We start from the raw sequence: 144,179 nt of genomic DNA on the forward strand, positions 1-144,179 counted from the left end.
AGTACAAGGTGGAGGGAATGCAGCAGGAGGTAGAGGGCAGAAATGCAAGGCAAGACCAAGTGAGAGGGTCCAGGGCCACAGATGGATGCAGAAGGGATACTGGGAATGCATTTTATGTTGATTTGAGGGGGGCTTGCTAAGGGATGCGCCAGCAGGTTGATGAGGCTGACACCATGACACCTACTCTATTAATTATCCTCTCTCTCCAGTACACTGGACATCTCCCTTTATATTTCTTTCTCAGATGATAAATATGCTAAGCCTCTTTCACTTAAAAACAAAACAAAATGAACAAAAAACCTCTTTCTCAACCCTGTCTCCCCTTCAAACTACCCCACCCAATCTCCCTTCTGCTAATTCTGGACAAATTTCTTGAAAAAATAATATAAGCCCACTTGATTATAATAGAACATAGTCGACATAATAATAATAATAATAATAATAATAATAATAATAAGCTCATTACTCTACTAATTCTGCCTTCTCTTCCACCACTTTGCTGAAAACTGTCTTTGCCAAAGTCATCAATGCCCTTCTCATTGCTATTATTAGATATAGATGACTCATTTCTATGACTCTTTCTGGACTCCTTGGAGGTCTGATGCTGTCGACCGCAGCCTCCTCATTTGCTTCTCATTTGGTTCTGCTTCCCTATCTCTGTCTCATCTTTTTCATCTTCTTTGTGAGACTCTACTTTTCCACTCACTTTTATCTATAGCTGCCTATGGACATCAGGTAACTTTGTGTGGTTGGCAACTAGCTGTATCTTCCCATTCCTGAGCAGTTAGTCAACCTGCTCAGGCACCACTTCCTAAAACCAAACTTGCTCTGTATTACTGTCCAGGATTGCTCCTACGTACTTTCAATTTTCTATTGCTACTTATACGAGCTCACTGCTTCCTTTTTCTTACAAGAAAGCATTCTTACCAGTCTTCGTATTATTGTGTGGTTATAATTCATTAAGTAAGCACTTGCTGCATGCCAGGAACCCAACTGGGTACTTCACTTTCACTTAATTATTTATTAATTCAGTTATTTATCTAGTCTGCAAATACCAACTGTTAATATGGGTGCAGGCACTGTGGATATATACTTTTTAGTTATCACAACTAACTTGGAAGATAGCATTTTGTTATTTTATAGATGATGAAACTGAGGCTGGAAATTGTCCATCTTGACTAGAACTCTAAGAATAAGAGGCAGAACGGGGATTTGAATTCATAGCACTTTTCATTTCACTAAAATGCCTTAAAAATTCTACCTTTAAACATTTTTTTTATTAGTTTCAGGTATACAGTACACTGGTTAGACATTTATAGGGTTTATGAAATGATCCCCTCAATTACTCCATCACCTATCTGGCTCTACACATAGCCACTACGACACCATTGACTATATTCCGTACACTGTGCTCTATATCCCTGTGACTATTTTTTAACTACTAATTTGTGCTTCTTCAACCCTTCACCTTTTCCTCTCAGTTCCTCAAGCTTCCTCCTCTCTGTCAGTCACCAGATTGTCTTCTGAATCTGGGAGTCTGTTTTTGTGTAGTTTGTTCCTTTTGTTCCTTAGAGTCCACATATTAGTGAGATCATATGGTATTTAGCTTTTCTCTGTCTGACCTAATTTCACTTAGCATAATAACCTCTAGATCTATCCATGTTGTTGCAAATGGTAGGATTTCATGTTTTTGTGGCTGAGTAGAATTCCATTGTATATATGAACCATGACTCCTTTATCCAATCATCTTTTGATAGCCATTTAGGTTGTTTCCATGTCTTGGCTATTGTGAATAACACTGCCATGAACATAGGTATGCATAGATCTTTATAAATTAGCGTTTTGGTTTTCCTTGGATAAATTTCCAGAAGTGCAATTTCTAAGACAAAAGGTAGTTCCATTAAAAAATCTTTATTTTATTGAGCATCTTATGCCAAGAGCTTTTCCTTCCTTTATCATATTATACTAGAGAATCGTTAGCCTATGACCTGATGTTCTTTTTGAAACATAAGGGGGAATGATTTATAGCAATGAAAATGCAGAATTCTATAACTATGTTATCAGCATTATCACACTTATTTCCACATGATCCAGCCAAGGCTAACTATAAATTATGCAACTTGAGATTTACTATTTATTTATGTTCTCATAGAGCTTGCAATATATATATTAGTAGGGGACAAGGAGGTGGGGAGATAATTAAATAAACAAGAGAATATATTACTTTATCTGAGAAAAGTCCCAGGAAAGGAAAGAATGCAGTTCTATATGAGCTAATAACAAAGAAACTTGACCCAGATTGGGAGGTCAGAGTAGCTTCCCTAAAGAAGTAATATGTGAGTCCAGATCTGTGTGATGAATAAAAACTTAACCCCATAAATGGACGAGGAAGAGCTCCTTGGGATAAGGGAACAGCACATGCAAAGGCTATGGGAAGAGGAAAAGGTATGATGCTTTCAAAACCTAAAAGGCTGGGGCATAGAGTAAGGGTAACAGAAGAGGCCAAGAGAGGTAGCCTGGGTCAGACTATGCAGACTATGCATCATTCTTTGTTTCTTAAGAATCATAGTCCAGCGGGATGGGGTCTTATCATTAGACCTGTGTTCTGAGAAGCTCACTCTGACTCTAGTGTAGAGAGCGTGCTGGAGGAAGGCTGCATGGAGAATAGTTAGAAAGCTACTGCTGCAGTGTGAGCAAGAGATGATGCTTGTTTGGCCTAGTGGGGTGGTCACAGAAGAAAAGAGAAGTGAATCGGTTCAGCACATATTTGAGAAGGTAGGATCGGTAGTACTTGCTGACGGATTAAATAAGTAGTGATGAAGAATAAAGTGTCAAGTTTAAATCCTAGGCATCTGAGGTGCCTAATTGAATGAATGATGATGCCATTTGCTGAGACATGGTTGAAGATATGAACCTAGGAGTCATCAGTGGAGTAGTAATAAAGCCTCAGGCATGCACGAGAAATGCAGGGAAGAACTAGAATGAGCCATCTAGAATGGCTTCATTTAAATGACTCACTTTCTAGTCATTTAAAAGAAAAACATTTTCTAAAGAAATGTATGTGCTTCTTAAAATAAAATTTCTCTTAACCAAATTTTAAAATATTAACATCATTAAGAAGGCTAAAAGAAAAAACCTGCACCCATTTGGCCCCAAATATAACTGTGATGTTTTACTTATTTTTTAAAAAATTCCAGAGCATGCAAGATATAGGCATTTGTATAAGTCTAGGGGTGGCTATATAGGTGTTTGTTATGTCTTTATTTTACATGAGTGAAATATTTCATAATGAAACAACAGCAGCAACAATGAAATATTCCAGGAAATAAAGCCTGGGCCAATAAAACATTAGGTCAGAAAATTAAATTAAATACCAGAAAATTAAATGCCAGAAGCAGTTGAAAAAATAAAGGATCAGAGATGTCACCAAGAAGCCTCTCAGCCCCAGTAGGAAAGGTTTTAGGCCCAACCTAATAAGATGTACCCAGGAATATTCTACTGATAATTTAGAGGAATTTCCAATATTGTAAAGACCATAACAAATAAAATCTTGGCTCCATTTATGTTTCAGGATAATGAGAAGCAAGAAGTTGGCCCGTATTATTTACTTTGGCTGCACATAAAAGCCGTTAACCTGGTTTAATGAATAGATGTTACTCTTGTGAATCTACATAAACAAGAATATTTAAAATTTGGAACGGAACTATGTCCGGAACAAGAGTAGTGATCTACAAGTGATCCCTAATCAGAAACAGCTTTAGTAGTGCAATAGAATAATGAAATCACTGTCTCCCTCCCTAGTCACACCTATTACTACAACTAGTATCCCTTCTTATCCACTACCCCTCCTCAAGAGAGGGTAAGGGGTGATTTTATGTATATATGTGGGAGATTATATATATACTATATATGATATATATTTATACATGTAAATCTCCATAAATTTTTACATGTAAATAACTTAAATATAGTACTATATGATATTATGTTATATTACATATGATATCATGTATTGTATCATACCATATGATATTGTATTACCCTCCATTAAATTTAGGCTTGTATGAGAGTAAAACTGTATGTTAGAATAGGCAATAAATATTTATGAATGAGTCCTCATTTTTAGGACATTAAAGTTTATATAATGCCTTTATACACTAAATAGACATGCAGAAAGAGATGATGGGTGAGTTTATCCTTTGGCCTAATTTCAGATTTTAAAATTTTATTTGTTCCAATTCATATAACTTAAATTGCTAATAAAATATTATAGTTTTACAAAGCACCTCCAGGATAGGATTATTTTAACTAAAGTCTATTTGTGTACATCTCTTAGTCATATACTGTCCTTTATTCTTTTGTTTCCTTTTTTTTATTATTAAGATGGGGAAAGATGCAAATTAATTTTATTGGCTATACAAAGCAGCACTTTATGTAAGTGAAAATAGAAATGAATGCTTTTTTGCAACTACTCAGGTTTCTATTTTCTTATAATCATCTTTTTGTAGGTCCGAAATGTTATGAGAAAACGGTAGCCTAGAATGGCTGCCCCAGACTGCAGGTACACGACCGTCTTCCAGCAGTTAGGACTCTGTGGCTTTCCTCTCCCACCAGGGCCTCGCAGTAACATAGCACTGTCAGATAATGCCCTTCCTCGCCTTAAACCAGCTTTTTCCCATAGCAACCCCTTGATTTCCCACCTGTAGGCTTAATCTCAATCCAGTTTAGAGGAATCTTATATTCAGGGACACCCCTTTCAGTCACTGGTGTACCCAGAGTTAAAAGCGCATTCCTATATTCTTTCTTCTATTGAGATTCTTCTTTGGGAACCTGCTACCACCGACTAGAATTTCCTTCTCTGCTATTCCCCTGGCTTGGCTTTCTAGCTTCTCTGCACTACCAGACCTTTTATATACTGTATTGGGTCTGCTGGACCTGCCACCCTCCCAACACAGCTTTCAAAATCTGTCCCTGAGACCAGGGGGAGCCTGGTCTGGATGTTCTCTGTCTTAGTAGAAGCAAGAACCGCTTGAGGAACCTCTTAAATATGTGGATTCTTGCTCATTGCAGAGATTCTGATTCAATAGGCCTGGGGTGGGATTAGGGAATTTTTCATAAGTACCCTGGAGAATTCTCATTCCGATGGCCTTCCAGGGACGCTGCTTTGCAGAACACTGGTCTGGTCCCAGTCCTCATGCTGGTTGGCCCCATCCTGCTGAAATTCATTGACCAGGATTCTGAAGCAGGCAGCATCCATGTCACAGGTATGAACACTGAAAAACAAACAACCCAATCTTGTCTGGGATCTAAGTTATTCTCTGGCATTAGGAAAGGGCAAGAGCTAACTTTCCAAATAGACATGCCTCAACCTGATACAATTTCAGGCATTATAAGATATAGCACAGTAGTTTCCAAACTTGCTCACAGATTAAAATGACCTGGGGTCTGTGGTTGAAATATAGATTCAAGGGCTACAGTCTGACATTACTAAATCAACTTCTCCAAAATGGAGTCTTGGAGTGTCTATTTTACTCCATGCTCCAGATGAATCTGGTGCAAACATGTGCGTGGACCTGTCAGTAATTAGGGACTATAAGGGGTATAGCATGTTCCTTCTTTGGCCCTGAAATTCCACAATTAGAGATTCATTTCTTTGGCTTGAAGATTATTTTGTTCTGTTAATATTAAACATCCCTAGGAAAAAGGATCCCTTCAAATGCTGGAGAATAATACCAATTAACATTAAACACTACCACGTTGCTTTGGGGAAGGTATGGAGATATGTTCCAATTATGCCCCAGCTGTCTTCATACATGCTTCTCAACACTGTCCTCCACCCACTCTCATTTAAAATAATTTTACTTATGCGTATACTTCCCTCCACTAGATTGCAAATGCTTAAGAAGAGAGAATGTCTAATTTGTCTCTATCTGAGATATTATCCAGCATGTAAATGTTCAATAAATTGTTCCTTACTGCACAGAAGAGAGTACCTTAAATCTTCATACCTTAATGCCACTGAGTTTATCAGGCCTCTTCTCTGAGCACATTTTGATACAAAAAAAAGGGTGAGAATGTGAGGACACTGGGACATTTGCCCCGGCACACGCACCAACCCTCGTGGGGCAAGAGAAAGATGAAGACACAGTAGGCAGACATCGAACGATCATCTTTTGTGCTGAGGTCAGTTAAGGAAGGGCGATGCCTCTCTCATATCAGGATATCTCTTAGACTGCCATAATATAGCTCTTTTGGGGGCTTTCCCAGCAAGCAAAAAGACGAGGGTAACTCTCTGTGGGTTTGGTTTCAGTGGCACCTAAAGGTTTTCTTGACCTAAATATTTAGGCTGATGACACCTAAATAAGAACAAGTTGTTGATAAAATGAGAAAGGGACAATAACTTTTGATGAGGTGTCCAGAGATTGGGATACTAGACTAGGAAGCAAAATAGGGAGTTTGCCTTCCTATATGGACAGAGTGCTCTTTATAGTCCTACAAAATACAGGACAGTGGGCAAGTAGGCAGGGACCAGAGGCCACTCAAAGGGAAAGCAGGACAGTGTGTCAAAGTCAAATTTTATCCATTTTACTCTTCTAAGGACATCTTAAGAGGGGTATGCTTAGGTAAAGAGAGGGGCCCTCTGTAATGGAATGATTTTAAAATGAGAGCAAACAAAATACTATGTTTATGAGCAGAAGACTCAATTTGATGAGGATATTTGGAATTTATGTTGGGAAACTAAATGTCATGACCATCTCAACAACGTGTGTATGAACTCACCTTGGAATCGAGATGGCCAAGTTTACTTGGCGAGATTTTCCTTTTATGTTATAAGTTAAACTGCTAGCTTGAAAACTGGTTACATTTAAAAATTTAACCTAAGTCCGATGTGTGACTTTGACCTTTACACATTAAATATTGCAACACATCTTTCCTAACGTACTACATGCTGCAATATGTCAACATAAGGAAGAAATGAGAGGACTGACTGTGAATCTCAGCTTCAAATTGGCTTTCCCAGTTTTTTGTTTGTTTGTTTCTTATTTAAAGGTTAAAGAAACCTGTCTCTGTTTCATGGACCAGATGCCCCTCAAAACGATTGCATGCAATGTCCCCACATGTGAGGTTCACTCCTTACCGACTCACTCAGATGCTCTCTCCAGTTTACAGTCTGGCTTATTACAAGAACCAGAACCTTTTCCCCCCTGAACTCTTGTGACAAGTTGAACTAGCAGATTTCTCCCTCCCTGATCTCGTTCATCAGCAGAAAATCAGCATCATAAAAGATTCCATCAAACCAGATCATTCCTTCCAGAGAGCGAAGGAAGCAACACTGACAAACAGGGTACTATGATGTTCAATGTGAGGTGGCTGGTGAAAGGCAGGGCAGAAAAAGGGTCAAAAGCACTGTATTGGAGGTGGGGTGGGGTGCTCTGTTATTCCTAAAGGATCAGGCAAAAGGTAGGGTAACTCTGGTTACCTCTAGAAGAGTAAATCCTACCTCTGCATGCCTGCTGACTCTCAGGGGACCTAGTAACACGTACCAGCCAGCCATGGCTTTCACTGGTGGGGAGACGGAACTAGCATCAGGTCCCCGTGTTTACCCCATTTGGGACAAGAGTTTGTCTGCTTCTGGAGAGAAGGAGTAGAGAACACTGAGCAGAGACCAGGGCTTACTACCTAAGGCTCGATCCACCTGAGATGACTCTACTCCTCCTACCAAATCACAGGCGCCAACTCATGTTCTGCCTCAATGGCAGGCCTGGCTTTCCATGGCATATAAATATGCTAAAGTTGCTAGCTTCTTAAGAAACAACCTTTCCTTAAAAAGAGTCGTTTCCAAGGCAAGTCTTTCCCTAGGCCCAGTGCCTCCTTCCTGCAATGCTGTCTTCATCATTTTATATTTTTTAGTGTCACACTTTGATTAAAATAATTCCTCCTACCAAATTATAAGCTCCACAAGGGCAGGGATGTGCCTGGTTTTGCTCATGGTTCTGTCCCTAGCACTTAGCCCTTAGAAGGTAACCAAAAAAATGTCTGTTAAATCAGAGCATGAGCAAATGTGGACAGAACTAGGTTTTCTATTGGGGAAGGTGGGGGTCACCAGATTTGAACAGGGGGCTGGCTACTTGTGGACAGGCAGAGTTCAGAGAGGAGAGATAGCTTAAATGAAGGCAGCATCCACAAAGTGTCAGAGCCTTCCTTTGTACAGTTAAATTAGTCAGAATTTCAAGCTTCCACCTTGGAATACCCTTCTGAGATGTGCCTCACTTTTCAGAACTTGGTAAATCTACATAGTTCTGCATTTGTGGGCTATGGAAGTGCAATCAAGCAGAATGGCATGAATGAGAAGGGCCTGGACCTCCCATTTTGCTGAGAGCCTCAGCAGAGAAGGAACTGGAAGAGTACTAGCCCCCTAAGTAGAATAGAAGAGGGATTCCTCCTTGATCAGTGGCAGCTGCATGGAGTAGCCCAAAAGGTCCCAAGAAGATTAGGCTTCTTCAATGTCCTACATGGGTTAGGAAGATGCCCCTCCAGACTGAAGTACAATAAGGCCCTAAGTAAAACCAGGTTATAATTTTAAAGTCAATAAGTTCCAAATTCTTCTTCACAGTAATATTTTAATCTGAAATGTTTTTGTTGGATTAAATTCTGCCCTGCTCTTTAAGAAAAATTTTACTCATCTTTTCAACTTCTTAAAAAAACAGACAAACATCAACTGATTTTCCCATCCACTTATTCATTTATTTATTCAGTAAATACCTTTTGAAAAAGCATCTACAGAAATTACAGTCTCAAGAGGAACCATGAAAACACCCTATTATACAATGGAAACAAATGAAATAGTACTGCAACACTGGAACACCCAGATGCTGGCAGATGATGGAGAATTATGCACAGGATTCTGACCTCTTTCACACCATCCACCTCCTACATTTGAAGATTAAAAGTTAAATATTTTCACGAAAACTTGCAAGTCTTGTTTTATTTTAGATTCAGTCTTGTGAAAATTAGGAAATACATTAATAATAGTTTCCTGTTCTCCATCTCTTCAGAAGATAAATAATAGGAAAGTAGGGTTTTGTTGTGGCAACAAGGAAATAAAAGAAGTAAATACCCAGAAACTGTGCAATTGTAGAATGTCAAGATTGCGCGGGACACAGGATCAAATGATCTTCCTTCCCTCTTGTACTAAGGATAAGGAAACAGACTCAGGGAAATAGAATGAAGTTTTGGGGTAATTATAAGAATTTTTCACTAATAAATGATGTGTCGATAATCAGCATTTTCAATTTGAAAAAGGAGATACGGCTTAAGTGCCTTAAGTACTTCATTTAACTCTTTAAATAACTCTATAAATAAGTACAAGTGTTATCCCCAAATTACAGATGAGGAAGCTGGAGCATAGATGGGTCAATACATTGCCTAATTATTATACAGTTAATAACTAGTTATGAGCTATTAAGTGTCAGAGCTAGAAATTGAACCCAGGTAGTCTGGTTCCAGAAATCAGAAACCAAGTGTTTGACTGCACATGTTCTATCTTTGTACTTTGGAAAGAAAAAAAAATGTGCGTGTGTGTGTATATATATATATATATGCAGTGGTAATTCTCATTAAACATGACTAGTTTTGATGATAAAACCTTTTATTTTATTTTTCCAGATAAAGAAAATATAAAGTTAATATAGACATGAATAAGTTTCTAACTCTTTGAGGAAAGTCACCAAGGGTAAAATTTGTTTTGAGAGTAATTTGATATCATTTTCTCAAAGCTGCCCTGCTATTGCATTACCTGACAATATTAAATCAATGTCAGTCTCCGTTCACACACCAGTTGTGCAAAACATGTCAGAGTAGCTGGTAGCCTGGCAGATTCAATCATAGATAACCTACTTGGGCATCAGAATGATAACTGGCAACTTAATCATGGTACCTCTTAACCTCAGAGAAAAAAAAAAATCAAGAGACAATACAAAACATCATTAGAGATAAATCACAGGTAACTTTATTTAACACCTCAGATACAGAGAGTGTTTGTTATAATATGCAATATTAGGGGTTTACTTAATTCTTTCATTTACTCACTCATTCAACAAATGTCTATAGAGTACTTCTGTGCCAAATGGAATGACGAACACTGGGAACACAGAGACTGGCTGCTGAGGGACTTGTAGTCTAGTAGGTGCCAAAATAGTGTATTATGATGTGCTTCTGGAGCCTGGATGAGGGCAAATTTGGTGAATGGGGAGCTTTGGAATCACATATGCTTAAGTTATAATTCTGATTCTGCCTTTTGCATGTTATCTAACTCATTCACTCTTTCTTCTCTCATCTGAAAAGTGAGGATAAAAAACATCCACCTTGTGGGGTAGTTGTAAGTACTAAATTCTATGTCCAATATATGCTAGTTCTCGTTTTCCTCCCTTCTTCAAACTTTCCTAGCGCTCCATGACTCCAGCTTATCAAGAAGAAAAAATAGCTGGAGGAGTTGGAAAAGGTTTCATTCACTTCAGTGGTGACATGTGAGCTGGGGCTTGAAAGATGAGTAAAAGGTGAAGTTCAGAGCCTGTAGCAAGGGCTTTCAGGAAGTGAAGACAATGTAATAATGGCATTGGGGTGGAGAGGGTGGTCAGCAGTTTAAAACATAGGCTGTACAAGGGAGGTAGTTTAGTGGTGCTCTGAGCATCAAGATGGAAAAGAAAGGTACACAGCTACCTGCATGTAGTGCCAGTTCCAGACCAGAGAAACAAAAGTTGACCTCCCCAGGGCTGGGTGTTAAGTACTATCACACTCTGCACATTCTCCTCTCTGAGCTATATCCAGGTGTAGTGTGGGCTCTGCTGTCCCTTGTCATTTCCTAGATGGGACCTAGGAGTCTGGGCCCTGACATCTCAATCTTGGACACTAAAGTTAGATCTTCTAAGATCCTAAATCTAGCCTGATATTTTTGTTTTGATATCCAGTATCTAGTTGTTACATCATGTGTGAAACTGAGAAGGTGAGTGATCTATCCAAGTATCTTTTTCTTAGTGCCAGTAAGAAATAGTAGCCCATTTAGAGAACATTCAAAGAACATTCAAAGAAACTCAACCATAAACATGTCATGGTATTACTCAGTTTCTCACAAAAAACAAATTCTAACTCATAGAAAAGAAAATCATTATACTGATATTAGAAGTTTATAGAGGCTTATGGACTTATAACAAAGAGATAATTACTTCCATAGTTGTTATTTTAAAAACCATTCTTTTATAGCTAAGTATGCCATTTAGGGTTGGCTATATTGTAGGCAGAAAAAAGTAATCAGTATTAGTAGACAAAATGCTCAGAAAAAAGAGAGTTGAGCTGTGGAAGGGGAGACATTGAATTTGAAGTCAGGAAACCTGTTTTGTGCTTCAGTTTGTCATTTATTGGCTCTGTGTCTGAAATCACCTAACTTCTCTGAACCTCATTCTCCTCTCCCATTGGATGGGGAAAATGGTAATACCTACATGATTGGCTTATTTTAGTATCAAGTAGCGTAATATATGGTAAGGTGCTTTGTAACCTAAAGCCATTCTACTAATTCTAATAATTATTAATTGAAAAAATAACCCATGTTAAAAGTCTACCATCTAAGAAAAAATATTATACAAAAGCCCACTAAAATCACTGCTATCAAACTTTGTAATGATAATCCATAAACAAAGGAACTTCATATGTATGGTGTTTGAAAAATAATTGTGTTCTATTTCTTTCTAAGATGTTTATTTATTCGAAAATTAGTAATAGCTGTTCTCTGGATCGTTAGACCTTAGAGACGTTCCTCCAAAAAGGGCTCATGATCATAGAGACAAACTGCACACTCCACCTCAACTTAGACTAATTAAAACCTCCCACAACAACTTAACACAATGTTTTCTAAACTTATTGAAGCATAGAACTGTGTTTTCAAGTATTAGTTTTAGTTCAGAGAATATATTTTGGGAATATTTTAACACCGACTTTTCTTAAAACAAAAGCATCCACAACCAAACCAATAACCATTACTAGGACCAGTATGTTAATGTAATCATATAGTGGAGAGCTTCAATCAATTTAGCTTTGTCAAGGTGGAGGCAAATTCTAACTTCTTTGTAAGCTTTTTACTCTGTTGCATACATTTTATTTTCCTTCATCACTATGTCACTTTGTAGCACTGTCTGAAGATAAGTCAGGAAAAGAACGTATTAAGAAATGTTCTCTATTTTTTAGATGGAGAAACTGAGTCACTAAGAACTTAAGTGATTTAGGCAAAGTCACCCAGCTGGTAGGTGGTGGCTCTGAGATTTGAACTCAAGCTGTTTACTCCACAGCCAGAGAATGATCTGATGATAAATCAGAATGTGTTTTACATGTGGTCCTGCCTTGATTACCATGTTGCTAGTTGGGGCTGCTTCACATTCTTTCAAACACTGGTTTCGAATAAATCCTTGAAGATTGTTGGGTAGATTTTGCATAGCCATTGGTTCAAGTTTTTGACTGTAGCGTAGAAGACAATTTGTTAGTTGTCTCATGTCACCCAGACATTACTTTGAGCTCTTCTAAAGCTCCAGTGATGTGTAATAGCTACAAAAGACGACAGCCTTGAACTTTGTTCAGCACTTCATTGTTTTATAGATGAATGCAACTCACCCCACAACTGTTATTAATTAATATTAACTCACAGTTCTCTGGTAAATTAGGCAAAGAACCACTGTTTTTTATCTTTTCTGTCTAGTGAACACAGAGATGCCAAGAACTGATCAAATAAGCTGTGCACTAAGAAGTTGAGCAGCTGCACAGTAAATATGCCTTAGAATTGCACTGATCCCACCTTCATTTGTATTTTCTCTGGAATGACTTTTAGAAAGATTGCTTTCTAAAAGAGAGAAATACCTATCTGTCTCAATCTCTCACTAAGTCTCTCCCAATCCTACAATTTTGACATTTTAGTAGCTTTACGAAAGATGCTTATATTTATTAAATAAGAATAAAATGATACTGTAAAGATAATCTAGTTTCAATGAGTTTAAAGGAACTTCAAAATTATTCTGATGTATTCTAATTTCATGAAATGGAAACTTGTTATGGCAGACTGAAGAGGTATACAACATTTGGTCAGGCGGGAGATAGTCAGCTTTCATAAGACAAATATTTCTTATATACTCCTTTTAATTAATTAATTTGTTTTTAGGTTCCAAAATGGTAATTCCAGTGAAGGTGTTTATTGCATCATCCTTCTATTGGATTTTCATTGCCGAATGGTTTTAGTACAATGTGATGTGCATGTGTGTTTGTGGGTTAATGTATTTTTAATGTTCTTGACTATTACACATTATCTGGATGAATTTTTGTTTTTGTAATCCTGTTTCTTAAAGTGCTAAGATGCTGCCAGTGTTTTACTTAACGGGAACTGTAAAATTAGATAGTTCTGGGTATTCGTGATATGAGGAAACAGTGTGAGTTACCCATATGAATGAGGTTAACTTGGATATTCAAGAATTCAGAAAGTAATTTGCATCGTCCGTCAAGTTTGCTTAACTAAGGGATTAGATCTTTATAGTGAAATATTTTTTCCCCTAAAGAATGACATATGAGTATTAAATAAACAGGGGATTGTGAACATATTTTCTATATGGGTTTTTTTTTTTAAATAAAAACTTTGGTTAACATCAGAAAATGGTTTTAATATAGTTTTCCTTAAAATGGTAGTAGTACCTTTAATGAACAGACTTGAATTTGTAGCAATATTTATTATACTCTAATTCCTTCTTTGTATGCATCAAAGATTATGCTTAAATTGGAATCCCAGAAAAAAATTACTCCTACAAAAGCCCCCTAGCCATGGTCAAGTGCTAGCAAGTTATCCTCTGCATCCCTCTTGCATAAAGTGACTTTAACTGTGAATAACAGGCTTTTCATTTGTACCCCTTTTACAAATGTTTATTTATTAATTTTTTTCCTTCATGCGAAGTTCAGGTTTGACATCCCCAAACCCTGAAGGAAGTTTAGAGTCACCTACTGAAAAGATTCTGTTACTGACTTCATAATGAAGATCAATATGTATTCCTGCATATAGGACAGATCTAATAAATGTAACCTTACTAATGAAGAACTTAATCGTCCAAAAAACAAACAAATAAACAAAAACCCAATCACACAAAGATCTCTGTTATTGGGGACCCAGGAAAAAAGGAGCAGGGGCTCGCAGCTCCCAGGCTTGGCTCTAGGGGACAGCGGCCAACTCGGCCCCACCTGGGAGGATGCTTCTGTTTACATCTCAGGTTGCCGCCTGACGATTGGTGGCTGGGCTGGAAGGGAGGGTCCTCAGGAAACGCGACACTGGGGATGCTGCCCCCTATCACATGATGGAAATTTCCACTCTTAGGCAAAAAGAAAAGAAAGCAGGGTCTCTCAATTCACCCTTTTCCGATTCTTCCTCTGATCCCAATCGGGAGAGGGTAGAAAAAGAGGCGGGTGAGTGAAACTTTTTATATTATGTTAAACTTAGAGACTCGTCAATGTGAAAACTTGTGGCTGGATCCCTGCGTCCCAGCCAGGATGGGTGTGTGCGTGTATGTGTGTGTGCGTGTGCGTGTGTGTGTGTGTGTGTGTGTGTGTGTGTATGCTCACGCGCGCTCGTGTGCATGAGGCCACAGCACACGTGTGCAGCCCCGTCCCTCAATCCTCTGGGACTTAGGTTAGGCGTTGCGGCTCTTTATGACTTGTTGATAGTCTCAAATTCTTCTAATTATTTTTCAAAGGATTACACTTTGAATGAGTTACTTGCAGGCTAATGACCAGACTGACTAGAAATTAAATAAACCAGGGCACACAGAAGGGAAGGAGACTGGCTGGGAGGGCTCAAGTGACTCCCTTTGCAAAGAGAGGTGGCCGTGTCAAGGAGGAGGAAAGGGGGCAGCTGGGCTTGGGGGACCCCCGCCCCGGCCCCGGATGCCCTCGGTGCGGGGTGTGGGGTTTGGGGGCACTGGCCCGCTTTCGCTCATGGTGGCTCCGCCGCCTGCCTAGCTGAGGGGCGCGCCCCGCTGGGGGTGTTGGCTCCGCGTTAGATACGTATAGGGCTGGCAAGCTGTCATCCTAATCGCGGGACCGGTGCCGGTGTCCTCAGGGAGGGGACGCTGGGTGCAGGACTTAAAATAGACCGGTCGTCCCTGACAGCTGGGCTGCCCCGGAGGCCAGGGTTCCCCGGGTGGGGGCCTCCGGCCCATGGAGCCCCCGGGGAGTGTCCTTCAGGGGAGGAAGGCCAGAGCAGTGCTGGGTTGGGGGTCCTTGGCTCCCGAAGGGACCTGCTGGGAGACTGAGCCCGCAGTTCCGAGGGAGGCGTGCGGCGCTGTCAGATCGCGAAGCCTGGGGTTCGCAGAAAAGAAGGCGGGGTGGTGTAGAAATGCCAAGCGCGAAAGGCGATGGAGTCGAGGGAACTCTCCGAGAGAGACGTCGGGGAAGAAAAGGGGAGAAGTCCAGGGAGGAGAGAGAAAGCGAGAATGATAAGAGGCCAGACCTCGACAGGGTGGCAGTGGGAAGGAAAATGGAGAAATGAGAATGAGAAGGGAACGCGGACGCAGAGAACCCCTGGAGGGTGACTTGGGAGCACCTCCCAGTCCAGGAGAGGAGAGAGGTGAGCGCGGGGACTAGTCAGCGGAGCGCGGGGGACAGCGAGCGGCAAGGGGCTCTTCGCCTGGCGGAGGCACAGGTGGGCGCTGAGCCCTGGGTCGGCGCCGGGTGGGGATGGAGGCGCGGACGTGGGGACCCGCGTGTTCCCTTGTTCCTCTTAGTGATCCAGCAGGGAGAGGTGGAAAGTGTGTCCCTTCCATGCGCGCCGGGACCAGCCCAGGACATGAGCAGTGGGCTGCCGATGGTTAGAGGAAAGGTAATTAATGAACTAAGCTGAGGAAATCAGGCCAGGGACACCTGGTCGCTGGCATGCCAGAGCGTGTGCGGTGGCGGGTGTGTGTGTATGGGGGGGACAGTAGTTGGGGGCCTCGAGATTGCTGGGGAGGACCGGGAGATCCCCAGGTCCTCAGTCCTCTGCCGAGCCTTTAGAAACCCGAGGCTTGTTCTACCAGAGGACAGTTGGCATTTGCTATTTCTCAGCAAAAGTTGCATCTTGACCTGTCTCAGAGGGATCCTAGATCCCAAGAAAAGAGATGAAGGAATGGCTGTGGCCCTGTAGCTATATGCGGACCGGGACCAGGCACTTCTCACTGCTGTCTCCTCGCAGGGTGCCCCATCCCCCAAGGCTCCTGGACCTGCTGTGTTTGTTACCCACTTGGGAGAGATGCAGCTTCTCACTCTAAAGGAAGGAGGGAGCAGCCAGGCCTTCATCGTGGATGGCCTGTTTCTCAATTTCCTGGTTTCTCATATTCATCTTTATTTGCTTCTGGGCAGCACAGGCAATCATAGTGACGAAATTCTCTTATGTTGTAAAGAGAACATCCTACACCTAAATCACAATTTCCAGGGCCTAGTAGCTAAGGCTATAGTTTGGGTTTGTTTCAGCTGTGGTTACAGCCTTTTCTAGACCCTAATTTTTTGCAGGGGAGAGTAGAGAAAATTAGCCCATGTTTCCCTCCCTTTCCCCGCAATGTGAAAGAGCCTCTAAAGGGTCAATGAGATTGGTGGACTCTCTCACATGGAACATAAGAAGTGTGTGTGTGTGTGTGTGTGTGTGAGAGAGAGAGAGAGAGAGAGAGAGAGAGAGAGAGAGAGAGAGAGAGAGAGAGAGAGAGAGAGAAGAGAGAGACAGAGAGGATTTGAGGCGCGAGCCTCTCAAATTCTAACAAATTAAGCTAGAGAAAGTCTATGTTTTGGGTAAAAGTTTATAAGGACAGAGGCACTGAAGAAAATAATCTATCTTCCCAAATTACTGAATATCATACGTGTTCAGAGACAGGAAGCTTTTATTGGGCTGATTTTATCACAAACATCAAAAAGCAGGAAGACTGGTATAAGAGGATAAATAAGTTTTCAGGCTGTAGGGATAGGAAGTGAGCTCTTCTGCCAGAGTATACAGCGCTCCAGGGAGGCTAGCCTCTACTAGATTAATGATCATAATGGCTGATTTTATATGTATATATTTTATATATTAAAATTTATATGATATTATATATTATATATTTATTAAAATATATATTATATATTTATATATGTATTTACAAATATATGATATTTATAAATATTTATATATTAAATATATATAATACATATATACACACACATATATATAAAATAGTCCTTATATATTACTAAGTGCTTCCTTTCTGAAAACATTTACACTCCTAAAGACCTTATGAAATAGATTTTGCTATTATACCATTTCATAGATCAGGAAATGGAGATGCACAGTGTGAAGAACACAGAACATCTTTGGAAGTTCTACTTGGGCATTAATTACTCTTAAATGTAAATGAACAATTCTCTCTCACTTTGCACTTTATCATGGGCAGAACTGGACAGGTGACTTCTAGAGACTCAAAGCTGACCTCTTGATCTATTACAGATTAATCCTATTCTAAGAAAGCCAATGACATAATCATGCAGCTAAAGGGTGAATCCTCGAAGCTTCAGGACTGGATTTTTTTTTTAACAAGTGACATATGAGAAACGCATAGTATATCTATGGTTACCTGGCAGTTATCAAATGCTGAGAGCAAGCATAATACATACAGCAGTGTGTGGACTTCTGTGTTTAATATTTTCTTTTTTTATGTCATTGCCTTTGATCATTTTCCTCAGTGTTTTTCAGGCATCTGTTCCTTTTTTTCCCTCTCATCTTTCATGCTGACTACTAATATTTTCTAATTATTCTAAAACTTAAACCCTTCTTTACTTTTACTTTTTACATATCCAAAGCAATGATTTCTATAAAAATCAAAGGTTTAGTGAGGCTTAATGACTAGTTACATATTTTTAATATCTATCAAAAGAATTATACAAATTTTTAAAATATGCTTCTATGTATCACATTCACTCATCTTGCATGACACTATGGCCTTGATGACATCTTGTCAGAAGGGTGAGGAGGGGTGAACAAAGGGGAGAGACACAAGAGAGGAAAGGAGGACTTTCCAGGTCAGACTTTGAGCCAAGTCCTTTACATATGTGGATCAGATCTAATCATCACAAGATACTCCACAGGTGTTGGTTATCTCTATTCTACAGAGGAGAAAATTGAAGCCCAGTGAAACTAAGGAAAGAGCTAAGGGTCACACAGCTAGCAAGTGACAAGGCTGGCATCAGAACTATTTCCCTCTTATGCCAAAGTTCCTGCTTCCAATAAAGAGAGCTATAAGAGAAAGACTACTAGGAGAACAAAAGTTTAAGGGAAGCAAAGGCTTAGAAAATAGAAATGTGTTACACAACAAAGTAGGATATGAGATGGGAGAATGGAAAAACCAAATCACTTTCACGTGACTGCTAATCTTCCTCCTCCGGTCTTCCTTCCACTATTGTTGTAATGACTGAATTCCATTCATTCATTCCACAAACAACCACTGAGTGTCATTATCTCCAGAAACTATTAGAAAGTTTCTTTTATTTCTGTCTCTCTAGCACCTACCACAGACCTGGGCAAATACTAGGTTCTTGAGAAATGTTTGTTAAATAAATGAATTAGTTTAGTAGGGGAAAGGCTAAATAAACAGTTGTACTAAAAGCATGTTAAGGGCCGGGGGAAAGTCAGATCTGAACACTCTGCCACTAAATCTCGCTTAAAAAAGGGGTCAGAGAGCATTTCAAGATTAGGTGATGCCTGAGCTAGGTTTTGAAGCAGAGATGAAAGTTAGCCAGGCAAAGAAGTGAAGGAAATGGGAAAGGATTCTCAAGCAAGAGACCAGTCTGAACAGAGAAAGGAGAGGTTGGAAGCCGCTTCTGGAATACAGGAAGTGGGGAATGCAGGGGCGGGCGGAGGGCGAGCCTGTGAGGGAGGTGTGGTCTAGGAGGTCCTAGCACTTTCTCTCTGCAGGAGTCTTATAGCTTTCACCCTCCCTTGAAGTTTAGAAGAGAACAGTGCTAATAGGGAAGAAAATGACTCAATACAGTAATTCCTAACTTTAATGTGGTTGATAGGTTTTGCAACTTAAAGCAAAATGACATATAACAAAAAAATTTTACTATAGGCTAATTGATATAAACAAGAGTTAAGTTCCTCCAAAACAACATTGAATGAAACGACATTATTCGAGGACCTGCTGTACAGGAATTAGCAATACATTTTATTATTTTATCGTTTCATTATGACCCTATGATAGAGAACTATAGTTATTAGACCCTTTATAATGTTAGTGTTTTAAAACCCATGTTCAAATGGAAAGACTAGACTTTGTTGTCCCCTGTAGGGGAAAACCAAATTATTTTTCTGGTTCTCAAGGGTAAATTCTATTTTAGCATAGATACAATCAACACAGTCAAGAAAAAGACTTCCAGATAAATGCTCTTCTGTGTTTTTCTTAGGAGGTAGCTGGGATTGTGTGTATGTGGAGAGGATTTCTCTCCTTATTTTAGGTTTTAGTGGTTTTACTTTTTATTTTCGTGTGTTATAGAGGAGTAGAAAGTAAAAATTTATTTTTTAAAAAAATACAGTGAGATGGGGAATGGAATAATAGTAAGGAATGTCACCCTCCTATTTCAAAAGTAGATGTTTGTGCTAGTTAAGATTCTGGCTTTTGATAACAGACTTTGAAAACGTATTTCCCAATATCTCTTCTTTCATTAGGAATATTTTATACCAATTTTTTCATTCCTGGTCAGAGGTCTACATGCCTTGTCACCATTTTCATACTTGTAAAATACTCTTAGTCATATTGTTATTTGGAAGGGAATTCAAAGGGTAAATGAAATCTACAGATAACTCCGAACCTAATTTCAGTTAATTGATTTAACCTTCCACTTTTTAGCATTATATCCTTGGGTAAGTTTACTGATATTTTTGAGCTTTAATCTCTTCATCTATAAAATCTGGATCATAATAGCATCTACCTCATGAGATTAGTATGAAGATTGAATAAGTTAGACTAATGTAAAATGCTTAGACTAATGCCTGATACATAGTAAATACTCAGTATGTGATAGCTGTTATTATTCATGTTATTACTTCTGCCGCCCACAACATTATTTGAAATGTTAACATATGTCTATACTAAATGTTCTTTTATAATGTGTTTTCCTCTAACTGTCATAACTAAAATGAAGGAACCAGAAGAGAAGAAAGGAAAAATGGCTAAATAATACTTAGGTAGGATAGTTGAGCCCAGAGTAATGTCATTCCCTGTACTGTAAGTTTGAAATGTTCTCTTATTTCTTGTTGGCTATTTGCCCCTATTGCTCCTGATAAATCTACTGTGTATTCATCATTACGATGAACACCATCTCCAGTTCCCTTGTTTTTTCTCATTTTTATCTCTTTTGGTCATTGCTCTCACCCTGGTGCCTCACACAGTGCCTGGCATAAACAGATACTCATGCATGTTTGTTGAATGAATAAAGGAAGAAAAACTTGTTTCTTTTTTTTCCTCATAATATATATTCTTCAACTAAACATTTTTTCATTGGAATATTAAAGGCCTTTAATTAAAGTGAATTGTGCATTGTTTATAGTCAATATGGATATTTTAAATTTTAATTATTTAAATCAGTGCTTTATTTAAATATGGGCTTGGGCGTCAGGGCATGTGGATATGAATCCTAGTTTCATCATAGAGTGGGGCTTCCTGCATTCAGATCTTGGCTTTATCGTTTGGACTTCTTGGACTCAAATTTTGGCTCTCCCACATTCTGAGTGAACTTGAGCAAGTCTCTTAACCTGACTGCTTAATTCTCTTCATCTGTAAAATGAGGGAAATAGTTCCTATTTCATATGGATTTTATGAAGATTATATGAGTTAATGTGTATAGAACATTTAGATTCATACTTGGCACTTTGTAAGCATTCGAAGTATTTGTTAAATTAAAGTTATTAAAAACCCTAGTTTTCCATTTAGATACAATAATAGTACCTACCTTATAGAATTGGTTTGATGATACTGCATGGCACATAATAAACACTAAAAATGTTATTATTACTATTGCTATTACTGTAAATCTTTATTTCTATTTTCTGCTATTAGGAGTTGGGGCCCTGACTTAGCCTTTTAATTTTGGGGTCCATTGAAAGTCTTATTGATTCTATCTTACTTTTCACACACATTTAATTTTGTCTACCCTCCCTGTTTGTTCTGTCATTTTGCCTTGCGTCATTGGCGCCTTTTACATGGCATACTCCTCAGGACAAGGACTTTGATCTTTGTTTTGGCATAATTTTGTAACATTGGGTACACTCGCAGTACTATAAAAATGTTAAAGAAGAAAAAGAAAAAAGATGTTAACTCACCAAGAGACCACTTGGGCCCATAGCTGTCGGGCTGCTGTACTGTTTGCAGTGTTTGCACTCCCGCCCACAGCATCTCGGCAATGGCTGGTGGCTAGTGGCTCCTGGCTCTAGGGTGACAAGCACTTTCAGGCCAGCTGCTGGGGCATGCGGGGCTGGAGAGCATGCGCTGGCTCTTGGAGCAAAGGGAGGACCTCGGGAGGCCAAAGCCTTGGGGACACAGCAGGCTCACAGGTTTGTCTGCTTTTGCTATGAATTCGTTGAGAGGCCCAGGTGAGTGAATGAGATGAACGTGGAAGAAGTTGTAAAAAAACTAGAAAAAGAGGGCAGAGGGAGGGACTCATTAAGGAGAGAGACCGTGGTAGTCCTTTCAGTTTTAAGAAACGTTGCCTGCATGGCGGCTATACATGCTCTAGTCTTATTTTCTGCAATTTTTCCATATGGGAGGAATGTGGTATATGGATACAGAACTATATGGCCAAACTGACCTTGATTGTTAAAGTGATCTAACTAAAAGGGTTTGTGTTTCAAGCCTTACTTTGTGAATACCTGAAAAGCAATCAAATGGTTCAGAGCACTACATAAATGGAACGATTTTATTATAGTCCTGAGAACACATTTCATCACGATTTTATCCCTTCTTGTCCTCTGAAGCAATTCTTTAGTAACAGCACACTTAAAAATGTATATCTGACACTCTTTGGGGCATGTGTTGCTATGCCATATTTATATTTGTTATACGGAGGAATCCATACTGTTGGTTGACATATATATTTAACCTTTTTATTTCGCAGTAATCAAGATTCACAGGAAGTTGCAAAGGTAACAGAGAGGGGCCCCATGTACTTTTCATCCAGTTTCTTAAAATAGTTACTCAGACATAATTTTCTGACAGTATCGACACCAGGAAATTAACATTGGCAAAATATGTGTGTATAGTTTCTGTCATTTTGCCACATGCAGATTTGTGCAGCCACCGCCACAACTGAGATACAGAAGAACTTCCACTGCACAAAAACCCCCTCGCGCTACCCTTTGTAGTCACAACCACCTCCTTCTCTCTACCCCTGGCAACCAGACGTTTTCCATCTCTATATTTTTATCATTTTGAGACTGTTACAGAAATCATACTGTATGTGATCTCTCTGAGACTGATTTTTTTTTTTTTCATTGAGCATAATGCTCTTGAGCTCTATTCAAGTTGTTGTATCAATAATTGGGTCCTTTTATTGCCAAGTAGTATTCCAGTTGCTTGACTATATTTAGTAGTATAATTTTTTCTCTCAATTGATATACTTATTTAGAATTTCAGTGGGAATAAAGAAGTGCTGAGGCCATTTGGTGAGGTAAAAGTGTGAGAACAAAATTTGAATGAGGTTTTCTTTTCACAGTGACATTTGTGTGTGATGGGGCAAAAGGATCTATATTCTAGATCTTCATTTAAAACAGAGGCCACTGGAGGATTGGAAGGGAGAACAGAGATAGGGCAGAGAAAAGTATATATTTAGACAATAAGGTATAAAATCTAGCACCTTTTAATTTCTGCACCCATATAATAATCTATTCTTTGATTTTACTCTTAGGTAAGACAACTCAGATTTCTTGAAACTAGTGAAAACAATGTCTCTGCAATAGGGAACTCCTTACCAGTCTATGCTTGGTCACATAGCTGGTAAGTCAGGTATACAGGCATGGGTGGAAATGACAGCAAATGGCTATTCAGTTTGACACAAATCACAGAGAGTCAAAACAGCATCTTCAGCCAAGGGCAGCTATCGAGGGTCTCTGGGTCAGTGTTATACTATTCTGTTCTTTCGCCCCACCTGCCAGCGTGAGAAACTTCTCCCAGAGGTGGCTTAAATTAGGTTTTAAAATGAGAATATTATCCTTCACCTCAATGCTTATAAGCATGGGGAACCTGGACACCGATGACCGTAACTAGCTAAGGAAAGTACATCACTTCTGAAAAGTAACTAGAAGAGTTAGGTACATCCCTTCCCTTCATCAGCGCCCATTGGGGAGCTCTCCCCTATTCCCAGCCTTCTCCTATCCCACAGCAGAAGAGAGAACAAAATATCCGCTACTATCTGCAAATGTAAATACTTCTTTCAGTTTTTAGAATTTCACATTTAGGGCTTTTAGAGACAGATTGGTAATTCACAAATAACACAGGCTATCAGTAGGGAGCCCTGACTAAACCCAATTTTAACTGAAGGCATTGCTCTAAGTTTCCATTTTAATGATTTTTGTTAACAAAAAAATATTTCTTATCCCAAACCCAGCCAGAGAATGGAAGATAGGTAGGGGATGCTATATGTCTGAAGGCTAAATATATAAAAGACTGACATAGTTAAAATAACTTATAACTCCTTTTATAGGCAAATTTGCTTTTTCTGAATTTTTTGAAATAGAATAGAATCCCTTGTGCTGTCTTTATGATTTATTTTATTTTGCGTATACAATAGATACCTCACATCACTTAGCAGGCTGTTCCTTTGGGTCCTATCTCCTGTGTGTGGACTATAAGGTGTCCCAGCATGGGGTAGGGCGCCTAACTCAGCCAGGTAACCTTGAGGGACTGAACACTTCACTACAAATCAGGAGAATGAACAAAAGACCCACTGAATTTTGTTTACTTCTCTGATATTATGCTGCTTACTTATTTGACTAATGATGACAGTCATTAGGGAGTGTGATAGGAAATGTAAACGTGTAGACTGGTTTTCAACACTGTAGGCATTGTTTTTTAAGGGGCGATGGAAAGTTTTGTTTGTTTTCTGAACTTTTTTTTAAAAGAAGACATAGAGATTTGCAGGAAAAAAAATTAAATAGAAATGCTTCATGTACTATATCAACATATCCAAATGTCAAGTATTAGCCGTACAATTACTTTCAGACAATTTTGTAGTACGACAGCAGTATCCACACCTGTAAAAATGAAACCAAATACAATGCTTTACATTAGTTTTTATACAAGAATTCCATAAAGTTTAAACTCCTTAACCTGACAGTCAAGGTCAACCTCAGCCAGACTCAAACATTCCATTTGAGCTAAAGTAGACTCTAGTTATTTTGATATACTGGGGCCAAACCTCTGACCCCATTTCCTCTGTCTGGAGACCCCTCCTCTCTCTGAAGTCTTACCATTCTTCATGAACCCTGCTCTATTTGCCTCAGCTCTCTAGCTGAGCTCTCCAGTTCACTTCTATATTTCCTGAAGATGGTGATCTAGTTAGGAACAGTGTCCAATGCAAAGTAGGTACCCAATGGTGATGGAATATCATTAGGACCTGGGCTCTGCAGTCAGGCATGGGGGTGTAAGTCCTGGCACAGCCACTCAGTCACCAGCTTGGTCTCAAAAATGGGGTTAATAATAATACCTACCCCAGTAGTGAGGGTATTACTGATTTGATAGATGCGAAGTGCTTGACACAGGGCTCTGCTATCATAAATATAATTATTACCAATGAGAACTTTAAAAAAATGAGATTTCAGACTCTACAAAATTAATAGAACTGTGGTCTGAGCAGAGAATGCAGACCACAAAATTTGGTTCTCTGTGTCTCTCAACCCTTATTGCTGTGATAAGAAGAAAGGGGCAGGGTATCTCTATGCTTGTCAACCAGGATGAGAGAATCTCTAGTTGCCCACCCACTGAGATTGGACACAAACAGATTGAACAGATTGAAACAGAATGATTCTTCCCTTCTAAGATCTAATAGAAATATGCGTGGCTTGGCACACATTTTATTTTTGATAAGAGGTAATCAAATAATGAATAAATTTCTATAAAGAAGAGAACAAATGCTAGGTATTAGCTTCAAAGAGTAATTAAAATAGCTTCATGTTGAGTCATCTATCCTTGAAGCTATTTACAAATACAACCTGTAGCCTTAGAAAAGTGAAAATTTTGACAAATTAACAAGTTGCTTGATCTACAAATATAAAAGTATTAGGTTTTCTGATTCTACAAATTGGTTGATGTTTCACTGAAGCATGGCTTCAGTCAAATCAAGGGCATAACAGTTAGCACTTTTTTTTTTTTTTTGGTTACAATGATATCTAAACAAACCTCTTTTGTGTTTTAAATTACAGATCTAAAAATGATTGTTTAGACCACAACATGCAATTATAAACAGAACAATACTTTAAATAAATAGCAAGGTAGATTGGGTTTGGAATAATGGGTGCTGTCACATGCAGATTATGACTTTATCCTATCCCAAGGCTACACCTTTGTTAAGTAATAAGTACTTTTTGTTAAGCGATTGGAGATTTATTTGTGCAAGAATTTTAAAATAACAAACCCCTGAAGATGTTCTCAAAAATTAAGTGAGGTATATATATTCACATGGATATATATAAATTTCACAGTCAAAGAAGAGGGAAATTCTGCTCAAAAGTCTTACTTGTCCAGCTAAGAATATAGCAAAATGTTTTGTTGCATAATTAGGGAATTCAGTGTTCTGAATAAGAAGAAATAATACCTGCCATTGATTGTCAATTTTCAAAGAATTAGAATACAAGAGCCATTTTAAAGTTAAAATTCTAATGAATATAATTTAATCTTTCAATGTTTCAGAGTGCTTTAGGCTCTTCATTGTTAACTTCAGCTATGATGGTAAAACTCAAAAGTGCTAGTTAATAGAAATTTTTGATTGGCTGAAGAAATTTATAGGATCATCCTTCTGCTTTCACTTTTGGGAAGAATATTTAGAAAAATATATAAAGTAGTTCTAAATTAGGAAGCTTAAACTTTTTTATTATGGAAAATTTCTAACATATTCTAAACGAGAGAATAGTATAATTAAAGTCCATCTTCATTCAGCTTCAACAATTACCAGTACTTGTCTGTTGTATTTCACCTATACCCACACCTTTCCTCCCTGCTACCCCTACCACAGTCATTACTAGATTATTTCTAAGCAAATTAAAATTATCATATGATATGATCCATTTGAGATGCAGTATGTATTGCAAAAAGATAAAGAAATCTTTAAGAGTAAGTATTATCATACCTTAAGTAAACTAATATTTCCTTAATATTATCAAATTTCCAAGCAGCATTCAAATGTCTCTGATTATTCTCTCTTTTTTGTTTTACCCTTCGTTTGAATCAGAATCCAATCAGTGTTTACACACTCATTGGCTGATATGTTTTATAAATATGTCTTAATCCTTAGGTTTAGCCGCACTTCATTTCTTTTTTTGTCCTTTTGTAATTTATTTGATGATAAAACCAAGTCATGTTTCATAAATTTCTCATTCTGAATTTTGTTAATTTATAGAACATTTAAAATTTCATCCTTAAATTCCAGTATTCTGCTTCTTCAATCTCATAAAATTGCTTTTCTTGTAAAGAAAAATTACACCTTGTCATTCTTTTTCCTGCTTCCTTGAGAATCCTCTAGCCTACATTTTAATCAATTTTGCTCAATCCTCCCTCTTATGTCAATCTCCCATGATTTACCTAATGCCTCTTCCTATTACAAATTGGCTGACCTCGAGTGCCCTTTCAATTAAAAAGTACTTTTCTGGTACTGGAATACACAGATATATTTACTAGGAAATTATGTATTTAGGATTTGCTTTAAAATAATGGGGAGAGGGAGTGGTAGTTTAGATGTAGTAGGATTGGCTATAGTTAACAATTGTTGAAGCTAAATAATGCATATGTGAGGTTTCACTATATTTTTTCATCTACATTTGTATAAATTTGAAATTTTCTGTAATAAGAAATAAAAATGAAATGCACCATTCTGCCTAAGCTAAGTAATGAAACATTTTAGTTTTTAGTTCTATATTATAACACTTTTGCCAAGGTTGATCAAAAATCATGTCTAAAGAACAATGTACTTGTTTTTCTCATTCTCCAAGTCTGGTATACCTAAAAATAAGTCAGTTTTAAAGTAAAAAAAAACTCAGCATGTAAGTAATATTTATATTAGGTATTATTTTAATTATTTTATATTATATTTTTATTATTTTATATTCAGCATTTGCTTTTTGGGTAATGAATTGGAATAACTGAAATGAGTCAGAATGATAAGTTATGCAGAGGTGCTTCATAGGATTTTGTGATTGGTCTAAGCTGCCTTTCCTAAGGTTCTCGTACGTGAGAACTCAATGACATACTCCTACAGTCTACCAATAGCTAATGGACTCCTAGAAATGACCCAAACCATTCAATTATTCCATAAGAAAAGATGCTAGGATGGATTATGAAAGTCACACTTACAAGCTTTTCCTGCTACTGTGCAAGATGAATATGCAGGTCTTATTTTCCAAGGTGAAAGTTAAAAGCAAACCTTTTCAAAATACCTACCAGCTTTTAACTTTAGTCTGATTTCTCTTTATTCTGCTCAACTACTGAAAAGACAGGAGAATTTAACATCTTATGTTTACGCTATCCATATATACTAGAAAACATTTTTTAAAGGAGCGTTAGCCTTTATTAATAATACTTTTCTATTACTTCATAGTATTATATTTAAGTAATTTATTTAATAGTAATTAATTTTTAACTGCAATTAGCTATGCAATGTCAAAATTTAAGACTCTAGAAACATTTTAGTGAACAAAAGATGAGAAGTTGAAATTTAATTGTATTTATTATTATCAATTTAAGCTATGAAACAATATCATTGGTGATATTTTTGCTTTTATAAGTGTAAAAGTATTTTATAGATTCACACAGGAATTCGATCCTATCATCTGGTGAGAATTTTTCTATATGCAGTTCTCCAATCCCTCTGAGCTGTTAATTACTACCTAGTTGCTTTTTTAAAAATTTTGATCAGAATTTAAATAAAAAGTCAATTGTTGCCCCTTTGTAATTCTCTCAATAAAGCTAATATTATATATGTATATATTTGTTTCTAGATTTGTAAATATTTTGCTTTACAAAAAAAATTAGAAAAACAATCAAAAGCCTGTGTTAGTACATTTCTTTACTCCTTTATTCTCCACCCAATTAACTAAGAAAAATAAATGAAGGCAACACACTTTTGAATAGGGAAAGCAAGGAAACGGTCATGTGTGATAGGCTTCAAATTCCATGGGATTCAAACCCCCAAATATACCAAATATTGAAGCCAGAAAAATACTCAGTCACCTGCCCACCTGACAATAAAGCACAGGTCATTTTCTCAGAATAAAAAGAGAAAAAAATATTTCACACTTGTTTTTTAGAAATAGGTATAGAGTAGTTTTGTTTGGGTTCTTCAAGGTTTACTTTTAACTAATAAACTATAAGTATACTTAAAAAATATCAAGCAAAATAAAATAAAAATAAGTCATTATATTTATATATCATGTTTTTTATAAAATGATAGTCATTAACCCAAATTCTTTTATTGCTATGGTTGTGTATTCTTTGTCAGAGTCACTGTAATGCATTCAAATACAATAAACTATTAAGATTCCTTTTGTAAATAATTTCCTTTTGGAAATATGCTAAGTATTTAGAAATATTCTTATTGTTTCATATGAAAACATTACTCCTAAATACATTTTGATTTTGCAGAATTATAATCTGTACCTGTACAATTAACATATTTTTCTATGTTTCTTTAAAAAAAATTCTCCCTATCTTAGAAACATGTATATGTTTTGTGTAGCAGTGGTTGCTATGGCAAGTCTGTATATTTTATTGGATACCAGACCGAGGTAGTGTTGGAGGCATCAAGACCATGTCAGCATTCCTGTTATAAATATTATCTATATTTTCAGGGTTTCCTATGTATGAAATGTTAACTTCATAACAAGTTAACACCAGGCAATGAATACTAATGTCATGTGGCTGAATATTTTAAGAGTCCCACTAAAGAAAGCTATTTCTCCTGGGATCTATGAATATTGTAAATAACAAAAGTCTGAGGACCATTCTTGGAATGTACATCAGTAGGCCTAGGAATTAAATTTGCCATCTTGCTTTCAGCCAAGAATATGGAAATAAATTTGGAATTGGGGTTTAGTTAACATATGATGACATTCTTCTGAATCAAAAATAATATACAATTTAAGAGTAGGCTCTCATAAAAATAGTAAGTACCTAGGCTATTTTATGTGGTTACTGATTGAAAAATATACATAAAACCAACAACAGCAATTATTTAATTCTTACTAAATCCCAGGCCCTGTTCTAAGCTCTTTACATGTTATTATCTCACTTGCAGAAAAGTAATAAAGCATACAGATACCTTCTTTAGATACTGTTCTGTGTGGAAGAAAGGAAGGAAGGAAGGAAGGAAATAAGGAAGGAAGGAAGGAAGGAAGGAAGGAAGGAAGGAAGGAAGGAAGGAAGGAAGGAAGGAAAAAGCAATAGAATAAAAATAAAAAGAGGCCTTAATTTACCAGTCTACTCTGTCTACCCAATATATAAATTGAAGGCCATCTCCATATGATACATAGAGCTATATAGAGTGAGATACATATCCTGTAACCACTTAGAACTCTTGAAAAAATTATTTCCTTCTCAAATTACTTAATACAGGAATACTATCTTTTGTATGTTTTGCATCAGTTATTCTCAAATAATTTCATTTGTCATAACACAGAATAAGTATAATTAGATATGCAAAACTTTGAAAGAAAATTGTTTCTTAAACATTTTAGGTGAAAACTCATGCGCCACAAAGCTGTTTGTAACCTCACTTATTTCTGCACACTAAAAATGAACCTATATATACTTAACTTTTTCTCATGGATATATCTAAATATTTATGATAATGCACATAGAAACTGGGTACTTTAATTTGCTGAAATCCTAGGGAGGAAAGAATAAACAGAACCTCAAATTTTTCAGTAAGATTGTGATTTAGCTTTTTGAGGTAATCATAAAGAGATTTTTCTGTTGAGATGACATCTAAAATTGTGTTTCATTTTTTTTGCCACATATTTCTAAATTCTTATATTAGTGTAATAAAAATAAGTTATACTAGACATTAAAGAAATACTTAAATGTTGTTTCTTGTGACCAAAACATGACCAGAAAGCAGTGACTAAGATCCTACAGCATCTTTCAACAACTCGCTGCAGCGCATTTTCTCTATTTTGCATTATAGTTCTTGCTCCTGTTGATTCTTTTCATAATTGAGCATATGAGTGATAAAAAATCTTGTTTAATTAATGATTGTCCCTGGAAAACTAGTCTAGATAACTATACATTGGACAATGAATAGTTCAGCAGGCTAGTTATTATTATCCTACCACCAAATAGTGCTACTTATTAAAAAAAGAAAACAACTAAATTTGCCTTATAAAAATTAAACTAGGTTGTCGAGACCATCTAGATAAGTATTAAAGACATCTATATTTATGTAATAAATATACTTCAACATTATTCTATTTAGGAGTAAAACAGGGATTTATTCATGTCAGTATATTTACACTTGTGTGAGAATAACAATATGTTAGCAGCTGGAAGACTAACTGTTTGAAAGGGGAAGAGATGGAAAGAATGTAAAATACCAGAGTGGACATCACCAAGTTCCATTAGCATTATATTTATTCCCATTTGTACCTATACTACTCAATAGATTTAAAAAAAACTGGTATATTTCTCAAATAGCATAAGAATATTTTGTAAGAATACTAAAGATTTTGAAATTAATGTTAATTTTATCTCTATGGAGTTTCTATTTTAAAACACCTGTACATGTGTTTCCTGAATAAATCTTAAAGAAAGAATTGAATTGGGCCTAATAAAAGATTTAACACTGCAGACTTTTAGAAGTCAGCTCAAATTATAAGCAATCTTATCCAGGTTAACCTTAAATTAATGAGAAGTAGCATATATGTATGTTTGTAAGACTTCCTTGTATTTGAGAGATGTAAAGAAAGAAGATGCCTATCAATTATGAGGGTCCAATTTGATCAAAAGCTGGATCAAAGAGAGCCAGTCATCCATTCATATTGCCAATTTATCCATGCGCTGATTCATGATGATTAAAAGGGTCTGAGATTTGAATCAGTTAGGATTAGTACAAAATTATGTGGCTGACCAATTCAAGAATGAGTACTAAAATGCCCAGCAGTCTCAAATCCTAGAGTGTAAGCAAAATATAGGTCACTTACTTTGACATTTGGAAAATGTGTCTTGGTACATCTTTGGGTCTTCATGTTTTGTTAATCTCATATTTTGTTAAAGAAAAATAACTCATAGGAAGACACATCAAACCCCTCCAAAATCTACCAGTGCATTTGCATGTTTAAACACTGCCTCTGAGGACAGGTTCAGGGGTAAATATATACCATGGTGCCGTTCAGCTTCACAGGTTGGTTAATGTTAAACAAACACATATTGCAAACTACGTATTATTACATGGTTGTTTTCTGAGATTCCATGGGTCAGGGTCAAAAGCTGTCATTTTCTAGCTTTTCTAGAGCACTAATCAATAATTTAACAAATGAAATAATGATTTAATGAACAGTGACAATACACGTCTAAAGCAAAAGGTGTTGAAACTAATTTAATTCTATGACCAAGTTTGCTAATGCCCAAATTGCCATATGAATGAATGGTAATAAAAAATACCTTTTATGCATATAGCACTTAAATATCCATTATTTCGTTTAACCCTCACAACTTTGTGTAATGTTTTTATAAGACCCAGTTTTAAAGAGAAAACTAAGTTCCAGAATATTTACATGACTCTACTTAATCAAAAAAGACTTATAAGTAGGTACCATATTAGGTTTTGAAGTTAGAGTCAATTTTTTAAATATATGTAATATGTAAAAAATATAAATTTTTAAAATTTATATAAGTATTTGTTACATTTTTTAAATGTAACAAATACCTATATAATGTTTACTATGTGCCAGAAACTCTTCTAAATGCTCTACAAATACTAACTTAGTTGATCCTCATAACAGCAGGTGAGATAGGCATTGTTATTATCTTCTTTGTACAAATAAGGAAACTGAGGCACAGAGATGGCAAACAATTCACCCAAAGTTAGACAGCTACTAAGTAATGGGAATCGGATTTAAGTTCAGGCAGTTGAGCTCCAGAATTTATACTAGTTAATTCCATGCTATATTGAATAATAAACAATGTCTTCGAAGTCTAGAAGGGCAGACCTGTAGACCAATATGTTAGTTCAGCATGTAAGTACAACAACGCTTGGGGCCAAGAGGAGGGAATGATTAACTCTGTCTTATCTAAAGTCTCTCAGCTAGTAGGCAGCAGAATGAGGATCACATCTGTATCTTTGAATTTGAACTCCAGTGTGATCTTCATTTCATAGGCAGCCCCATATTTGATAAAAGAATTTGGAATCACAGTGAGAAAACAGCAATGCACTTATGGAAACACACATAGCATATGAACCAAAGGATAAAAGCTGAGCTTCTTTGAATGGGGAGAGAAAAAGCACTATTATTCCTAATAGGCATAAATGTAAACATAGATACAGGTATGCGGATCTCTCTTGATATATGTAACATAGAATATGTAATTCAACATATATGTAGATACTGACAGAACTCTTGCATATATCAGATCAACCACAAAGTTTCCAAGTTAAGTCTTGTCACCATTCAGAAAAAACCAAGCCAGATGTTCTCAAGTAGAAGGAGAGTCTAAAGACATGGAGACACTCATGACCATCATCTGGATACATAATAGCTGTTCAGTGATTGCTAGCTAATTGAATGATTGCTTGATTGCCTGACAGAAAACAGGAAAGGGAAAGAACAAATAAAGACAAAAGACAATTCATTCCATTGTTTGCCTTTTAACTTCGGTAAAAATTTTGATGAGAATTAGTTTAATTGAAATATTTAGAATCGGAATTTTATGACAACATATCAGAATTGTGTGTCCAACGTGTCTCTGTTGGACAACCACTTTGGTATTTCTTTGATCACTACATAAGTGTACCTATCACCTATTTACATTTCTAAGTTTTGTAGTCCCAATAGTGGCAAAAGGAGTTTTATTTGAAGAAAGAAGTAACTATTTCCCCAATCTGACCTACAGTCATATTTATATTTTTGGCACATAGTAAATCCTCAATAAATGAATAAGTGAATTTCACTTGCTCCTCCTAATGGTCTTGTTTTAACTCAGAAATTATATACTTCTTTTAAGTGAGTAATGGAGTCAGAACTTGAGCCCAAATCTCTGGAATAGAAGTCCAATGTTAAGTGTTAGTATAACAAAGGAAGAAGAACCTGTTCAGTCATTTAGATTCTTTGGGTGTCAGAAGATGTAGATTAGAAAGGATGAATAGAGACTGTTTCAAGAAAAAAAAAAAGTGAATCTCTTAGGCACCCTCTGAAAAAGCTAATGTTAAAAGTCTTAAGCAAGGTTCAAAAAAAAAATGTCATCAGCCTTTTAAACTCTAGACAAAGGCACAAGCAAAATTATGTACATAAATATGATTGTTTTATGTACATGTAAAAATCACCCATCATTATAAAGCAAATACCAGTTTTCCAGTTGTTACTTATCACTCTACACTAGACATTATAAAAAAAGAATGAGACTCTAGGTGCATGAAAATTAAGACAATATTATTCAGTAAATTACTCAAAACTTATTATCAATCTTTACTTAGATGCATTTTAAAATAATTAAGAAAAGTTTAACTATGTTGAACCTTAGATTCCAATTTAAAAATAATTTTCAAATATCTAGGAAAGACTAGAGAAAGCCAAGATTTCTGTAGTTAAAAATTTAATTCTTGTAAGTCTTGTAATTAGCTGTTTTTTTCATGTATTTTATATTATTTGAAACAAAATATTTCATGAACCTGAACCTTTCTGTTCATGGCAAAATTATAATACAACAATCTTGTTGGTCCAAACACAAAGCAGAGCCCCCAGCCAACATTAACAATCTTTGCAAGGACTCAGTACAGGCAAGAATTGCCTTGTGTTACCCTGTGGTTTTTACTGTTTGCAGTATCCTTTATTATCCCAATTTCTAACAAAGCACATTTTCTTTACATAACTGAAATTTTGAGCTCTATGTGGCACCATCGGGTTGGTCCTTTTTATGAACTCATTTGAACTGAACAGAACAAAGAAAAGACATGGCATCCAAACGCCCCATGATGCCACTAATGTTCTCTCCTGTTGTTTTTCTCAGCATTCCAGGAACAACAGGTAGTCAGGAGCGGTTTCTCTCTTCTTTGCCCTGGCTCATGCTGTCCCGCTAACATTCCATCTGCTCCCGCCTCATTGTCTTGGTTGGCTCCTGTTTATTCTTTCAGTTTGAGCCTAGCTGTTACCTTCCCTAGTAAGTCTTCTCTGTCCCTTTCAAGTTGAGTTGGGTGCCACACTTTTACCCCTCAGTTCTCACAGGCACTTTGCCCACCATATTATAGTAATGGATTCCCTTGAGAAGCCAGGGCTTCTTGAGAGCAAACTGTCTTATTATTTTTATTGTCTTTCTTGCCTTAGCTCCTACATAAAGGCTGGTACATAGGTATTCAATAATATTTACTTAACAAATCAATGAATATGACTCCTTATTAGGGTATAATAAAAATTGGCTATCTCACAGCATTATGAAAAATTTTGAGGCTCCAAATGTATTTTTTAAAAATTTTCATTTTCTCAATAATATTTCGAGATCTATTAGAGTGCTAATGGGGAAAAAATAATTCATTCTTTCAGAACAAACTGGACACATATAATTTTATCTTGACTCTAAATAACTCATAAATGCCCATTCAGAATTGAAGATGTTTTAAGAAAGTTGATCATTGCTGGTCAAGCATCCAAAATATTCTCACTAAAAATAAAGATTTAACTAGTGGCTAATGTCTGGGATTGATTACCAATTGTTACAAAACCTAAGAGATGAACTCCTTGTTTTTGTTGCTTTTTTTTAAAAATAACATTTATCGGTTTTCTCAGAGTGAAAGTAATTCAAACTTTTTAAAAGTTAGTTGGTGAGTATAGATGAGAAAAATATAAAAATTACCTACATTTCCACAATCCGGAAATAACCACTATTCATATTTTGTTGTGTTCTTTCAGGCTTTTTTCCTTTGCAAAAGTTTTTAGATATTAAATGCATAATTAAAAAAAACACAGGGATCATATTACTATTAGGTTTTGTATCTTGCTTTTAAAAACTTATAATTTTGCTGTGCCCTTATTATTATTTGAATATTCTTTGAACACATGACTGGTAATTACTGCTTAGTATTCCAGGAAAACCTGTTTCTATACAGGGACTAAAGCCCCTTGCACATAGCACGAGCATTCACACATAGCATATGATCATTCACACTCTTTACCATCTCATAATTGGCTCTGAACATAAGAAGGAACTACTGCATTTTAATATATGGCAGGATCCATCACTTAGAATAATTATTAGAATGTTTCTTGTTTCAATCCTTAAATAAGTTCTAAATTATTTTATAGGTACAGATTGAATCAGTACCTTTAATAAAAACTTTCATTCATTCAACATTTATACAGTATCTACTATAAACCAGGCATGGCCTAATATTAATCACAGGAAACAGACAAAAGAAATCATTTACCACTAATCTAAACTGGCTGTCTGGACACACTTGAATCCATATCCAAACCTCCTAAATATGCCATCTGCCCAAATGTCCCCCCTTTGTTGCTGTCCTTCTGCATGAGGTCAAGACATTTACTCTTTCTGAGTCAACTTTCCTATATTTAAAGAAAGACTAGTACCTCCAGCTTCATACCCAGCCCTCAAAGAATTATAATTCCTAATTCACACAACCCGTTAAGAACAAAGAGCTCAGTTAATTTTGCCATGCCGGGCACCACTAACCCTTGTAGCAAAGGATAGGTACATCAGGCAATAAGCACTATGTCAGGATTTCTGGCTGCACTATGGCCCAGCCCTGGAGCTGCTTACAGCCCAGCAGGGGAGGTATATGCCCCAGGCAGAAAGAAACCTGCCTCCTCATTTACTGAGGAGACCTGACTCAGAAAATCCTTCTTTGCTGGCACCAAAAAGTTCATTAGGAAATGTTAATGTCGCTACCTATTATATATCTCAAAATCCTTTGAAGAACACTTTATGGTGAACATGCATTTACTTTTTCAACATTCTGAATAGCATAATGAAAAAGCCAGCCTGAGTATATCATTTGGTATTAGGGACACTAATTCTTTTACAGCATAAGTTTGTGTTATCACCTTTTAGGAGAGCTTTCCCCATTACAAATCCTGCTGAGTGCTCTTTTTGCTCTCATCCTCATCACATCCAAATCTAGAAACTTGGCTTATTGATTCATAGCTCAGGATACCGTTAGGGGTCCAAATTCAAGCAAGATGACAGATTTACAAAGCCCAATCATTGATGAAATAAAAAATCAAAATGCATAAACATATTATAGTAGGAAATTTGCTTTTTAAAGGAAAGGGATGAGTGGGAATCTGAAAGAGAGCAAAAGAAATTAATATGCTGAGCCCAAAAAGAATGTAGTTTTTAAAATCTTCAATCGCTATTATCGAATTAGAAAGGCAGTTGACTCAACTAGCACTGTATTAATATTGCATTCTACACCAAAAAAAAAAAAAAACTTAACAAGGTGATTTTGTTGTTTAGAAAGTGTAATAATAATTATTATAATTACACATCTCTTAGCAATGCTATCTACTCTAGCAGGCATTATGAAATTAGAATTTCAATACATCATTTAAGTTGCACTCAGCTGTAGGCCTCACAGGCCTGTTTTTTTTCTTCACCATGATCTATCTGCTTAGGCAGAAGCCAGGAATGACCTTGCAATACTATTTTCTCTGCGTCATTTCAATGTGGGATCAGGAAATGAAATTGACCAGAAGGATTTGAATTGCTTAAAAGGGGAAAGTCAGAGAACAAAATATCATCAACATGAGCAGCCTCCTGTTCCCCCTCCAACGGCTCCCCCCGCCACGCCCCATCAGCTGAGACTAAAAGAATTTTCTATTTAGGTCTGTGGTAAAGTCAGTAAGTTTGTCAACCTGCACCAAACTTGTTTGCTAATTTTGCAACACAGTGCTTGACTATTCAAACATTTCCAAAATGCTCCATTGTGTAACTGTAAAGGTGGTTGAGGCTCAGCTCAAGAGAGGGGGAGGCCATCAATTAAAACCCATGTCCTCAGCATGTGTGGGTCATTGCGTTTCCCTTGGTCAGGAAAGTTTTTGGAACAGAAAAGCAGGGCTTCTCCCGGGAGCCTGAGCAGGGAAGCCTTTTGAGACCTCATATTCGGGAGGGCCCCAAATTTAGATTTTTAAAAGACATCATCAAATGAGGTTATTCATACAGTCATTTGTATTGTATGTATGTTAAGGTGTTATTTTGTTAAATGGGAAGATTAAAAATGTACTACAATTTAGTAATCCTGTTTTGGATTTTTAAAAATAAATTTGGAACCTCAAAAAATAGAAGCGGCCTAAGGTTCTATGGATATCTGAGAGGCTGTGTTGAAGGGGAATTAGAAAATTGTTAATTTTTCCTTTTATGTTTATAATTAATTTAGTAGGCGGCTCTTTTGGATAATATTCAATATTATCTCCTTTTATTCCTTATTTTTTATTCTGTAATTTGAGATTAACAATTACATAATCATGAAGAGATACTTATAGCATAGCTAAGCTTTCATCACTCTGCAGTTGAGATAGTAACTCCACTCACCTTCAGATAACATGGAATTTTGCTATGTCAATGATTTAGGAAGATTTCTGTAAATTTTTTGCATGGATTTTTTTCTTTTTTAATGTAATCATATTAAGAGAGATGCAAATGAAGAATTTGTAGTGTCAAAGCATGACCTTAAAAAAAATCACAAATTCTATTCATCGCTCTAAGCCTGAAGCACAAAAACCAGAGGGTAAATCCTACGTTAAAAAGAAGTAATCAAAATCTTGTTTTCAACTGCAGTTGTGCTAGTGTCTTTCATTTTTAGGAATGACTTAGTAGATCAGACAGACATCTATCTACTATACTATAAAAAGTTGTTGGATTAATGTGTTTTTTTATATTTGGAAGCACTAATATTGGCCATAGGATGAAGACAGATATATAATCTTGGGGCTTGATCTACTTTATTAGATTTTGAGTTTACTATAAAGTCTGAAAATGATAAAAGGTAACTAACTCTTCTTAGAGAATAAGGCGTGATAAAAACAGTATGATATAGAAAAATTAAAAAGAAACAGAAGCAAGAAAAAAGGTAGGTGACCCAAAAGGAAATTGAAGCAGGAGCCATGTGAATTCAGATACAAAGGTAATACCAAATTATTAATTTGGTTCCTTAGTCATCACCATTTCTACTCATCTTCTTCCAATTTGGCTAAAACCAGATTTTACTTCCAAGTATTATTTTTTCCTATGACTATAATTAGAAATTTGGGTACAGTCATGATGAGAACAAGAAGTTATCTTCCCCGGTGTCATTGCAAAGTGCCATGATGGTCTGGCTAAGAGATTTTATTTTTAATTGTTGACCAATTTTGACTTGATCCAGCTGGTACTTTCTCTTCAAGGACATTGTTGAAACAAGATGATCACTAATTTTTAAATGTGGACAAGAAAAATTCTACTTGAATGGATAAATATGATCTGAATCACTTAATTTATTTTGAGCCGATAATTTTGTACTTTCAATAAATAACATATTGGAATATACATTCTAGGACCTTCTCTGTAGTATTTGAAAATGATGGCCACAGATTGATGGAAGGGGTGCTGAAGTCCATGAGTTACCATCATATATTGTCTTTCTCCATGTAAAGAAGAATGAATATTTTATTGCAAGTTTCTGTTCCTCACAGAATGATCATGTAAAATGTATAGCATGTATTGTTAGCTAGTGAAAGTGATAAATAGAAACAGTAGCACAAGAGAGTCAAACTACTGCTAGCCCCAACTCAAATCCTTTCCATCTGCCTTTTCTTCTGCCATCATTCTCGGACAGGTAAATGGTATCAAAGCCAAACTATCAGTCAGCCTCCTCACTGCCCTCCTTGTCCCGGCCTCCATCTTTACCCCATCATCCCACTTGCACTGCTTTTCTTCTGATTTTCTTTAGAAACTTTCAAGAGATCCTCATCACTAAAAGTCTAGATTTCCTAGATTTAAGGCCCATACCATTTTATTCTTCTTTTTTGCTCCACTAAGTCTCTACTGCAGCCAAACTGGTTCTCTCTGTTGCCAGAATATGTTTTTAGCATTTCTGCATTTTTCATCCAGGATGCCTCTCCCTTTTCTATCTACCTATTGGAATTTCACCTGGACTTTAATGCCCTCTTCAAGGTCCATGGGCTCCCTGAAGCCTCCATGGATGGCCTCAACCCCTGGGGACTCTTCTGGAGTCTTGAAGCATATCGTGCAATTCTAACATTAATTGTGTTACAGTCTGAGAAGCCAGGTATCCCTTTCCTGAACATCTCTTACCTGCTGCAACTCCCCTATTCCTCTCTCCAGACCAAGTCTCACATATCTGTTCTTGGTGCCCTTTTAGAATTCCCTATGTGAAAGATCAGTTGAAATGTTTGTTATCTCATTGCTCCGAATTGTTACATTATTTCCTACCCACATATTTTTCATTTTACTCATTTCATAAAGTTTGTACATATTCTGGTCCATTACATCTTTCTATGATGATATTTGAATTAAATTGGAGCCTAACTGAATATGTTGTAAAAATCAAAAGAGTATAGACCTGTTATCAAAAGTGTATAAAATTACATCATGGTATAATTTTTAAGCAATATTCAGAACATGAAACTATAATGTTGTCTGTATTTTCCTTATGAAAGGAAAGTTACCATAAGTTTTGTCAAGACCAGACCATCCATTTCTTCATTAATTTTGGCATGTCAACTATCTGGGGTGGGGGAGGGGGACGCGGGGGGGCGGGAGTAAAACAACAAACAATTTCCTAAACTATTTTAATTTAGCTAACTTTTGTTAAATTAGTTTTTGTATGTGTATATTTGATTTTTGAGTCAATGTTAGGAAGGTTTTGTGATAAGAATTTTGCTATTAAAATAGATTCAAAAGAAATATAACAGGACCCTTCATTGAAGTCTCCTATGTGTGCTTTTTATTTTATTTCAACATGGCAATTTACTACAATTATTTAGTACATTCGAAGAAGAATAAAATTGTAGGGAAACAAAAACTATAAATTTATTGTTATTTTTATTTTCATTTTTATTTTTTACACCTATAGTAACTGGTCTTACTAGGTGGTCTCCCATTCAAGTACCAACCAGGCATGACCTTGCTTAGTTAGCTTCAGAGATCAGATAGGATCGGGCTTATTCAGGGTGACACGCTGTAGACTCCAAAACCATAAAATTTTAAAGAAGTAAAATTTTAGGTATTTATCCATTTATCTCCATCTTATTCCATATGAAGATGTCATAGTATAATATTCACATTTTGGAATACACTTATTCTTTTTCAGTTGACCCACTATTAAATGAGATTTTACTAGGATACGAGTATTTAATTTTCTGACAATTATTTAAGTTTTTTGCTTGCCTAATCTTATACTCCTTTGGAAACTTTGCAAACAGAAAGAAATCTTAAATTGGAAAGATCACAATTAAATAATGTAAGTTACTTGAAAAGAAATATTCTTTAATTTTCCCTGAAACTAAAATTAGTATATTTGTTATCACTTTTTCCCTAGACCATAATAATTTTTATCTGATAAGGGACTAAACTAAAGGGCAACTCTTAAAAAATAAAGAACAAGTTAACTAAAAGGCAAATAAAAGTAAGTATATTATATTAAAGTTAATAGGCCAAATGAGCACATTTGGAAAAAAAAAGAAAAATGGGACACCTCATCGATTGGACATTTTGTTTGTTTGATGTCTTGCATCAACTTAAGAATTTCTTACTCAAAGAAGAATCTTTAACTGTTTCTTCTAGAAATAAGGAATTAATGCAACTGTAGCAATCTAGCATTTCTTCTGATTAGCTAGCAGATTGTTCATTCATGTTATAAAAATTTATTTTCAATACATAAATTTTCAGTTTTAAAAATTAAAAATATATCAATTTCTTAATGTATAAAAATTGAAAAGGCAAAGAACCCTTAATTCTGGACTGATTTTTAATCTGTTTTTCTCACCTCACTTTCAGAATAAGTCTACTTGATACTTTTCATAACAGAATAAATGATTTGCCAACACGTTTTAACTCTCTCTGATATGTGGAAAGCCAGGTAGATTTTTTTGGAAGGAGAAAAATATCTGTTTAAAATTTTTTTCTAAAACTCCAAACAGAATTCTGCTTACTCAGCACACCTCTAGAATGGTAACAGTGGCTGACAGGGCTTACGATTTCCAGCCTCATGGCACCTTGAGTAACTTAGTGTCATTTGGAAGTGTCTGTCATTCTATAACATTTTTTCTAAATAAGTCAACAATTCAAAAGAAAATAACTCTTATGTTGTATAATTAACATTTTTATGCATTGTGATTATAATATTTCATTTAACAGCCTGACTCCATAACTATATTATTGTGTTGTTTTACTTTGACTTCAGTTCATAAATCTTTGAAAAATGACCATTTCTAGATTTGTTAGTCAACCAACCTATAGTTTCTTGATATAGAATGACACTGATCAAGGTAGAACTTTCAGTAAATGAGTATTTTGTTATATAAAAGCCAGAATTCTAAAAGCAAATAGAAATCGGTGTAACCGATGTTTAATCCAAATGTAAAACAGTAAACTGATTTAGCTTCTCTTTTTTTAAAGAGCTGACGCAAGTTGGACGGAGGGAGGTGTTGGGACGAGGTGGGGGTGGTGATTGGCTTGTCTCCCTCACGCCCACTGGTCTTTAAATCATTGTCTAGATGCCCAAAGTTTCATAGAAGTCAATTCTGTTTCAGAGTTCTGCTATTCTGAACAGTTCCAGAAAGACTGAACAGGACTGGAGGAATAATTAAGGTAAAGCTCTTTTTACATGGGTATATGCAGTGTTAAAATAAGGCTTCCTTTCTTCTTTTTATGGTGTTGACTATTTATTACAAATTAAAATGCTTGAAAATACTACTTGGGTAATTTTTCTCATTAAAAAAAGATCAATTTAATATAATGTCAGACATTGAAATTACTTACCCAGATCCTGATTGCAGTGTTCTTTTGTAGATAATTTTAGGTTTGAGCATAAAATTAGGGCAGTGGATAATAGGAAAGGAAAACATTGCAAGACTGGCAGGCAACAAGAGTTTAGTTATTTACATCTCCTGGTTAGTCACTGAATAAAGTGAAGAGTCAACATAATTTGTCTTAGGAAAAAATATAAAATTTTAGAAGTACATTCTCAATGTTATGACACTAAAGATTTTCTTTATCTTGAAGACAAAAACACCCACAAAACTTTAGACTAATCAAAGAAGAAACATTACACGCAACAGATGTGAAAGGCTGTGTTACTGTCAAATAAAAAAAAAAGTTATGTTTCACCTTGTCTTCTTATGTGACCGTTTTAATGGAGTATTTGTAGAGCAAATTTACTAGAAGAAACTGAGAAATTGAATAAAATGTAAGCATAGCTTTAGATCTTGAAGGACTAAAATCAAATATCTAAAACTAGAGCTATGTCCGAATTTAATAATCAGACAGGGAGAATTCTCAGTGGATTTAGGTATCTTTGGAGTATCTTATAGAACATATGGTGGCCCAGGTGATAACAAAAGTAAAAGTGCTTCATAACTCAGTGAAAAAATATTTGCCCTGATGATATATGTTGTATTCACGGGCAGTTGGCTGAAAAAAAGCTTTATTTTATAAACTGAAGAAATTGAGGTGGTTTTTTTTTCTAGAAAAGATTTCCATTTATTTTTACAAAGCTAAGCTTTACCAGTTATTCAGATGTATATTAAGAAAATATTTTGGGATTTTTTTTTGAAAGTCTTTATATTTATACTCTTAAGAAGTATATCACTAATATTTAAATACTGAGACATATAGTTTTGAGAGCTAAACTCTTGAGTTTTATTCAACTGTGTTATGCAGTATGCTTTATGGGTTATTGAAGCTATTATTTTAAATATATGAATTACTTTAAAGAAAGCGAAATGATTTATTTTCTTGGAAAAATAGTACCGCTAGGGGTGGTTTACTATTGGTTATATAGGATGCAGACATTTTGGAATTTACTATATCCACATTTCGTTATAGATTATTAAATATCATGCATTAACATGTATAGTATAAAAGTTCACTATGTTAATATCATCTATGCTACATATCCCTGTACATTTGCGGAAACTAACTATTGTTTGGAAAAATAAGAAATAAATATTGTGCAAGAATTTAAGATGTTTCTTAATGTTTAAGATAACTAGAGAATCTATGTCATCTTCTAAAAGTAGAGGCGGAAAGTTTGTAAGCAAAACAACATATTCAGATTTTATGAATGGCCCTTTATACCTCTAGTGGTTGCTTTAATTCTTACATTAGCAAGCATGTAATATTCTTAGCAAAAGGAAAAAACCTCAGCATAGGGCTATTTATTTTAATTTTTCTAGTTCTCTCAAGATATTATTTCTAAGCTGTGTCTAAGCAGAGGAAAGAAATAAAATGCTAACACGTTAGCATCAGCAGTAGGGAGTCATCAAGTAAATACCATTCTGCTGTTATTGGCAGGTTTTTTTTTTTAGTATGTACCTCAGACTGAATGTAGTGATTGCTTTTTAATAAGTTAATTTCGGTGAAAAATCATGCCAGAGACTAACAAGCCATCTGACTATCAATGTGTGACTAAAATGGTAGTGTTGGAGAAATTGTTTAAGAGAATTTAATATAAAAGTAATATTAGATTGTTTTTACTGTCAAAGCTATGTTCATATATCTCAGATACATTTTGGATGTGGATTTAAATCAGATCCTTGGATCCAAGGTAATTCAGCTTTTAGAAGTTTTATGACCAGCTGTATCCTGCTTGCTCAACAAAAGGGTAAATGACATATGAGTCTATCTGTTACCTAAATCTAGTTTTCAGAGTAAATTGGTCACAACTGGGTTGGCATGAAAGACAAGACAGGTAGGGATGGTGGGAAATGCTTTGAAAATGTTAGCTCCCTTTTTACTTTTACTTATCAGGTAAAATAAATGTTTGCAGTAACTAGGGAAGGTCATAACTTTTGCCTTTTGACTCAAGGACAGTTTTGCTTCCCAGATTTGATGTCTTTCTTTGAAGTTAGAAACATAAGTAAAAATTTGAGAAATTTGCTCTTTTGAGAATTTTTTATCCTGAGTTTCTTAGGTACCTATTCAAACAAGACATTATAGGGTTTAACAACAAGAATTTGGATGTAAAGAATGAGCTAGTTAGGATATTTAGATATCTCTTAATAAATGTAATAAAACAGTCTTCTAATGGTGTAAATATTTTTATTTCAAGTTTTAATTTTGCATCTTCATGAATGGGTGAACTGAAACAACAGTGCAGATGACTACACACTGGACTATCTAGTCTGTTTCTGAAAAATAATTCTGTATCACACAGAAACTTAACTTCATTGGAGAGAAAGGCCAGACTACACACAGTTTTGTCAAATTAAATGTGATTTTTCTGTTAGAATAATTTTGAGCATTCGTTGTACAACAAAGCTGTTTTTCTGGTCACCAGAGGAAAACATTTCCGTTTCTCTTTGAAATTATAAAGGAATAACAAGATTTCATACTTGTTTCTGTAAAGGAGATCATATAAAGTTGCACTGGTCTTAATAGAATATAACACTCAGCACTGTGCTAGATGTTGGGAATATGTAGAGTCGACAAACCTGGCATCGTTTCCACCTTCATGAAACTTTCTGCCTAGTGGAAGACATAGGTATTTATCAAATAATGACACAACTAAAAATGTAAATGCAAAGTGTGATAAATACTGTGAGGGAGAGAGCATATTATGGAGGATCTAATTTAGATGTGGGGCCTTTCTGACCATGTGAAATTTAAAGATTTTTTTTTTTTTTGGTTCTTTTAGTTAACTTTGAGAGACACTTGGGTTAAGAATGTGGGAAAGAGCATTCCAGGCAGAGGGAATAGCATGTTAAAAGATTCTGAAGTGGTAATGGGGACATGAAAGAAGCCTCATATATCCAGTTGGTGAGGATAGGTACGATTAAATATAGGACTAAAGAGCTATGTCTGAATTAAAGTATGTAGAGCCTTACAGCATATTAGAAAATTTCACTTTATTTTAAAAAGCGATGAGAAAATCATTTTGGGGCTTTAGCAAGTAGTCATTTGGAATAACATAATGGTCACGGAGAAAGAAGTAGATGAATTTTAAATAAATTTTGAAAAAAGGATTGATAGGACGTGGTGAGAGATTAGATTTGGGAAGGGGGATTCAGGATAGAGTAAAAAGAAGACAACAAGAAGTTTTAAGCAAATGAATGGTATGATATAAATTTTGTTTTTAAAAGATCACTCTGGTGGAGGCGGATAGGCAAGAGAGGATTCAAGGACTTCAGTTAGGATCGTTACAATAGACAATGTAAGAAATGATGGTAGCTTGGACAAGACTGATGGCGGAATAAATGGAAGTAGACTAATTTGAGAAATAGTTTAGTTACTTGTAAAATCAACCAGACTTTGTAAAGGACTGAATTCCAGTGGTAAAAAAGAAAAATTGATAACAGAAGACTGGTATTTCTGGTTTGAGTAGTGGAATAACATTCTTTGAACAACATTCTTTGGATGGGAAAGATTGGAAGAAGAGGGAACAGTCACAAGTTAGATTTTGGACACTATTATTATTATTATTATTTAATTATTTAATTGAAGAAATTATTTTAATTTTTTCCCCATCTACCTTCCCCTCCCCCTGCTCTCTGACACATTGATTTTAAACTGCCTTTGAAATACACAAGTGTATGTACACTATGGGACACATGGAACTAGAAACCAGAGTAGAGGCCTGGGCCAAAGATGTAACTTGGGGAGTCCTTGGTGTATAGTCTTGGGAGTAGATTGGAAGAAGGGGGACTTAGGACCTAGCCTTGATACTTTTTAAAATAAAAACCTCACAAAATTCTGAAAAATAATAGTGGGGTCATTAACAAAAGGCATTTTGAAGAATTCCTAGAAGCCAGAAAGCAGATAGAGCTGGAAAAATCTGTGAAATAGAAAAATCTGGGACCAGAGGGAGTTCATTAGCAGTTCAAGTCAATATATACAGAGAGGAGGCATGGGTCGTGGGAAACCAATGATCATGTATTCACCAAAGAACTTTAGTTTGGACATCCTGGTCCATTTGGGCTGCCGATTTTACCCATAGGATAAGGCTGTGATGGAGTCTGTAAAGAAAGCCTGAGAATGGACTCTAGTATAGGTATGAGAGCCTCCACAGCAGTCAAAGAGGGGTGACAAGCAGTAATGGAAGCTCTACCTAGAGGAAAATACATAACAACATGTTACTCCCAGAGAACCTTTCTCTCCTAGAGTGACAGCTATGTCTGGGAGCGAGGTCCTCCAGGATACTCCACACACAGACAACTGCAGAAAGGTTACTTACAAAGGACCTACAAGGGAGCAACCCATCAGTGACACAGGGCTGCAAGATTCAGGAAAACCCTGAGCACTAGCTAAGTTAAGCAATATACTCTTGATTCATAAATAGGAACAGACAACCAAGGATCACAGTGTGAAAAAGAAGAGCTAAGATGAACAAACACGGTAACTAACTCCAGAAGAAATACCCAACCTAAGGAACAAAAAGAGCTCTTGGAAACTTCCAATAAATATCCTTAGAAAGGTTTGAGAAAATATTGCATCGGAAAACCAAACAAACAAATAGTAAAATTAAAAAAAGAGGAAGAGGATAGGAACAAACTATTAGAATTAAAAACATGATTGTTAGTAGACAGATTGAAAAATAAAATGGATATAGTTTAAAAGTAGATGATGTTTTTCTACTCTACTCTCAATATTTCCTTCTGATACCAAGTGTGTGGATTCCCCCCCACTACCACCATCACACCCACCCATCAATTCTCCAATACCAGCAGGGTATCCTACAATTCAATTTGATTCTAATCTGATCTACCAAGAGTTAGCATCAGATCCCACAGGTTAAGGGCTCAGTCCCACAAGACTGCCCCATTTCAGATGGGGCAGACCTCCTGTACTTCTGACCAACCAGCTATCAATTGGATTAAATAATTTGTTAGAATGGCTCACGGAACTCAGAAAAACAATTTACTTACTAGATAAAGGTTTATTCTAAAAGGAAACAACTCAGGAAAGGCAAATGGCAGAGGTGAATAGGGCAAGATAAGAAGGAAGGGATGTAGCGCTTCCATGTCTTTTCTTGGTGTGCCATCTGCCCAACGACTCCATGTGCTCACCAATTCAGTTAGGATTTTTTGTGGTGGCTTCATTGCTTAGGTATGATTGAGTAAATCATTGACCATTAGTGATTAACTTAACCTCCAGCTCCTTCGTTCTTCCAGGAGGTTGAGGTTTGGGGGCTGATCACATGGTTGATTTTCCTGGCAATCAGCTCTCACCCTTAGGGGCTTTCCAAAAATTTCCTCACTAACTTAAACTCAAGTGTGTTTGAAAGGGGCTCCTTTCACCTTTATCATTACTATTTCAGGAAATGGGAACAAAAACTAAAAACTAAATACTAATTTATTGTATTACATTAGTAGCTCTATCTGGGAACCAGAGATAAAGACCAAATATATATTTCTTACTTTATCACAATATCACACAGCAAAAGTTCAAATTTGTTAATTTGGATATAACATCAAGGAAAATCTCTGAACACTGAACAGAAATAGAACAATTTAGCAATATAAAGATTTAAATATATAAAGCAATTAAAAGATCTAATACTGACTAAAGCAGTTTTAGGAGTAAATACAGGGGAAGAAACAGTTTTTAAATAGAATATTTCTCTGATTAGAGGAAGGATATAAGTCTCAATTAAATGGGTTCCCCAAGTGCAGTTTTAATTTTTAAAACTACCCATACCTATTTACGTTCTGGAGAAATTTCAGATAATGATAAGAAGAAAAATTCTAAAGTCCTTCAGAAGGAAAAAAAAACCAAAGAAATGAGAGTCAGTGGAAGCCAGAAGTCAAAAGACAAGTGTCTTCCACATTATGAAGGAAAATTATTTTGAATCTAGAATTCAAACAATCAACCAAGTTTGAGGGCAAATTAAAGACATTTTCCAACATCAAACAACTCAGAACTTTCGTTTGCAAACATGGACACATTGTGTGAAAAAAAAAGTTATTCAAGGTGGTATTTCAGCACAATGCAAAACGAGTTGAAGAAAGAAGATGAAACATTAGCAGCTGGACGAGAACCAGAAGGTGAAGGAGCAAAACATTCAAAAGATAAAAAAAGTATGGAAAATCCACTTTTGAAGTTTGAGTAATATAGGATCATATTTTATTTATTATATAGTTAAATCTACCACATGGCTTTTCGGGACATATTATTTACACAGTCATAATGTTGTAAGTCCTGATTACTCATTTTCAGTGATTAGTAAACAACCTGTAGAAAATAATGAGATTTGTTTTACAGAATAGTATGAAAATAATGTAAATCTCAACATTGTAAAAGTATTTCATTAACTAAAACAATTAGTGTGTGAGGAAGAAGGGAAAAAAAGGTATGCTTATTTTTTTATCTTCCATAGGTACCAATTGAGTTGATAAACCCAAGTCGCAGAAGTTTTAGTGAGTAATTTAAATTTAGAATGATTAACTTTAAATGAAGAACTTAAAACAAACTGTCATTAGTGGTTGCTGCTAGGAAGTGAAATTGGTCTCTGTAATGGGTGAGAGAAAGCTTTGTAGTTATTTAACACAAGTTTCTGTTTTTCCTTTTAATCATGTCTTATGCATGTCTTAATTCTATTCTCTCTTGTGGCTTTCAAGATTTTTCTCTTTATCTTTTATGTTATATATTTACACTACCTTGTATTAATGACTATATTCATTTTTCCCCTCTTGCTTGAGGTACTGTCTGCTTTTTTTAAATCCTGAGAACTATTATCTTTTTTCAGTTCTGAGCAATTCTGTGCCATGGTGGCTTTCTATTTTGCTTTTCTCTAGTCTCACAATTCTCATATTAGAATAACTATTCTCCCCCAATGTATTTTAACTTTATATATTTTTTAAATTCTTTTTGATATAATTTGATTGATTTCCACAGATCTATCTTCCAGTTTCATTACTCTCCCTTCAACTGAGTTTTCTTTATTCCAATTACTGGGTTTTTTGTTTTATTTTGTTTTGTTTTGTTTGTTTGTATGTTTTTTTAAATTCCTTTTTGGCTCTTTTTCAAACCAGCCTGAACTTTTATAATGTTCTTATTCTATAGTTGCTATTCATCATTTAGAATTTTTTTATTACTTTTTATTTATTAATTTTAAAGTCTCTTTTAAATTGATTTGCTATTTGTAGTTACTCATGTATGAATCATTTCTCATGCCTATTGACATTCATCCTGATGAGTTCCTACATGTTTTTTGTAACCTTTCGAATTTGGAGTGTGAACTCATCTCAAGTGTGAGTTGTCTTCCATAAATGTGATACTGTACCCCTGGATTGTATAAGCATTCCCAGGTGGGATTTTTCCTCCCATATTTTTCAGGAGATTTACAAATTTTATGAGCTCTGGAACAATTTTTATATTAGTTTCCCTGCCCAGCACTTTTTGTACCAAATGAGTAGTGCATGTTTCAGAACCACACCTTCCAAGAGTGATTGTATTTCTCCCAATATAATGGTTCATCAAGAATTGAATGATTTAATAGTAAAAATTTCAGAAGAAGTTTTATGAACAACATATGATGGATTTATTGCATTTTTTTTCACACAATGCCAGTCCACCCCTTTTCACTTTACAGTTGAGAAAAATGAGGTCCAAAGAATTTAAATAGCTTATGTTGAGATTCAATGAATTAAAGGTGAGCAGAACCTAAAACCTGGATCCCTTTGTAGTTAAAATGGATTTTAATTTTGTGTAGATGGTGATTGATGCTGATTCAAAGGTAAATCTGTACTTTCTTTTGTTACTATTCTTAACTTTGGCTTCCTGATGCAAGTGCCTGGAAAGTGGCTCCCTGCTCCTGGTCATACCCTGTGTTGCATGTTATCAGGCATTTTGGTGGTGTTAATTCTTTCATGTATAATTACCAAATGAAAATGGTAATCTTCCTATATTACTGCTAGTAGAGATCTGTATTGGCAGATCTTTCTTTGTCAACAATTTATTTTTGTCTTCCTTTCTCTTAAGTCATGCAAACTGCTTACAAATACCTAAAGCTTCTTGAAGATTGCTGCTTTGTCTTAAGAATTATTTTTCCCCCCCAGGGTGACTAGCAAAGCACCTGCCTTTATTCTTACACATGGGCACTCTATAAACATTTGCTGATTTGGTAATTTATTAATAGTTTTTTTCTCTTCCATTTTCCCTCTTTGCGTTGGGTAAAGGAACGTTCGTGTGCATATTTACGTAAAGTTTTCAGGAGTATACTTCCTCTCCGTGTTTTTACAGGGAGCATACACAATGTAAGTAATGCGTATTCATTTATCTCATTTAAAGAAAATTACAATGATTTGTTTTGTTTTCTATTTGCGGAACAGAGTGTACTGGACACCAACACAAAGTGGAAGAGCCTTCGGCTGAAGGTACAGTATATTGTTTACACTGAAGGAGCTTGTGTGTGGACAAGAAAGTGCTGACAGCTGAAATGGACCCTGTGGAACTGAGAAATGTCAACATCGAACCTGATGATGAGAGCAGCAGTGGAGAAAGTGCTCAAGATAGCTACACCAGCATGGAAAATTTAGAAAAGGCAGCAATGAGCAGGTACAAGTTTAAAATGAACAGGTTCTATGGAAAAATAAGAAAAGAAAACAAGATTCTTGTCAGGAAGAATTGGATTTATTTCCTATGTAAGAGACAACAATGATATTGATGTTAACACATCAACTACCTGACCCTGAAGTACATGTTATTATAGCATTTATATGTCAATCCTTTAGCGACTAGTTTAGAATTGAATTTACAATGTTCCTGTGCCCACTAATAATAAATAAGAATTTAAATTATATTAGCCTATCACTTTTCTTATCTTTTGGACCATTCTCTTTCAGATTCCTCTTCTTTGACTGTCCTCTCAATGTTGCTACATCTCCAGAGTTCTGTAGGGATAGTTTTCTCACTAAAAGTGTCTGATTAGCAAATTCATTCATAACTGTGATGTTTCATCCACTAAACATATCTTCAGCTTGTTAGACTTCTCCACTGAACTCCCAATCATTTATATCCACTGTCTATAATACATCTCTTCTGGACGACTCATTTTTGAATTGCCTCATTTATAAAGTCAAACTTGTAATGCTCATTTGGAACTCCTACAATTCCCTTCAAACCCTGCTCCTCTTCTAATAATCCCCATCTGGTCAAAGGTCACCACTTATCATTCAGTAACTCAACCAAAAGAACCTAGTTGTCAACTTTGGCCCACCCCCTCCCCCAAATAGCAAATTCAATGTTTGACTATATCTAATTGGTTCTACCTCATTAATCTTTCAAATGCACCCTCTTCTCTGTATCCATTGTATTGTGATCTTACTTTAGGCCCTCATCCTCTCTCACCTGTCCATTAGAACAGCCCTAATTTGTCCCCCTGTCATACATTTCGTTCAACAACTCTACTACCTCCTTGAGAAGTGATCTTTTACGATTACAAACTGACTCATGTGTCATCCCTGGATAAAGCCTTTCAGTGGCTCCCCATTAACTATCAGATAAAGATGAAACTATACATTGCTTGGCATGCAAGGACCTTCATGATCTGTCCCTGACCCAGCTCTCTTGTCTTGGCTCTTGCCAGCTCCCTGTTGTGCCCTATTCTCTAGCCTTGTTGAGCCACTCACAGCTCCCTGTGCCTTTATTCATTCTGCTCTGTCTGCCTAGAATGCCTTCCTGGTGTCACATAACCACCTTCCCTTTTTTCTCTATCGACTTCAATCATCTTTATCTCAATGTCAGGTCTTCTAAGAATGGATAGGATATATAGTTATTTTGTACTTTCCAGACAGAAGTGGCCACCCTCTCCTTTGTGCACTCTCTTTCTCTATCCAGATATGCACGATGCCACTACTACAAGTTAATGGCTTCTGTGGCCCCAGCACATACCACACTGCCTAGTATGTAGTGGGTACAAGATAGTTATTTGATAAGTAAATTAATTTCTTTAAAAAGGTTATATATCACAAATTACACATGACTTAAGACACTCAGAAGGTTATACCTGAAACTAATGTAATATTATATGTCAACTGTAATTGAAAAATAAAAAATTATTTTTAAAAAGATACTTAGAAGGGGCTTTTTGACCAAATCAAAGCCTGGAGTAGAAACTATTATCCTCAAACAAGGATGTCTCATTTCACTTACAATATCCACAAAAGGCCATCAGGAGGAAGCACTGTTCTTTCTCTAAGGAGTCAGTGCAATAAATTTTAGGGTTGTTGGAATAGAGAGGCCCTGGAGATGTAAATTATGGCACTTTCTAGCAGGAAAAAGGATGTGATAAAACACGAGGCTTTGGAATCTGCATAGTAGTTGACTAACTTTGGAAAAGATATTTATCTTCTTTGAGCTTCAGAGAAAAATGCAGAATGGCAAACTAGCACCTACTTTCCTGAGGGTAAAATGAGTACCTAGAATATAGATGATATTCAGCAAGCTTTCATTATTTCTCCTCTACTTCATCACTCAGTATATTGATCCGAATCTGAGGGCTCTTTTGTTTCTGAGAAGGATGCGCATAGATATGAGCTCTGCAGAGGTGGCCAAGCTGAAGGAGACACCATCCTAAGAACAGTCCTTGCAGAGCCATTCTATTTGGTCCTCCAAAAGCCATCATGGAAAGAGCAAGAATGCTTTTGTTACACTTCATACAAGTGTTTGGGACAGCTCGCAGGGACTTACTTTGTAACTCCTTCCTCAAACACAATTCATCATTTTGCAATTTTATAATTATTTTTAAAAGATGGGTTTTGTTTCTGTTTTGGTTTGGATTAATCCCTTAAATGTAAATTTTTGACAAATTCAACATAACGCATCTATTTGAAATCATTATACTTGTGTTTTTAATACGTGTTGGGATCGGTATCAAAACATTTAAGACACTGGGGACATTCCTCATATTTTTTACCCAGTCTTGGCATGTTTTATGACTACAGCTCATCCCATGCCCGAATAAAAACATGCAAATGTCTCATAAAAGAAAATCTAATTACTTTCACATTTAAAATTTTAAAAGCTACTCATGGACTAAAGGATTCTGGTTTATTGCTAAAGGTTAAAAAAATTAGAATGTTGGATATTCTAGAGTTTAAATCCAGATGACACTTTTGTTTTTATAATCCTTATGCCCATTTCATCTTATTGTCTCAGATTCCAATTATGAATATTATATACCAGTCTTTACATAGCACGTATATTAACTATGGACTATTTAAATAAGGCACAAAAAGGGGGTTGGGTGCAGAGATGGAAGAAGGCAGCATCCGAAGGCATGAGAAAAGAAAAGAATGCCAGGAAAAGTTTCTAACTTGTATGCGCACTGTAAGGCTCTAGAAAACCCACTCTTTGGGTTCAAGAACAGCAAATAAAGCTTTGTGATTTTGTCTTCTCATTCTATCTACACCAAACATTGTTCCTTATTCTCAAAAAGTAAAGTTGTTACTTCTCTTCCTCACAAGATTATTTTCATGATTAGCTCCTCTTATTAAAAATAGTTTGTACAGATCTATAATTATTTTGTACTTTTTAAAAAAAATTTTCTAAGGGTTATTCAAATAAAACATTCTTCAATTACTTAATCTTACTATCTTGTGCAAGAAATGCCCCCAAATTGCCATCTGATTAGAAAGCACTTTTAAGAAGCATTCATAGTTGAGCATTTCATATGACAGAAAGAAAGCCTGTGTGATATTTTATGGTGTCAAAATACAATGGTGACAGCTGGACTCATTAGTCAAGCCTTCTGGAAATGTGGCTGGTACTAGTTTCATATCCTCAAAGCCCCTGGCATGCGACTGCAAGAGCTGACCAGTGTAGATAAGGGAGGTGCAGCTTTCATGTAGACCACAGTCACATTCATGAATAGTGACATTTTAAAGTCCTACTTCCCTCTCAATTCTTCTACTAATTCATTGGCTTTTTAAATGTTTTTCTAGCTTTGTCTATTGTCTAAAAACCCAAGCACATTTCAGAGTAATTAAAATACACTCACACATAAGAATGACCAAACACAACACAGAGCTACCATTCAACTGCTTCCCAGCAAGAGCTATATGAATAAATTGGTGGAGCAGAAAAATGCCAGCTATAGGGCACTGCCTGGGACTGTATGGAACCATGGAAAACCCTAGACTTGTAGTCTGGTGCAGTGGGCATGTTTCTTCACTTATCTGAGTCACAGTTGCCTTATCTTTAGAGCCAGGGTGTGAAAGTCCCTCTCATTGGGATATTTGAGCATCAAATGAAATGAAGATCAGTGCCTAGGCATTTATAAATATTTACTGAATTAATAAAATCTTCTGATTATAGTGTGATAATAGTTGAGAAACCTCCGTCACGACTCTGTACCCTTCCTTTGGAAGGTCTCTAAATGGAAACAAAATTAGCTCTAATTATTTTCTTTCTTGCATAGTTAATGTGGGGAGGAGAAATGTGTCTTTAAAAAATTCCAATTAAAAACAGTATTTTCTTCTTTTACAACTTCCTGTCTCCCTCCCAAAGTGTGTCCATAACTGGAGCTCAGTCTTTGGTCTGGAAGGAACACTAGTATGAAAGAGGAAAAGGAAAGGAAAGTTTTAGCTATCTTGTTTTTCCTCCCCTTATTCAGTCACTTAGATCACCTGAAGCTTAAATGTAATTCAGAGCATTTACTTAGATGTTCTTACTTTCTTATTTTCTTTTTTGTATGTGTGCTCAGTCAGTTTGCTGATGAAGATGCTGAAAGTCAGAAATTCCTGACAAATGGATTTTTGGGGAAAAAGAAGTTGGCAGGTTATGACGATGAACATGTAAGTGAACCTCTGCTTTCAGGCAGTAAACAGGACTTGAGGGTGTCTGATCTACCTAGCTCTCTGTGGGAAAACAGTGTGACTGAAATTTTCCAAGCCTTGATCAGCACATTCTCTGTTTATTCAGGCCCTTACTGGAATAGGGGCTTGTTTTTCCTGTTCGCCATATGGCTGCATAAATCATTTATGAAATTTATTTGTTTTTTAAAGAAATCATTCTAACCCAAATGTAATCTGCAATCATACATGCTTTCTCTTCTTTATGCTACTCAACCCGTGTTTTTTATTTTTACTGAGACCCCTGCTAAAGCCAAGCACTACATTCCATTGAAAATTACATGCTTTTATTGAAGTTGAGTCAATAAAAAACTTTTATTCACTGTGATTTTATCTTAGTCTTCAATCTTAGACTATAATCTCCTCCAGTAAAGACAATATGAGAATAAGAATAATCCAAAAACAGTTTATCCTTTGACAAATATTTGCTTATGATGCATTCCTTTTCCTTCAAGCACCCTGGAACCACCTCCTTCGGAATGTCTTCATTCAACCTGAGTAATGCCATCATGGGCAGTGGAATCTTGGGTCTATCCTATGCCATGGCCAACACAGGGATCATACTTTTTATGTAAGTGAATGGACATATCCACATTTGGTTCAAATCCCGTGCATGCCTGGTGTTCTTTCAATTCAAAATCTAAATTTTTATCTTTGTGGACAGGAATAATCTGAGAAAGTATTAGCATATTCCTCTTGCTTTTTGATAAAATAGCAACCTGAGGAATAATCAGGGCTGTCTAATCATAGTACTTAATCAACCATCCCTAATCAAATGGCAGAGGCTTCATGTGCTCAACCACCTAGTGATGGAGCAGCCCCACCAGACCACAGAGCCATTTTAAAAAGTAATTCATTGTTCAGTGCTGACTTAAAATAACTTGGTGTTTAGTAATCAAAAGATCTTTCCCGGAAGCAAATCTGACTTTATCATACTCTTAGGAAAAAGACCCCATGCCAAATCAGGTCTACAGAGCCCTGTATGCCCTGGTCCCATGTCACACTCCATCCTCTGGGCACCAGATATACTGGGCACACTGGCCTTCTCTCCATCCCATGATGGCGTGATGTTTCCTCTCACCACAGGGCCTTTGCACATGACCTTGGAATCCTTTTCCCTTTCCATCTAGTTAACTCCTCTTATCTCAGCTCGACCTCACCTCTGTGCTGCCTCCCCCATGACCTCCATGACTGGGACAAACCACTTTATTATACTCTCACCAGTTTTAATATTTCAGTGTAGTTGTCTAAGTCATTTGATTAATGTCTATCTTCCTTGCTACACTAAAATCTCCAGAGAGTTGAGCCCATGCTTGTTTTTATTCACCATATGTCTGTCCCTAAGACCAAATATATTGCTTGGCACAGGTAATATTTGCAGAGTGGCACAAGTTTATTCTTAAACCTATCCACTTTAATCAAACATGGTCAAATGCTGCCTAAGGGTAGTAATGCTACATAGCTGAGCTAGAGGATGGATACTGCGTTGTTTGTGACAGACAGCCACAGATGTTTGTGAGCATTATGTACTGCCTGGTATTTTCCAAGACACAGTTGGCAGCACTGGAATTCTTCACAGGAATAAAGTCTAATGTTAGTCAGGCATCAGTGTGAATGCAGATCATAATCTCTAATGCAATGCTAGAGCATTAAATAACTGTCTAAGAATGCAACATTTATATTACAAATATGTGCTATTTATGTTCTGAACATCACTAATGATTAGATAATCACACAAGTATTTGAGGGCTAAGGATCAGGGAGGACTATAAATGTTTACTTTGTGTTAGTGCTTTCATTGAAATGTTTTAGTTACAATGTTTTTTAGCCGAGTGGATTTCTACATCAACTTTACTTTTATAAACCATATTTGAAATAAACTAGTTTTTTAATCCTTTTAATCTTAATGGCTAAAGATATTCATATATACAGTTTTATACTTTTGTAATGTACACTATCTCTAAGTCAAAAAGACTATCTTCTCCTTATTATACACATACTATTAAAATAATTAGGAAATTAGCATAGATCACGGATGAATAGAAAAAAGAAACTTCCCCAAGTCCTAGAGCCACAGATCATTCTCATGGGAGGAGAATATTTTACTTTTAAAACCAAGGTCCTCATTTCAGTCTTGCAAACATGTAGCAAAATTATTTGGCCAGAGTAACTAAATTATTAGACATTGTGGTTGTGTTTTGTGTGTCTAAGCAGCACAGATTGGATTCAGCCCTCTTCCTTAATTCATAGCAAGTGACACATGATTTCATTGGTATTACTCTTAGTATTTTCTGTCAAAGCAAGCCTGTATTTAGAATACAGGGGATGATCATTATTTTTTTCAAGGAACAAAAATATGTAATCTGAATTACATAATTCTTTAAAAACAGGTAAGTTATTAAGGCATATGGAAAAATACATAAGCAAGCCATTGATTAGGCAGTTCTGGCAAACATTTTATAGAAAATAAGAGCACAGTATAGTTAGAGAAGCTATAAAATTAATAACTCATGGTCCAAATGTACATTTGCAACCCTGAGTTCAGCAGGAATTACCAAAGAATATGATTAATTATAGGGAAAATGTTTAGTGTGCTCTCATCATGTAAAACAGAGAAAGAATATGATTTAAAAGAAAAAATTCAAGTAAAGCGTAGTATTTTCCTTAATTTATTTTATAGATGCTTTTATCTACACTTATTTTTGCTCTATAATTCTTGATTCTGGAGAAACAGTGATCACTATCTGCATAGAAAAAATCATACATGCATGTGAGTCTGTGGAGGGTCCTGAACCAGAAATGAATTTTTTTGAATACACAAAAAGAATTTTCCTACACCATATTCTTACGTTTCCCTGTTTCTCTATTACAGAGGCAATTGCCTAACCCTCTGGTTCACAGTGTCTTGTCGCCTAATGGGCCAGATCAGCTCAAACACTGCATGCTTTGTCTTTTCTATTTCAGATTTTAGATTAAGGTTTAGTCAAACTATCGAATAGCCCTTCAATTATAAATGTTGGTGCAAATATCAGGCAAATATGATGTACACAGATCCATGCACTGAGTAAGTAGATATAGTATTTGCTAATTTTGCTATACATTTAGCATCCAAGTTATGAACCAGATTTTACTACCGGGTAACACTGGGGGAAAAAAAGATATGTTAGAGATTTCAAGTAGTAGGTTTTGGCACATAAAAAATAGCATATTCCAATTTTGTGACATTAAAGAGTGCATGTAGAATTCTGAAAAGAATTTCTCAGCTTCCTAAAAATCCAAATACTTTTGGAAAGTTAATGATAGAAAAGACCAATGTGATCATTTGTGATATCTGACGTTATTATGTCTTATTTATTATAGACATTTTATTTTCTTCTCTATTCCCTTCACAGAATCATGCTACTTGCTGTGGCAATATTATCACTCTATTCAGTTCACCTCTTATTAAAGACTTCGAAAGAAGGAGGTATGTTAAGTCCAAAATATTTTATTTTGATTCTCATTAAAGGGTATTTCAGTCTATAGCTACTTAACTATGGGATGATTTGGGTCAATTTCATATTTCATTTTTTCCTGAATCCAATGACACGCTCTCTCAACGTTTTTAGTTATTTGGGTGACTGAGAGGAGTGAAAGTCAATTGGTTCAGGTTGAAGCCAAATAGAAAGAGATTTTTGGTGGATGACATAAATAGCAGTTTTGACTTGCTGCACTGAGCTAACATGAATGAAGCTATTGCTTCTTGTCTGAAGAACATTTTAACACAGTTTTTAAGACTGTATCTTTTGAGTTTTATCATTTCTATGTGGTATATTTTTACATATTTGACACTCCATTGTAGAATTATATTACAAAAATATTTTAATCATTAAAACAATCTTTTTAACCAGGTTATTTTATCTTTGGTTGTAGGATCTTTAATTTATGAAAAATTAGGAGAAAAGGCATTTGGATGGCCCGGTAAAATTGGAGCTTTCATTTCTATTACAATGCAGAACATTGGAGGTAAGGGGATATAGCTTTCAACAGGCTATTTAAACTTTCTAAAGTATGTTTAATATATAAGAAAACTAAGAAAACTCTTATGATAGTACATAAGCACTTTAAATACAGAAAAATAGCAGCTTAGTAGTTTTTAAATTAAAAAATAACAAATTTTAAATAGACTTGCTGTCCCTCTTTAATTAAAAATAGCAACATGTAAGAATGAAATACTCTATAGAACCCTACCAATTGATTTCTAAAATTAAAATATGGAATAAAACTTTTTTTGATTTCAAATACTGTTATGGCTTTAATTATTATCTTAAAAAATTAAAGCATTCATGCTTACTTCTGTCACTGCCAGACAGTTGATGTTTCATGGGTATGATTAAATGTACTTTATAAAATTGAAAATTAAGTATCTGAGGGGCACGGCCAAATTTTGGAGTCCTTGAGACACAGCCCTCACAGAGCCAGCCCACTGGAGATAGTCCCTAAAAGTTGTGCAAAGGCAAAATCCGGCTAGGTATCAGAAGCATTACAAACCACAGATTCCTTCATTCTATAGATTCTTGTAATTCCTACTGTATTATAATTTCCAGAATAGAGCTTATTTTTAATAGGGTTCCAGGTGATATGTTTGCCCATCCACTTCACTGGTCTTATTATGTGATTCTTTGACCCTCTCAATCAATGCAACTAGACCTATATGTCGGATGTCCTACTGGCTCTGTGCTTTTGCATGGCCCAGACTATATCCATGCATAGCGGCACTGTTTCCTCTCCTCCTACCCAGTCCCCGAACCTGCTATTCTATTCTTTGGTTCTTTCTTCTCTCACTGAACAAGACCAGCAGTATCTAGTTTCTTAAACCCGAAATCTGGGTATCAGCCTAAATTTTTCCCTCTCTCCCTAACCCTGAACATCAAATCAAATACCAACCAGCTCCTGTCTAGAATCTCTCCTCTCCTTTCTATCTCAACTCTATAGTTCAGGTGATCACTATTTCTTCTCAAACTGTTGCAGTATCCTTCTAATTGGTCTCCTGCCTTGAGTTTCCCCTACTCTCCTCTCTAATTTATCCCCCAGATTAACTTTCTCAAATTCAAATCTATTCTTGCTTCTCTGGTGCATAAAATTCTTCCTCATTATTTTCTACATAAAATTTAAACTTTTTGGCCTGATACATAAGGGTCTTCATTGTCTTTCCTCTGCCTACCTGTCTGATACCTTTCTTACCAACTCTTGTATGTATGTATCTATTATCTATCTATCTATCTATCTATCTATCTATCTATCTATCTATCTATCATCTATCTATATCTATCACCATCTATTTATCATCATCTATCACCTGTCTGTCTATCCTCTATGTGTCCTGCATCATACCATGACATTATATTCAATCCCCCTATTCTTGTAGTCCTCCTACCCTAACACACACACACACACACACATTCTCTCTCTCTCTCTCTCTCTCTCTCTCTCTCTCTCTCTCTCTCTCTCTCTTTCTGTCTCTCTCTTTCTCCTCCCCTCCTCCCTACTCCAATTCATTGCTTTTCCAGGCTTTTAGGAACTAGTTCCTCTGGGCTCCCTTATCCCTCTTTGTAGATATCTGGTCTGTTACTGTTTTATATAAGATATTTTAAAACCCTTGCATAGATAATAGACTTCTGAGTTCTGATGCACCTGAATTTGAGTCTGTTTCTGTCACTATTTGTGACCTTGGGAAAATCACATTACTCCTCTATGAAAATGAGAGTAATATTCCATCCTCACAAGGTTATTGTGAAGATGAAATAAGACAAATATAGCACAGAACATGGGTTCAGTACGTCTTTCCTTTTTCTCTGGTTCTCAGGTTCAATATCCATATCTCTGGAGTCCTTCCAATTATTTTTTAAATGGGCCTTTTTATAATTATAAGACAAATACATGCTAACTGTGAAAAACTAAAATATTACATAAATATATAAATTATAAAGAAATGTTTATATAAGTTACCTTTAGAAATAACTACTCCAAGTTTTTTTCCTCAATGCCAAATTTAACAAATATACTGTTACTGTTAAAATCAGGTCATCTTATAATATTGATTTGTAGCTTGCTTTTTTAATTTAACAATATACCTTGAATGTATTTATATATTTTTCTTTTCAATGGCTTTCAAGTTTTCCATGTACAAATGTATCATACATAATTAGTTTACTCAATCCCTTATTGATGAAGTTATATTTTTTCCAGTTTTTCACTATTACAAACAATGATGCAATAAATAAATGCACAGAAATCTTGCAAAAAGGTAACTCTTTTTGATATAAAATCACTGGAGTCATTTAGGATTTCTGGGATGCAGAAATTTCTTTAATAATCTTTATCCAACTATACCTGCTATTGATAATGGATAGTTGGCAAACAGAAAAAAAAATCCAGGTATATCTTAATGATTTGTATTTGTTTCTTTTCATATTTTTTATATATTAAGACTATAGTCCTGGGTAGAATTTGGGAGTAATGCCAGGATTGTTTCATTCATTTTCCTGGTTTGGGGCCACAAGCAGATAAGCCTACAAAATAGACTACTTTACACTAGGCTCATATTTTCAGACTTATCAAGATTTAAAGAATCACGTGTTTCATAGGATCACCTTATAGTTGATCTAAGTTACTTGTTTGGACAACTGAAATAACCATGCATGCATTTACCCCTGAATTCAACAGGCTGAGCGGCAATAGCGCCATCTGTTGCTCAAAGTATAGCTACTAATATGCTTCTAAATAATGGGATAAACTATAATGTGGTCTCTCCGTCAAGCCATACACACAAAAAGAAGTTTGGTTTTAAGGGAGTAAGATGAAATTTTATGCATCATTCCTGAAAATGCTCTCGCTTTAGTTACTTCATATGATTAGTGATTATTTCAGCCTAATGGAAATCACTTGTATTTCTGCATTTAGCAACTTCACACTTGGAACGTTTAATTTTCTCAATCCTCTGAAAAATTAACATTTACCATAAATGTTTTGACACTAGAAGAATAATGTTGACATTACCCAGACAAGTCTGGATCATTCTGAACTTTCGAAGACCAAACACATTAACAGTGGTAACATCACTGAACGTCAGCAATTAATAGCTCTCTAAAATTGAATGGTACCTCACTGAGCCAGTTAAACAGAAATATGTCCTCTATTTACACTCTGTAAGATTTAGCTTTGGTCAAGGTCTTTGTAAAGATTAACCAAATAATGTTTGCAGAAGACACATCATGTATGGTAAGAATCATTTCACTTCACAATAAGAGAAGAAACACTGGCCCCAAATCAGGAAACTTATGTTTTGGATGTGGTCTGTCATTTTCAAGCTGTGTGACTTTGGACGTGTCATTTAAGCTCTCAAAATCTCTATATCCTTAGCTGTGATAAGGATATACACTTGCTGTTTCATAGATGATTTCAGATGATTACATGGAGTTAATGTGCAGAACCAAACAATGTGGAGAATTATTATCACTATTATTACTTTTGTTTGAGGTAGAGGAACTACCTTTAATGTTCATTAATTTAATATTAAAAGTCCTTTTTGCAGCTTAGGTATCTGCTTTAAATGTCTGTTAGCAAAAATTCACCAGAAGGATGAAGCATACAGTTAAAGCTATTAATGCAAAACTTGTCAGTTTATTTTTAAGTGAGTCTGATGTTGCATAAATTCCTATAATTATAAGCAAAATTGTATTATATATGTGTATATATGTATATATATACACATTTTTTCAGGGAAAGGGTTTATAGATTTCATTAAGTTGTCGGAAGAGCACAAGATCACACATATATCACTTATCAAGATCTTCAAGAAATATTGTCACTTTTTATGATTTCTTGTTTGGCCAAAAGGGAGAGGCTAGGATACAGAGAGGAAAAACTTCATCGACATAGTGGAGAGAAGCTATTGCCTCTGATTGTTTTTTTTTATCAATCCAGTATAATTCCAGTTTAGACCATCAGTGGTCTGAGACATTGTATGTCCCTCAGGGAGATTACAGAGGAATAGACTGGCACCCACTTGGGGAGAGCCAGAGTGACGTGTAGTACACTTACCTCTGCCCTACAGTTCTGGCCTCTCCCTTCTGGCCCACATTTTCTGTTGCCAGACCCTTCCCCACGTTATAGACACTAAAACTGGCATGCTCAGTACAGCCTATGATGACTTATAATTAATGAGGGGAAAAACTTTAAAAGTAAAGCTTCACCGAAAACCTCAGAGCTGGATTTAACACAGAATCAGCATTGATACTGTTAGGAAAGTTCCATACACAAGAGCCAGAAGGCCAAATGTCTATTTTTGAAAAGAACTTGGAAGCAGTACAACATTCACAGTGGGTGGTTTTCTTTTTTGTTCGGGGGATTAGATGCTCATCTTAACTAAGAAGAATGTATGTCCCAAATGCAAGAACTTCTCCCAACTTGCCTGTGACTTCGGTGCTATTCACACTACTAAGCTGTCATGTTTCTCATTTTTAGCAATATCAAGCTACCTCTTTATCATTAAATATGAACTACCTGAAGTTATCAGAGCATTCATGGGCCTTGAAGAAAATACTGGGTATGTCTTATGTTCTCTCTGAAATGTCAAGTGATTCATCCTAGCTGGTCTTTCCCAAACCCAATGTTCTGCTTCTTCTTTCTCTTCTAGAGAATGGTACCTCAATGGCAACTACCTCGTCCTATTTGTGTCTGTTGGAATCATTCTTCCACTTTCTCTTCTTAAAAATTTAGGTAAAGTCATTTTTAATTTTTATTTTTGTTTCATATTCTAATAGGTTATCTGATTGTAAATACCATATTCACCTTCCAGAATTTCTCTGCTAACTCCTAGGTTACCTTGGTTATACCAGCGGATTTTCTCTCACTTGCATGCTGTTTTTTGTCAGTGTGGTAAGTGATTTGTTAACACGATTCTTGTAGTTTGGGGAGCATGAGATGTTTTTAGTGCTTGAATTAGTGTTCTCTTTTGTGTTCAAGCACTTCATTAGCATGAAATAGTTCTCACGTCACAAGTAATTTTTTTTTTTTGTATTCTAGGTTGGAATGAGAAAAGGATAGTCATGAGTTTAAAAATAGTTGAGTTAGAATGTCGAGGCCATTGTTAATAGTATGTTTTAGGCACATCAAGTATATTTGGACAGAAGGACCACATCAAGCAGGAACATGACAATAACTCAGTGTTTAGAAAGGTGGAGGAAGTAAAAGGGAAGAACCCCGAAGAGAAATAAGTGGGCAACAGAATTAGCCATATCTACATGAATCAGCCATTTTCTCTTACACATTCTACACATGAAGAGAGGGTGACCACAGTGGGATTAAAGAAGAAATCCCTCTCTTCACCTCCCTTCACTCCCTGCCAAAAGGGAAAATTTCTTGTAATATACTGGATGCAAAAATGTATATAGTATTTCCCCAAAGAGGTAAAAGGGGAGGAAAGTTTTTAATAACCCATATTGTTATTAGTTTAAAGAAATAAAAGATATGAACTAGAACAGGAAACAATCATCTTTGCCACGGAAGAGTATGAATGAAACTTAGGATGGATTCATGCAAAATGCTGTCCTATTGACTCTGTAGGGGAGGACTACCAACCATCTTTCCAACTCTTTCTTTAGTACAGAGACTTTGTTGTCCATTAGTCTAAAAGGAATCATGGGCAGAGGCCTCTCACCTCCACCCCATAAGCCACGCATATGGATTTTCATTTCCTTGTTCTTCTCAAAAGGGTAATTTTTTTTTCTTTTCTCCTTTTTTTTTTATCACTGAGTCTAGGTGATTTACAAGAAATTCCAAATACCCTGCCCTCTGCCTATTCTGAATCACAATGTTGGGAATCTGACATTCAACAATACACTTCCAATGCACATGGTAATGTTACCCAACAACTCAGAGAATAGCGGTGTGAACTTCATGATGGATTATACCCACCAGAATCCTGCAGGACTAGATGAGAACCAAGCCAAAGGCCCTCTTCATGGCAGTGGAGTAGAGTATGAAGCACACAGTGATGACAAGTGTCAACCCAAATACTTTGTATTCAACTCCCGGGTAAGTGAGAGGCCTGGGCCTCTAACAAGCCTAGCAGTGTGGGCTCTGAATTTTTATTCATAAACTAAGATGCCCTGGGATTACCATTAGTGTTGAAATGCTAAATATGTGGTGTTGTCTTTGTTTTTCAGGTGGCCTATGCAATTCCTATCCTAGTATTTGCTTTTGTATGCCACCCTGAGGTCCTTCCCATCTACAGTGAACTTAAAGAGTAAGGCAGCTATCATTTTAACATTTAATTTGCTTTGAAAATGGGCTCATATGTTCAAAGTTGCTTTATACAGAAGCACGGTTTATAGCTTTTTCTTCAGAGAAAGTTTGTTCTACAACCACTCTTCGGTAACATGCTTTAACTAAAAGGGTGTGAAGCAGTCCCATCATGACACTGCCTTATCTATTTCCTTCTCCTCTATTCCTTCACCCTAATTGTCCAGGGAAGAGGTTCAGGGCAGAGGAAGGAGGAACCAATGGCTGTAACGGTTTTGGCAGGCATGGGGAAATGAAATTTGAATTTTAGTGGAAAGAAGTGACATCACCTGAAGTGGAAATGACCCCACCCATAAAATCCAAAAATTAAGGTTATGGTGGCCACGCTAAGCCACTGATGTCACTTGTGATTGGTTCCTAACCCTTGTCTAGAAGACATTCACCACAGAGATGTGCAAACATCTGGCCTTTGTTGTCTTATTTGTACAATAAAGACACTGGTTAGACAATCTTGTTTCTAATTGACTCTGAATCATTAATACTTTTTTCCCTTTGAGGCTGTTGATGTTTTCAACTTATTTAACCCAGACATCAACAACCTCAGTTTTCATTCTCACTAAATAGCAATAACTTTTCCCATAAATTCTGATTTACCTTATAAAAAAATTTTAGAACATTTTAATTATTTTGATGTCTTTGATTTACTTGGAAAAATCACATGTAGCAGTTACTCTAGAGGCCTGACAATTGACTTTAAGTCGCTGAGTGCCTTCCAGAATGGTTTCCAGAAGCTGTCCAGGTAATAATACCAACCACCCTAGTAATAATATCCAAACTCCTGGAATTAAGGTTTTGCTGATTCTAGTATGTTCTTGTCCTCATTAAACTCATCTCACTATGAAATATGAAAGCTTTCTACATTAGGAACCAGTTTGATCTTTATGTTAATTAATTCTTAAATACTCAATACAATGGTCTGAGTATTTAAGTAATCATTAGGAAAATGGTTATTTCTAAGACTGAAGCAGTGTTTTTAAAACATGGAAAGAAATCCTCCATGGCTAAGAGAAATTTAAATAGCTATGTTTCTGCACCAGAAATGAAATTTCATAATGAGCAACATAGATGCACATTCTTTCATTATTTAAAATTTTTAATTCTAAATAGTGATATATTCATAAGTTATATATATAAAAAAAAAACTCAGTGTTCTTTTTCTTTTCAGTCGGTCTCAGAGGAAGATGCAAACCGTGTCAAATATTTCCATCACGGGGATGCTCATTATGTACTTGCTTGCCGCCCTCTTTGGTTACCTAACCTTTTATGGTAGGTCACTCTGTCAAAATCATTCTCTTTGTGCAAATTGTAGTTGGACTGATCATTAACCTGGGTAGGCATAATTATTTTAATTACCCCCGATAAGCAGTATGATCTATAGATACAATTAATTATTTAACATGCTATTTTAGACTTGTCACTTGACCTAAGAAAATGGGACCTGAACCAGTCTAGCCAACAGGTTACAACAACTTGTGAATTCACGCATATTTTATTTTTAAAGTCCCTTAAATTTAATTATTTTCCTTCAGGGATGGATAATATTTCCTTGGTATGATTCCCTAGTCCATCTCAGCCTAGAATCAATGAGAGTGAATTCAACTGCATGTTGCAAATCTCTTTTGGTGGAATAACTAACTAACTACCAAGCAAATGACAGGAAAAACACAATGTCATTGAGTTGGTGTTGTCAACTCAACTTATTTATCAGTCAAGTTGAATCTAAGGGCTTGGAGCATTAGGCAATTTTTTTTTTTTTTTTTTTTTTTGCTTATCCCATTCTATTGTGTTATAGTGAATGTTTTCCTAAATAAGAGCACGTAACAGAATTACCTTCATTCTTGGAATGTAATATCAAAAATGTATATATATGAGTATGACCACATTAGATTGTGCCTAAAATATTTCTTCCATGACATATTAACAGGATACAAAAGGAGTAGGATTGCTATTCCCTTCCATGAAGCATGGCCTTATAGACAAATTTCACGGGGCCATCCCACTCACTAATGTGAGCAATATAAATATATTTTTTTGTATGAACTTCAACTGATTGAAAGACAAGTTGAGAAGGAAAAAACTGGGAGAAGGGGAGCACCATTATTTTTTTAAATTCTATTTTGTTTTGTGATGCTTCTATAGAGCAGAGATAGAGTTATCAGAGGGCAAATGAGCTAGAGAAGCCTGTTGGCAATTTCATGTTAGCTTCTGCAACTTTATAAGCTTCAGAGTCCCTTTTTAAAAAGCCACACAGCTAATAAGCTGTGCACAGATGGGGTAAAAACAGAAGTGTCTGGATTCCCAGATCTGGGTTTTTTCTACTGTACTGTGTTTCCTCCACAGAACGTTACCATAGGCAACCAGGTCGACTTGACAACACCAAACGAACTCTTTTTCTTCTTCCTCTTTGTAGGAGAAGTTGAAGATGAATTACTTCATGCTTACAGCAAAGTATACACATTCGACACCCCTCTCCTCATGGTACGCCTGGCAGTCCTCGTGGCAGTCACACTAACTGTTCCCATTGTCCTATTCCCAGTAAGTACATGGAGCTTTAGTGAAAGAATTCTGCTTTACGCCATGGATCAGTACACATGTTTTGACTTGATGTAGATGGAATTATAGTGCGAGTTAGCAATTGCCGTGCCTGAGGACATTATTATTTTTATATAGCATTTTGGAGCCACTTAAAATTGACCATTAAATATGGAGATAGAGCACATGTTTTTAGATGTTAAGTATTTTTGAAGTGTAGGAAAGAAAATCATGAAATTTATTTTTACTTATTTATTTTCCAGCTTTACTGAGGCTGAAATTTGTTTTTTAAATTCAAATTCAAAAAGCAGACCTTGAGCTTCTATGTTGTGAATTAGTAGAAATGGGTAGGAATTCATATAACTTTTGCAACTTGAAAGTCAAAACCACATTAACTTTCAATGCACATTGCATTTTCACTGTTTTTTAATGTATTTCAGCTTTTCCCCAGTTTATTATGTCACAGTAACATCCAAAAGTAGCTGTATTTAATCTGATTCCTTGAAGGCTAGTGAGAAGGGAATTCATGTTAAGTAAATTACATCCTAGAACCAAATTTCTTGAAAATTTTACATTATTCACCATATATCTCTTCTACTGCCCCTAAAATGATGCATGTTCTTACTGGATTGCCTCTTCTTGGCATTTGCCATTGGCGTCAGTTTTTCTGGGAATCACGGAACAGGGGTGGTCATGGAGATTTGAGCTGCAAGAGTTAAAACCACCACCTATAGAAAAACATAGGTCTGTACTTTCCTGCCAACTCTTCTCCTTTTATAAACACTGAATTTGTTCATTCATTTTAGGGGAAAAAAATAAGCGACACAGTAACCAGCACTTCCCTGTACAGAATATTCCATAGAGGGCCAAGCATATGAGAACTACTCATATAATGATAACTGTGGTCACTTTAAATGCAGTTTGTGTGCTGAAATATTTTTTGGCACATTCCTTTTTCATGAGTGCATGAAATCAGATCTTTATTACTATGTTGGCTAATATTTAACTCTTAAATAATGTCTTGCCTCTCATATATCTGAAAGTATTTCAATGACATGCACACAGCTTTAGCCTAAAATCACCTCCATTGTGGCTACAAGGCAGAAGACAGCTATAGACAGAAAGTATTCTACAGGATCAAATTTCCAAATAAACAGCGTCACTGGATGAAGAATATCAGAAGCCCTTCTTTTTGTATGTTAGGATATTTATCACTAACTAAATTTTTGTACACAGTAGGCATTCATGTCATTGTCGAATCAAAGCATTTTACAAAAGAAATCTGTGATGTGCTTCTGTATTGCTTTATTCAAAAGCCTTAAATATAGTGGTTTCAAGTTGTGGTCTCAGGAGATTAATGGACTTGGCTGTGGTCACACAGCTTGTCGGTAACAGTTGAACTAATGAGGGGCTCATAATATGACACTGATGACTGCAGTCGTGGTAATGGAAAGTGAAAGTCAGCCTTTCATATACTGATGACCATTGATTGCTCCTTGACATTAAGAACGCAGACATCTGCATGGAGAATTTCTCCCTTCTGACAGATAAAGCACAGGCATAAGTCTGACTGTTAGGAATGGCGGTGACTTGGAAACATCTCCCATCAGAGGTACATCAGAACTGAAACTGACCATTAGAACCAAATTTCAGAAAAATAGTTAACTGTTATCCTTCATTATGTATCTTCACCCAGTCTTAGCATTTACGAAACATCATGCACGTAATTCTTCTCTGCTCTTACAGTGTTGTGAGATGATCTGCATAACTGTCCAAATTTCCCCCTGGGTAGTAAGTCTCTGGAGGTTAGAGATATGCACAGTGACTGGCACAGGATGAGCTCAGCGAAGTTTGCTAAGAAAGAAAAACCATCTCCAAATGAATCTTGTCTTTTCTTGAGAGGTACAAACTGCTTTTTCTAGCAAAAGCATAGGCTCTTCCCCTTGCTGACATTTGCCACAAATTCCAGTTTGGGGGACAATCTGAGCTAAATGAACCAAGCCTCCATGGATCTGATTGATGACATAAAAGCAGGTCCAGCCTCCTTGTCTCTGTCAAGTCCCACACGGCAACATTGACACTCTTCCCCCAAAGTGATAGAAATTGTTAGTGGTGTTTTAGTTTGTTTGTCAGTGTGTCAAATGCTGAGTCACAGCATGGTTCTCCTGTCAGGTTTCTCTGAATTAAGAAACTCTTCAACAATAAGAAGTCTGTTTCCTTGGCTTTATTATCCCCACATGTGAATGACAAAACAAACAAGCAAATAAAACCTAATCTGGATTAAAATCTGTCAGGTTCAGGTATTATTTTATATTCTCTTTCTTTCAATAAATAACTGGGCTCTCTTTCTTAGAAGCCTAGGAAGATATAAGAAGGATTTTATTGTTGTTGGATGGTTTTTTCTTTGATTAATCTATTTATTGTCTTTCTTTTCTCCAGTTAGGTTTTTTTTTTTTTTTCTCCTTAGTAAAAGGCCCATAGTGGCAGCTTGAAATGTTTGTTGAACAAATGAATAAATGAAGTGAATAAGAAGCTTTTTCATTAGCAACCTGACATTTCTTTTCTCTTTCTTAGTGTAGGAGGTGGATGATGTGGGACAGGGGTATCTATCGTGGGACTACACTTCCTCCCCAAGGACTAATAGTGCTCTATATTAGCTTGTGCTTCCCTCTACGCAGTACAATTCACACACCTTGAAAAAACAGAAGAACAAATAATCCTAACGGGTTTATCAAGAACACAGAGACTTAAATTCTACTACCACACCTTAAGAAAAAGAGATAACGCCTCAGATTCTCCAACCACTTCTATTTCATTTTACCATAGTAAAATCATTCTTTTCATGTATGTTGACTTAAGATCTCCTGTTTTGAAGTTTATGTAGATATAGGCATAGAAATATGGCAGATGTTGCTATGAACTGGAATAGAATAGCGATCCTTAGGTATTTCTAACACTTGTCTTAAGCCATCCTAAAGTGAAACTGTGGTTTACCCCTAAGTAATAGAATTATTTATTTATTTATTTATTTATTTATTTTTTAGAATCCAGAACCAGGCCTTCCACTTTCTACTCTTCCTGCATATTTCTGACTCTCACACTGGGTCCCTGCATTATAGCATAGTACCTATAAAGAGGCTTATGTTCCGAACAGTCTCTCCAGAAATAGAAGTTTTTTCTAGGGCTGCATAGAACTTTTCTGGAATCATTCTGGGTTGGAAGCCATGGCTGTTGCTGGGGACTTTTCTCACCCACAGCCACATTTCCAAATTCTTATTAATTTGTGTCTCCAGAGAAAAGGGCACTTAGTTAAATGAATTGGAGGCAACGCTTTGTGGGTAACAAGCAGAGTTGCCTCTATCCTGACATAGGAAAATAGGATCCCTGAGGCTCTTTTGAGCCCAGGCTCACTCCTCAAGGCAGCGTTTTAACAAGGGACAACCAGCAAGTGTCCTGCTATTCTTTTCCACCGCCCACAGCCTGCTGTCTCCCTTTTACCCCGTTGCCTCCTTCAGGAATGCACTGATAACTCCGTTTACCTTTATTTCTGTTTGGGTTTTGTTATTCCTTACTCACTATGAGAAGCAAGCTTTCACTATTTCCCCCAACTATCATTCCTGTAAACCTTCTGTCTCTAACAGAAAGACCTGAGTCTTTCTGGGAGCCATAAGGCCTACAGAAACCATTTATATACAGAGGCTCTATATATAAAGCATTACTGCTAACTCAGCTTATTGAATTAAATGCATTATTTTAAGAAAGGACTGAAAAACACATAGATGTGACCTCTGCCTGAAAATAACTTGTATTCTAGTTGTTTGTTCTTTAAATTTAGCACTTTCAGACAAATTCTTAAGCACTGCATATATACCATAGAAAGCTTATTTGAAGCCTACCCATTAGACCAGTTTGGACGATATCGAATAATCATGAATTGTAGGGCATAATATAGAATTTATAGGCTGCTGGGGAAAACAAAATCAAAGCATTTGCTTTCCTCAGTCCTACTTTTCAGAGCAACTTTCATAATTTTCACTAATCCAATTTTTAAAATCCTTTACAAAATCACTCGAACTATTTCCAGAGACTATCTGGTTTGCCATTCTGGAAATAAAACTGCCTCTTAAACCTGAACAGATGGCTTTAATTTTTGGTGGAGTGGTATGAAAGGAATGTCACATTAGAAACTGCAAGCAATTCAGCTCTAAGTTTTTGTCATTAATATCTGTTTTAAAATATATTTTACATTTTCTTTTAAGTAAATTATGATCTCCATAACATTAAGAGACTTCAGAAGTAAAATTTTGAAGTAAAAATCAATCCCAGCATTTCCGAAAATGTGAAGTCCTAGCTTAACTTAAGTGCTCACTTATTGAAAAGCCGGTAGATTAATTCCACTAAGTCAAAAGTGTCCTCTAAAAGATTCCAAAGATAAGAGTATTTTCAACTTGGTTAAACTGTTCAAACATAATTGGCATTGCCTCCCTCTATGCACAAGGATCTCTTTATCTGGTTACATCAGAGTAATTTAGGAGGCAGCTGCAAATGGAGCCTCTCTTGACCCTTCGCCTACTTATTTCAGCCACTAAAATAGAGCTAAAATCTGTCAAAGATCCTGGAGGGAAAAGATTCATCCTTTTCAATTTAATTCAACATTTATTGTGTCTGCTGTGTGTGTGATCCTAAGCTAGAAACACTGAGGAATGTTAAGATTATTAGGTCCTGTTCCTTGACTTTTGTGCGTTTATTTCTATAATTAGGGGAGGGAATAAAAGGGAAGAGAAGAGAATAAACACAAAAAGTGTCATATTCTTTTAAATATGAGGTGGAAAAAATGTTCAGTACAATGCAAAATTAAGAAAAACCCAGGTTTGTAAAAATTTCATTCTCAGTCCTGTGCAGATCAATTCAGTGCTTGCCCTTAATACTTAATCCAATCTGATGAGACATGATTAGAAACCAACAAGTGTTTTACCGAATCTCTAAATTATATATTATCTGTTATTTTATCTCTTTCTGAGATTATTTTGAAGAAAAAATTCTGAAAGCTGAGAAAGCGAGCACAAGCTTTATCACTAAGGAAAAATAACAGTATCCCAAACATCAAAAATCCTCATCAAGGTTGCACAACAATATAAATGTACTTAATACTACTGAACTGTATACTTAAAAAATGGTTAAGATGGTAAATTTTATGTTATGTGTCTTTTACTACAGTAAAAAAATTCTAAAAAAAAATCAGCAAATCAGCATCAAGATCTTTTCTGAAAGAAAAAAGAAAAAACAAACAAAAAAATGCTCCAGAGCGATGAGAATATTTGAAACAATAAAGGCAAAAACAAAGCAGTGACCTTGCCTTTGAACGTTCTCATTGCAGATTCGTACATCAGTGATCAGTCTGTTATTTCCCAGAAGACCCTTTAGCTGGATAAGACATGTCCTGATTGCAGCCATGCTTCTTGCACTTAATAACGTTTTGGTCATCCTTGTGCCAACTATAAAATACATCTTTGGATTCACAGGTAAGTTTCAGAAAGGCTTTTACATAGTCAACTCAAGCTGATATCTCCTTCAATAGTTGACAGGGAGTCAGAGTTGGGAGGTCAAGGATTCTCTGTCCGTCTCAGGCTCACAGGATTCCTATTAGTCCAGTGGGGCTCTAGCTGATCACCTTCCCTCTATCCCAGGTAACACTGGAAGTTATTCACAGAATCAGAAAATGTTAGCACTAAAAGCTACCTTCTAGGTCATCTGGTCCCAACTGCCTTTTCTGACGGATGAGGAAACTGAGCCAGTTAGAAGTCAAGTTATATACCTTGGAGTTGCCCCAGGATTTGCACTTAGGTCCTAACTCTGCATCAAAAAGTAGGAAAGATAGATTTCAACTACAGGATGCTTGCTCTCTCAGGTCTGTGAGTATCGGCTGAGCATTAAAGGATGTCTTTGGAGGAGGAGGAGGTTGATTTTGTATTATTTCCTTAACTATTAAGGAAAGTATATTTAATTCCCTTGACAGTGCATCTTAATATATTTCATTTTTCATTCTGTTGATTTGAGGGATTGCTCCAATTTTAAATACAATATAAAACTTTAAAAAATTAAATGTAAGCAACTTGAAAAGTTAGAAGTGGATAGGAAAAGTGTGTGATAAGTTCGATCTTCTTAATCAGTGTCTATAGTATTATTAATTTCTTGTAAATCTGTAATATTCAGTCTTTATTGTTTACTATATGTAATATATACTCAGTATGTAGTTATGATGTTAGGAACATTTTAATTTTCTTTATAGACATACCTTCTTTGAATAAGCAAACAACATGAGCTTATAGTGCATTCAGTGCTAAGATCAGGGCAGCTTCAGATTTGGCGTCGTTAAGGTGCCCTCAGTTTCCACCTTGCTGAGTCAGACCTGCTGTGTAAGACATTGATCTGTCCTGTGTCTCTCTCCTCAGGGGCTTCTGCTGCCACTATGCTGATTTTCATTCTTCCAGCAGCTTTCTATCTTAAAATTGTCAAGAAAGAACCTCTTCGGTCACCCCAAAAGGTTGGGGTAAGTAAGGCTTGCAGTTTCCCCCATTATAAGTTTCTCTCTAACTACTTAGAGTAAACCAGGAAACACACGTGATTCAAAGAAATGAATTTATGAACAAGAACAAGAAAACCAAAGATGAGCTGGCATTCTCCAGTGGAGAGAAAGAGAGGTGTATTTCTGGCACTCAGATGATTCCTGAATTTCTTCTCTTCAAGTATCAAATATCTTGTGTTGAGTCCTTCCTACCCGTTGAAGGCTAATACAGTTTTCCAGCAGGCATATGTGTACACCACTTTCCACCACATAGCTATTGCTGCACTACCTACTGGAAATTAGGCACCCCAGCAGTGTTATGAAATAGTGTGAACATTTTAGTCATATTTGTTAGGTTTGTAAGGCCAAAAAAAAGATGTTGCTTTTGTTTCCCCCTCTGTAGTACCTCGTTGTCCTCTGATGTGGACTAAGATACAGAACAGAATCATCCATTTTCCAGCTAACTTCTTTAGATATAAAATATAGTTTTATTAAACTAGAGAATGTGTATTTCTTTCCCATAATGGAACTACAGAAACATATATTAGACATAATAATTTTTTTCAATAATTAAATATTATTAGTATCTGCTTAATAAAGCCTTATATTAGGGCTTGAAAAGAATGCCTTGTATTGAATTTTGTCTGGGAGTCATTCATCTCTTGGGATTATTCAGGGACTTTAGGAGACAATTTGGTATCAAAAGCTCCTCCCATTATCTCATCTCAACCCCGAATTTCCACAATATGCAGGCCTTCTTACTTGAACTTTTAAAGCAAGTTATTTGTCCTGTTTATGACCCATTTTTAGTTTTATCAGATGTAAAAATGAATAAAATTATGTCCTATATTCTTTCTAGCGAAAAAAAAAATCAGCTGCTGCTTCCTCATCTATAGAATTAAAAGCTTGATCCATGTGCTTTTAGTATTAAAATTCTAAAATATTGTATTATACACACACATACATACACACACACTTCGCTTTTTTCTAAGGAATATACAACATATATTAGGCTTTCATTTTTGTTTCCTTTATAAATTTTGATCATTTTATATCATACATACTACTCTTTTTATAACCTTCCCCTTTTTACCTAAAAGATTGTGAGCTCTCCCTAGGTCATTAAATATATTTCTGTCACTTGATTTTTAATGATCACAGGATAGTCCATCATTTTGATGTAGCAAATTGATGGACCATTACCATATTTTGAACATGTGAGTTAACTATCTCCACTGAATTCATCCCCTTTCCCTAACTAGGGTTCTAAATTGACTGAACTGCTAGGCATGGACATCTGAATTATAAGAATAATACAATTCACTAGGCAAATCAGATTGCTGCCTTAGGTAAACAATTTACTGTTTTTTTACTTAGCACCAAGTGTGCTAAGTAAGTATGGTTTCTGTGTCCCCTAACAAATTCTCTCTGACTTACAGGCTATAATTTTCCTTGTGATTGGCATCATCTTCATGATTGGAAGCATGGCACTCATTATAATTGACTGGATTTACAATCCTCCAATTTCCAAGCATCACTAACCCAAGGAAAAATATTTCCTTTTTCTACTGGAAATGGTTGCAAATTATGCTCCAAAAGACATGTGCATTATCTTGATGTTATTTATAGGAAATAACAAGAGAATTCCAAAGACATTTACTAGTAACATCACCAGGCAACTTTGGAAAAGAAAAATCATCATTTTTGTGAAGAATGATTGTTTATGTGTTTAAAATCTGTGGTGCACATTTCTACCTAGGTTTTACTAGAGCAGTGTGAGAGGATTTTTCCTGCTGTACAAGCAGAAGAAGTGTAACTGTGTGTAGGTCATCAGATAATTACCTTCCCCCCCCCCCAAAAAAAAAAAGTACCAAATGCTTGTATTCTCAAACATCAAACAAAAATCTCCTGGTGGCAAAGCTATCACCACTTAACACCTTCCCTTAATCTTGCATCAAATTCTCTGGGTCTATTTAATAACCAAAGCAAAGGCACGTCCTATGAACTGTCCCTGTAAGGTACATGAATAATCAGACACCAAGCTAGTACATATTATTGTCAACAGTAAAGGAAAATTTCACCCATCCTGTCTGTGACACCGAATTAGTGATTTCTTTATTCAACAGATTTATTTTGTAAACTAACAATAGAGAGGGGTTTTATTTAAATTATAGAGCAACAACAAAAATAATGCTAATAGCTAAACTGCCTGTTCTGGAAGCATTTGTTTTTTAATGTTATTCCTAGTCCTCTTGCTATACTTTTATCATTGAACAATGCTCTCCCTCTCGTCTTCCATTCTCATTCAGAATTTTTAGAAGGCCACGATTTATGTGGAGATACACTACCCAGTATTGTTTGATACATTTTTATTTGACAAACATTCAGTGCGGGAAACTGTGATTGCTATATGTTTATGTATATAATATTATTCTGTAGTCATCAGAATTTTAATGTATGGTACATTTGATTTTTATATTTTACATGTGTAGTTTTCTCTCTTTCCAGTCAAAACATTTATATTATTGGGGGTGGGAGCAGGGAACTAAGTTGATGGGCTAAAAAATCCATTTGTATGTACCTGTCTGTTGGGGATATTTTAAATTTGAAGCCTAAGTTATATATAGTTCAGTAATGCTCTTCTTCATTGTTTACAACAATATTATAATCAGTTACAAGAAAATAAGTTTCTATTTGCAAGTAATTATTAAAGCTAAGGTTGTTTATGTATAAAATAGCATTTAGCTCATGTTAGCTTGCTCAGGTGTTTGATGACATTTGTTTACCACTTAATACAATGTTGAGTGGTTCTTCATAAAAATAAAAGTGCTAACACAGCAAAAAGAAGCAAACTATTATTCTCGCTCACATAAAATGGATTTAAAAATGAGTACTCACTGCCTGGAATTTCTGGAGTTTGCTACTTTTTTTCTCAAATCAGTAGCAAGAACATTTGTTATATAGTTTATATTTTAGTAAAACTAAGTATGAAGTATAAGTATGATAATATTAAATCATATTTTAATTGTTTTTCTGGAATGTGCATTGTTATGGAAATTGAGCATTACTAGAAACTACCATAACTTGTGGGTTATCTTTATTAGAGAAAATTTGCCAAATAGCATTTTTCAGATATATTGTCATAATTTAAAGAGCGTTTCAAGATAGCAAGTGGAAAAAGGTAGTTTCTGAGTGTTAAAAAAAAATGTTTAATTTGAATATATTTAAATGTAAATATCAACAAATAATCCAAAATGTGGAAAACTATAAAATCTACATATTTTTTAAATGCTTTACATTTCAAATGACTGACTTGAAAAAAATGTGTAATTCTGTAAATATTCAAGAGCAATACTACTGTGCCAAATAATAAAGCACCATTTTTTCCTCACAGTCATTTTCAAGATGAGTTCACATAGACTGCAGGGCAGACGTACATACGGTTTCTCGTACTGGTTAATTTAACCCCATTTATAAACAGATGAAAATTTTATTTTCTTATTTCATTTATAAGATGGTTCAATGTTCTGGAAGGCTTTTTTATTACAGAAGGTGTATATTGATATACAATAAATAAACTTTTCAAATGACAATGATGTGGTTTTCTTTCTGTTATTGAAGGCTATGAATTATTTGTGCAAGAAAAAATTTTAATCTAAATATAGTTTTTCTTATTTTGGTATATGTTTCATTTTCAGTTTTACTCTTGACATATAATGAACATCTTTAGCTGTCAAAAAAAAATAGTAGATATCTTATTTTGACAAAATACACAGCTAACCCTAAAGCATTTTTATTTATGACATTACATATATACTTCCTAGAATAAATGTGGAAGAAATGAGTCTCTTTGTGGTTAATTAGGAAGAATTTATTTGGGATGGAAGAAGAGGGACTAGAAGAAAGACGAGAATAGTAAAATAAAGATATGGAAGATTTAGAAGCAAGGAGAGTAACATGGGAGTGCTAAAGACTGGCTAGAAATAAATTATTAGTGGGAATGATGGGTCATATGGTAAGTGTATGCTTAACTTTCTCAGAAACTTCCAAATAGTTTGCTAAAGTGGTTCTACAATTTTCATTTTCACCAGTAATATATACAAGTTCCAGTTGCTCTGCATCCCTGCCAACATTTGACATTGCATTTTATACTTTATAGCCTTGCAGGTGGGTGTGAAATAGTATCTCATTGTGATTTTCATTTCTTTGATGACTAGTGTTGAAAACTTTCATGTGCTTAATGGTCATTTGTTTCCTTTTGTAAAGTGTCTATTCAAATATTTTGCCCATTTTTAAAATTAGAATGTTGGTCTTTTTAATGTGGATTTGTCAGAGTTCTTTAGATATTCTGGATACATTCCCTTTGTTAGATAGCAAATGTATTTTTTCAGTCTATGACATGCCTACTCGTTTTCCTAATGGTGTCTTAATTACATGTTTCTGAGGCCATCTTTATAGCTTGAAGTCCTGCAATTTCTGTCTTACTGAGATAAGATTAATTAGAATGGTATTGCCATAATTGATGTTTAGATTTTCAAATTTGGAAGGTAAGCATCTTTTTTTTTCTTTTGTTTTTTTGGAGGGTGTGTATTTTTTGCCTTATAGTTAGCTTTATTTAATGTGCGCTAATCTAGTTATTGTTTTATATAGATATTTGATTAAAAATAACTTTTTCTAAGTTACTTTGGCTCTTGGTTAGGAGACCCAGTACCACCTAGACAGGCCTAGGACATCAACGGCCATTTCTGGCTATTAGTAATCAACTTTATTAGTTTTCTGAGCCCTTGTTACAAACATATAAAAATGAAACAAGAGAAATTACTTCATTCAATTCTTATTTACCAGATTGGAAGTTCTACCATTTTCTCTTGACTCTGCATTTTTCTTCACATGTAGAGGCAGAATGTGTAGAGCCTTTGCTTCTGTAGCATGCATCATCATGACTATCTTTTCCCAATAAAAAACTTTGTACTAATTATTTAATAGACAGTGTTGAAGAAACTGATTGAAAAAAGAAATCAGTTTAGAGCCTTTCTTTGCACCATACAGCAAAATGAAAAAAAATTAATATGAAAGCCAAAACAACCAGTTGACATTTTAGGAATAACTATTTGATAGCTGTCTGTGAAAGTAAAACACAAGGGAAGAAATCACAGAGATTATGATGAATAACTGCATAAGAGTGAAAAATAATCCTGTACTTGAAAGAATAAATTTTAAAAACACTAGCTACTACAAAATAATACCAAAATATCCTTAACGTGTGAAGACAAAATAAAATCAATAAGGGAAATACTAAGACTCTAATAGAAGAATAGGCAATGGACATGCAATCACAGAAAAAAAAATAATTAGTGATTGAGTATTTACAAACAGTTTTACCTCACTATGAATTGGAGACATGCAAGTAAAAACACAAATACAACTGTTTCTGCCTATTATATTGCTATGATAAAGAAAAAGTAAAATTCTGTGTTGGTGAGTATAGGGAGTTGAGCAGTCTCATTCAGCGCTGGTGGCAGAAATCTTGGCTCAGCTTACCTGGAAAGCATTCTGACAATACTTTAAAAGAAATCCTAAAAATGTTTGTAGTAGGCAGAATGCCCCCCAAAGATGTTTACACTCTAATTCCTAGAACCTGAGATTATGTTACTTTACATGGCAAATGTGACTTCACAGATGTAATTGAAGTAAAGATCTTAAAATAAGATTATCCCGAGTAATCCAATCAAAGGAATCCTTAAAATTAGAACTTTCTTCAGCTGAACATAGAAAGATTCAAAGCATGACAGAGACTTAACCTGCCATTGCTGGCTTGAAGATAGAGGAGACCATGTGCAAACTGAGAGGAAAATGAATTCTGCCACCAACTTAAATGAGCCAAGATAATGATTCTCCTCTTGAACCTCTAAGTAAGAGCTCAGGGCACCAACACCTTGATTTGAGGCTTGGGAGGCCATACGCAGGGTACGCTGCCGAGTCAGCCAGACTTCTGTGAGATAATAAAGGAGTGCTGTTTTAAGCTGCTCAATTTGTGCTAAATTGTTATGGCAGCAATAGGAAACTATGAAATACAATGATCATGTCTTTAGAACTTCTAAGAATCCCAAGAATCCAAAGAATTTTCTAAGAATCTATTCTTAGGAAACACTCAGAGAAGTGACTTCACTTTTATGTACTAATGTATTCTTTCAACATATAATGGGTTACAATTTTGAAATAGTACAAATGTCCAAAATTGTGGAATGATTTAATAAATTATAATATCTTCATATTCTGAAATATGATGCAGTTAATAAAATGTTTTAGAATAATCAGTAATGTAATGAAAAACTATGATATAATATTAAGTGGAAAAAGAACAAGAATAAATACTATATTATCCCAATATAAAAATGCCTGAAATAGAAAAATAGAAAAGTGAAAAAGGAAATAGACCTAAAATGTTAAAAGTAGATATATGTCTTTTCTGTTTATTGTATCTATATGAGATGATAGATGTTAGCTGAAACTACTGTGGTAATCATTTCACAATATATGTAAATCAAACCACCATACTGTATGCCTTAAACTTATACAGTGATGTATGTTGATTATTTCTCAATAAAGCCAGTGTGGGAGTAGATATTTGTAGGTAGGAAAATAATGAGTGGTGTTAGTCTTCATCTTCACACATTTCTTCACTGAATTTTCTAAATTTTTTATGAAAAGTATATACTTTTATAGTTGGGAAAAATTTTAAGGAAAAGTTTTTCTGCCACTTTATATTTTCTGGAAAAAGAATTAAAGCATGCTGCAATTTCTATACATTTTTATATTTTCAGCTGAGTTTAAAGGCAGAATTGAATGAAAATGCAATTAATTCTCGTTTAGGGAACAGTTACCAATCATAGAAGCGGATAATGAAAGGATGAGGCAGACTCTAGCCAGAGGTAGGGCTGGGAAGAAAGGGAAATGAGTTATTGATAAAAGTTGTGTCGCATAGCCAGTAAACCAGGACTTGAGTTCCAGATCTATGATTTGGGCAATACATTAAATTTTACTGAGCATTAGTCTCCTCATTTTTGTTGGAATTATTTCTATGTAATCCAATTCCTAAGATTATTTAGCATTTAGATTGGAATCATTGGAAATCAGAAGATCCTTATGACATAGTCACATCTCTAGTACAAATGCTTAGCATTAGTCATTAAAAAGGGATCATCAGAGAATTCCAAAAACTACCCTGTGGTAACGATTTTTGCAGCTTGGTCCGAAAGTGTGTAGACATGTCAAGTGCTTCTGAGGAATACTCTATCTTATTACTCAGCCTTAATAATTTAATGGACAAAAATTTATTCAGAGGAGACCATCTGCCAGATACTGCCCTAGGCACAAGAATACAGAGTAGTCCTCACCTTTAAGGTACTCACAGTCTAAGGGATTGGGTAGATGTATACAGATGATTACAATATAAAACGGAAAATGCTGTATTATATACCCAGTATTCTGTGGAGGCACTAGGGATATTGCTCAAGTCAGCTTTGGGGAGAGAGGAATAGTCACGAGATTTCAAGGAGCAGATGCCCCAATCTGAATCCTAAGGGACACATTGGAGTTATCCAGCAAAGAGAGGGAGAGGTAGAATGAGAAGCATACACAAAAATATGATTACTCTAATTGATACACCCACCCCATATACACTCAAACACATATATTCATACATTAGATTCCTTTTTCTGCTATAACAAATTACTACACCAGTGGTTTAAAAGAACATTTTATTATCCTACAGTTAGCACTAGCAAAGATCAGTAGAAGCCTCAGTGGAATCATATAAACCAAACAGAGCAAGTAAAACAACAAGAATTCAATGATCAATTATAAGTTACCTTTAAACAAATAGGACATCTCAGCAAAAACAAAGAACAAACAAACGAAAACCCCTAAAGTTGTAGAAGAACTAACTGGAAATTATAAATCAAAAAATATAATAGAAATTTAAAGAAAATTCACTGTATCTGCTCAGTAGTAGAATGAAGATGACAGAGAACGGAATCAGTGAACTTGAGTAAATATCAATAGAATTCACTCAGTCTGAACAACAGAGAAAAAGAGACAGAGATAAAGAGAGAGAAGGGAAGAAAAGAACAGAAGAATTAAGCTGTGAAACTGTGGGACAAAATGAAAAAGTCAATATTTGTACTATCAGATTCCCAAAAGTAGAAAGAAAAAAAAAAAGAGCTTGGAACCAAAAGACAATTTGAAAAAAAACGTCTGAAATCTTCTCAAATTTGGTGAAAGTCACTGATCTACATATTTAAAGAGCTCAGTGAATTCCAAATAAGATAAATCCAAAGAAATCCACATCAGTTCAAACTTCTGAAAACTAAAGACAAGGAAAGAATCTTGACAGCATCCTGAGAGAAACAATATATTATCCATAGGGAAACACTAATTTGAATGTCAGAGAATTTCTCATCAAAACATGTGGCAATTAGAAAGAAGTGGTATATCATTTTTCAAGTGCTGAGAGAAAAGAATTGTCAACTTAAAATGTGTATCCAGCAAAACTATTCTTCAGAAATGAAGGGGAAATAACAACTTTCCCAGAAAAAGAAAAACTAAAGGAATTGTTACAGATCTACCCATAAAGACTGATTAAAGAACAATTTTTAAACAAAAAGTAAATAAAAGAACAAATATTAGAGCATCAGGAAAGAAGAAACAAACAAAAAGACCAGAAATATAGGTATATTCAATAAACTATACTTTTATTCATGAGTTTTATAAATACATTTTATGATTGAAACAAAAATTATAATACCATTTGATATTCAAGGCAATGATTTTTTTAAGTGGGGAAGTTAGAGAGATTTAAATAGAAGTGAGGTTTTCACAATTTGCTTAAGGTGGTAAATGTTAATACCAGTAGACTGATAAGTCACATATTTATACTGTAATATTCAGAACAACCACTAAAAAACTACATAGAGGTACACTCAAAAACACTACATAAATCAAGATAAATTTAACTAATCTACCAGAAGCTAAGAAATAATAGCCAGAAGAACAAAGAGAAAACAAATAATAAAATGGCAGACTAAAATAATATCAATAATTACCTAAATGTAAATGTCTAAATATAGCAATCAAAAAACAGAGATTGGACAAATAAATAAAACTTATAACTCCACTACATGTTGACTACATATAGTAGTTATTTCAAATTTAATGACACGGGTCGAAAGTAAAAGGGATGAAATGATAGGCATGCAAAAAATTAACAATAACAGAAAAGCAGGAGTAGCTATACTAATATCTGATAAGTAGACTTCAGGGAAAAATTATTAGAGACAAAGACTTATCCTTATCACATATATAATAATACAAAGGTCAATCCAGCAGAAAGACATGCCAGTCTTAAGGGTACACATACCAAACAGCACAGCATCAAAGTACATGAAGTAAAAACTGACAGAGCTGAAGGAGAAAGATAAATCCACAATTATAGTTGCAGATTTCCACACTCATTTCTCAGAAACTGATAGAACTACTTGACATAAAATCAACAAAAATATAGAATATCTGAACAACTATCAACCAACAGATTCTAATATATATATATATGTATATATATATTTCTAATGTAAATGCTTACATTAGAAATGAGAAAAAGTATCAAATCAATAATTTAAGTTTCTACATTAAGAAACTAGAAAGAGAACAAAATAAACCCAAAGCAAGCAGAAGGAAGAAAAATAATAAAGATAAGAGCATATGTCAGTGAAACAGAAAATAAGAAAACAATAGGGAAAATCTATGAAGCAAAAGCTAGTTCTTTGGAAAACTTAAACAGATAAAATTGATAAACTTCTAGGAAGACTAACAAAAATTAAAAGAGAAAAGAAAGCATTGCGTCTTGGTTTAATTGGCAGCAGTTTTCCTCTTCTAGTACTAAATAAAATAATGGTTTATCTTAAAATTTTAAAAGATATTGAATTTAATAAAATATTCTTTTTCTAAAAAAACTTATTAGTTTTCTGTGGCTAAAAAGATGTGGGGCTCATTTTTTTCTAGAGTTTCTGTGCACAGTAATACAAAATGGTATGGTAACTATCACTATGTGCCACTCTAAGTCTAGGATGGTAGTATGTGTGTGTGTGTGTGTGTGTGTGTGTGTGTGTGTGTGTGTGTGTGTGTGTGCGCGCGCGTGCATGTGTGCGTGTGTGCATGCCTGTGTGTTTTGGAAGTGGAATTGAGAGAGTCAGGCCAGATCAAAAGAGGGGTATAGAAGGCAATCAAATAAAACATGAACTCACTGAAATCTGAAATTTTCCCTTAAATCAGTCTAATTTTAGTCCAATTGATTAGTTTAGTAGATTCATAGAAAGAAAATATTATATCTACTTTACTAAAGGGAAAAAGAGGCTGCAGCGATGAAGGAATAATAGTAAAATGGTTGCCACACTACAGATGGCCTCCTGGTCTCATAAATGCCAAGCCTGGCTGAGGCAGTGTGTAGCTCTAGCAATAAGACTCCCAGACAGCAATCTTTACTCTTAGTTTGATATTAAGTTTAAATGTCACTAAGCTGGAGTTTTTCCGCCAGTTTTACTTGGTGAGTAAGAGGTTATCTACTGGGCTACAGCCCAAACCTCTGTTCCTAGATGCATAATCAGCATTTTTTCAGCCTGTGATAACTCAGCAATTTAAAGAGGGCCAAAAATATTTACCATTTTACATTTATCTCTTTTTCTTAGGGTTCAGAGTTTGGCTAGTCGCTGATGGGTTGCTGGAAGGGAATAGCTGCTAAGATGGCAGTAGTCCTCACCTTGCTGTGCAGGAAAATGGAAAGAAGACAGACTATGTCATCAAATAATTATTTATCTGTGGAGGATGTTCATCACATGGATCACTTTCTGTTCAATAATGCTATGAAATGAGATACTCTTTAGTAGAACTCCACATAAGGATATTGGCTATTTATTTAGAATGAGTTAGCCAAATTGAATTGTTTTGCTTCCCACTCCAACTCTGTTGATGAGAGAGTTGAAAAATTGAGAGCTGAAACTTCGAAGGCCTGAGGAGTAGACGCCACATCCTGCCAAGTGATGCTGGGAAAGCACATCCCTGCATCCGAGCCCTACTCACAGAAAACCCAAACGGACTGAACTGGACCCTCCACAAATGGATGTGAATCTATGAAGGAATCTTCAGGTAGAGGGAAATTTATCAAGTAAAAGTTGTAAAATTGCTGGATTCTAGTGATATTTTAAAAATCTCCCTAAAAGACAAATTGCCTCACAGTTGGGGCAGAATCTTGTGCTAACGTTGAGAGCTACGACATAACTTCCTGGCTTATATAACTCTTCACATCCTAGCCCCGTGTTTCTCTTATGCATGCACACATGTGCATGCATGCACACATGTACATGCGTGCACACATACACATACACACAGACACACACACTGCTCCAAACTGAATGTTTGTATCCCTGCCAAATTCATATGTTGAAATGCTAACTCCTAATTTGATGGTATTTTGAGGCAAGACCTTTGGGAGGTAATTAGGTGTAGATGAGTTGTTTTGTTTTGGTCTCAGCCTATCACTAACCAATGTTGTGCCCCGACCAGTCCTCATAGTTCTTGCTATGATTGTGAGATGAACTTCAGCAATAAAAATCAGGAAAGTTAAAAAAAAATAAAGTTTATTACTCACAGAACCTGGAAATTACACAGCTCACCTGTGGCCACACAGTGAGGAGGCAGGGTGTCGGGGGATAGGACATAAGGGTTTGCTTTTATTGGAGTTGAGGGCAGGGACTAAAGTTTTGCAGGTTCACTCTTTGTTCGTGAATTCAAACCATAACAGTGGGAATTTAAAGCATGGGAAAAGAAAAAAAAAGTAGTACAAATGGTCCCTTACTGAAATAACCAAGATATCTAAAACAAAGGAGCCTCAGCGCAGGGAGGTGTCCTGGCTCTTTTTGTGTGGATTGCAATGTGTTTATTTGAGAGTGCTGTCTTTGAAGTAGATACCTCTTTGAGATGGATTCCTTGGCAATCAAAGCTCATGTCAGCTACTTGCATTACAAAACCAAAAAAAAAAAAAAAAAAAACTGTCAGGGCTTAGGCTACATGAGGTCAAGAAGATGGGGACCTCATAATGGAATTAGTACCCTTATAAAAAGACCAAAAGAACAGGGCTCTCTTTCTTACATGTGGTGACCTAGCAAAAAGGCAGCCTTCTGCCATCCAGGAAGAGGGCCCTCGCCAGATACTGAATTTGAGGACACCTTGATCTTGGACTTCCTAACTCCCAGAACTGTGAGAAGTAAATGTCTCCCATTTAAGCTACCCAGTTGACGTTATTTTGTTATGGAGGCTAAAGCTGAGACACACACACACACCCCTACCTTACTGTACCATGTACACATAAACTCACCATACAACACATACATGTATAATGTGTACACACATGCATACAGATACATACTTGTACATACCATATTGTGGATATATATACACCACACTACACACAGCACATGTACACATGCCCCCTCCTTCCCCAAGCCACACATACATAGCACTCAATACTATGCCCTTGATCCACACTAATTTTCTATATTCTCCAAGTATGCGCTGTCCTCTATATCACCTTTCAGGCTTTGACTCACGCTGTTGTCTGTACATGGAACAGTTCCCTGTGACCCTCTTCATCTGGCTCATTCTTCCTCATCCTTCAGTTCTCACCCTAGATGGCGCTTCCTGCAGAAAGCCTTTCTGATGTCTGACATCCCCTTTCTCCTACCCCAACTGATTAAGATCCAGTGGAGTACTGCAATTGTTTTGTACTGGCTTTCAAGATCTGAACATCTTTATAATTTCGTTCAGTGAAAACATGTTGGTAACTAGAAATTGGTTGGAGTCTTTAGACCACAGAAATTGACAAACACTACAATGAGGGAGGGGGGTTTGTTTTGATTTGCCTTTTTGGTAGAGTCAATTATTAAATACCGGCTTATCACTGCTTATATTCCTCTGTGGTTTTCCTTTAGCATCTCATAATTTCCCTTTATTTGTACTTAAAGCATATTGTTTCCTTGTCTAAGTATCTCACAAGACTATAAGCTCTGGGAGGACAGACCCTGCCTGCCTTTTTACTTCTGGTTCACCCAGTGCCAACAAATATTTTTGAATAGGTGACTAGATGACTCCTTGTTGTTCCTCTCCTCCTGTTTGACATCTGACATGGTCAATAACTAACTAATTGCAGCCCAAAAAGCCATGGGAACATGGTTATAGGATACCTCTGTTCCAGGTAACAATGAACACCTTTCAGAAGCTCAGAGTAAAGCTCAGGGCAGCATCTTTGAGTGGAGAATTCAGTCCCTCCAGGGTGATACTACTCTTTTATACCCAGCCAGCTTTTAAGAAGGTGGAAAAGGTAAAGCACTTAGAAAACCATAAGGTGTAATTCAGAAGCAAAACTCTGAAAAGCACTTCATCATCTTGCTAATGCCTGAACTTGCCTTAAGAAGAGATAAGTCATTTGCTGTCATAATCAGAAAGAGATATGACATGCAAATGTTCCATTAGAATAGCATATCTTGTTTCAAATTCAAAATTAAAGTAAAAAATTCCTATAAAACATTTTTTTAAATGCAAGCTTTGATGGAGATATAAGAGAAAGGAGCCAAGAGCTTGAGGATGTTAATTGCCTAAAAATAGGGTAAGGAAAACATGGCAAATAGTCTTCAAAGACGGTTGCTGTCAATTCCGCCACTGCCAACACTGCCCGTGTGCCTGTCACTCCTCCCATCAAGAGGTAAAGTTCTTTTGAATCCAGACTGGACTTGAGACTTCCTTGACCAAGAAAATGTAATTGAAATGACCCTACACTAGTTCTGGCTTTTTAAGAAGACGGAAAGATTCCACTTTCACATTCCCTGTGTATCCCCCAGGAACTTTTTCTATATTTTCATATGATAAATAAAAGTATAAAATTGTTTTGTATCATTTTTAAATGTAAACTATATTTATTCTATAACTTTCTTAATATAACTTTCTGAGATCTATTTTTGTTGATTCATATAGATTTAGTTCATTGCTTTAACTACAGTAACTTCATGATATAACTATATTTTATTTAACTATTAAAGTAACAGTCATTCGTTCATAATTTTTTCATTATTACAAAAATGCTGCAGTGAATCATGAAAATTGTAATTCACATCTCTCTATATACATGTGCGAGGGTTTTTCTAGCTGAGTCATATAGCATACACATTTTTAATTTGGTAGAAGCTGCCAAATTATTCTCCAAAATCACGGCATCAATTTATTCTCCCACCAGTAATATCTGAGAGTAGTCATTTACCTACAACTTGATAACTCCTTGATAGTCTCATTATTTAGAAAGTGCCTTTATGATGGAGAAATACAGTATTTAATTATTTTAATTAGCATAAATCTGACTATATATTTAGCAATATGTTTATAACCATTGCTTCATTATTGGAAAGTTGTTTATATTCTTTGTCCATTTTTTTCTGTTAGAATGTTCCTTTTTTTCTCATATTAATCTGTAATATCAGTTTCTTATAGACATTGTGCTGATGTGAATTTTAAATGACCTGAACAAAGTCTTCTGATGTCAAATATCTCAGTACAAGTAGTAATTTAGTAACCTGATTTCATTACAAGGGAGAATATAATTATAAAGCAAATATTCATAATAATGAAAAGATAGGATAGAAAACCACCTAAGCAAGAACCTTTTGAAATAAATGTTGCTTTTTGAATAGTTTGTTCTGAGGTACTTAAAACCACTAACTTTATGTAAGGAAAATTTTCTTGTTCCATATAAGGTTACAGTTTAAGATTTTACTTGAGTGTTCTGTTTTTCTTTTCATAATCTTCCATGGAAACATAACATTAATTTTCCTAATCTTCATACATTAGTCAGTTAATTTGGAATCTTGATATTTTATAACTTCTTCTTAATACTTAGTGTGATGTTACTGCTGTCAAATTAAAAGCATACACTCAGGAAAGCAGTATGAGGAGTTATCCTAAAATATGGAGTTTTTTTTTTTTTTATTTAGCTTTTAGCAAGTTAGGTGACTGGAGATATAAAGAAGATAAACAGGTTGAAACAATTTCTTGTTGCTGATTTCATTATGATTAATACCTACCTTGTATATTTTTAGCTTTTCACAGCACATTCATATAGACAACATAACCTGCATAAAAAGCTCATAACTTCATGGACTACTTATAGGATTCTATGAGAAATTTGTTCTCCAAACATTCTTTCTTTGACTCCTTGAAAGAAATTTGTAGGAACATGATCTACCAATCGAACTGGCACTGCTAAATCTCTAAATGTGCCCCTAACCATCAGAACACCATCGACTTTTTGCCTAACATTTAGGCATCACGTTGTGCTCACCCAAAGAGTCAAGTTCTCAGTCATTCTTCCTGCTATGACAACCTGCTGTTAGAGTAGGGTCTGATACTAGTCATTTACAGCTATGATTGAATTTAAGTCTACTGTTTCCCTGTTCCTGGAGTATTTACATATAAAGCGTCTCTCAAACTGAAATTTAAAACTCTCAATTTTTTTGATTATGGTAAAAAAAATTACGTAACATACATTTTACCATCTTAACCATTTTTAAGTGTGCAGTGTTAACTGTGCCTTCATGTGGAGCAGAGCTCTAGAACTTTATCATCTTGAAAAACCGAAACTCTGCACACTGAACAATTACTTTCCCCCTTCCCGTAGCCCCTGGCAACTGCCATTCTACTTTCTGTTTTTTTAGAGTTTGACTACTTTAGATACCTTATATAAGTGGAATCATGCAGTGTTCGTCTTTTTGCAACTGGCTTATTTCACTTAGGATAATGTCCTTAAGTTTAATCCATGTTGTACCATATGACAGGATTTCTTTCAATATGAGTGAATTAGAAATTTTTAAAAATTATAAAATTAGAGACAATTAAAAAGTGGCAAATGGAAGCACATAGTAATAGGTGTTTGATGGTCAATTTTATCAGCCATAAAGTCCATATGGTCTGAATTAGGCAAACCTTCCCTGAGATTAGAAGAAGAGTTGGTGGTCTGATATGCCTTTAAAGCTCAAAATGGATGACTACTTATTGCTTTCTTCTAAATGTCATAGAATAAATAAAAAAACAAATCCTTAGATGCATTAGAAAACCAAAAAGCTGACATTAGCAGACCAGAATATTAAGGAATTTCTGTCTGATATAAAGCAGATGGACTGGACTTGGATGCTGGCAAAACCTAACAGATTGTGGGAACGTGCTTCCAGGCAGTTGCCTATAGCATTTGCCCCAAGTCTAAAGTCCTAAAGATACCTCTCCAAATAATAGTGCTTTCATCTAAGGAATGTCTTCATGAGCCCTGAGGCTGGAGAGAGAAATAGAGTAATGTCTCAGGTCACGTCTGGCTTCACTGTGGATGTGTAGCCCCGTACTCATAAAATAAGCTTCTCTGGACTTTGGAAGAAGCCCGTGCATCACACAGGCTCATCCACTATAGAGCCAGTCCCCAACATCTGAGGGGAAAAAAAAGCAAGCCAATGAATGAAATAAGTAGAGGTATTATCCTAAAGGAAAGCACAAGTAATTCAAGAAACTAAATAAATCCTAAAAAATTATTTACGGAAATCTAAGAAGTCAAGAAAACGATATCTATTAAATGAGAAGAGAATAGTATGACATTCTAGCATGAGAACACTAAATAATTCTTGAAAGTAAAAACTCTGGTAGCTAAAATCAGAACTCAGTAGAAGGACTGAGTAGAAGAATGGAGAGGACTAGAGGCGTACTTAGCAACCTGAAAGCTTAAGCTGAGGACTTTTCCAAGAGTACAGAAAAATAAAAGAAAATGAAAACTATGCGAGAAAAGTTAATAAACACAGAGCTCTATCCAGAGGTCTAATATTTACCTAATAAAATAAGAGAACAGAGGGCAGGGAGGAACAAATAAAATCTAAGAAATAATGAAAGAAATTTCCATGTGCTAAAAAAGATGTGTGCGTTCAGATCAAAAGGGCTCATCATGTGCTTTCCGCAAATGTTATCAACACATTTTGGTGATTTTTATAAATTTCAAGGATAAAAAGAAAATGTTACACTTTCAAAAACAGAGAGAGAATGGAAGGAAAGGAAAATTAGAAAAGAGTTAGACTGAATCTGGCACCAGACCTCTGATTGGCAAGCGGAGAAGCTAGCAAACCATGGAGAAATAGTCAGAACATTCTGAGAGAAAAGGATTTGGAAATTTTTCCCAGCTGAATTGCCATCAGAGTATGAAGACAAAATGAAGATAATTTCAAATATGTAAGCAATTTAGAAATTTTGCCACCCACATAACTCTTTGAAAATATTATTCAAAATAAAACTGTAATCCAAGAAAGGGAATTACAGGGGGCACAAGAAATAGAATAAGAATAGAAGAAATAGAATGAGTAACCAATAAAGCAGAGAAGACAAGTAATTTCTAATCATGCAGCTCTAATATGTACTCTAATTGTTGAGCGAAGATTCCTAAAATAGAAAAAACAATTTAAAAACAACTTAGAACAATAGTTTCAAAAGACAAAGGAGGAGGAGGAGGAGGGAAGGGAGAGAAGGAGAAGGTGAAGGTGAAGGAGAAGGAGGAGAGGTGAAGGAAAGGAGTGGGAAAGGAGCAAAATGATGCCAAAGGTCTGGTCTTTTATAGTTTCGAGGGAAGGCTGGAGGAAGGGTACAATGCTCAGAAGCGTGTAAATGAGTAAGCAGGACCCCCGCCCCATTGTCCCTAAAGATTCCATTAATAAGTTCTTAATTCTAGCAAATATCACAACAATTTATCAAAACACCAAGAACCTTATAGGACAAGAGCAGATGCTACATATCCTGGTATGACATTTTCCTGACCTTTTGTTCGTTTATAAATAAGTTGTCCATTAAGTTTATTATCCAAATCTGGACATGCCTGAGAGTGAATACACTATTAACCTGACAGATGCAGGGACAATATGAATCAACCAGGACTGTTCTAGAAAACGGAGATATATGTAAAGTAGTGATCTGTCAGTCACACTTCCTTCACTGGATAGAGACCTGTCAAGTTGCAGGAAACAGCTGGATCCTTGCTTGGCTACAAGTCATTTATGAATTTTCATCAGCATTGCTGAAGAATTTACTCAGTATGTACTTTTATGTAAAGGAGGGTTTGCAAATGTCGGGATCTGTTAGTTCTTGAATTAAACTCTGTTAATGGCTGTTCTCGATGAGAGTTCCCACTCTGCCATCTTGTTTACTCCTGAAGTGGTTATATCTAACAAAGAAGGTGCCAAATTTGAGGTCTTTTGCAACCTTTGTTTAAAATGATCATTTCTTCACATTCTAAAGCTAAGAGGTAGAGGCTGTAAAACGCTCCTTTGAAGGGACTTAAGAGGCACACAGTGTCCATATGGGCTGGTTTTAGCTCAGGAAAACATAAGGAAGCACCTGTAGGTAAAAAGACCATCAAATAGCCTTATTAAACCCATTGTGCTTGAAGTGCAGGAAAACAAAGCAACTAACAGCTGTAAGGGCCCAGGGAGCCAGAATCAGGGTTTCCCACTCAACAATCTCTGTCTCTACATCCTGCAAGTTTTAAACAACATCTTTACATGTGGACCTTTCGCAGATATGGGCTTCCCAGGAAGAAGGCCCTAAATACAGGTTCCGGTACATCCTCTCAGACTTGAAAGTATTTATTCTGTCAGTGTACCTCTACTTTCTAGCTGTTTTCAAGGTCCTGTTTAAAAAAAAAAAACACACATTTAGGTTATAATTAAAATTGTTTCAAATACAAACTTGTATGTGATGAATAAATGTGTAGTTAGTTCTCTTTCAAGTATTCCTGGGTTTTTCTGGAAAATCAGTCTCCAATCTTGTTAAGCAGAAGTACAACTAAGTGTGAAACTGAATGCTGAAAAGAAATACAAAATTGAGCATATAAAACAACTGGGTTATTTTTACATATAATATTTATACATAATATAATATATAATCACATGAAATCGAACCTAATGTTCAGGATTGATTTATTCGCCTTACAATACTATAGCATTAACGATGTTTAGGATCTTTGTCTTGGTAACTCTCTATGTTTTTCACTCAAGGTCAGGATTTAGATAAAATAAGTCCATCTTGCAACATTTGAGGGCATTATACTAAGTGAAATAAGTCAGCAGAGAAAGACAAATACTATATTATCTCACTTAGGTATATAATCTAAAAAACAACTCATAGACACAGAGAACATATTGGTGGTTGCTAGAGGCTAGGGGTAGGGGATGGGAGAAATGATTGAAGGTTGTCAAAAGGTACAAACTTTTAGTTATGTGTACAATAAATAAGTCTTAGGGATGCTGTACATGATTATGACCATAATTAATAATACTGGAATGCATGTTTAAAATTGCTAAGAGGGTAGATATTAAAATTCTTATAAGAAAAATTGTATAACTGTGGTGATGCATGTAACTAAACATTGTGGTGATCATTTTGCTATATACACATATATGAAATCAGTATGTCGTACACCTTAAATTAATACAATCCTATATGTCAATTATATCTTAATAATACTGGAGAAAAAATAGGTACATCTTGGATCCCATCCAAAGTGGTTTAATTCTTGCAATTTTAAAAGAAAATCACTATAAAGCAAGATGATCCTCAGAGTATGCCTAAGCATGTCCATTTTTTTTTAATTAGTAAATAAATGAACTTGAGAATTCACATGATGCCTACTATGTGCCTGGAACTATTTTAAGTGTTTTACAAATATTAACTCATTATAGTGAAGTCAAAAAGACTTTACTCTAGAAAAAGAACAATGTGAAGTATTTCTAATAATGTAAAAAACTCTATTCTTAAGGCAAAAAAGGGAGACAAAGAAAAAAGGGAAGATCAAGTAAGAGAGAACTGAGAAACAGAAACAGGAAGATGAGGAAAGGAAAGACAGAAAGTGGAATTTTTTTTCAATAGGGGAGATAACTAACGAAATGAGTTAATGATGAGAGAGACAGTATAAAAAGTTACTCATTAAAAACTAATTACCTTCCAGCATTGGTATTTGGGGAAAGCATTTTATTAAAAGCACTATATTAGTAGCAAAAAAGAAAACACTATGAGTATTTAATACACGGGTGAGGCATTTCTGCTAAGGGAAGGCCAGATGATGTCACTGTGTACCTTTTAAGAAAAGTTTTTCATATTCTGAATGAAGAGAAGGGATGGGAGCCTTGAGTCATATCTTAATGCATGAGAACTTAAAGCAATCTCTGAAGACCCAAACAACACCACACTCACTTTTCACATTGCAGTGTAGCCAAGGAAAACAATTATTCATCATATCGAAATAATGTTAATTTTGTATATTATCGTTTTTACAGCTTTGTTGATTTTTAGCATATAACTTGACTTTGTTCATATATTTTTATAGGAATCATGGGCTATAGTTAATGACTAGTTTTTCTTTTTTTATATAAGAAACATTAAGATAAAAACAATTTAAGTTCTCATCAATAAACCTTTACACACACACAATCCAGGTCCAAACATTAAAGAAGAAATAACATTACTTTTACACTAGCTCTTCCGGGGAAGAAAAAAGAACAACAATTCCCCACGCATTTTCTTAAGCTAGTATAACCTTGACACCAAAGAATATTACAATAAAAGAAAATTGCAAATCAATCTCTCTCATGAACGAAGATGCAAAACTCCTCCACAAAATATTAGCAAATTATATAAAAAGAGACTTTTCACTAATTTATGAATCATTGATATTCAGAGGCATGAGACATTTGTATTAGAATGGTACTATGTAGCATTTATTAATTGTTAATATATGTACATTTAATGAGAAGAAACTTATTTTAAAAGTCAACAGCAGCAATTTTTTTATTGAGAGAATTATTACTTTTTTCATTTGGCAAACACCCTGATAAGCCATGGTTTTGGAAGATGGAGGTGTGCAACAAAGAGCAATTTCTCTCCTATGAATAATAAAAATAGAGTAAAATAAAGATGAAGTGTCTTTGGTAGCCCAAGAAAGAGGGCATGAGGGGCTAGGCTAAAAAGAAAGAGAGACGAAGAAGTTGAAGCTGAAAAAGAGAGAGAGGCTCAGTAACTTGGCCATGTGAGACAAAGCAGTGTCCAGGAACACATTCCTGGCAATGAGAATATCCAATGGACTTTCAAAAACAGGCATTCCATGCTTTCCACAGCACACTGCAATGCTGTGGCATAAACTGCTGCTCTATGACCCTCTCAGCCTTGGGTAAAATTTTTCTAATTTGCCTTTTGATGAAGATACTTTGGGGAAATTTAGAACAAGAGGTTGTGGTCTACATTTGAACCAACGAGGTAGGAAAAAAAGAGAATAACCACAGAATGTGAGAAATCAGTGGAAGAGTTTAGTGAGCAAGAGTGGCTGTAATCCACAGATTTGTATACAAATCTGGGGGAGGACACTATAGATAGGACCTTTAGTCATTTTAATTTTAATATCAAAAACAAGATGTTTCTTTGAGATGATGACATGTGGGTTACACAGGTATGAGAATATTTCCAATACTTAATTGACTTTTTAAATATGTTTCGGGCAGTTTTCCCAAGACTCTAAGTGTATTATCTATTTATTTAATTTTTATGGTAACCATATAACTAAGTAAAATCATTATTTTCATTTTACAGATGAGGGTTAGGTAACTTGTCAAAGATCACACAGCTCTTACATGGTAGAGCTGGGATTTAAACCCAAGGAGCTAATTTCTCAGCACTTGTGATTTTGCCAACCACATTCTTAAAAATGATTGATCCACATGCTTTTCTCTTTTAAAGATTCGATCATACATAAAGGCAAAGAGACAAACAAATAAGAAAGAAAGGAAGAAAGAAAGGAAAAGAAAGAAAGAAAAAGAAAGAAAGAAAGAAACAGAGAAAGAAAGAAAGAAAACTACCCTCGAAAAACACCTTTCTATTGGCATCATAAAGTCCTAAGCTATTTCTCAACTAATATTGCCTTAGACTGTATGTTCTGCACAAACCGGCCTCCTGGCTAGTCTCTTTTCCTCCACACCTAGGTCCCTCAGATCTTCCTCACACTGATTACTCGAAGTGTTTTGGTTATGCAGTGATTAGCTTAAAACACAAATTTTGCGGGTCACTGTTCAGCCTAGGTAGACACTTCCTGACCATCTCAGTCAAGACTTTGGTGATAAGAGTATGCTAAAGCAAGTAATCACCATGCCTTACAGAATGTTTCCTTTTTGAAGCTTATTTTTCTATGTATTGGTGCCACACTGCTCTCTCTCTTTCAATAGCTGAGCAGTTGACACCGCTAGAGAAAATCATATTACTGTTGCAGTCTGTGTTCTCCAGGCTCTGCTGAGTTCCCAGTTCTGTCTTTCACTCATTTTGTTACCTTTGGTCAGCATCATCTCTATTCTCAGTTACCATTGTAAACCCTCACCATCCTCAAGACCCTAATACACTCCCACTCTTCTCGTTATTAGCAGATGGCATTGCTTCCTACTTTGCTCAGAAAACCGGAGAAAACAGCTGATGCTGATACAATTTCTACATCATCTTCTCCTCACACCTCCTGCTGCTCCTGTATTCCATATTTCAGGTGGTGGCAATGCTATCCACCCAGTTACCCAAGCCTACAGAAAGGGAATCATCCTTCATCACTCACCAGTCCTCAATTATTCACACTTTCTCAGTGCTTCCTCATACCTCCCAGATTTGGCCCCTGATTCCTCCAAACACTGACCTACATTGTCCTCATCATCTTTTAGAAAACAATTGAAATAGTTTTTCCCTTGGTCTCCCTGCATCGGGTTTTTTCCCCCTTCAAACTGATTATACATACAGACTTTTTGATGGACTTTAAATCCAATTTCTACCACCTTTGCCTTGACTTCCCTGTGTTCTTATATACAGGATAAAATGTAAATTAAGCTCCTTTTTTTCTTCCTCCAGTACTTTATTGGTGATAGCATCATCAGGTTTATGTACTTCAAAGCCAATCCTCTTTTCAGCCATTTGGAATTAGGATAAGAGAAAGACGGCTGCATCTTGAAACTCTTTTGCAGCCCTTGAATGGGTAGATTATCTTTGTGGCTCTTAGGCCTCTGCTTTAGAATGAGAGAGGAAAAGTTGCAGGAACTGAAGAGGAAAGAATGTTTTCACTTTTTTGGTGTTTTTGTTTGTTTTGTTCTGTTTTGTTTTGTTTTCTGTAACTCAGGATCTAGCAGTGGTGGAATAGACATGGTGCCTTGGGCTTATCGAATTACTTACACAGCTGGCGCACAACAAACACAGGCTAATTAGACACATTTAAGTAAAAATATGGCATATGATAAAAGAAAATTACCAAACAAATTATTTTCTTTTACAGGAGGCATGCAATATTCAAGTGAAGCTGCTTTTGTGGTGTTTTAATGTATTTTGGCACATTTGGGTTAGGATGTCTCTTTGTTCCTGAGCTGGTTCGCACTCGCCCGTGCAGTCGCAAGTTGTGCTAGATGCACCTGACTGGAATTAACACCACATATTTTGGGAACTTGTCATGTCTGAAAGCAGGAGCTTCCTCTTCTGGTGGACTGAGGCACGTACTTGCTTGTTTCGGCTCACTTCTTCCTTCCCAAAGGGCTTAGCAACTCAAGGAAACTGACAGCTCATTATTTCAGAGCTTGGAAGAAGTGTTGGAGTTGGCAAGCATGGGCCTGTCTTCCCCACAAAGGCTGACTCCCAGATCCTCTATTTCCTGTCGTTCAATTACACAAATATTTATTATCGTCTTAGGTACAAAGGACTAGGCCGGACACCCACGGAAGGAAAAGAAGCATGACACAATTTCTACTCTCAGATGTCTTATTATAGGGGCATTACACAAATACCTATATTATAAGGTATGGTAAGTTTCCTGAGAGATGCACAAAGTGCTGTGTGGAAGGAACAAGGGAAAGAGAAGAAACTCCTAGTGCCCACAGTGCCACTGTGCACAAGTTCTGTGGTCAGTGCAGCTCTGCCCCTTATCGGCTGAGGGGGAGCTCATCTCACAGCCTTTTCTTATCTAATCTTATGTCAAAGAGTTGGATCGAGTATTAAATATTTTATTTTAATGCCCTTAGTACAGGACCCAAAAGATAGTAGGAACTTAGCAAATGTTAATCTCTTTTGCTTTGATGGTATCTTTAAGATGAATTTTCCCCAAAATGGGTGTGAGAGTTACAGGCAGAGATGGGCATGGAAACAGGTATTTTAGGCAGTAAAAAAAGATCACAACAGGACACAAAGAATAGATTTTGTTCAGAAAAAAAGTGAAAGCTCCATTTTTGTTATAAGGAGTAAAAAGGTGGACTTGGAAAGGTAAATTGAGACCATACTGGAAAGGTGGCAGGATCTGGAGAGGCAGGGAGGTACAATGGCAGGCCTAGGCTTTGGAGTCAGATTGTTTAGGTCCCACTCCTGGTTTTTCCATACCTGTTCACCATGTGACCCAGAGCTAACTATCAGTGCTCTGTGCCTTCACTTCTAAAATGAAGTTAATACGAGTGCCTTTGCCACACAGTATTCCTGTTATGCGGATTAAAAGTGTTAAAATTTGTAAAGCAATTAGAACTATGCTTGGCACATAGTAAATACCCAATAAACACAAATTAGTTCTTATTAGCAGGCTGACATATTTATCAGGAAGTGTCATGGCCAGAAGGCATGCTCAAATGCTTACTGTTTAGAGGAAATTTGTTCTACTTCTACGAAGGTAAATGAGCCCTTCTGATCTGAGAAATGGCTCTGCCTCCTTACCTGATTGAGATAACATGGAGGCATTTTAGCAAATGATAAAGAACAGGTATACTTTGATAAAGACTTTCTGTATCTTAGAAGACACCTGTATGCCCCTCGATATCATTATGTTTCCTACTTCTGTCCCAGTAGGGAGACTGCCAGCTGTCAACCTTGAACCTCCAGCCAATAGTAGACATCACTCCTTTTTGCTTGCTGGTGATTTAAGCATCAATTATATCACGCTGGACAGAAGGATGACTAAGTGACCAGAAACCAGCTTGAGTAAAAATTGTTCATGTTTTCAGGAACTAAAAGCCTCACCTTTACAAAGAAACTACCAGAGAGCTTAGGTTCAAAGATTAAAATCTACCTAGATAAGCACATTCCAGAGGCTGGTTGGATGGAGGAACTGCCTAAAAAGGGCCATTATGGAGGCCCTGGGAGGCCCTGGGAGGCCTCTGAATCTCTTTCGCTCAGACCTTATCTTTAGCCGGCAGGCATAGTTGTGGGGAAACATTGTGTCCTTTGGGTTAAGAACATGTATCACCTTTTATGTAAGGTTGGAATTAACACTTTTGCTTTCAGAAAACCCATTGAGTGAAAAATTCAATCCATGTGTTTTGAAGAAGAGAAATTATATCCAATGCTAAAACTGGGGCCTAATCCCTCAGCAAAGGGAAGAAATGAGGAGGAAAACCGTGTGTGTGTGTGTGTGTGTGTGTGTATGTACTATAGCTCTGTGGTGAAGTGGATGAGGGCAAATTTTGCAAATTCACAATAGGCATAAAGTACGAGATTAATTAGGGAAACAAGTAATATGAGGAGATCTGAAGACCCCTACCCTCCTTATGGTATAAGCTGGAAAGTGGACTTTTTAATGGAGGGACAAACACTTTTGGACTCAGATGCTGAACTGACTGAATTTCAGTGCTTGCCAATTAGGGGAGCACTACAAATGCTAGCTGCCCAGGACCTGGAGACCTTGAGGGCTTAGTAAATTAGCAGCCCTTCCTGCTGTGGGAAAGAGGCCACCAGTTCAAAGGCCACCATGTTCTTGGCAAATTGAGTTCAGGTACAACCCCTCCTACTTGGAAAGAGGGACCTTCAGTTCTAACCAACTTGTTGTTAACAACCCACAGAGAGCTCCTGGAGAACCACATCCCAGGAGAACCACAAGTTTTGATCAGGGGATGAGAGTCTGAGCTGTGCTCTCTCCAACAGTAATGGAAACGTAGATTGAGGAGGAGGAGGCAGGGCTGTCACAGCAGCATTCAGAAATTCATGTAAACTGCATCTGTTTTGCTCTGTATATTCAAGATGGTGAAGGGTCCAAAAACCATATCCTCAGAAAACAATTAAAAATATTTTAGAATGTTTAACTGAAAGAGGCTAGATTCAAGTTTAATAGTTTGCAAAAAGAAGGTGGACTTATTTAGTGTAATTCCAGATAGCAGACCTGAAAATAATGAGCAAATTTTACATCAACATAAAAGCAAATGAAAACACAATTTGAGCTGCCCAGCAATGAATAAAGTGCTACCCTTCAGAGGAGTAAGTTCCCCATCACTGAAGGTACTGAAGCAGAGATAGGAGGCTATCTGTCAACTATTATGTAGGTGAGATTTCTGCACTGGGGATAGTTGAAGTAAAATTATAAACATATACTGTAATAAAAGTTATGTGAATGGCTTTGGGGCCATTATTAAGTAAAATAAGGGTTACTTGAACACAAGCACTGCAATAGCAAGACAGCAGATCTGATCATCTAGATGGCTACTAAGTGACTAAAAGGCAGGCAGTGTATACAGTGTGGATACACTGAACAAAGAGATGATTCAAATCTGGGTGGGACAAAGTGGACAATCCAAGATTTCATCATGCTACTCAGAAGAGAAGACTGATGATCTTAGAGGGCCCGGGGGCATAAATGGAGTTCAAAGATTGGTGGATTTTTAGGGTCATAAGTGAGTTGACATCATTTGTTAAATCATGGTTACTTGGTTAAGACTTGTTGATTGGTGGCACACTCAGAAGTGTGCTTATTTGAGTGAATTCATTCTTGATTGATTGATTTACAGAAATGAGAGGCTAATAGTGATTGGTTGGTCTTACAAAAGAATACTTAAAGAGGCAAGTTGTAGTTGATCTATTTAATGGGTTTAAAACTGGTATTGTGGCTATTTGTTTCCATGACTACAGAAAAAAAAATTGATCTTTTCATAAGTAAGAAAGTAGGAAACTTTGTGAAGTAGAAAACCCCAGAGGTGACTTCCAATAGTGCCTGACTCCTGCTCTCATGCCCTTGTGTAATTTCTTCCCTGGAGTATGGGCTGTATTTAGTGACTCACTTCTAACGAACAGAATGTGGCAGAAGTAATAAGATGTCACTTCCAAGATAAGGTTATAAATAGACTGTGGTTTCTGCCTCGTGTGTGGGGGGGGGGGGAAGGGAGGGGGGGTTGTCTTTTTTCACTTATTTTCATTTGGATCTCTCGCTCTGGGGGAAATAAGCTGCCATGTTGTGAGCAGCTCTGATGAGAGGCTCATGTGACAAGAAATTATCTGAAGCCAAAAACCAGTAAGGACCTGAGGTTTGTCAACAAACAGTTGGGTAAGCTTGGAAGTGGATTTTTTCCTAGTCAAGTTTTGAGACGATTACAGTCTTAGCTGACATCTTGACCTAGCTCTTGTGAGAGGCCTCAAGTCAGAGGCACCCACATAAGCTGTGCCTGGACTCTTGACCTACAGAAACCATGACATAATAGATGTTTGTTGTTTTAAGCTGCTAAATTTGGGAATGATATTGGTTTGTTACACAGCAATAGAAAAATTATACAGTGTGGGAACTTTAATCCTCATTATTTAGCTAATGATTTGTGAGTCAGCTAGATAGTTCTTTAGGACTAAACGAGTTCATCTGATCTTTTCTGGCCTTTGTCATGCATCTTTGGTAAGCTGGTGCATTTAATGGTGACTGCATGATCTGGAATTGCCTCAGTCACATCTGATGTTTGGCAGGCCATTGGCTAGGACTTTCTAATTCTCTTCCATCTTCTACCAGGTTAGCTGTGGTTGTTCACCTGGTAATCTCTCTCAAGATTCTAAGCCCAGCAAGAAGACAAACTCTAGTATGTAAGTGTTTTTCAAATCTCTGTTTGCCTTAGGTTTGCTAATATTTCAAAGCCACATGGCTAAGCCATATTCTAAGGGTGAGGATAGAGATTAGCCCCTTAAAGTTAGGACCTATAATGTCACATATTAGAAGTGTGTGGCTACAATGAGAGGAAGAATTTGTGGTCATTTTAATTTAAAATATGACAAAAATAATATTAAATGTCATTTCCTTTTTTCTTCTATTTCCCAAAGAAGAGATGAACAGTTCAGGTATTACTAAGCATTTATGAATAAACTGAAAAAAGTTCCTAGAGGAGAAAGTTAAGGAAGTATAGGGCTGCTTTAAAGAGGAACATACCATTTGGATAAGAAACAATAAGTGGAGTTCCTAAAAGTGTCTATATATACATGTGTACAAAAATAAGAAAGCATGTACAAACATAATCCTGAAGTCACAAAGGTTAACTTGGCCTGGACACCAAGAAACCCACCTTCCAAAAGGATCTGGACCATATCTCTCCCATTAATAAACTTTAGGAACTTGCACTGCATTGCAATCACCTCATTTCAGGAATACATGGTGAGTTTTCTCAATTCAAGTCTTAGAATGTGTGTCACCTCCATCCACATTTAGAGTCTAAGACTACAGAAAAGATTCCAGTACTTCACCCTTTAGTATATTCATCTAATCTATTGATATCTTTAGGTTTTCCCCCTAGTCAATAACGTAACTTTAGTGATGCCATAATTGCACATGGAACTCTGCCAAGGGATCCAGGTGCATAGGCATCTTATAAATTGTGATCTGAGTTATATCTGTTTCTCAAGTTGCTATTGAAGTTCTCACATGTTTTAGAACTTTGTTAATCTGTATTGTTTTCTTGGTTCTTGTACAATCAGCCACTCATACTAGCTATTAACAAACCATATTAACCATGCACATTTGACCATGCCAGCTTCCATCCTAAAACAATGGCTTTTCCATATGTATTGTACTCATCAGGGCAGAGAAAACTGATATGCTTCAAATGCCTTATCAAAGCCATAAGCTAGTATTTCTGCAGCAAACTAGAATTATAAAGGATGGTCTCAATTTTTCTTCACAACAACCATACAATGTTTTTTTTTAAAAAAGGAAAAAGACATTTTATACAGAAAAGATTTAATTGTCACAAGGTATGGCTTGCCCGGAACCACTCAGCCAGTGAAGAGAATAATTACAACCATACTCAGGTCTTCTGGCTCCGATCAATCTTCCATAACCATTCTGCTTTTTTATTAAACTTATTCTGTGAGAACAGCATATGAGAAATACAATCTCTATGAGTGTTTTCTGTCCCTCAACAATTACAGAACCCAGTAGACCTTCACAGTCTAATTGCTTGTTAATTAATTACAACAGTAGGCATTTTGAGAGTGTGGAAAATCACACATACTTACAAACTGCATCATATTAGTTAAACCCAAGCCCAAACAATAAGCAAGAAATTCCTGTGGTGTGGGAGAAAAATATTTTGCACACTTCAATTTTGAATTCAGCATAAACTTGTATATACATCTGTCATTTATATTTTCTTGAATATTCTCAGCAAATTTTCATGTTTTAAAAAATATAATGACATGAAGAGACTCCTGCATTTGTGGAGTGTCTTATAGTTTACAAGGCACTTTTGAACACTTTCTTTAATCCTCCCACCAAATTATAAGGTAAGCAGATAGCAATTGTCCCCATTGTATAGACAAAAAACTGATACTCAGAGAGGTTAAGATTCCCTTGAGTTTAAACTATTCATAGGTGCAGGAGGCAGCTCACCTCAGAACATTAGAACTGGAAGAACCTTCCTCAGCTATTACGAGGGGCATCATTTCTCAGCGTGGTTTCTGTGCTACACTGGTCTTGTGAGATGCTCTATAAAAAGTGGTTCGGTGCTCCAATAAGTTTAAGTTACACTGCATAGTATATTCCTTACTCGAAAATTACAATATATATTGGTATAACAAGGCTCTGAGAAATATTACAGTTTTTTTTTTTAAGGTTAACTTTGTTCAACTTAAATTTTTCAAATTGACTTAAGGAAAGCTGTTGAGAAACGTTGACCTAGGGCAAACTCTACATTATGGAAATGAGATAAGTGTTGTACAAAAATATGAAAGAGTTATTTAGGATCATATGATTACTTACATTAGAGTTACAAGTACAACTGAAATCTCTAAATCTCGATACAACATTCTTCCAAATACCCCGCATGGCTTCTCTATACTTAAAAGCTTACTTTTCTATTCCAGGAAAAATAATTTGGTTAGTCTTTGTATCCAAAATTAAAAGCATATTTTAAATAAAAATCTTATAAAAAAAATAAGAGACAATCTTTAGTTATTAATTCCATCTTTATGCCATTAAAAAAAATTTTGATGGTGATAATGGCAGCCATTCTTGTGTATTAAACATAAATAATTCTTAAAGTTTTTAACAGACTTGCGAGTCAAATGATTTTACAGGTGAAGACAGTGAGGCTCAGAAATAAAATAACTTGAGGAAGATTACCCATTTATTAAAACGAGGATTGGGTGATTTAAAGTGGAGTCTGTGTGACTCCAAAACTGTTCAAAAGTAACATCCTAAGGTTCTCATTTCTTTTGGAAGAGAACCATGAAGTCTAGTCACTCTTTATATCATAAAAAGACTACTCTTTATATCATAAAGAAGCAAATTGTACAGGCAGAAACAAAATAATAAAACCTAGTCATAGATTTAGCAAGCTGAGAACAAGCAGAATATATAAGAAAGGAAAAAGTAGGTAGTTATAATGGCAGTAGAGACCATGTACTTTCTCTTTTTAATGCCTTCAATTCTGCAATAAGTATTTTGAAATATAGAAATATAGGACCAAAATCTAGAAGCACTTGTATTAAGTTTTGAAACTTTGTTTTTCTTTTTTGAGATTGTTTTAATTATTCTTGGTCTCTTGCATTTCCATACAAATTTTACAGTGTGTCAATTTCTACCCAAAAAAAAAAAAGCTTGAATTTGATAGAGATTATGTTGAATCTATAGATTAGTTTGGAGAATATCGTTATCTTAATAATATTTAGTATTTCGATCCATGAATATGGAATATCTTTCCATTTATTTAGGTCTTCTTTAGTTACAATATTGTTTTGCAGTTTTCAGTTTAAAAGTCTTTTACTTCTTTTATTAAATTTATTTTAAATATTTTATTCTTTTTAGTGCTATTATGCTGTACAAAAAATATAATTAATTTTTGTATATTGGTCTTGTTTTCTGCAACCTTACTGATCTTATTTATTAGCTTTAATAGTTTTCTTGTTGATTTATTAGCATTTTCTATATACAAGATAATGTCATTCATAAATAAATAGTTTTATTCCTTCCTTTACAATGTTATGTCTTTATTTCTTTTTTTTTGAATAATAGCTCTGGCTAGAACCTTCAGTACAATCTTGAATAGAAGTGATGAGTGCATCTTTGTCTTTCTTACTCTTGATCTTACAGGAAAGAATTTCAGTTTTTCAACTTTAAGTATCATGTTAGCTGTGGAGTTTTGTCCATGCCATTTATCATGTAAAGAAAGTTCCTTTCTATTACTAGTTTGTTGACTGTTTCTATCATGAAGAAATATTGAATTTTGTTGAATACTTTTCCTGTACTTATTAAGATGATTACGTGATTTTGTTCTATTTTTCTAATATGATATCTTACACTGATTGATTTTAATATGCAAACTCGATCCTTCTTTCTTGAAATCAATTTCATTTGGGTGTGGTATATACTCTTTTTATATGTTCTTGAATTTGGTTTGCTAGTATTTTGTTGAGAATTTTTGTGTCTATATTAAAAAATATTGGTCTATTGTTTTCTTTCCTTCGTTTTAACCTGTATTACAGAAAAAGCTTGAAAATGTATAAATAAAATAAAGAAAATCATAACAGAATATTTTTTAAAAAACATTTAAAATCACCAAAAGTAATTTCATTTCCTTCACATTTAGCTCTTAGATATGGAATTTATAAGAAATTATTCCAAAAAAGTAATACAACTGAATGTTTATCAATGTTGTGATGAAACTATTCTCAAAGCTTTTTCTCATTTCACTTCAATTTGTATAGAGACATTTTCATGAACATAGAACTGATGCAAATGCTTCTAAGTTTGTTTTGAGCATAATGCATAATTCTTTTCCATCACCTTACAGACATCATAACTGATTGTATCATATTTATGTGTTTAATACCCAATTAAGAATTGCTGCAAAAGGAAGGAAGGAAGGAAGGAAGGAAGGAAGGCAGGCTACTAGGATTCACTGCAAGCCTAATAGTTAGGCTCTTTTACATGTTACCCTAATTAAATTCAAACTCCTATAACTTACAATCACAATTAACTATAAAAGAACTAAATTAGTTTTTTTGCTACATTGAGTGTAGGATAATATAACACATTGATCCACAATAAGAAGCATAGATAAATGAAGTATAAATTCACTTAACAACTGAGTTCTGATTTCTACCATGGGATTTCTCTCTCTGGCACCATCTTTATAACTTTCTTATATTTTAGGGGGTTTGTTTGTTTGTTTTTTTCATTTTTCTATTTTGAAATAATTTTAAATTTACAGAAAACTTCACAGAACTATTACAAAGAACTCTTTGATAGCTATCAGCCAATTTTGCCATATAAGTGTGACCATTTGTTTTACTTGTTTTATCATTCTATCTTTCTCTCTTACTCCCCACTCTAAACACTTCAGAGTATATTTTCTAAGAACATTGGGAAATTTAGCATAATACAATACTGTTTTCTAATCTTTAGTCCTTATTCGTATTTCTACAATTGTCCCAATAATGCCTTTTGTAGTATTTATTTCTTGGTCCAGGGTCTACTCCAGGATCCATTTTGCATTTAGTTTTCATATCTCCTTAGCCTGTCCTTGTTTTTCATGACATTCACATTTTTAGTCTCTTTTTTTTAAAGAGACAAGAAAGATGAAAATATTTACCTCTCTTTAATAAACTTTTAACATTAATCGACTTGTTTATTAAGTGCTATATATTCCTAAGATCTCATATCTATAGGACAAAACAATATCAAACAAAACAAATGTTTAAAAACTTGTTACACGTATCAATCTTTTTTTAAAAAAAAAATTCCAGTAGTTTTAAAGAATTGGATCTATAAAAGGCTCTGTCTAAGGCTAAATTGATTGTAGACGTTTTGTTGTTGTTGCCTAGAGACTAAACTTATTGATCTAGTTTCATTCTTTATAATTAATGCAGAAGAGAGATGAAACTAAGTGAATAGGGAAAAAAATATTACATGAACTCAAAACATCCAGATTTCAAGGTCTTTTGTCATTGGATAGTGATTACTAAGAAAACTCATAGAACTAAGAAGAACAAGGGAAAATGTCATCTAGCTTTACTGAAATATTCTAAAGGAGCTAAAAGAAGGTGGAAATATTGAGCTAGCTTCTAATTTAATAGTAGGTACTTAACATAAATATTTATTGGACTAATAAAAGAATCATGAAAACTACTCAGAGAGTGAGATGAGGCTAAGTGCTCTAAATAAGATAAAATATATAGTATTTTAAAAGATAAAATAAATAAGATATGGAGGCAACCTAGGTATTCATTGATACATGAACAGATAAAAAAGATGGAATATTACTTAATAATTAAAAAAAGAATGAAATCATGCCATTTGTGACAATAGGAATGGACCTAGAGGATATTAGGCTAAGTGAAATAAGTCAGGAGAAAAACAAATACCATATGATTTCGCTTATTTGTGAAATCTAAAAAAAGACACAAAACAAATGAATGAACAAAAGCAGAAATAAATCTGAAAGTACAGAGAGCAAACTGATGGTTTCCAGAGGGGAGAAGAATAGGAGGATGAGTAAGAAAAAATATATATATAACTTTACTGAAAGAACTTAAAGAAGATATAAATAAATTGAGAGACAACACATATATATGGCTAGGGAGACTCACTATTATAAGCATGTCAACAATCCTATAATCGAGTTTCATATTCAATAATACCTCTAAAATGAACAGGGAAGAGAAAACAGTCAAGAAAGAGAGGCCAAGACAGGCTTAAAAAAGAAGTAGCCTGGGGGACTTGCTCTATCAAATAACGAGACTTAGTCATTATGTAATTTAATATTTAAGCATCGAGATAGACCAATGGGAAAGAATAGAGATCCCATTAACAGACATCCGTATTTGGAAACCTGACATATGACAGAGAACTGGCACTGGAGATCTGTAAGGAAAGTATAAACTGTTTTAAAATGTTGCCAGATCAACTGATTATCCGAAGGAAAAAAAAATGAAAATATATTCCAATTCCCACCATTTAAAAAATATCATATTAAAAAATGAAAAAAATAAAAATAAAAAATATCAAATATATTTTTGAAAGTGATTCAGAAGAGTTGGACTCTAAATATGAAGTTTCAGGAATATCTTAAGCAATTTATTTTGCTTATGTGTTCCTTTTTATATAAGCATAAGAGGGACATACAATAACATTCTCTCTGTAAATAATGCTTAAAAGGCTCTTTTAATTAGCATCAATTTAAAATTCTAAATGATAAGAAAGCATAATAGTATAGTTTAATTGGCAGTTTTTTTTCCTTGGGGTACATAAAATAATGTGCATTTTACAATCAATGGCTCCTCAGATTAGATGAAATATGTTACAAAGGCGATTGCTTATAAATTTAATTTATCCAATCAGAAGGGTTTGCATACAGTGGAATTAGGGAAATAGCATAAGCACAAAGTAATGTCTAAGCAGTGGAGATGTATATATGAAGTTGAGTCAACATCGGCCATAGAGTTTAAGCCCGGCAAGTTTTCACTTGTAGAGTGAATAAGCAAAGTGACAGTGAAGCATGACATTTAAGCAAAGAGAAAAGGAGTTTAGAAGGTGGATTAAATGAAAGCTACATATCTGCTATGCTTTCATTTCAAGTTAGCCTAGAAGAATTGCTCCCTTCTAGTTCTCATAACTAGTACTTGCAGTTAGCAAGTACTAGTTATGAGAATCAACCAAATATCTATATATTTCTAACTCCTTCTTTTTCTTTGTTTCTATGTTTTTTTGTGCATCTGTATTATCTCCCCTACTAGACATAAGTCCCAACAGACAATGACAGTGATATTTCTTTTGAGTCTTCTATAGCACCCAGCAAATGCTGAAAATATAATAGGCAGTCAGTAAATATCTCTGAGAAAATACTCTGCATTGCAACCACTAAGTTCAAATAAGTATGGTCCAAGCAGCTTTCCCCAAAGATGTCAAAAAGAACCTCAAGAAATCCAAATTTTAATTCACTTTTATTGAAACTAAGTAACAGAATTACTTTCCTATAATAGCTAGTCGAAACCTATCTTTCCATTTTATAGATATGGCTGGGATGAAGGCATTATTTAAATTCATATTTTATAGACTCTTGTCTTCAACTGCTAATGTAGGACTTCCAGTCTCTTATAAAATCCCTACCACCACGCAACTATTTCTGGGTCTCTCCAGTAGGTGGCTCGCCTATGCTTAGTAACAAATGTTTTGCTGACTGCTACTGTGCCCCTTTGTCTCCCCACAGTGCATCTTCCAGACAACACCATGCTTGGTAGTGTAGACTTTAAACAAATAGCCAAAAATTTCCCTGCAAAATGGGTTTATTTGGAGACAACAAAGAACTGCAATTCGGGACATGTGATCTCAAGGCAAACCACATGCAAATCCAGAGAAACAAAAAAGAGAGGAACACTCTTTTATGGACTTGGAAGGAGCTATTATAAGCAAAGAGTCCATTGGTAGAAACTGAGAGTTGGAAGTATGATAACTTTCTGTTGTGGTCAGTAGTGTGTGTTGAGTGACCCATGTATTAAAGTTCTCTCTTCTAGCCTTCCGACTCTATTTTAAATGAGGTTTCAGTTTATTAATTTTCACAGTGGGTACCACCCTCTCCTCCTCAGAGTAGGGATACCTATATTTCATTGTGTTCACTTGGAAAGGACAGATCATCTCTCTGTCTCCTTTGGGGTCATATTGTGTTAAAAAAATTATTTAACTATTCAGGCCAAGCTGCACTAATGTTTTAGAATTTAGAGAAATGGCCTCTTCAATCTTCACTCTGTCCCCTTCTCACAATGGCATCTGGGTATCTATCCTCTGGGAGCTGGGCTTAGAGGTAAATCCCCCAAATGGATTCAGTGATGCCATGAAAATTGCCTCTCCTGCTGGACTTGGTAGGGTTCCTGGAAAAAAATATCTCTGGAACTTTTTGACAGATTTTCTTTGGTGTCACCAAACTCTCACCTAAATTAGTTGAATCAATGGCCCTTAAATATACCCAACTGGATGAGGCCACTGGATTTTAAATTAGCAATTTTAATTTGGCTGTTTTGTTTATAATACAAAGAGGACTGGCTTTCATTTCTATATATCTCAAGGACTATGAAGTTACTTTTGCCAGGATGGCCCAGCCTATAAATGCCTGGCTACTGGAGCTGAGTCAGAACAGGCCCCTTATTAGAGAAACTGAAGGCCTTTTCCTGGACAGCTGGAAGCATCAAGACTGAGCTACTGTTGTTGCACTTGCTGAGTTACTTGAAAGGCAGCATCATCTAATTTGCTTCTAAGTCTATGCTCTCTGTGGGCAAGCCCACACATTTAGACCTTCATCTAGTTTTTCTTCTTAAGCCAAAAAGTTAGTCCTTATTTAGAGCGCACCACTCTTTCCTGGATTTATCTTCTTTGCCTGGCCTCTCCCAGGAGGCTCCTTGGCCCCCACAGGCAGGCTTTGGTAAACTGCCACACCGCTTGACAGGCGTGTCCAAGTACGACTGGAATTGGGGAGTGGGCAGAGGTTTACCAAAGCTATGATCCTCACCTCAGTGAATTAAGATATGATAGAAGGGCATGCACTCATTAGTTATTTTAACTAGTTGATTTCCTAACAACTATTAAAATCTCAAAAACGCCCTTCCGAGACTTCTTTCTGTGTTAGAAATGCATTAAAAAGTCAAAGATATCCAAGCATCAGAGACATAAGTGTTATAAATAGGACAGTTTATTTGATAATCTTAGGATTACCTATGATAATTGCCAATTGTATTAGCAATGCCTATTTTACAGGTAATTAATATCTGCTCTGGATAATATTTCATTAATGAGACTTGCAATGGACAAAACAGTATTATTTATGTGGTTTTGAAATTGCTCATGTTTTTATGGATATTTACATTATAAGTTAAATATGGTTTTTGAATTCAGGTATGTAGTGACTTAGATGAATGTAGACTCCGTGTTGAAATAATGAAAACCTCAAGAAGGATGACTGAAGTAGTGTTCACACAGTTGTGTATGTGAAGCTATGTGCATCATCCTTACATTTAATATTGTTTAGTGTTCTATAATGACAACTAATCATGGTACGTTTCCAGGGGTTAAAGTGTAGTAGCAAACTATACAAATATATTTACCAACACCATTAAGTCAAGAAATTAAGCAAGAATTTCATATGGTAAGTATACAAGTGAGAGCTGATTTAAAATTTTGCCCTAAGAGACTACAATTTTTTTTCTTTTAAATTGTCGAATTGGAGTTTCTAAGCCCCAAAGTCAAACGAGTTGACCTTCTACCTCCCTGTACTGGAAACATTGCCACTCAATGGTTTAAAAAATAGGTAATAAAAAATCCTCTTGCTAAGGTGTTATAAATTATTTTGAGAATTCCAATATTCTCCTTTTGCTCCTAGGCACTATACCTTGCCAGTGCTCGTTATCTTGATTACATAATTTCTTCAAACACTCTGGAAAAGCATTAAACAATTTATCTCTGACCTATAATTCTTATCGAGGCTACATGTTGAAGCAAAAGATGAGTTTTTAACTCTGATTGTGAATAGACTAATAGTTCACTTACTTTTTTCAGTTATTGTACTTACAAAACGAGATACCGTGTAATGAATGATTCACTCATTTATTTTTACAGACTTCATTCGAACAACTTTTTAGATGTATTTAACTAAGCATGCCATTTCCCTTCTCCCTTCTTTTCCTCCACCTCTTATTTCCCCATTCTGCCCTCATTTCTATCCGATCCCATCATCCCAAGAGTGGTATCCACACACCTTCTCAGCCAATGACCATCACTCTCTTCCAAATCAAGGTGGGGAAAAAAAATTAATATCTTAACTAAGTGCATTAGATGGTGAGTAGAGAAGAATTCTGCACCAAACCATAAACGGGTTGCTTGGTTTTGTAAATTACAACCTTCATAGGGCATTTAAGTTAATTCTATGAAACTCTTGTACAATAAGACCTCTGTTTTCATAATTTTGTTTCAAACCAGCCCCTTTTAATAGTCCATGGCCTGCAATTGCCGTACCAGACCTGTGGGTAAGGACTGACTCAGAGCTTAATTGGTCAGTCACCAACTCCTCTTTAATGGCACTTCTGGCATTTTCTTAACCTGTACCACACACAGCAAGCCTCCTTTACTTCAGATGAGTCCAGTCTAAGCATAAAGCTATAGGACATACAGATTCAAAAACATAAACACCATATTGCTCCTCAAGCCAGCACATCCATCAGGATGCCTATTCAAAAATATGTCTCTTCTAATCCCTCTCAAATCACTGTCAAATGTTTCAGCTTTGACTAGCTGCTGTGTTAATGGTGTCTTTATTTCCAGAAAAATTTTTTAAAGATTAGGTTATATGATATAGCATTAAATTAATAAGGTTAATCTTTTTAGGTGGGTTATTTGAATTAGTTTGATTACTCTATAGTCACATATTTCTCATCCTCTGACTATATTAAAATTTCCAGCTGACTAGCAAAGGTGCATTCTTCTCACAATGGTGGCAAGAGTACAAGAGAGCAAATGGAAATATCCAATGCCTCTTAAGGCAAACATTCAGAACTGGCACGCTGTCATTTATGCCTCATTCTACGTGCTTAAACAAGTTGTATGACTGAATCCAAAGTCAAGAGATGGAGAAATAATACTCTTTTTTTTCGTAATGAGTGGAACTATAAAGTCATATAGGATAAAGAATTTATGTAAATCACCACAAAGTCAAAGGAGAAAAACAATACTATCACCTCAGTAAATACATAATATGTACTTGAAGAAAAAAATCCATCTCTTTTAGCAAACTAATTTAAGGAAGATTTTTTCCCCCATCATGATAAATACTATCTTGATTTTAGCCATTATCATGCTCAATTCTATGAAACTAGAATTTTCACTAAAATCAAAAACAATAAAAATACAAGTTATCACCTACCACTTAAATTCTAGCCAACTCAATAAAAGCAAAATAAAGAGATTTTAATATAATTCCTTTTTGACTCTGGGTTGGATCTATTCCAGAATTTAGAAATTTTCATATTTTAAAAAAGTTAATTTACTATATATCCTGTAATAACATAAACTGATGCAGATTTCTGTAACCAATAATATTTCTACATAAAAATGTATGAATATTAACATAAAGCAAAAACATAAAGACTATAAATAGCCCCACATCCATTCAAGTTAGATTTTAATTCTAAACTTATAAACTTTCCATTTTCAAACTATATTGCTGATAAGAGATTGTGAACTATGATTAAAGGAGAAACCAAATTATGATTACCAGTAGATGGTTTATCTAAAAAAAAACCCTAGAGAATTAACACTCAGCATACATAATGTAAAAGATGGTTTTCATAATGGAAATAGTACTTTACGTAGCAATTAGCTTAATAGGAGCATGTAAATTTTAAAAGCAAACTTCAAAATTTTACCAAAGAACATGAAATAAACTAAAAATAATTGTAAATAAATCCAATTTAACTTGATGGGAAGACTATACACACACACACGTACACACACACACACACACACACACTCTGTAGTTATCAGTTCCTTCAAATTAAAATTATTAAAATGAATATGTTAAATAATTTCTACTCAATTTTCCAATAAGGATTTTTAAAAATAAATTTGATAAAAGTAATTACAAATTTCATCTGGAAAATAAACAAGAATAAATAACTAGATTTTAAAAAGGAAAGTATAATGGAATAATTTTCATTATTATATAATATTAGTTCACTAAAAGATATACAAGCTTTAATAATTTAAAAAATGATAATATGTAGAAATAAAATGATAGAAAACTATTTTCCTTTGTAGCTCTTAATAGAGTCACTTTAGGAATGCTCAAAAATGGATACACTTGAGGATAGCTTTTATCTTGTGACTTTTGCCAAGAATATTTCACTTTGTAGACCTAAGTTACTGACTACTGTTAGTTCCTTCAACCTACAGTTTTTGTCTTTGTTTAGTTTAATTCAAGTACTGTCGCCATTTATCAAATTTCCTTTTTATTCTTTATCCTGAGGAATTTTTAATTTTATATTTTCAGGAAATATTTGAGCTGATATCTGGATATTAAAAAAGTAAACTCATGTAATTTCACCAAACTTTTATTCTATACATGTATACCTAAAATGCTGCTGATAAGAATAAAATACGCAGAAAAGAAGATATCACTCTGTACAAGATCTGTTTTGTGATATATTCCCCTCCAGAGTAAGAAATAAAGGTCTCGTAAATATCTATTCCAGATTTTGGAAAAATCTGTTGGACCTAGGCTATTACCATTTGCCTGCCCTGAGTGCTTGGTAATTGCTAAATTTGTCAGTGATGAAACCTCAGTTATAGGTAATGTTTATCTATTTTTGTTCTACCTCTTAAGGATTTTTCTCCTGTTATAAAGTCACAGTTCATTCACTGGAAAAACTTTATCATTTTGTGTTGCAGATCAGCAAAGCTCCACTTCCATCCTTGTTCCAAATAGTTGAAAAATTAGGAAAACTCACTGTTGGATGGGACATTGGCAACGCTTTGAAGAATTTCAGCTCTCCTTTGAGATCCCAAGTTTTTCTACACTCAGCATTTTGCTGCAAGCTGAAATCAAGGTGACAAACGGCTACAGGCAGATCTGCCATGAAACGGGAGGCATCTACTAGACAGACCCCTATGTGCAGTCTCCTCACTGCCAAGACGATCCAGCCCTGCCCACAACTTTAAAAACAATGCATACACAAGTTCATTTTTATAATGATAATAAGTGGCATCATGAGAAAGAAATAAACATTTGTGAAGCAAAGTGCTTTTCTCATAAGTAGAGTTTGTCTTAAAATTAGAATTCAAAATATCCTGATAGTTTTGATCAATGGACTATTCTAATGAAAGTAACTAAATAAAGATAAATGCTGGCAAATAGGCCTAAAAACTGTTCTAGTAAAGAATGAGAGAGACGTGTTTTATTAGTAGTGATGTGGGTTGAATAGACGGCAGGGCTCGAGTCAGTGGTAACCTCAGCATGAGTCAACAGCAACATGACCTTACACACTCAGTGGAGACTTGTTCTGATCCCACCAAGGAAATTGTCATACAAATTTGGGAAGAGGGCATACATGTTCAGTCTATACAAAGAGGGAGGAGAGACAATTCATTCCTTTAATGTCGCAAATAGAATTCAGGACTTGACTGATTGAAATATGCGATCATACATCTCCTTATATTTGCAGACAGCCAGCCTGCAAGAGTCTTCTAAAACTGTTGGTGTTCGGTGTCCTGCTTTGCACTAGGTCACCATTGTCACCATTTTGCCCTCAATGTTATTATTTTCTTCCACATTACTTTCTTTCAATATGTTGAATAACTTTAAATATTTCCCTTCCACAAATGTTTAAGGGTAACCCAATTTTAGCAGATGACAAAACTGATGAACAAGAATAAAAAACCTGACCAAGAATATTTTCTTTCTTGTATGAAACTATGCCTCAAGGGCCTAGAACATAGTCTGCACTCAGTAAGTATTTAGTGAGTGGATGGTAGAGTGGTGGAGCTAGGATTTAAACCTGGATGTCTCTGGGTCCGAAGCCAGTTCTCTTTTCGCTCTACCCTGTGGCTTCCCAGTGCTCACAGTCAGGTGGGTCAGGGGTAGCTGAAGTGTGACAGAAGACACCAGACCTCTGAAGGTACCTCACCCGATTGCCTCTGAGCTTCCCCTGCAGCTAGAAAATGGCTATCTTCTTAGAATCATGAAATGATAGAGTTAAAAAATAAAAGAAAAACATCATGATAAATGCTCAGAAATTTTAGTTTCGAATTGTGTCACTTAGGCTCCCTGAACTCAGTTTTCTTATCTGTATAATGATGTTGCTGGTCTCTTACTCAGAGGGTTACTGACAGGACATACTACCTAACACTTAGTAAACCCTCAGATTTTGTATTCATTATAAAACACTAAAAAAAAAAAAAGATCTATATGGATCTCACAGTCAATTTGCTGTGCCAGTTTGTTCATGAATGATTGAGACAAGTTACCGCTAGAGGACACTGAACTAGCAGGAAACAGAAAAAACTAGACTGAAGGAGACTAAGATGTCAGTATTTGAGCTATTGGCTTCTCCCTAGTGGATGAATTGTTGAACTACAATTGTTATACTCTCTTCTGTTTGGGAGCCTTTGGTTAGGTGGTAGCATCAGTATTTACAAGTGTGTCTCATCACTGTTGCAACAGCCACAGAAAGATAACAATCTCCCTCTGAATTTTCTAGGTTTTAACCATGATGATCCGAGCTCTCAGAGTTTTCCCTAATATTTTTACGTGGAAAATTCTGGCAGCCTCACTGTATAAGTTTAGCAGGAAAATAAAAGTAAGTTTTATTCACCTCGCTCATGCAGACTTTTTTCCTGACCCTTATACAAAGGAAGATAAAATCTCTTAGAGGTACTGGGCAGGCGTTACCAGGAAAGGAAGTCAGAAATGAGAACTTGAGGTCACCCACAATATATGTTTTTAACACAGGACAGAAGCAAGACAGAAGTATTCACTCTCTCTCCAAATGAATATGATTTCTAGAATTTTCTGTTTTCGATTGCAAAATCTTTAACAGTGAAGATGGGATTATGTAACCTAACACTTAATTCAATAAAGGTCCCATTTCCAAAGGCTGATCCCAATTAGAAGCAGTATAATTGTGTACTTTATTACACAAAATGAGACATTTTTGAGAGTGAAGGGGGTATTAATAATAATTATGACAGATAACAAGCATAAACCGATGAGTTTGTGATCACTTTGTGCTTGTGTTTAGAAATTATCCAACTAAAACTTTTACTATCTTAACATTTTACCTGAAAAAACTCTCCTTAGAAAATTTCTTTACATAAAAATTATTTGTGTTTATTCTGTATAAACAAGACTACCTTGGTTCCCATGGCAAGTTGGTATCTGCTTCTTTAGAGATAGGTGAAGCGTCTCTCTCTCTCTCTCTCTCTCTCTCTCTCTCTCTCTCTCTCTCTCTCTCTCTCCCCCTCTCTCTCTCCACCCCTCCCCCATCCACCTCTTTTCCCCAAATCTATTAGCCCTTGAGAGCTCTTTGTTTAAGTAGGGTCTCTCCGGCGGCGGTGGCTTTATGTCTTTTAAAGACTTCCTCCTCTGACATCCTGCCCCCCACCCCACCCCAGGCAAACTGCACAACAATGCTTGTCTTCTCTCTGTAACCTCTTCAAAATTCTTCTATGTTATTGTCATTTCAAAAAATGATTTTACTAGTTTTTTATTCTAAACAATACTTATAACCTATTTCTTCAAGAATGAAAATGACATCCCAACTATTCAATTTAAAAGGAAAGATTTGTCTTTGCTTGTTTAATATGAATATAGGAATAGAGACAGAGTTCCTCTGATGAATAAGTAGATCTGGCTGCAGGAGACGAGAAGCAGATGCTCCTGGTTATAGATGTATGTATGTAAAGTCACAGATGTGCTCACCACCAATTGGATAATATCCTGTGAGCAATATATTCATAGAAATAATCTCACTAAAAGGAAAGAGCATTATGAGCACACTCGAATATTATACATTAACATTTTAATGACTAAATGAGGAAGTAGAAAGGAAGTAATGGGGCAAACGGGAGGCAGAGAAGATCACATGCAATGTCCATACTTTGTTCTCTCTGCTTCCTGGGCATGTGGTAAACAAAAATTAAAATATTTGTTACAAACAGTCATCTTGACTCTTCAAACCCCTTTCTGATCATTTCCGGTGGGAGGTGACATAGACGTGTGACACAGAAGTAAAAAATGAAAATAAAAGCTTCCTGTATTTAAAAAAATAAAGGGTTTTAAGGTTTCTAAGCTATGTCTTCTCCTTTTAGAGTAAGAGATATTTCTATTTTTGTTTTCACTTACCCATTTGTTCAAAATAGAAGGTTCTAACACAACAACAATTTAAAAAAAATTCCCCCAAGTCATCAGCTCAGAGATAAAAAAGAGCTTCAATTAGGTGATAGCTGTGTTGTGAGCAGCTTGCAACTAGCATTCCGGAAAGAGTCCAGCAGTCTGGAAGGCATTTTTAAAAACAGCCCTGATTTCCCTTTAACTGCCAACCCCAATCATCCACAAATATATTTATTATATGATTTCATCAGTTGTTCAAATAACAACTTGTATATAGCATTGTTTAAAAAAAAAAAAAAACCTAACAATCAGGTTGGTCAAAACTTCAATGTAATTTGTACACACACTTGGTCTCTCTCCTTTCCTCTTCTACCACGTTCGGCTTGCCCCAAAGCACAAAATGTTCAGTGAGCAGGACCCGTCATCGTTTCTCCAGGGACCCTGAACACTAGACTTCTGTTTGTAAGTTCAGTTCTCAAACACTTACTTAGAACACTCAACCCACAGTTAAACCCTTTTAGTTAATTCGGTCTCCATGAATACACCATACACAGTCCCTTATTTTCTGGTGAAAACAAAGTTAAACCAAAAAAAAAAAAAAAAAGAAAGAAAGAAAGAATTACAAATGTTTTCCTCATAAATAAAAAGGTGGTATCCATAAAACTGTCTTGTTTAGAGGCACAGAGGTGGTCAAGAAAAAAAAAAAAAACACTTTTCTGAGCACTAAAATTTTGCATCCAAATGGGGTAGAAGGTTTTATGTCAGGGCATTATAATTATGAATTAGCCAATTTCTCCTGGGCACAAGGAACATTTGGCCATGTTCGTGTCAATTTACCTGAAGTCATTACTCAGGAAATAGGCTTATGTTCCTCACTTAGCATGTTCTTTTTAAAACATTGGAGTGACTCACTAAAAGAGCCTTTTGTGAAGTAATGAAACTTTTGCTAGTGGTGCGAATTTACCACTAACTGCTAAATTCCTTTTTCAGTGTATAGGATTTCCTCAAAGCAAAACACCTTCATTCAGTGATTTGATACGATGGACATACCATGTTAAATTTCTGGTAGAATCTAATAAGTCAAAGAGGGAAGTAAAAATTCATGACCGTTTGTTCCTCCTTATGAAGTAAGAGGATTATTGTTTCCTCTCTTGTAGTATGTTAACCCTTGGCTTGCCTATATCATCTCATCTTGTGGTAGCCATGTCCAAAAGAATGGCTAAAAGTTGAATCAGGCTCACTTTACACCTTTAAATAAACTACAATATTTAAAATTAATGTGATTCTTTTTATCCTATTTATCATGTTGGAAAAGAAACCTGAAAATGCATGCATTGTGTTTATGTCTAGTTTAAGCCCTCGTATGGAAATGTTTATATGAGTGGAAGTACTTTCCCTACCTGCAGATCAGACTGGCTCTGCACCCTCCAACTGGAGTGTCTGGGCACACTGGAAGGGCAAAAAGGGTATGAGGGTAATTCTGATCTAGGGTTGATGGAATAATCCAAACAACTAACACACTTTAACCATTCGGCCCCTAACTTTCCTTTAATGACTCCAAAAGGCAAAAACTGACAATCCTATTTGATTGCATTTTGCCAGTTTCCTGTTCATTCTATTCTGCTTAGTGTATATAACAGCTAACGGTCCTAACGGTGTTTCTGGCCGTAACGAGATATTAAGTATATGTGGCCATCATGTAACAGGCATGCCCGTCTATAGAAGGGACAGGGTTTCTATATATGGGTCATAATGTAAATGACATTTCATGACAGCTGTGCCTCAAAAGTGGTTCTTCCTACAAAAAAAAAAAAAAAAAATCCTAGAAAAGTCTTTCCCTAACCATTATTGTATACCTCTCATATGAAAAAGAAAATTCAGATATGACAAATTTGTTGGTGAAGCTCTGTTTTTGCTTATGAAAAAAACAAATATGTGAACATTTCTGACTGTCTCCATTATAGAATTTCCCTTTAAGTTCCAGGGTACTAAATGTATTAGTTTCTATGGCATAGGCTTTTCAAAAAGAGAACATACCCCAGTTCTGATGAAAGGATCAGCTTTCTCTTGCAGGAACTGAGAGAGCTAAAACAAACAATCCCTTTATCTGGAGCCAATATCCTTCACCCAAGCACATTATTATTGTAGTAATCATTTCATTACATAAAAAATATGATCAAAATTAAGTTAGGGTGTCTGATAGGCTGGAGCCTTCACTGGTTGGTTTCATTCTTCACCAGTCTAAATATGACCCGAAGTTCTAGGAGATTAATTTAAGATATCTGAATGAAAACACACATCCTTGCTGATTTTACAAGCTTTCCGGTTACATTGACCTGGATCTAGTCTTACAGAATTAAAAGGATCCTTAGAGTTACATAGTCCTACAGAGAAACTGAGGCCAAGAGAGGTGAAGCAACTTGCCAAAGATCACGACCAAGAAGTATCAAAAACATATTTCTTTTGCCTTCTAGTTCAGGACTCCTCCCATTACACCATATCATTATTATTTTGGTCAGTGTTCAATTAATGAACCACGGCAATGTGCACCGACCCTGTATTTTAACAAATATTCTAACATTCAACAAACTTACATAAAGCATATCTCATAACCAACTAGCATTCAGGGAACTATCATCTTGCAAAAAATTAGTATTAGATAAATGAAACCACCTAATTTTCTGACATATATCCCTTCAACTAAAGCTCTAAATCTAGAAGAAATTCAAGCACAAAGCAGGAAAAATTAATTAACAGGGTGGGCCTCATTAAACATAGCAGGCCTCAAGGAAATTGTTACAAGGGGTGGGTGAGAGAGCAGCCAATCAGGAATGCTCATTGAGAGGCAAAAAGTAGCACAAGAATGGGGCAGAGGTGAGATATTCAGAGCCAGAGACCCACCCCTGTGCTCAGGTTGACTGCCCAGCTTGGGGAGGGCTCACAACCCTCAAAATAGCTCTGCCAAAAGCTAGCAACAAATACGATAATGCCTGAGAACGTTGTTTTGAATGTCTTCAAATTACTAGAAATTTCTGAACAATGTCGCCTCTCCAGTCTCTACCCTCAGGCATTACATAATCCGCAGTTATATAACTTCTCTGACATTTCAATAACCTTTTTACATTTCACCAAAACATATTTTTTCCCATTTTCCAAGTTGAATTATAAAAGCATCTTAATGCACATGACTCAAACATTGAAAGTCATGTTGCATTTCAAGACACTACCTAAGTCAACTCCTAACACCTTTTCCCCAGCTACAACAAAACTCATGCACCTATGGACACACACACACACACACACACACACACACACACACACACACCATTCCTCAAAATACATGGAGCCTTACATACAACGAAAAAATCAAATTGGAAAAAATGGGAAGGTGGTTTGTGTCCATCCAGTATAGAGTCACTCAGATCAAATCATATGAGTGAATTCCTCTCTCGCCAGGGTTTACAGAGCACCAGTGGGGGACAGCTATCCCTGTGGTAGCTGTCTTCGTAGGGACACTTCAGTTCTCTTTTTTAAAACAGACCTACCTACTGGGCATTAAACCTAAATACCACATTAATGTCTTTAAAAAAATGCCAATACCAAACATCCAAGGGAATCCCTCAGTCCCAGGGCATATTACTGATTGGTTGCATGAAATGACTGTCTGGCTGTGCCTGGCTTTCCAGTAAAGAATAAGCAGAACCCAGTGTTCATGCCCGTCAACAGACTTAAGGAAGGTTAATTCTCATAGGAAACACACGAGTCAATCCTCTCATTTTACAGGTAAAGAAACAGACCCAGGGACAGATGAGAAAGGTCCTGGCTCAAGTTGTTCTCTCTTCCACGCTTCTGTTTAAGACACAAATCAAGGTGAAACAAACTGGATTGGGATCTTTATAGTAATGCTACAATCTTGCAAGTATTTCCCCATTTTATCAGTGAGCACTCCATTGACTGTGAATAATTATCCTTGAAAACACAGACCTTGACCATACCACAAGGTTTGTAATACCTGCCCCTCCCAAACTCTAGTTTTTAAGTGTCCCTACTGTGTGCTCTGAGCCCCCTCTGCTTTTCCTATAACAGCACTTACCCAGTTCTGTTTTAATGGCCTGTATCTGAACTCCCATTAGACCACAGAAAACTGTCTCATTCACTATTGCAGGCCCGGACATAGCACTGTGCTTGTTCAATAAGTCCACTCATTCATTCAACACATATTTACTGAAGACCTACTATGTGTTGGGCTCTGTTCTGTGTGCTAAAGATACAGTATGGAACAAAAAGATCAAGTCCCACGGAGATTATACTGTAGTGAAGGTGCACAAGATGTCATTCAGTTGCCTATCTCAGATTTACCCTGCCAGCGGATCCTCTTCCGGTGTCCATGTACATTGGCTTCCAATGCCTACCTGTGCCTGTTCCCAAGAGAACCATCTTCACTGCCTCAGTGAAGAAATCACAATGCCCTCTCCCCACTCTACAGCTAATGACTGAGAGGGTACAAAGGGCCAGCCCTAGGACTCTGCATGCTATTGATGGACCAAAAACTTCTTTCCCAAGGCTAGCCTTTCCCTGAAACCACATCAGCTGCTTCCCCCCATGCTGTCCTGCTTCACTCCCTCCTGTTTTCCCTAAAGAGCATTCCCTCAATATGCATTTGAATTCTTTCAGCTTTTGCTTCTAGGGAAACCTAGCCTAACACAGAAGGGAAGACAATGATAAACAAGTAAATATGTGAGTGTATGCTATGTCAGATTGCAATTACTATTTGGGTAAATAATAAAGCAAGGGAAAGAGGAAGGGGTATATTGGAAGTGAAAAGAGTCCCATTTGGTTAGGGAAAGCTTCTCCAATAAGATGACATTGACAGAGACCTAAAGGAAGTGAAGGTGTGAGAACTGTGGAAGTCTAGGAATAAACATTCCAGGCAGAGGGAACCTCACACCCCGAGGAGGAACATGTGTGCTTGTCATGATTGAAGAGCAAGAAGGGAGTGGAACAAAGTAGCCAAGGGTGGGGATGGTCAGGGTGGAGTCATAAGCAAATGGTTGATGTCGGGATTATAAAGAAAATTGTAACAGGGCATCCTTCTTCCCACTGCAAAGTCATGGAAGTACCAGAACATTGCAATAAGAGTAAGACTTGTATATGAAAAAAATAGTCATCTCATAAGATTGAGTCTCTTATAATGATGATATAGACCATGAAAAAGTCTATATGTGAACTTTATAATTCCATGATGAGGGTGTAAGATTATATATATATATAATATTATATGTATCTTAGTAGAGGTGGACAAATAAAGGAGAATAGTAGTAGAGTTCTCTATTCCCCTTCTATATGTTTAATTTGTTTTTTTTTTCTCTTCTTTTATGTATTCCTATTTCCATCTATATTCTGTTCTTCCTAATCTGAACTGTGACTTCCTTATGTCAATTTTGAATTATTATACTATGAGTCCATAAATATTAATGTAAAATATTACACAAGGAATTGAATCCTTTTTGTTTCTCTTCTTTTCTCTTTCCCTCCCTTCATTCTCTTCCTTTATCTCCTCATCCTTTTTCTCTTCCTCTTTCTCTCTTCTTTTCTTTTTCTCTTCTCCTCTACTCTTCTCTGGTACTTGGAAAATAGTTGCTTTAGTAAACAAATATAGATTAGTGCCACATTGACTTAGTGATTGCCCTTCCCCTGTCTGTTGCCTGACACCAGGCTGGACAATAGCCACCACTCAATTAATACAAACTATTATTAATAAAGAGCAAATTAGAACCTAGAGAGTGTTGTTCTAAAAAAATATATTAGGTACAGTCTGCAGTTACTTTGCTTATCATCATTCCATATTTTCTATCTCTTTGTGAGTAACAATCCTCACATAGTGAGATGCCCTCTTGTGATTCCACTGCGTATGTATCATACTTCTCATAATGACTGTGGCCAAAAAGAATAATGTTTTCTATGTGTTTGGCACTGCGCTGATCAATTTACATATAACACCTCATTGAAACTTAGATATAGTCACTATTATTATCTTCATTTTACAGATGAGAAAACTGAGACATTGCAGTAATGTAACTTCCTCAGGGTCACTCATGTAGTAAGTGACACATCTGGGAATGCAGCCAAGTTTGAATGAGCCTAGACTGGAGCTCTCAAGTTCCACTCTACCCTGCCCTTCAGTTCTACTATTCTCAACTTTTTGCTTCTATTTTCATCTATCCCACCTCCCTCCAATACTCTGTGAGTTTCCTGAGAGTAGGACTGTATTTCAAGAGGAGAGCTCCAGGAGAGTGACTAATGGAAGTCCTTTTGGGAAATAAGAAGCCTGAGCCAAGGAGGTTCCAACTGCCTCCTCTAGCCTCAGAACCTGTAATCCAATGTTCTTGAATTATTTAGGCAGGAAGGTTGTAGTAGGGATAAAGGATCACTTTATAACAAGCTGTGCCATGTAACACATAATTAATTAGCACTCTGAAAACAGAGGGCCCAAATCCAGAGCAGATCTGGGAGATAACACAGGTTTCTTAATTTTTGCGTCAAGTGTATAGTCAGCTGGCTCACAAAGGGCTGCCCCTCTTTTAAGCTCAGATTTTTGTTGAACACTTTCTTGTGCTAAATGGGGGCAAGGACATCCTGGCATGTCTTCTGGGCCCCGGGGATAGGATGCACACATATATCCATCTAGCTTGGGGCGGGGACATCATGGAGAAGAGGAGCCTGCATGAGCCCCAGAACGTGCTGCTGGCCAGGATGTGGGCACACAGTGAGACTTTGTGCTGAGGTGGCTGTGACATAGCCTTCAGCTCGCAGAGAAGGAGAGGGGTGACAAGAGCAGAGAGTTCCACTGGCTGCTCGGGATGCTTCACACTCCCACCAGAAGACAACAAACCGTGCCCAAATTCTTCCAAAACAGCAGGGTGTTTACAGAATCTCAGATTCTTCTTGCTATCATCCCACTCGATCCTTTTCTCCAATCATTTCATTGAATTCATATGTGTCAATATTTGTACTTTGGGTAGTGGGGTGGGGAACAGAACCCATAAGTCAGCCAGCCAAAACAAAATAGCATAGCCATGCACAGAATTTGAGTCTTCTTGGACAGACAGTCTGTACGCAAAGATAATAATCTTTTGCTTGAATTGTCTAAATTGGCTCTTCTAGCTCTAAATATATTCAATTTGGACCTTCCAAATTGCTCTGGCTCTATTGACCCAAGGGAGTTATTCTCTGTTGTTAAACAAGAAGTGAGAAATGGACAAAATCTCAAGAATGAAAAGTTGGCACCCTTTCACCAGGAACCCAAGTATCATCGCCTAACCCAGCCTGGAACCCTGGGTTTTGTTAAGAGATCTATTCGAAAGGACTAGCCAAAACTGTTTTATCATTTAGCTATTTACTTCCACAGACATTGCTTTAGAGATTTTATCTTATTCAAATCATATTGAAGCTAACCATGTAATTGGGATTAAACTAAATGCCAACAAAAACCCCTTGCCCTGTACATTATCATTCTAATGCAATCTAAGCCTGTGCTCCCCAGCGTGGTGGTAAAGAGAATCTGTAAATGGCTTCATCCCTGTCTATTCTAGTTTGCTCTGCACAGATAAAATCAGCATCCAAGAACCAGAGATTTTACTGGTGGCCCCAGCTCTATCACAAATAACCCAGCGAGGATCAGGAAACACCAGACCAAGGATGACTCAGTAAAATCCATTATCTATGGGAGAGACATCAGAATAGGTCCAAATGACAGTAACGTTTGTTTAGAAGGAGCATGGGTCTATAAAATGTTATCTCTGGACCTAAGCTGTTCAAACAAAAAGATAAAATCTTGAAATAGTGGTTAAATTGATGTAATCTACTATGAAAGGTTCCAACCCTGTCTGTGATATCATCCAAGGCCAAGTTAAATCAAACGCTATGGGAATGATGCTATCTCTGCCTGGTCCTGTCTAGACAAATACAACCACCTAAAAAAGCACTAAGGCCTAAGCCAGTTGTCAACCAGAGATAATCCCTAAAATCATGGGAGCAAGAGCAAAACTGTTTCTCTACTCACCTTTCAGAGAGTTAACAAATGTCAGAAGGCTGTGAGTGCAGCTCATGGGGTTACATTTTCACATACTTGTTAAATTCAGATAAATAAAGAAACTGACAGCATTCTTATTTGGCTTAAGAAAAAGCGACATTGAATTATTTTCCCTGGAAGAAACTGCAGAACCCAGATACCATAACTTTGAAGATGCAAAGAAGGAATTGATATTAAGGGCAAGTGCTAGTTAATGAAAGAGCAACTCTGGTGATAGAAAGTACTTTAACATTTTCACTTCACCAAACTCTCCATATCGGCTTTCTCTTGCCCACTGACTAAAGTGTTTTTCAGAGTTATACAGATATAAGAATCACTTCATTATCAAAATAGTTTTTCTTGGATTCATTATACAAATTAACTAGTGACATTGGTAAACTTTGGTTTGTGATTCTTTAGTTTACTATGAAGTGGAAATCAAAATCACAACTGAAAAATGTCAGAGAGGGTTACATATTTTCACCAAGAATATTTGCATTAAATTACTTGTCTTTGGAAATAAGAAGCTTATCTTTTAAATAATTTTTTAAAAATTTAGAGTGATACAAAATAATTTTTAAAGTCACTTTCAATATTAGTAAAAATAAATCAATAAAGGTAATTAAAAGAAGAAGCACTGACAGTAGATATTTGAAAGAAAAATGAAATAAAAACTTAGAGACTAGATTTAAGCTTTAAGGTAAAATGTAAGAGGAACTAATGGGAAGACACTGGTCTCTGGTACCTCCCCTTGTTTCTTAGTCATTCCCCTCCATGAAGGACTCCTAAAGTACCTTTTAACAGCCAAGATTAGACAAATTATGATAGATTTTTTATCCTTGTTTGTCTTAAAACACAAAAACCAGTATAGAGATAGATACTTTATCCTATAAATATGAGAAACAGCTATGATCTGAGGTGGTAAAACATGACCTATAACTTCTCTCTTTCCCTTTGATCCCTGGGTTCTTTTCTGCAGAACATATAGCTATCTCCTTCTCCCATCTCAACCACAGAATTGAAGTTCGACCACTTTTTTTTGACACAGTTTCCAACAATCAGGTGTTTTTTGGCCTCCTGACTCCACTGGGAATTTGCTCAAAGGCAGAAATGTTGTGTTCCAGTCTTGTTGGTGATATGGATGAGAAGAGCAAGCTCTTAGGAGATTAGCACTTATTCTGTGAACCATTTCTCATGTAACGTGCCTCGGACCTGTCTGAATAATGGACAAAAACAAACTTGGTGCCCGGTTTTATGGGAAACAGAATTTCCCAAGTTACTCCTGTGGTGTCCTCTCTCATATACAAGGGAGGCAAGACTTCTCCTAAACTTTTATTGCATACCAAAGATGTTTGTCACTTAAGCACACTTACCACAGACCAACCGCACTTCTAGACGTCAACCAATGACATAGCAGCTTCTGCTCTGACAACTCTGTACTCCACCTCCCTTCGCTAATATTACCTTTGCACTGAGTAATTAATGCCTTTCCTGACTTCAGTACAAACTTTCCCAGTCACAGTCACACCCACCACTTCGCCTGGCTTTCACTTCAAGAGATGGCAGAAGCCCAGCTTCTCTAGGTTTATTTTAACCCCAGCAAATGTGTAGCATTGGTAGGTTGAAAGAGCCAAAGATGATTTCTATAAGCTACCAACTGACATGTCCATTCCTCCCCAAAGTCCAACTTTGGAATGGTTTGAGGAGGGCGTAAGAGAATGAAGGGTATGAAACTAACTTAAAGCTTGGCCTTCGTGACAGCCTTTCCATCATACACTGAGTTCTGAGTTCTGACAGTTAACTTTAAGGAAGGGCATGTGTGGGAGCTGGTGGACAGGCTCTGAGTGCAAATGAGAAGTGTTTCAGGGTATACCTCATTGCAGCTGTCCTGCAGTGACTTCGCACGGAGCCAAAGCATAGCCTTCCTTGACGCCGGCACAGATGGCCCTTCCCTTGGCTCTACCTGTCAAAACTCTATGCTTCCCCTTGTTCTCTTAACACCCCTCCACATGCCTACAGCCGCAAGAAAACCTTCCTCTGCTCAGCCTCCATCACATTTAGTACTGCTTATGATATTTTAAATATTCAATTTACATTATAAACGTATAGTTGTTTAATTTCCCTATTAAATGGTAAAAAGGCAAGAGCACTTTTTTAACCTTCTGCTCTATTAGGAACTCAATAGGTATTTATTACACTGAGCAGAGATAGCACGCTTGGCCTGACACCAGCCACTGGTATCTTGCTAAGATTAATGTTTATGTCTATTATTCTAAAATATTTGAAAGCCTCAAGAAGAGATATTTTAATAGTTCCTAGTGAAAAAGTATTTGAGCTTTTGTGTTTTTTTTAAAAAAGAAAAGATTATTTAGTCCCCAAACCTAGCACTTAAGGTTTTTCTTATGTAGGTCACAAGATGTAAGCAGAAATATGTAATGTGATAAGGCAGCATTTAAATTATTAATAACAACTAACTGTGATAAAAGAAAGTGATTTTTTTTCCTGGTACTGAAATGTACATGCTGTCCCCTTGGAGGATGGTTATGTAACATGCCTTTGAAATCTACTGGCCACACCTCAAAAATTAAGTGTTTAGTGGTACAGAAGCTGCTCGCCAACCTGAAGTATCTTAAGTTTCTCCTTCTACTTCATCCTAAGAATTGCCCAGTCATTTTCATCAGGCTTTCATTTCAGAAACTCATCCTGTAGCCCAACATTGCAGGCAGGTGCAGCCAGCAAGTATGCCAATGGCAGGAGCCAGATCCTGGAAATTCAAGTTACAGAATGACACACACACCCACCATTCCCAGGCTGACTGCAGTTATCAGAATCACTGGGTTGCCAAAATAGTTTGTTTCACACTTATTATCCAGAGTAACTAGGGATGTTGACAAACTTTGGCTTGTGATCTTTTAGTTAACTATAGAATGGAATGGGAAATAAAAATCACAAATGAAAAAGGTCTCAAAGAATTATCTGTTTTCTTCAAAAACAAAAAGCTGTAAAGAGATGAGTGGCAGAATCATGCAGATTGGCTCCTGATGTCCTCAGCCTTCCTGCCGGGCTGTTCCACCTACACTTCCTCTGCCCAGGATTGAGTATGGTGGTGCTTCCATGTCTGCCTGGAGACAGCATGTGATATAATTAAAAGCACACTAGATCCCCACTCGAGTACCGCACTAGCACATTGACTGTTAAAGGACGTTTACGAGAAGAATGTTTAATTTTAAAATTTATTTTCTCAAGTAGTACATGACAACATGCTCATTTTAAGCAACTCTAACAGTATAAAACAATATAAGAAAAGGCATTGGGCCTCCTTTATTTCCACCAATCCCACTCTCTTCTCCTGAGATATTCCCAGTGGAACTTTTGGTGCATGTCCATTCATATCTTTTTCCTGTGTGTGTGTGTGTGTGTGTATCCATTATATATAATCATTATATATATATATATATCCATAATATCTATCAAATCATTTTGTAAATATTATTCTTTGATTTATTGTATTCACCTAACAATATGTTTTAGAGTTTCCCTGTTTGTGAGAACTATATTCTTTGGCAGTATTGATGAATTCCCTCAGTAAATTATTTAACCTCTGAGCTCAGTTTAAATTTCTTCTCTATAAAATGAGGATAATGACACCACTTTCACAGGCTCAAGGGGCAGGTAAATGAGAAGTCATTTGAGAGCAGGGGCTCAATGGATTTTCTCCAGGTGAGCATGACCTGAAATCCACATCTTTACCAGTTGTTTACATATTTATTTTCTGTCTCCTGCCCCACTTGAATGGAAGTTCTCTGAAGGCAGGGTCTATGTTTTTTTTTGTTTTTTTTGTTTGTTTGTTTGTTTTTGTATGCTGTGTCCTCAGTGCCATAGAATTCAGCTGGCCCACAATATTAGCATGATAGATGCCTACTAATTAGCTGGCTTCTCAGCCATCGTTATCTGTATTGGTCCTGCCCAAACTGCCAGCTGAGCAGCTGCGTAGGAACCAGCGGATGAGAGGCATTTGCTAGGTGATTTGAGGCGTGAAGATGGATTGCCTGTCACAAAAAAGTACATGACCAAAAGTGGAGACCAATGGAGCTTGTTCAGGCAAACATACTGAGGAGGCCAAAGAAATGGGAGTTTAACAGGAAGATAGCATCTGAGAATGGGGATGAGAGCAGGTGTTATCAAGAGGGATGCCTTAAAAGAAGATTCCAGCAGAGTTGGCTGACTGTTTTCTGCCTCCTGGGTGGGAGAGGCCTGGGTCACAGGTGTAAGCAGGGTCAGAAGGGGCAGCATTCTCCCAGGAGCTCCACCTCTCCGCATCGGAAGGCAGCATCTAGCCTCAGAGGCAGCATGGGAGTGGCCTATGAGGGAGTATGGAACCCTGCAGGGTTAGAGCTGGAAAAACTATTAGGACTATCTAGTTCTATGACTCTCAGATTCTAATAAGGATTAGAATCCCCTGTGCACTTGGTAAATGAGAGTTCATAGGCCCTACCCACAGAAATTCTGAATTCTGATTCTGTAGGCTTAGGGATTTGGCCCAATCTCTCAGTTACACAGATGAAGAAAAGATCCAAGCAGTGCCCACAGCCTAGCAGCAGCAGAGCCAGAGGTAATCCAGAGTTGCTCAACAGGATGGTCTAGGAGGCAGCAGGAAGCCAGAAATGTTGTCTCATTTGCTGTCTCAAATGCAAGGCATCAGAGCATACAACAGGGCAATGGTTCTCCAATCTGGACCCCAGACCAGCAACATTGGCCTCACCCTGGAACTTGTTAGAAAAGCAAATTCTTGGATCCTACCTCAGATCTATTGAATCACAAATTCTGGAAGTGGGACTGGAAATTTCTTTTAACGAGTTCTCCAGGTGGTTCTGATGCACACTGATATTTGAGAACCTTGCAAATGGGATAATCAGGAGACCATTTGTATTACCTTATGGAAAAGTTCAACTTGCTTCTGGATATGGATGTCCCTAGTGTTTTGGAAACTCACTGGAAACCTCACTGCCAATACATTGTCAAGGTCATTCTCAGAATTTGAGAAATGACTCTACTTTTCTATCCAGAGTAACTGATCAATTCCAACAATTTCCAGAAATCCATTACATACTAGAAATTGATGATGCAGTGTCAGTCAAGTCCAGCTGAGCTGCCTCCAATGGGAACTGCTCTGAATCAGTTGCCAGCATTATTGCCATCACTAACATTATCATCATTGCCAACATTTGTATTGTGCTTACTATATACTGGACACTGTTATTAGAACTTCATAAATATTTATCCATTTAATCTTCAAACATACACACAAATAAATCATAAGGTTGGTACTATATTTGTAGTCTCCCATTTTATAGATGAGAAAACTGAGACAAAGGGAGATTAGTGATCTCCCAATAATTCCACTACTCCTAAGGTGCAGAGCAGGGTTTGAAACCAAATAGTTGGCTTCCTAAACCCCCACCCTTAAACTCTGGGCAAGAGAAGAATGAAAAGCCCACACTTAAGACTTCAACCATCAAAATATCTGTGCATTCATATATATGTATAATACATGCTAACTTCAGCAGTTTACAGGTATAATTGCAGTAGTATGGCTTCTACTATGTGGAATTTGGTAAGGTCAATATCTGTCATTTATGCTCATATCAAAATTTGTATTTACAATATTGCTCTGAGTATTATTTTAAAACATCTGTGTGTTAACTAAAAAAACTACTTCTTCATAAACCTAAATTTTCTTTTTGTGAAGAATAAAATAAACTACTAAAATAGACCTAAAGTTTCTCTGTGGTGGTTTGCTTGCTTGATGGTTAGTTGAGATCTATCTCTTTGTTCCTGATTTCTATATACTAATATACCATAATATTTATATATTCCAAAATGATTTTTCCATTTTATATGATGTCATAACATATAATATATATACACATATAAAATTTACAATAAAGCTACATATGTGTGTATATGTATATGTATGCATATATGTAATCAAGGAAGAGCAAAATGGCACTTATATTGGAAAAACAAACCCCCATGGCATACTCTTAATAAAAACCTTCCGTATTAAAAAGCTTCTCAATCTTTGAAAAGACCTGTTTGAAAAGGAACAGCCAGCTCAAGACTGTTTTTGGGGTGAAATTTCCCAGATTTTAGTTTCCAGTCATTGTTTAAAGTTTGCCAAATGATAATGGAGAGAAGCATTCCAAACAGTATGATCTAGGACCTTTGGACACATTGCTGGGAACTCTAAAAGAGGCTAATTATTAAAACGTAGCTCAACCATAATTCTAAATGTAGGTGAAACTCCATATCCTCACAGTTTGAAAGCAGCATTGCCGTCAAGAAACATGTTGAGCCCTTGCTCTCTGTATGCCTTTTCAGGACACATGACCCCAGCTCTTCATGAGCTTATACTTAGGTTATACATATACGTACGTACATACATACATACACACACATATATGGACAGCACAATTAAATTTAGAAGGCAGCCTATCCTATATGTTACAGAAATGGTCCAAACCAAAAAACGCTTCAAGAATTTGGAGTAGGAAGAGATCAAATACTGAATGGGGAAGACTCTATGAAAGAAGTAGAAACAGAGGTCTTGAAGGAAGTACAGTTTGAAAGAGAAGGGCATGACAAGAAAAGAATATGTGGAGGGCAAAAGGCCGAGACAAACCTATGTGCTCCCACCTCAGGGACTTTGCACATGCTGTTCCCTCTGCCTGGGATTATTTCCCTGCAAGTGGCTCACCCCCTCATTTTTTTCAGGTGTTTACTCAAAAACGACCTTCTCAGTGGGGCCTTCCTTGTTTACCTTACCTAAAATTTCAACCCTTGCCATCACCTGTAGTTTCACTACCTTTCCCTGCTTTAGATTTTCTCTTCAGTACCTATCGCTATCTAATCTACTTTATATTTTAAACATTTATCTTGTTCATTGTTTCTTCCACTAGAATGTAAACTCCACAAAGCAGGGAATTCTGCCTGTTTTTTACTACTGGATTCCCAGCACCTAGAACAGTGAGTGGCACAGAGTAAGCACTCAGTAAATAAATAAATAAGTTGTATGGAAGAGAAAGGAGCTGATGAATGGGCTATTATTAAAATATCAAATTGACAGAAATAGAAATTTTATATGAGAAAATCAGGTTTATGAATTTGGGCAGACAGTTTGGAGACAATTAGGGAGAACTTGGACTATCCTGCCAAAGAGTCATAAATAAAAGGATCCTGGGGGAATCGAGGGGTCGTCTGGTCTACTTCTCTCATTTTTAGGCAGCCCCACACGTAAGTCATCTCAGACAAAACAAGCTATTCAGTTTTCTATTTATACGGGTTCATTGCATGTTTCTTAGAGGCCCAGGCAAACATCACAGAGCTCAGATTTATAGCCTGGTCACTTTATTTTCAACCTCAGAAGGCAATACTTACATCTTTGCAGTGCAGAGCTGCTGAATTCCCTCTCAGTGTGTCAGATGATTAAACCTGGATATAATTTCCACTCACTCTAATGGAAAAATTGGAAAAGAGAGCATAGTTTAGTATGAAAATTATTTCTTTCTGTTGCAACATCAGAGAAGCAGCTCCCTGAAGCCTACAAGGCGCCTTTGGCTTGTTGGCACTCACTACTATGGTTTTCACCACTACAGCAGAAAAAATTCTAAGCCTTGGGTGACATGTATTCATCATCTGTGTGCCCTAGCTAGGGTCCTAAACTCCAACTGCATCCACTTCCAACTTCTATCACCCATCTAGGTGAGAAGAAAAGGTATAAGACTTGGGACGTGATATACACTGAATATTTAATATGAAGGAAAGTGGACGTCTAGCTTACTCCCACTCCATAATGAGGGCAACTTGTGTATAGGGCATTCACAAATGTGAGTGTTATAAGTTTTAACCAGCTCCCCAACAGGGAAAATGTAATATAAAAGAGAAAGGTGGAACAAAAGGAAATGACGTGAGAAAGAAGTGGTAAATGGAGCAGAAAGAGGAAGACATCGAGTCAAGAACAAACCGTACAATGTAGGCATTCAGTATCTACTTGCTGAATTGAATTATTTGTTGAAAGCTTAATTTGTTTTTAAGGAACATTTACGCCCATTTAGTTGGTTTAAATGAATCTTAATATAACTGACAATAAGCTATTACACCAACTAGCAAAAACAAACTCCTGGCTGTGCACTCTGATTGATGAGATGGGGTGGAGGGTGGGGGGGAAGACATTTCTAATTAACATTTGAAACCCCTGAGTGAAATCTTCAACAAACTGCAAAAAAAAAACAAAAGGATTCAAATACCTACCAGTGAATTACTTCCATTTTGACCCCTCTTGTAAATTGTGCAGGGAGATAACTTCTATTTTTAAAATTATCTTACTTTCCTTTTTCACTTTATATCTAATATGCATTTTTCACTTTAATGTCCAATACTTGCTTTACAAATACAAACATTACAAAGCTCATAAAGATTTTTGAGCAAGAAAGACATAGAAAATATTCACCATTTGACAAAAAAACAACAAACAAACAAACAAAAACCTGAAAACATCAATGGTGATAGAAGAGACAGTATAATCCTGTTGTTGAGCTTCTGTTTTATTTTGAGCCTAGTAATGGGCACATACTTTCAGTTTCCTTGTATAGTTTTATAGGTGAGGGCACTAAACATCAATTATCCCACAGCTTCCATTTTTTACATTCGGTTTGTTAATGTGGTTAAATATATATATATAGTATATATATAATATATGTAAAATATATATACATATATTATGTGTGTATATATATAAATATATATATACACACATATATATACATATATTATGTGTGTATATATATAAATATATATATACACACATATATATATAAATCTAGTGTGCATTTTCCTATTTTGAAGAAGTGACTAGTATGTCTCTTTGGAATTTGAAGTACTAATTTAAAACTATTAAAGGAAAAGTTTAACCCTTATTTAATTTTCCTCTTTATATGTATTTTTATTAATCAGTTTGTCATTTATACTTTGTCTCCACAGTCAAATGATATAGATTTTGCCGACATTTTAATGTTCTTGGAAATTGTTCTAACTCTCTTAGGATCTATAACTTCAAGCTCGATAGTGTTAAGATTCTTCTGGAAAGAGAAGAGAGAAAATGAATATGTATCAAACAGCTTCTACGTGCCTACCTCTTTGTGTGTTGGATGTCAACTTTGTGTGTTGGATGTCAACTTTGTGTGTTGGATGTCAACTTTATGTGTTGGATGTCTCCATTGTGTGTTTTATATGTCAGCTCATTTCAGCATAGGTATATTATCCTTATTTTACCTCTGAGAAAACCGAATCTTAATAACTGGCCCATGATTACACTGCTAGAAATAGCAGAGCCAGAATCGAATCCAGGTCTGTTGAATTCCAAAGCCCGGGTTCTTGTCCACAAAGGGACGAAAGGCAGGATTATGCAAGAACTGGAAGGGACCTCAGAGATTGCCTAATTCTATATGCCAAACCCTCCCTCCTTCTCCCATTTGCTTACAACTTGACCAAATACACATATTTCGCAGACAAGAACACTGAAAATCAAGTAATTTGAATCCTTTGCCAAGTCACAAGTCATGCAAATGGTGAATGTGTCTGCACAAAGCGATATTTAAGTTTTAAAAATGCAAAATTATTGATTGTTATATTCTCCTCACCCAACTTTTTAAAGATAACTATTGAGATATACTTAACATTCAGAAAACTTTATCTATTCAAGGTATACTAATCAATGAGTGTTGATAGATGTATACACTCTTGAAACCACCACAAAATCAAGGGCAGAACAATTCCACCTGCCCTAAAAAAATTCCTCATATTCCTTTGTACTCTATTCTTCCTAGTACCCACAGCCCAAGGCAAAAACTGGTCTGCTTTGGTCACTGTATGTAATTGCATTCAGACAGTGTATATTCTTTTGTGTTGGAATTGTTTCCCTTAGCATAACAATTCTGAAATTCAACCATGCTGTTTTGTGTTGCAGTAATTTGCTCCTTTGTACTGCTGAGTAGTATTCCATTGTACAAATGTATTAATTTTTGTTTCTCCATTACTTATTAATGATTTCTTTCCAGTTTTTTTTAGCTATTGTAAATAAAATTGCTGTGAACATATGTGTACAAACCTTTATGATATTATCTGTTTTTATTTTTCTTGGGCAAATACCTCACAGTGGGATGACTAAACAGTAACTTAGGTGTATGTTTAACTTTTTAAAATAACTGACAGTCTTCCAAAGTGGTTATACTATTTCACATTCCCACCAGCAATTCTCTGTTACAGTTGCTCCACATCCTTGCCAACATTTAGTCAAAATGTTCACTCTTTTTAATTTTATCCATTCTGGTAGGTGTATAAGGGTGCACATTTGCATTCACTTGGTGACCAATGATGTCGAACATCCTTGTAATAGCTTCTCTTATAAAGTGTATAGTTCAATTTTTTTACCCATTTTTATAGAGTTGTTTTGCTTATTATAGAGTTTATTTGTTTTCTGTATATTCTGTACACAAATTCTTTGTAAATAGATGATGTGGTGGTTTTAAAGATATGTCTACAAATTCTTGGGAACTCTCTCAAGAAGCGGAGCTTAGTTCAACTCGCCTTGAGTGTGGGCTGGATTTAGGGACTCACATCTAGTGAATAGAATATGATAGTTATGTTATATCACTTCATAATGTTAGTCATAAAAAGACTGCACTGTTGCTTTTGGTGTGCTATCTTGTTCTCTCTCTTGAGCTACTCACTCTAGGAAAAAAACCCATTGCCATGTCATGAGAACAGACAGGCAGCCTATGGAGAGTCTCCTGTAACTAGAAACTAAGATGTGCTGGGGGATCTTCTGCCAAGAGCCCCATAAGTGGGCTTGGAAGTGAATCTTCCCCCCAGTCAAGTCTTGAAATGACTGCAACCCCAGCCAACAACTTAACAGCAGCCTCTTACATTCCTGGTCCCAGGAAAATGAGAGATAATCAATGTTTGTTGTTTAAGTTGCTACTGGGGTAATTTGTTATATAGCAATAGATAACTAAGATACATGCATTGCAAAAATTTTCTTCCATTCTATGGCTTGTCTTTTCATTTTCCTAAGGGTGTCATTTGAAGAACAAAAGCTTTTAAGTTTGATAGGTCAATTTATTTATTTTTCTTTAACAGTTCATAATTTTTTTTTGTCTACCTCAAAGACACAAAGATTTTTTCCTATGTTTTCTTCTAAAATTTTTATTTTTTTTTGTTTTTAAATTTGGATTTATGATCCATTTCACATATAGTATGAAAAACGAATCAAGGTTTTTTTTTTTTTTTACAAATATACAATTTTTCCACCATCATTTGTTGAAAAAAAATTTCTCAATTAAATTGACATCTTGTCTAAAAACCAACTGATCATAAATATATGAGTCTATTTTTGAACTTTTTTGTTTCATAGACATATTGATCTACATGTCTACCTTTTCACCAATACCACAGTGTCTCAATTACTGTAGCTTTATATTATTTCTTGAAATTAAATAGCATAAGACTTCTAACTTCATTCTTCTTTTTTAAAATTCCTTTGGTCATTCTAGGTCATTTTTTCATGTATATTTTAGAATAAGCTTCTCAATTTCTGCTAAAATAGGCTGCTGAGATTTTGACTGTGAATGCATTGAATCTACAGATAAAAGTATTGAGTCTTGACTGTATATTTTTTATAATATCATTGAGTTTGGGGGCATATTACTAGTATAAAACTTCAGATTTAAAGGAAATTTCCTGGTGTGTAATTTGATAAATTTAGCTTTACATAGTTTAGACAAATCTCAACATCCCAACTTGGATATGTGTCAGTTTCCTAGCAAGATACCTCTGAGGACTGCAACTGAAGCTTGACAGGGGTAGGATAAGGGAGTAGAATTAAAGAAGTATAGTCTTATTCGACTCTAAGAAGTTGGAGGTGATAAATGTTTTCCTAAAATAATTTTGAAAAATAATTATTTAAGAATGCATCATAACTACTAAATTTCTTTGGTTTTGATTTCATTTTCTGATGACCTACAATTTAGTTACACAGGCAGCTAATATTTTATCCAAATCTGATAAGGATCTACCTTGTTTTATTCATTCATTCATTCAAGAAATATTTGTCATGTACCAAGCCCGAATTAGGAATCAATACGGGGTGTGTGTGTGTGTGTGTGTGTATTTAGTGTGTATAAATGTACCTATAATTGTATATGTGTTTACCTGCATTTGTATGTAAGGTTAGATGAAAACTACCATTATTATGCTTCCCCTTCTCACTCCATCTTTCGAACTAAGATTGAAACTATGTATCACTGATTATTTCAACTTATTCTTGGCTTATTTAGTTTCTGATATGGTTGCAAAAACATGATCTATCTGGCCCTTGCTCAAGTTTGAAGACGGAGAAGATGGAGACTGAGGTTAGAGGTAATGATAGCATAATAATCTTGTCATCTTACAGAGCTGAGGCTACAGGCATCCCATATTACTGGGGAAATACAACAGCTAACAAGTTTTACTATGTGCCAATTAGATGTCTTGACTTGAATATATTAAAGGCTCCTTGTATCAATATTGTCACAACTTGAATTTCACTGTTTAACTTTAATAGTTTAAGAAGGCTGAAAAAATACAGGCAGAGCTATTAGGAGGCTTCTGATATCATCCAGGTGAAAGGCAACTCAAGTCAGAACCAGCGGTGACAACAGAGAAGTGGATGGATGTGAGGAATATTGCAGTTGCTGATAGATTGGATGTAGAGTCTGAGAGAAAGAATGATGCCCAGGTCATTACAACTGCAGTGCTGTTATGTTCACTGAGATTTGGGAACAGCAAGTGATAATCAGGATTGGTGGAGGAAACGCAATTAATTTGTCTCATTCATGTTGAATTTAAGATGTTTTTGAGACCACTAAGGGGATAGATACCTAAGGACATAAATGCCCTGGCATTCAAAAGAGAGACCTGGGCTAGAGAGAGAAGTTTTCAAGTCACAGCTATATAGATGGTTATAGAGCTTGACTAATGAAAAGCAATAGAGCAAGATGAGAACAAACAGGCCCAGGACTGAGCCTTTAGAAATTCTAACATTTAATGACCATGTTGACAAGCATGAGCTTAAAAGGAAATTGAGGAACAGAAAGGTAGTTGGAAAACCAGTAGAGAGTGGCAGGGGGTGGACAACAGTGTTAAATGTTGCTAAAAAGTCAAGTAAAACAACAACTGGATTGACAAAGTATTTTATAATTGAATATAGTTTTCAGCTAAGGAGAATTTTATTAATGAAAGAGAGAAAGAGGGAGGAAGGAATGAAAGGAGAGAAGTAAGAAGGAAGGGATAAAGAAAAGGGGGTAATTTTTTAAGACAGAAAAAAAATACTAAAGTCATGATTTTTGGCACTCTGTACCTATGGATCAGAGATCCCAAGTTTCAAATTCATCTTCAAATTATCTTCTTTGGCTAGCAAGCAGAAAATAACTTTCTTCACCTTTTGAGAGATTTGAATTGTCAGTGCTCTTCTTTGAGAAGAATTCTAGATGTAGAATTGTCTAGCTTTCAAAAAAAACCTTTCACCACCTACATCAACATTTTCCAGGAGGAAATGTCAGGCTAAGTGAGCCTCTTGAGTCCCCAAAAGATTCAGTTCATGACTGTAGTCTGGAGCTCCCAACTCATTTTATAACCATCAATTAGACAACTCAGATCTGGCAATGTGTATAGAAATTCCTTTATGCTCAAAGGTAAATCATCTTTAAAATAAGGATGGAACTATATTGAATCAAACAAAAATAGAGGCTATTACAAAAATATACAATTTTTGACACATAATTTTCTTAGCAGATAACATTTCAGACTAGAAGTCCAGAAATCTGAACTTCGTTTTATTAAATAAACCAACTTACTTTATTATGTGGGCAAGACATAAACATTCTGGGCTTCAGTTTCCTCATCTTTAAATTTAAAAAAAAGTCTTTCCTACCTATGTCTTTTTATTGTCGTAGTGATGAAAGGCTATTAATATAAAGTTTATTTAAAAACCACCAAATCATATAAAAATGCCATAAAGATTTTTTCAATAGCATTTTTGACTTATTAGAAATATAACTTAAATTCCCAAAAATGGTTAAGACAGAAGAGCCCTGTAAGTGCTTGCAGCAGAGATTTTAAAGCTTTGTTTGTTTTATTTAGGCATCATAGTTCATATCCTATAATTTCCATGTTACTTTTAAAAGTTCTACCCCGATGCCCTCTCAAAGACAAACCAGTAAACCCACAAGTAAATGTCTTGCTTTGGCTTAACCTAAACACATTTTTTAAAAAATAACACCAACCTTATCCAGATGGTAAAAGTTACACTTACTGGCCACTTCAATTCTGACTCTCTTCCTAAGAACTTCTCCAACTTTAGCCCATTGCTACTGCCCTATCTTGTGGCTCCACAGCCACAGGGACCAGCGTGTGCTATGTTCTTTTACTCTGGTCTCTGTTTGTTTTGGTTATGTGTGTGTTATGCCTCATCAGGTTCAACTGTGATAATGAGAAACAGCACTGAAAATTCCAAAGTATCACCCATAGTTCTTTTACAGTTCCACGTAGAACCTAACCCACACCAGACATATATGTTTGTTAAATTCCTAAACTGAGCATGAGCAGTGAGTGGGGTAAAGAATAAAAGAATCAGAAGTTAGAAAACTCAAGTTCTATCGCAGCTCTGCCATTTACTAGCTGGTGGCACTGTGTAATTCATTACATGTCCCTGAGCCTTTCTTATATGTAAATGAGAAAGTTAGACCAAGTCCAGTCCCTTCGAGTTAATTTTATGAAAACCAAGATTGCATGTATTGATTCCTTTCAGCTATTACTGTTAAAGTCTCTCCCTAAAAAGTTTACAACACGAGAGGTATGTTTTCAGTCTCTGGTTACTCTTACCACTACTGTTTCCAGTATTACATAGTATTCATTGAGCCCATACCATATATCATGCCCTACGTCAAGCATTTTCCTTGAATTATCTCATTTAATATTCACCCTCTTTGTAGTATTATGCCAATTAAGACTTGTAGTACAAGCTATAAAAACAATTTTGGCTAATTTAAGAAAATATCAAGTAGCTCACAAGATTACCAGAAGGTCTCGAGAATCACTTTTGAATTTCTACAGGCTGTTACACCATCTAAAATTATGCCACTGAACTGGTTTAATGAGCTAGCCATTGCTGCTCTGAGAAATGGCTAGTGCAGCCTGTACTGCTGATACTCCTAACTGTGGAGACTGAATGCCACCGCTGGCACTACCCTACCTGCCACCACCATTCTCCAGGAACTTAGTCCTTCTTCTAACATCTCCTGTGAAAAAGTCCTTTTTGACCTATAATTCTGAGGCAGGTGCCTGCATCCTAGTTGTAAAGAAGGGTGGGAGAGCAAGTAACTGGCATTATATTTACTGTGAACGCATTCCTTAAACCTAAGAAGAAGAGTCTACATGCTGGACAATCAAAAAGAATGACAAACGTCCACTTTAAATATCTCTACTATTATAATTCTTATTTTCTAAATCAGAAACCTGAGGCTTAGCAAGGTTAAATACTTGCCCAAGTTCAGAGAGATAGCAAGAAGCCACTAAGTTATTCCATCTAGGCCTAATAATATTCTGCTTCCTTCAGGCTCAATAGCTTCCACTGAATGGGAGACTCAAAGGACAAGTTAATTTGGGCTGTAGATTTCCTTATCTTCATCACTTTTTTTTTTTCTACCAGATCAGAGTTCGATGGAAATATTTTAAAAGTAGTGTCCGTGGACAGAATCAGAATAAACTCTAGTTAGGGGCAAAGTCCTAACTCATAACAAGGAAGCATAGTTTAGCACCAGACCAATGTTAGAAATGGCATTTTCATCTCCTAAAACATCTACCATGTTGCAACTAAACTCAGTAACAACTCTCCAAATTACAACCTATTCTCCCTGAAGCTATTTCCTTTGAAATTATGAAAGAGGAAAGAAAGCTTCTGGTCCTCTAATAATAACTTAGCCCAGTTGAGAGAACACTGTACACTTAAAGAGTGGGATTCATATAAGAAAGCCTGAGGAAAGCAGTCCTCTTTGCTCTCCCCATAGACTCTCAAAGAGCATCTTCCCGGAACATAAGAGAATGCTAAACACTCATTTCCTGGTTGTACACAATAGGCAGGAGAGAGAGAAAGGTAGCATGGATAAATTAAATCTATGGATAGCCCTCAAACCACATTGTATGGCTACAAGCTTCGGTCTCTTTTACCATGAACCTTCTACCAGAACTGAAGACGAGAAACAAAATCTCTAATTTGGATTGCTCTCCTTGCCCCTCTCCCCAGCCCTGGCTGCCAATCTTTGTAGAGTTGTTTATAAGCAGATAAAAGGCCCAAATAATAGCACAAGGGGGATGGCAGGGAGAATCCAATGGCAGAGACAATCTACAGAAATCAGAAGGGCTGCTATTCAAATATGAAGGAACCAAAAATCAGCTATATTCTTGCTCAACCTTCATATGATTCTATTCAAATATTGAGCTTTGATCAATTTCTAGAAGTTATTTCGATTTCTCTAAACCTCCACTTCAATGTAGAAAGTGTATGAAATATGTGTACTCACTTGCCCTTAGCCATCTGATTCTAATTTAAATACACTCTTCCCAGCATTCATTGCATGTATCATAATAATTTGCCCAGAACAAGCAAATAAAAAGAGTGGAGCTTCCCCCCATGAGCAGGAACTTTCCCAAAGCTTAGACCTGCCAGCAATTACATGCCTTTCAACTCCAGTGCCTTTACCATTGCTAATAAAGCCTCTTGGTCCATTGGAGCTGCGGTCCTTGGAGACAGAGGGCAAGATC

The 144,179-nt window shown here is 35.9% G+C and overlaps 1 protein-coding gene across 5 annotated transcripts; it reads left to right on the plus strand.

The window, feature by feature from the left end:
- The first annotated feature begins 14,369 nt into the window (after positions 1-14,369).
- On the plus strand, positions 14,370-78,529 carry SLC38A4 (solute carrier family 38 member 4). Of its 5 annotated transcripts, none has more exons than XM_016137469.2 (17): positions 14,370-14,481; positions 42,239-42,296; positions 50,975-51,200; positions 55,348-55,438; positions 55,951-56,066; positions 58,888-58,961; positions 59,408-59,500; positions 64,001-64,082; positions 64,173-64,255; positions 64,356-64,414; positions 65,297-65,572; positions 65,704-65,783; positions 67,005-67,105; positions 68,250-68,374; positions 73,749-73,893; positions 74,824-74,921; positions 76,376-78,529. In XM_016137469.2, the coding sequence occupies exons 3-17, from the start codon at positions 51,082-51,084 to the stop codon at positions 76,475-76,477; spliced, it is 1,644 nt and encodes a 547-aa protein (XP_015992955.2). In that variant the 5' UTR covers positions 14,370-14,481; positions 42,239-42,296; positions 50,975-51,081; the 3' UTR covers positions 76,478-78,529. The 5 variants fall into 5 exon arrangements, with proteins under 5 accessions (XP_015992955.2, XP_036092859.1, XP_015992953.2 ...); XM_016137467.2 differs by lacking the exon at positions 14,370-14,481 and adding an exon at positions 21,357-21,658; XM_016137465.2 differs by lacking the exon at positions 14,370-14,481 and adding an exon at positions 21,357-21,619.
- Positions 78,530-144,179: the final 65,650 nt, after the last annotated feature.

Source organism: Rousettus aegyptiacus, unplaced genomic scaffold (assembly GCF_014176215.1).
Source record: "Rousettus aegyptiacus isolate mRouAeg1 unplaced genomic scaffold, mRouAeg1.p scaffold_m13_p_2, whole genome shotgun sequence".
NCBI lineage: Eukaryota > Metazoa > Chordata > Mammalia > Chiroptera > Pteropodidae > Rousettus > Rousettus aegyptiacus.

Bases quoted from the DNA above. Each gene is read 5' to 3' on its own strand.
- SLC38A4 (XM_016137469.2), top strand. From the start codon at position 51,082: ATGGACCCTGTGGAACTGAGAAATGTCAACATCGAACCTGATGATGAG. The intron at 58,962-59,407 runs GTATGTTAAGTC...CTTTGGTTGTAG, and splicing joins AAAGACTTCGAAAGAAGGAG to GATCTTTAATTTATGAAAAA. The intron at 64,083-64,172 runs GTATGTCTTATG...TTTCTCTTCTAG, and splicing joins GGCCTTGAAGAAAATACTGG to AGAATGGTACCTCAATGGCA.